Here is a 113005-nt window from a genome sequence, read left to right as displayed (position 1 = left end):
GATAGATAGATTCATTCTATCAGTTCTATTCCTCTAGAGAGCCCTGAATAATACACTGGCTCATATCATGTAAGTCAATCTACTAAATGCCCTTTGTGATATATATTCATGCCATCCACTCTCTTCCTCTAGAGACCCCTGACTGTATAGATCTCAAATGTTTCTTGAAGGCCCATCAACTGGAGGCTTGATCACAAGTCTGTAGAAGCTGGTGGACCGTTTCAGATATGGGACCTAGTGGGAAGAAGTTAAGTCATTGAGACTGTGGCCTTTAAAGATACTGGGTGACCAGTTCTTCCCTTCCCAGCTCAGGGTCTTCTGGTGGTCATGAAGCAAACAGCCTTTCTCTGTCATATCCTTCCGTCATGATTCTCTGACTCACTACAGGTCTAAGCAGCTATGACTTAAACCACAGGCTAAAATTAACCTTCCCTCCTTATAAAGTTGATTACCTCAGATATTTTGCCACAGTGATAGGCAACTGACTATTACTTTCCAATGATGATGACCTTTGCTTCCCCAGCTAAATCTGCAGCCTCTCTTAGCCCCTCTACAGGGAAGATATGTACCTACTGTGCTGGGATAGACTGGCTCTGGGTGCTTTTCTACTCTCTTGCTTTCTTAAGGTCCCGAGTGCTGGGATTAAAGGCGTGCGCCACCACCGCCCGGCTTTAAGGTATATTTTTTAATGAAAAATATTTAGTTCATTTTTATTTGTGTGCATATGTGTGACTGTTTGTTTGAATGTGTACCATCATGTGAGTGTAGAAGTTCAAAGGAAGTGCTGAATCCCCAGTGTGGTTGCCAGGGCCCAAATGCTAGTCTTGTGCAAGATCAGGAAGAACGTTTGACCACTGAAGCACCTCTCTAACTCCTAGGCTTTTTTTTTTTGGTTTTTTGAGACAGGGTTTCTCTGTAGCTACGGACCCTGTCCTGGAACTAGCTCTTGTAGACCAGGCTGGTCTCAAACTCACAGAGATCCGCCTGTCTCTGCCTCCCGAGTGCTGGGATTAAAGGCGTGCGCCACCACCGCCCGGCACTCCTAGGCTTTTAACTTTTGTTTTTGAATTATGTATATGTGTGTTACCACTGTACGGGGCTGTGCGTGTGAGTGCAGCGCAGGGAGCACTCTGAACTGATGGACCACGCCTTCAGTCCCTCTCTCTGAGGTGGTGCTCCCTCAGCACTCCTCTTTCCCGCTGCATTTTGCCTCTGCCTCTCCGCTAAATCCACCCACTCATTCATCCAGATGGCGTACATTTATCTGAGCTCCTGCAAAGGCTAAGAAAGGCACTGTGCTAAACTCCAGAAAAGTGGCTATGAGCTGAGCAGAGAACCACTGTGGCTGCTGGGGGGAGAGAAGCAACAGCAAACTAACCAGATATGCCCACCATACAGTATACATAAGAGACCTTAAATAACACCTTGCATTCTATCTGACCATTAAGATTAAAGCTAGATGTCAACAACAAAGGAAATGACAGTGAGTATAAAAATTCATGGAAGCTGAGTGGCTCACCATGGAAAGAAATTGGGTCAAGACAGAAATCAATAAGAAAGTTTAAAAACCTTTTAGAATTGAATGAAAATGAAAACACAACACACTCAAACTCAAACCTATGGAATATAATGAAGGCAGGCCTAAGAGGCAAGCAAGTTCATAGTGCTAAGTGCCTACATAAAATAAATGGAGGTATGAAGCACAATTAATAAAACTCAGAGATGGAAACTGGGGTTCAACCTGAAGGTCAAAAAAGCAAAGCAGCCAGCCATTGGCTATAACCTCGATCTCAATCCAAAATGGCAAGCCTGCCTCCAGGAATCTCAGAATGAGGCCGAACTTGAGAGCTGTCTCTTCTTGTTTTATAATCCTCTCTAGTTCTGGGATTAAGGGCGTGCACCACTTTGCCTGGTTTCTATGGCAAACTAGTGTGGCTACTGGGATTAATGGTGTATGTCACTGCTGCCTGGTCTGTAAGGCTGGCCAGTGGGGTTGTTTTACTTTTCTGATCCTTGGGCAAGTTTTATTTATTAAAATACAAATGAAATGCTAGTACAGAGGTATCTCATGTTTGTAACTTAATGACACATCTGAAAACTCTAAAAATACAAGAAGAAACAATTGCCAGCACTCAGGAGGCAGAGATAGGGAAGAGGTAGGTGGATCTCTGAGTTTGAGGTCTGCTTGGTCCAAGACAGTCAGGGCTATTCAGAATAACCCTGTCTCAAAAAACCAACTGACCAAACAAACAAAAAACAGAAAAGAAAAACAAGAAGAGGAAGAACTAATCAAACTCAGGTTGAAATCATCAAAATAGAAACAAACAAAACAATACAAAGAATCATAAAACAAAGAGTTGGTTCTTTGAGAAAATCAACAGACTTTTTGCCAAATTAACCAAAAGATGGAGAGAAGAGTCCAATTTATAAAATTAGAGATGAAAAGAGACAGCAAGGAAATTCAGAGAACCATAAAGACATATTCTAACAAACCAGAAAACCTAAAAAAAATTGATGAATTTCTTGGAATATAAGACCTACCAAAGCCGGGCGGTGATGGCCCACGCCTTTAATCCCAGCACTCGGGAGGCAGAGGCAGGCGGATCTCTGTGAGTTCGAGGCCAGCCTGGTCTAGAAGAGCTAGTTCCAGGACAGGAACCAAAAAAAAAAACAAAAAAAAAAAAAAAAAAGCTACGGAGAAACCCTGTCTTGAAAAAAAAAAAACAAGACCTACCAAAGTTAAATAAAGATGAAATAAACTAAACTAGGTTTGTAACCCCTAGTTATGAAAGTACCAACCACCTTCTGATTGAAGTGGCCAAGCACCTGAGACCAAATACGTCATAGGCCTAGAGGAAAAACTACTACTGTTGTTCTGCCAAAGGAACATAGCAATAAAATGACTCCTAATGACACACTGCCGTATCCATAGATCAGTGTGCATCTCTCAGCCTCCATCAGAGACACTTCTCGCAGTAGATGGGAATTAACATAGAGACCCATAATTGGACAATGTGTAGAGAGCGAGAGACTTTGGAGCACTTAGCCCTCAATGCAATTCAAAATTCTCCCCTCGAGGTTCAGGGACCTATTTGGAAGAGGAGGTGGAAAGATTATAAGAGCCAATGAATGATTCCAAGGAAACAGTCTCTTTCAGATTAGAACATACAGACTCATACAAACTCACAGAGATTGTGACAGCATTCGTGGAGCCTGTGCAGGTTCAAGCCAGACAAAATTCCAGCACTGAGGAAGAGGAAGTGGACACAAAGTCCCACCCCTAACCAAAAAGTTATCTGCAATTGATGACTGCTGGGAAAGGTAGAATAAGTTTTCTCCAGGGAAATGTCATACTCCAGGACAGGCCCAGTGTCTAGGAGTCAACACAAAATGGATTCTATGGGGTTTTCTGTGGGATTTTTGTTTCGTTTTGTTATTTGTGTTTGTTTTGGTTTTTTGTTTGTTTGTTTGTTTGTTTGTTTGTTTTTCAAGATCGGGTTTCTCTGTGGCTTTGGAGCCTGTCCTGGAACTAGCTCTTGTAGACCAGACTGGCCTCGAACTCACAGAGATCTGCCTGCCTCTGCCTCCTGAATGCTGGGATTAAAGGCATACACCACCACCTCCCAGCTTGTTATTTGTGTTTATTTTGATTTTTGTTTTAGGGAGAAATGGGGGAGGAGGGAGAAAGAAACTGAAGTTTGCTGGGGAGTAAGATGGGGGGAGGACATGGAGAGAGATGGTGGATAGAAAAACAGTAAATTGTATTGCATAAAATTTTTTTTTAAAAGAAAATAGAATGAATATTGACATTGCAGGACACAGAACTCAACAAATGAGTTAAAATCCCAGTTCCTACACTGGAAGTATAGAGGTAGAGAGTACTTGATTAGCATTTGTAAAGCCTTGGGTTTGACAGCACCAACAGAAAAATGAAAATAAAGAAATCCTAGCTCTGCTATAGTAACTATGTGACCTTGAACAAATTCTTTAGATTTTTCTGACCTTCTATTATTCCAATCAATAAAAGTATTTAAACAGTCATTTCTGCAGGGTGTGGTGGTACACACCTTTAATTCCAGGACTTGGGAGTTAAAGATAGGCAGATCTATTGAGTTTGATGCCAACCTGGTCTACACTGCAAGTTCTAGGCCAGCAGAGCTATATAGTGAAACTCTGTCTCAAGGGGAAAAAAAGCCATTTCATGTATTGTTGAGATTGCATAAATCAAAGTATGTAAAAGCAGTTGACACACAGTAAATGTTCAATAAATGGAAGGTTTGGTTACTACCAAGAGGTCTTAACCATAAGACACTCTGTAATGAGAAATGAGTAATCAAAAAATGTTGAAAAGAGATTGAGTTCTGAGCATATAGTACCTTGAAGGGAAAAATACCCGCTTTGATTCTAGAGCTCGAACCACCACGGATAATTATGTAAGTGCAAAATTTGCAGCTTACAAAACTTCTTTTCTCTCCTAGTCATTGAACTCATCTGGATCACCTGGGTCTTTAAGAGGGAGAGGAAAGCCAATCGTGTTCGGCACATGGGTCTTCACCACCACCAAGGGGCTCCCTGACCTTCCTAAGTGGCCTGTAGCCTTGTTGTGCATCTCTAAACACTGAAAACCAAGGAAGGATAAACTACACGATTGTGGAAGTCTCATCTGTGTTATTGTATCGCACCATCAGGGTCAAATGTGGATTTCCGGTCATTTTAACAAGGCGGTTAAGAAAAATATATGTACATTATCACAATTAAAATCTTGTTTTACCATTATTATCAGAAACAGCTGGCGCGCCTTTGCAACCCTAAGATTGGGCAAACCGGGCTAGTAAGTCCGGGGAAATCCTGAGTTTCCGCAGAGTGTGATTGTACACACGGCAACCAACACGAGCTTCTTCCGGCCTCCTGAGGGGTGCCACATCGAGAGTGATCCCCCAAGCCTTTTCCGGTGTCCCTGCTTCTCTTCATTCCCTCCCTCTCACGACTCCTAATCTTGGTGAAGGCCTGGGTTCCCTTCTGTCAAACTCTATGTTGTCAGTCACGGGGACGATCTCCAGGTGGGTAGCCTGTATGGTGTTAACTAGCGGTCCGGTCGCCGAGTTCGCAGACGTGCGGAACCAGAGGTGCAGACTCGGTTTCCAGCAGGTCGCGAAAAGAAGCGCCACCCGGGCTGCTTCCAGCACTGTAGCGGTGTGCTTGCTAACTGCGGTGTGCTTCTGCGGTCTGTGCTGAGTTCGAGTCTTCCCTGCGGGGTCGGGCTGCTGAGAGCGAGACGATGAAGGCGAAGGCCACCGCGCCGGTGCCCCAAGCGGGGCCTGCCGAGAAGCTCGCTCGGAAGAAAGCCAAGAAGAAGTTCAGGAAGAGGAAAGCACAGGGAGGAAGCGGGGCTCCGGGAAGCCGCCCGCCAACTATCGCGGGCCGACCGCCAAAAGCCCCAGAGAACTTTTCTCAGAATTGGAAGGCGCTGCTAGAGGTGAGACTGGTGACAGGCCACCTTCATCCCGGACTTTTGGTCAGGTAGCCACAGACCACGAAGGAGGACGGGTGGTTTCAAGACGTGGAAAGGCAGCAACGCACGAACTCCCTCACGGGAACTTCGGGCTGTAGGCATGGCAGTAGTTGTGGCTGTCTGGCCTGTTGACAGTTTTAGTAGTGGCCAGTGCTTCTCCATTCTGTAGAGGTTGCTCTCTGCTTCCCTCAAATTATTTTTCTCAATCACAAATCCCATATCTCGGTTGCCACCCTGCCAACGTGTTAAACTCTTTCCCAGAACTCTGGCCCAGACTGTTCTGGAACTTATGTAACTCAGGGTTTCCCCGCACTACGTTAGGTAGCCTCCCAAATGCTGGATTATGGGTGTGAACCACTATACCCACCCTCATTCATAAATTCTTACATTCTAGTTAGATGCTGTTACTGTCCTTGTTTCTTAGATGAGGAAATTGAAACACAGAGCTTAAGGGGTTTGGTTTAAGAATGGTCACATAGCACATAAATAGCAGAACTGGGATACTGACCATGCTTTTTGTTCTGCTGACCTCCAGGCAATCCTCTGGAGTGTATGCCATGGAGCTTCAGTTCATAAGAAAGAGAGCCTAGAACTTCCTGAGCTCCATAACCTCCACCTGTTCCTTAGTGTGGATTTTCCTCTCTGTACACACAGGACGAGACAAGCCCTGTGGTCAGCTCCAGCTCTATAAGCCCGTTGTTTTTTGTTTCCTCTCTCCCAAGTTAGTAAAGTAAAATTAAATGCCTGGAATGCATATTTGCTATAGGGAACTTGGAGTTGGCTCTGGTTTCTACAAGAATCAAAACCCTTCGGGTCTCTTGACTCTTAGGGGAGTGAGTAAGTAGAAATTCACTGCAGTTGGATGTCATCTTGCTGGGATCTTAGCTGGGGATTTGAAAACAGGGACGAAATTGCTTGCCTGGATCTCTGCCTCTGCCTGAATAAGATCAAAGCTATGGCTGTTCTCATCAACCATCTCTGGTTTGATAGGATTTTTTTTTTCTTTCCATTGATCTCCCTTCCCTTGGGTCTTCCTCAGACCCTGAGCTGTAGCCAGCCTCCAGAGATAGTGTAAAGGAAGTGATCATTGTGTCCCAGCGTGTTGACCATGGAAGTCACTCTACATACAAGTCCAGATTAAAGAAGGGAAAATGATGCTCCTGCCCCAGAATGAAATGCTCTGGGTGTTAAGCCACTTGGGTACGCATGGCATAGAGTTTGAAATGCAGAGTGAAGAAGCAGATGCCAGATTATGCATTGAGATAAGCCAAGGAAAAGAATCTCAATGCCATTGACTTAGGAGTAAAAAACAAGGCTTTTCCAGGGGCTGGAGAGATGGTGCAGCAATCAAGAGTGTGCATGCTCTTCCAGTGGACCCTGGTTTAATTCCTGGCACCCATGTGGTGACTCACAACTGTCTAACTCTAGTTGCAGGGGATCCAGTGTCCTCTTCTGTCCTCTATGGGCACCAGGCATGCATGTAGTGCACAGACATACATCCAAGCAAAACACCCATACATATAAAAATAAATTTTAAAAATAAAACAAAGGGTTTTCCCAATAATTTTCTATTGGTGATGGTGACTGGAACTGTGTGTGGATGGTAGCTACATGTTTGTGTATGCATTTATATACACTTTTCTTTAGTCTGTGCTTTGTCAGTTCAGAATTTAAATGTAGCATATATTTAATTTTGATCCCATTAGCTGCTGAAACAAAAGTCACAGGCCCCAGAAAAACCTCTTGTCTCTCAGAACGATGACAAAATGCATTCCCAGATAATCCAGAAGAACAAAAAAGAGACCTCAGAAAAGTCAAAGGGAGACAGGAAGAGAACAGAAAAAGACCAGAGCACTAGGGGTTCTGTTACGTCTACATCTAAGAAGGACAGGAAGATACCAGTACCTCCCACAAATACCTCTGGAACAGAACAGAAGAAAGGAGCCAAGAAGAGGACATATAGTGACATCTCTTCTCATCAAGGGGACACCAAGCATAAGCGGAAAGCTAAGGAGGCAGCTGTCGTCTTGAATCAGTCCACGCCTACTGAGTGAGTATCAGCTCTGCTTTGGTGACTGGTATGTTCTTTGCTACTGGGCCACAGATACAGATGGTCCTTCCTGAGCACCTAGCCTCCACGTCTTCCCCGCTAAGAAGACAAGAGCACTGGTCCTGGTGCAGTCTTCCTCTCTGACCCTATGGGGTTTGTTTTGTTTACTTGTCATCTGTTTCCCATAGAGTATGGGTTGCTGAAGGCAGACCCTGTACAGTCAGTGCTGTGTCCTTGGACCCTAGCGTAGAGCTTGGCACAGGGGAAAGGCCAGCAAAAACTTTGGCATTAATGTGTGCTGAAACCAGGAGTCCTGTGAAACCCAGCCCTGCCTCTTGCCAGTTGATGGCTTTGGGCATGTTTCTGCATCCTTTCTTCAGTGAGGCCATCTTTATGATTAGGGGAACTGAGGTACAGCAGGTGTTAGTGTCTTTTGGCTACTTAATGAGCACTGTGGTGACACTTTTCGAAGGGATGTGCTTATAAGGCGGTCTGGCTCTTGTCATCTGAGCCTTTCCTTCTCTTTAGCTTAAGAAAATCTGGGCCCTGGATTGTGGGGTAGGAAAGCATCCCCTTGGGAATCAGTATGGAAAGTATGTTTATGACAGCTTTGTCAAGTCTGCTGAGACCATGACAGACTAGACTACAGGACGTAGTGCTGAAGGGTAAAGGGTGTGGGTTTGAGTGCCTCTTCTGAGCCCTACAGGCAGGCTGGGTTAGGGGGACAACAAGGTCCCTCCTTCCTAAGGCTGATAGAATTAGGGGAGATACGGATGTTTACTTTAGCATTTGTATTGGGGCCGGTCAGGGTAGCCTAGTGAAGAAGGCAAGGAACACAAAACAAGAGGCCTGTTAGTACATTGACGTCAGATAGCCACGGAGCATCTGATATTGACTCTGTCTTTCTTGCTCTTCCAAAATGTGGAGACAGTGCAAGGCATTGGCCTCTGTGTCAGCAGTCCTCCTGCCTGTGTATCCTGATTGATAACACATCTATTATTTAATTAGATGTCAGTGGTCAACTCTATTGAAGTGCGTCACATTTCTGTTAATTACATTCTTTGTGTTTTATATGTAGTTTTAAGTCTCGGATAGTAGATACATTTGCAGATACTAATGAACAACTGTGAGGGGTTGGAGAGCTGGCTCAGTGGTTAAGAGTGCTGGCTGCTCTTTCACAGGCCTAGATTCCCACCTGGAAGTGCACAACCTTATTATATAACTCCCAGAGTTTCAGGGGATCCCGTGCCTGCCCTCTTCTGGCCATCACAGGTATTAGAGAAAGAAAGAACAGTAAAAGGAAAGTGCAGGCGCGGCTCAACTGAACTGAGTGTGCCGGGGCACAGTCCTCACTGCCAGCCCTCCTGCTCCTCACAGCCTACCAACAGGGAGAGATTCCTTCAACAGGCATCCAGTGCCCCATGTCTATTCACAGCCAGATACTCTCATCCTTGCCTCATAGGGAAGACATCTGGTTTGATGATGTGGATCCAGATGATATTGAAGCTGCCATAGGCCCAGAGGCAGCCATGCTGGTATGGAAGCGGCTGGGGCAGAGCAAGAGTAACATCACCCTGGAGAAGGAACAGGCCTTTAGCGGGTAAGCGATGCTCAGTCCATGGCTGCTGGGAATGTTCTGCCTTCTGGGACGGTAATCTCTCAGGGGAGGAGGAGCAAGCACTGAGCCATGACTGCCCAGTAGGTTTTAGGGGTGCAAAATGGTGATGAATGGTCTTGGCTCACTGGCCTAGAATCCCAGTCTGTGATATTTATTACACTGGGGCCTTTGGTTCCCCTCAGCCTGACAAAAGCCTTGGCCCTGGACTGTGAGATGGTAGGCGTGGGCCCCAAGGGGGAAGAGAGCATCGCAGCCCGCGTGTCCATCGTGAACCAGTATGGGAAGTGTGTTTACGACAAGTACATCAAGCCAACTGAGCCCGTGACAGACTACAGGACAGCAGTCAGTGGGATACGGCCTGAGAACCTGAAGCAGGGTATGATGCCCGTAGGATTTGAGTGTAGCAATGGAGATGGTAGCAGGACTCATTTCTCTCCTGCTATCCTCTTGGTGTTCTGGAACAAGGCGTGACAGTGGTCCTAGCACTGCTTACCTCTTCCTCAGTAGCATACTGTGCGGATACAAAAGGTATCTTTCCTGGCTGTTGTCTATTTGTGTCCTTGCTTCTTTGCCTCCTACCCAGGACAGTGCTCTTGGATTTCTTTCTGTTGTATAGCAGTGGGGAATAAAATGGAGTGTGTTAGGGACCAGGAGGGAAGCCATGAAGGGTGAGTAGGGCACATGAGAGCTGGGGGATAGATCACAGGGTCTGTTTGGGAAACTCTAGTGCAGTGTTAGCAGTAAGGCCTCCAGCAGGACATTGAGAACAGGGTGGAGATCAGAAGACTGGTTCTGAGCAGGGGTTGGATAGGGAGGTGACTGGAGAAGTGACCTAACATAGCAGAGACTAGGTCTGATTTATAATAGGAGAGGACATCTAGGATGTTCTGAGCCTGCCTGCTAGAGAGACCTGGAGACCACTAGAGATGCAGCCTTGTGATCTCTCCACCACACACTGCCTGTTTGCTTTTCTTAGTATCCATGGCCAATAAGGTGGCTCTGTTGAACAATAGGCTGACCAGCAGCTCTTGTGTTCTATCTCAGAAGGAGTCTGGTCCTATTAGCTCTGAATAGAATTGGTAGGAGTAGGGGCAGGGTGGTCCCCAAAGGATGTCTGCTGGGAAAGAGCAGCAGACCAGACTCGGGTCCATGCAGCCCTCCTTGTACTGTCTGGGAGAGATGCAGTCTGAATCCACTTGGGAAGTCATAAGTATGAGAAGCATATCGTCAGGAATACCCGAGAGTCTTAAATGCTCTTAAACTTCTCCGGGGCTTGCTAACTGCTGCCAGTCCACTAGTTGGTTTTAAGTAGAGCTTGTCTTTTTTTTTTTTTTCTTTAACTGTCCCCAAAAGTGAGAGCAGAGCACAAGGCACAGTGGGTCTCCTAGCCTTTGCATGTCCCTGGGGTCCAGCGAGACACTTGTAGGGGTCTATCTCCCATCGAAGCTCTGTGTATCATTAAGGGCCTGACCTGTTGTCATCAGTCTGACCAGGGAACGGGAAAAACTTCTGTGAGAATCTAGGTGAGTTATGTGTTGTTAACCACTTCTTTGCTTGGTTTGCAGGAGAAGAGTTTGAAGTTGTGAAGAAGGAAGTGGCAGAAATATTGAAGGGCAGAATCCTGGTGGGGCACGCGTTGCACAATGATTTAAAGGTGCTGGTCTTGGGGCCATAGCTCTTTCATGTGAGCCACACACGGCCTCACATGCCCATCTCTAGAAGCACCACTCTGGGGGATTTTTCATTTTGAATTTTTATCTTGACTTGGAAGTTCTCTGGGAATAGTGTCAGGTACCTGGGCTCTTGCTGTCTAAGAGACCACATTAGGTACTTGTTTTCAGAGTCCTGACTACACTGGTTCCAGCGCCAGAGTGCTGACAGTTCTATGAAGGGGACTCTGAGTGTCACCTGTCTGATCTGGCAGATGGCCTGGTGTCTAGCTGTATGCCCCATGACCAGAGACAAATTTCTCTACACTGTTAGACCCCTGGGGTTCTTGTTTGTGTGTCCACTTCATATCTAGGCATGGCTGTGATGCTGGAAGCCCAGCCTCCTGTTCTCCCCTGGCATCTGAGGAAGACCTAGCCTGGGTTTATTACATGGGTCACTTTAAGTTCACTGCTGTCTGGTCTATTGGAGGAAAATGGGAGCATAGTCTACTTGGCATAAGGGATACCTCTGCGGCAGTCTGCTATGGTGGATATTTAAAGCCAGGCATCAGAACCTTACTGGGTGCCACCAACAATCACACAATGTAAGCAGATCTTGTTTAATCCTTTGGAGACAGGGATTAGGCTTAAGGGTGGCAGAGCTGAGTTTTGGGGTATTGAGAGATGGCTCTATGAGAGCAGTGGGTACACACCTAGATACCTCCTCAGCATCCCAGGCTGGCAGAGCTGACCTGCTGCTACTACTCAGCTGTCCCTAGTGAGGATCCGCATGGGCACGTTTCCTCCGTGTCATTCCAGCTAGTCACCTCGAAGGCCGGCCACACATCAGTCAGTTAGGTGACTGGGCTCAGAGACCACCCAGTGCTAGGACATCTGACTTGTAGCTGCTGCCCCTTTAAATACCTGCTGGGTATGAACTGTGGTGCCACTGTACTCGCTGTTTCAGGAACCTCTAGATGGGAGTTTAGTTCCCATTCAAATATATGGGTCTAGGCGTGTAGCTAGCTCAGTGGCAGGATGCATGCGGCCCTGGGTCTCATCCCGCACCAAAAAAATAAAAAATAACAAATGTTTACAATTGGAAATGAATGAAAGTTACCTGCCTGCTGATATGTTGAGTCACCTTAGAGAAGACTGTCACCAGGGACACACATGTTTCCTCTAGTGGGTTACTTTTTTGGGCTGTGTAAAGTCTCCCAGGTTGCGGGGTAAGCTGTTAACTTTCATTTTGTGCTTCCCCGTGAACAGAATCAGTTCAGATAAAGAAGGTTGCAGGTTAATTGACTTTTTTCTCAGCATCTTGATGTCAAGATTCTATTCTATTCTTTTTTTTTTTTTAAATCCACCTACCTCCACCTCCGGAGTGCTAGGATTAAAAGTGTGTATCACACCTGGCCAAGATTTTATTTTATTAACATGGTTCTTAAAATTGGGCCTCCCCTTAAGGGAGAGCGATTAATTTAAGGAGCTCTGCCTTTTTCTGAGTGTTACACCTTCTGGTTCTTTGGAAGAGGGGAAATGGGGCTCCACTACTGCAGACTGAAATGAAGATACTTGTCATCATTTTCTTCTAGGTACTCTTCCTTGATCATCCAAAAAAGAAAATCAGGGACACCCAAAAATTCAAACCTTTTAGGAGTCAAGTAAGGGTACGTAATGAGTCTTGAACCGTGGCTGGTCCCTGGCACTGACCCCCCGTGGCTAAAGGGATTTAGTTTGTTTTGGTTTCTCATTTTAACCTTTAAGAGGGCTTGCTGCCTGAGTCTGGCAACCTGAGTTTGATCCCTGGAACCAAAGAGAACTGGCTCCACAGGTTTCCTCAGACGTGGCTCACTGGTTAAGGGCACTTGCTGCTCTTACAGAGAACATGTGTTAAATTCTCAGAGCCCAGGGGTCAGGTGATTCACAGTCAACTAGAACTCCAGTTCCAGGGAACCCGACACCTCTAGTCTTTTTAGGCCCTGCACTTACATGCACATACCCACATGCAGATAGACATCTGTGTGTCACTAATAAAAATTTAAAAATTAAAAGCATTCTACCACTTGGTAGATCTCCAGCCCCCAACTCCTCCTTTATTGGCTGATAAGCAATGTCATAAGCCACAGTGGGCTAATGGTTGCAACCCTACATGCCACAGATACTCCTGGTGGAAAGAAAACTGCAGGACTGAGGTGTGGCCAGCTGCGTCCTCCTTGGGCAGAGCCTGTGAAAGCAGCACATTCAGTGGTATGCACCTTCTCTCTACAGAGTGGAAGACCATCTCTGAAACAACTTTGTGAGAAAATTCTGGGGATCAGGGTCCAGCAGGCAGAACATTGTTCAGTAAGTATCATTGGGTAACAGCCCCTGACCTTAATACCCAGGTTTGTATTTATCACTTGACAGTAGACACAGAAGACAGGATCCTAGGCAGATCAGGCTCAGGAAATGTTGATTATATCTTAAATATTTATATTTAACTTGAACTCAATACAAAGAATAATACTCCGTAAGAATTTGAAACAAAATTCACCAGTCTAATTGAAGACTATTAGTGTACTTGCAGTATTTTACTAATAACTGAGGTTAGGGACTTCATGGTAATGAGGCTTAGTTGATCAGAAAGATGTCAAGGAGGGAGAAGCAGCAGTTCACTCTTGGCAGAACTTACTGGTATCCCAAGAATCACCTAATGTGCTTCTAGCACCCTTTGACCTCCCACTAGGCCCCAACACTGAAAGGTCCCGTTACCCCTGTACTGCCATGTTGATGATTTAGCTCCAGCTCTTGAGCCATGGAGGAACAGAGCCTTTCCAAACCTTAACAAAGGTGCTTTAGGACTTTATGGCTCTGGGCTCTCAGTCCCAACAGTGCCTCCCACCCTTGGCCAATCAGTCTTTCTGGAGAGCAGGTTCCCCTGTAGTGCAGCCTCTACCTCTTTGAGCCCTTTTGCCTATCTCAGCGGCTTCCTGCTGCTGTAGGGTTTCCCTTTCTGCCTGTATTAACAGAGTGGCTGAGCCGGGCGGTGGTGGCGCACGCCTTTAATCCCAGCACTTGGGAGGCAGAGGCAGGCAGATCTCTGTGAGTTCGAGACCAGCCTGGTCTACAAGAGCTAGTTCCAGGACAGGAACCAAAAGCTACGGAGAAACCCTGTCTCGGGAAAAAAAAAAAAAAAAAAAAGTGGCTGAGGGCCAGGCGGTGGTGGTGCATGCTTTTAATCCCAGCACTCGGGAGGCAGAGACGGGCGGATCTTTGTGAGTTCGAGGCCAGCCTGGTCTACAAGAGCTAGTTCCAGACAGGCTCCGTAGCTACAGAGAAACCCTGTCTCGAAAAACCAAAAAAAAAGATTGGCTGAGTCTGAAGCACGGGAGTTAGCTTGTGCTCTGGTGTTCTAGCCATTTTTCATGATTTTCTTTCATCGCCTTACATGGTCACCCTATGAAGTATGTGCCTCTCTTGGCCATGTAGCCTCAGTGCTGTGGCTATCATGAAGACTCAGTAGTCGTAGGGTTGCTTTTGTGGCCTCTGGCCACCATGTCTTCTCAATAGCTGGGTAGTCAACATTGCTGTGTGTCACCCAGGTCCAGGATGCCCAGGCAGCAATGAGGCTGTACATCATGGCAAAGCGGCAGTGGGAGAGCATTACTGCAGACCGGCGCCCCCTAGCCACCACCCCAAAGCCCTGCAGCGAGTACGCTTAGCACCAGCTTACTACTGCCACCTCCTCTACATCCTTCAGTGACTCCTCAGTGGCAGTTGGAATGGGATTATGGAGGCCCATCAAATTTCTGCACAGCAGGGACTCACTCTGGTGAGCGTTTTCAGAGCCATGGCTGCAGGGGTGTGACATGGGAGCTGCTGGAACTTCCTCCTCCTGGACTCTGCTACCAGGACAGAAGTCTGGTTGTGGCGTAGGTTCAGAGGAAGGAGAGATTGGAATGGATGAGTGTGGTGCAGTGTCTGTGTCTGCCAGCCACCTGTACCACCCTTAACACCGAGCACAGCTGCATTCAGCCTGGGCACTCAGCACCTTCTCCTAAGGAGCAAGGAGTGTCGTCTCCTCTTGTGGGGAAGGGGATAAGCACTGCTGGACCTAAGGGATCCAAGGGCCTTCAGTCTGCTGCAAGCCAATCTGGCTAACATAGCAGCTGCCCAGTGAGGACTTTCTTAAAGCTACTTAGCTATGGGTACTTTCTCCTATGTTCCTTGCTTGGCTCAGTCATCTAAAAATGCCAACATCCAATGTGCTGTTCTCCACATAGTCCTTGGGTGAGACTTGGGACACAGATACACCTGGAGGTGTAAGATCCTACCACCCTGGTGCACTACAGACAGAAAGGCATCTGCCTGCTGTCTTCTAGCAACAGGTCCAGAGTGAGCAGTGAACTTTATGGACCTACCTGACAACTCTCAGAAGGGAGCTGTGGACTGAGGTGTGACTCAGAGCACTTGTCCACAGTGTGCAAGACCCTGGGCCCATTCCCAGCGCTGTCAAAAATAAATGGATGGATAAATGGAGTTTGTGGAAGCTTAGCTTCTTCCCATCATCTAGACATTTCTGATACCCTGCAGTGCAGGACCATTGACACCACGGCCAGACATGGTATGACCATCTTAGGGCTTCTTTATTTACCAAGGAGTGCAAAATACAGTACTCTCCAGGACCAGAAGGGCAGCATTTCAGGGCCGGAAGATAGGATCTTTCTGAGGTGGGGAGGAGACCTTGGGGGCTTCTGGCTCTGAAGCAGGTTCAAGCTGCTGCTTCTGGGGATTGGAGCGTGCAGCTGCTTCCAGTGCCTGAAGTACCGTGTCAGCATAAGAAATCAGCTCCTGGGAGGAGGAAACAAGTGAACCATTTGTTCCGGGGGTGTCAGGATCCAGGAGCAATTACTTTGATGACAGAGCCCCCTGACGGATGGAATCTTTGAAGTGGTCTAGCTGCCCTTCCCCCTTGAGATTGGATTTAGCCCCATCACAGAAGAGAGTAATAGAAGAGCATCGTGTGGAGCTCTGGGTCAGTGCCACACAAGTGTTCCAGCTTGAGAGGTGTCACCCTGATTTACCAGGCTAGAAGTAAAACGTCCTCGGATTATCCGGACTAGGTCCTTGATGCCTCCAGACTCCAGCTCTGGCAGGATCTCCTCTGCAGTGGAACAGAGAAGGTGGTGAGACTCAGGATCCCTGCCCACCAGCCAGATAAGGTCAGTTGGGTACCACTTTTGCTTGGAGTTAATGAGTGGGAAGTCACAGGGGTTTGAGACCAAGTTCTGGAACTCCTTCCCTTCCTGCCAGGGAGAGGACAAGGAAAGGGTCCTCACTGTAGGAAGCCAGGTGGGCCAACAGCATGCAGAGGTTCTCAACCACCTCAGGGTCATCCTTGTAGAGATGGTAGATATCTTGGAGGAGGTAGAGGCCGCTGCTGCCCTCTTCCAGTATTGCTATTCGGAAGGCCACCAGTTCTAGGGGAGGGATGCAAGGGAGTTTGGGTTTTAATATATTCAAGTATAGCCCCTTTGCAGCTGCCCTTACTTCTCAGCCCCCTGTACCCACTGTCACTGGGAAGTAGCATGACCATGGTCATAAGGCTGTTGGGAGAGCTCTCTTTGACCAGGAATCCCAGCCTTCTGTGAAGGAAGCTCCTGAAGTCAGGGCTGACCCATGCTCTGTAAAATGCTGGAAGAGGTGCTTGTTCCACTTTGTCTCTGCAGCATAGCTTTGCACCTGTTGGCAGCGAGCCCCACGCCCAAGGGAAATACAGCACTTGTGTTCCTCTTCTCCTCAGCACGGAAGCTCTGTTGTGGCACTGTGGAGGAGGGTCTCCTGTACAGGTGGCCCTAACATTCTGCATCAGTTAACAGGGTTCAGAGGGCTGAACCCTCCCCACAGGGTGCTGTGTATAAGGATGTCAGGGATAAATCAGGAGGAACTAAGATCCCCAACTGCTTCCTGGAGGTCCCACCACCATGGGAAGCCCAGTGGACTGGCTTGAGTAGAACCCAGCAGGAATGAGACCAAGGAGACAGCTCTTAGAGCAAGGGAAGTGGTCGTTACACAAGGGTGGGAACATCCCTACTGTTCACTGCTGCTGACCATGGCCCATTCCTGGGCCCAGAGTTCTCTACAAAGGACAACTGCCAGTGCTTAGTGTAAGAGGTGGCCTAAGCCTGGACTTGGAGACAGACCTATATGTAGGAAATCCATGCAGCTGTGGGTATCCCATGTGTATAGGTGGGGAGGTGGTCCCAAGACACCAAAATAGAGAAGTCCCAACGGGATTTCCTGAAGACTGGTTTTTCCTGTTCCAGTTTGGGGTCACCTGGTGGACATCACTGCAGGGAGCTAGCTTTGTTTGTTTGTTTTGTTTTTGTTTTTTTTTTTTAAAGATTTATATATTATGTATACAATGTTTTGCCTGTATGTGTCCCTGCAGGCCAGAAGTTGGCACCAGGTTTTTTTATTACAGGTGGTTGTAAGCCACCATGTGGTTGCTGGGAATTGAACTCAGGACCTTTGGAAGAACAATCAGTGCTCTTAACTGCTGAGCCATCTCTCCAGCCCCGGGAGCTAGCTTCTGTCCCACCTCCATGGTGGCAGTCTGTCTTTTTCCCAGACTTACCAGACACCTTTGCAAGACTGGCCAGGCCACGACAAACATTGTTCACCAGCAGAACTCTGCCAGGGCACAGCTGAATGCTTCTCAGGAATAGCTCTACCACCTTCTCAAACTGACTCTCCTTTATGCAGCCTACAGAGCATAAACTTTGTTGCCTTATGTGTCCTGGGTCACCCTCCCTGTTACCAAGACCTCAGGCTGCTCACCCAACAAGGACAGCATCCAGAGCACCGCACAGCCAGCTTCAGCTATTTCCACGTCCTCGGGGTGCATGGCCAGCACCGAGGTGACCGTGACTGAGAGCTTCTGCAAGGGCTCTTTGTCCAAAGTGGCAGCTAGAATGAGGACAAGGGCGGGAGACACCATGCCAGGTATGAAGAGAGGTACCTGCTGCATGTGTACCTCTCCACACTGCTCTCTCCCACCAACAACAGCAGAGGACAATCAAGGGGACAGATGTCCTCAGAGATGGAAACTGGGGCTTTCCAATGCCAGCGTCTACTGTAGACTCATCAGTAGAGATGAGGACTTTCTGCACTTGTGGCATTAGCAGGATCTCTGCAGTTTTCTGGAGCTGCCATGGCTAGGAACCCTCTCTCCTAGAGCAAAACAGTATCTAGAAGAGGGGGAACGACAGGCACCGGAACCCCCATCTTTTTTTTTTTAAATATTTATTTATTATGTATACAATGTTCTGTCTGTGTGTGTTTGCAGACCAGAAGAGGGGAGCAGACCTCGTTACAGATGGTTGTGAGCCACCATATGGTTGCCGGGAATTGAACTCATGACCTTTGGAAGAGCAGGCAATGCTCTTAACCACTGAGCCATCTCTCCAGCCCCAGAACCCCCATCTTAAAACAAAAACCAGGATAGGGCATCAAATTCTGGCTGACCTCTAAAGCCAGGGCTGCCTACTCACTGGACAGGCATCCTGAAGGCCTTCCTCTCTTATCTCGCTTGTGTCTCACTGTGCCCCTATGCTAGGCTCTCAGAAGAGCCCCATAGGGCTGGGGTTGCCCTCCTGTGCTTAAGGGATAAGATAGAGAGCTGCGGTTCTCAACCTGTAGGTTGTAACAGACTGAGAACTGCTGATATAGAGGCTCTACTATGGTGGCGCTCAACCTTCCTAATACTGTGACCCTTTGATACAGTACCTTGTGTTGTGGTGACCCCTAACCATAAAGTTATTTCATTGCTACTTCATAACTAATTGTGCTGGTGTTACAAATCATAATGTATATCTGTTTTCTGACGGTCTTAGACAACCTCTGTGAAAAGGTTGTTCAGCCCCCAAAGGGGTCGCAATCTACAGGTTGAGAGCCACTGCTTTAGCAGGTCTCATGCAGTGGGGCTTGTAAAGGGAGGGCCTCACCATCTATCAGGAGAGACCAGAGCAGGCTCAGGATAGCAAGGCAGATGTCCCTGTCCTCCTGGAAGTGGTCCAGGTGCTCTTGGGCAAGCAGAAACAACCCCTCCTCCTCCAGCTCTTCAGAGATCAACCCTGTGGACAACCACAAACACTTGGAGGAAAGGTATCTAAAAAGCCTTTTCCCAGTGGGCTGATGCAATCCCTAGCCTGCCTGGCTGGTCTATTATACCTACCTCTAATAAGCCTCTCACCCAAATGGGCTTAGTGTAGGTAAGAAGCCAAAGACGTGGAGTGGCTCAGTGTCTAACCTTGACCTGACCTGTTAACTACCCATTTGATTCTTGGCCACTGTCCTCAGCTTCCAAGTAGTACCCATGGCTGCCATTAAGAGCAGAGAACAGTATGGCTATCCATCTTGAGAATGAGCTCTTCTCCTGCCCATCTCCCAAGGCCTCTGTTCTGTTCCTGGATTTTTAGAGTAGAAAGGAAGGACAGAAAAAGACCAGCACACTCACCTTGGCTGGAGATGATAGTGAGCAGGTTGTAAACCATGGTAATAAGCCTTTCAGAATCGGGGTGGCTCCTCAAGGCATTCATCAGGAAAGAGATGATAAAATGGTCCCTTGGGATCTCAGCTTCTGAGTCTTGTGCCAGTGCTGATGGAGCCAGACGAAGAACGTGGATTAACCCCACAGTTGGGGCTCTAAGGGCGAGCCTAGTGGGTACAGCATCATCTCTTTGAATTAAAGAAACTGATCTGCCTATTATTTAGGCACTGGTCGGGTCTTTGTAAAGATGGGGGCCTTGCTCACCAACAAGCTTATAGCATCTAGTTCCAGTTCTGGCCTCCAAGACCTTGCTGGGTCCTTCCCAATGAATATTTAGTAGAATTTGTGGGCTCTTGCTTGGTGGTAGAGTACTTACCTAGTATGCAAGAGGACCTGGATTTGATTACCCCCTCTTCCCTGAAAATAGACACAATCTGTGTAGTGGTTAGGCCCTCAGTATTAAGACTAGAAAGGTAAAGGGGTAACTAGATGCTCCAGACTTAAAGATGTAGCTTGTTTTCTTCCTGTTCCTGAGTGCTGGGGGAGCTCAGCGGCAGAGTGCTATCCCCCTGCTGGCAGTCACACCCTCCAAGCCTCTCCTGGCTAAGCCCACTAGACAGACCATCCTGTCCAGCTCCTATGATAGAGCTGGGGAACAGTCGAGAGAGACAGGCTTATCCAGGGTCCCTGGCCCCATGTAGACCCGGTGAGTGCAGACGTTAATTATGCCCTCTCTCACTCTGAGATGGAGTTACATAGGCGCAGAAGGGAACAACAGACTGGAAAGACAGATGCTGGGGATGAGTGGGAAGTTGGAGGAGCTGGTGAGGCAGAGGACCCAGGAGGGTGGGGCTTCTCCATCCAGTCTGGTGCCTACCTTGGCCCAGAACACGCAGCAGCAGGGAGCAGGTGCTGAGCAGAATGTCCAGGATCCTCTCGTGCTGCTTGATGATGTTGAGCACCTCCTCCACCAGCTCTGGGGGCCATGGCAAGCCTGTACCACACATAGCACAGTGAGGCACAGGAGCAGCCGGGCTGTGTGACCCAGAGGCTGCTGGGAGCCCGCTAGTGAATACAGAGGATCCATGTGGGTGAACACAAGGGCAGAGAAGGATGACCAGCCCGTGTGTTCATGGAGCTCATGAAGCAGACCATCTGCCAAGGTCCACATCCTGTGTTGTCCAGGCTAACTTGGAGTTCCTGGGCTGTAGTGGTTTTCTTGCCTCAGCCTCTTGAGTAAAAGACCACAGGCACAATGACACCATGCCCAGCTCTGCCAAGGCGTATACTTGGAGCAGCTTCATGAAGCAAGTCTTCTCAGCTCACTTTCAGATACCAAAGCTGAGAGCCAATGATGGCTGGAGAGATGGCTCAGAGGTTAAGAGCACTGACTGCTCTTCCAGAGGTCCTGAGTTCAAGTCCCAGCAACCACATGGTGGCTCACAACCGGCTATAATGAGATCTGGTACCCTCTTCTGGTGTGTAAATGCATAATAAATTTTTTAAAAAATTGATGTGGGCTGGAGAGATGGCTCAGTGGTTAAGAGCATTGCCTGCTCTTCTAAAGGTCCTGAGTTCAATTCCCAGCAACCACATGGTGGCTCACAACCATCTGTAATGAGGTCTGGTGCCCTCTTCTGGCCTGCAGGCATACACACAAACAGAATATTGTATACATAATAAGTAAATAAATAAATATTTTAAAAAATGGATGTGTAAACCCAGCCCCTGTGGCTGTCACTGTCTTGAGACTTGGCTTATGAAAACGATGTCAGATCGAGGACCACTTGTGCCCAGGAAATAGCCACAGGAAGTTCACTCTGACGAGGCTGAGGAAGAGGCAGCTCTGGGGTGGTGGATGAGGTCCACTGTTGGGCTTATTATCCAGAAAGACAACTGCCTTGTCCTGGGCTTTATCTCGGCTACAGTCCCACTATAAAAGGGACTTCGGGAGAGTAATGGCCAATATGAGGGGCTGTTAACTCATTAGGAGTCACACATCAGCCTCCTTGTAACCTCTGCTGTCCTAACCACTCAAACAGATCTTTGGTGTCCTCTGGATGTGTTTTGTGGATGGACAGGTAGATGGAGGAATGGGTAAGACGGGTGAGTGAGCAGATGGCGGAAGGAAGGAAGTGACAAACTAGCTGGAGGGAAGGGTGTATGGATGGTATACGAGTATGACATGGGAGCAGGAGAGACAGGAAAGCGTGTCTTCAGACATTTAAAATTTCCCAAGAAGCTGACTACCCATCAGAGGTAATGCTGGAAAAGAGCTGTTCTCGAGCATTCTGGTAGGAAGGCAAGTTGGTGTGCTTGTGGAGGATGGTATGCAGCTTTTACACTCTGATATCCAGGGGTACAAGCACGTGCAGCCACATATGCCAAGTGACCAGTATGCCAGGTGGTCAATCGTGGTGCTATTTATAAAAATGGAAAATGAGAAGTAAGCAGATGCCCACTGTAGAGATGGTGGGACAGATGGATGAGTCTCTTCAACCAGGTGTGATGGTGCACAGTTGTAAGAACTCTAGGGGCAGAGGCAGAAGGACCACAAGTTCAAGGACTTTTTGGACTACACAGTGAGTTTGAGACCAGCATGAGCAACTTAGTAAGACCCTTTCTGAAACTTTAAAAACAAGCAACAACAACAAAAGCCCCCGAAGAGCTGGGGAAGTAGTTCAGCAGTGAAACAGTTAACCAGCATTGTACAAGTCTCAGTATGTAGTACCACTACCACCCCCAGAAGTGGTCCATCGTTTCTTTTTTTAAACAAGGCCTTTCTCCTATAGATCAAGTTGTCCAGGTCTCAGTCCTCTTGCCTCAGCCTTCCTAATGCTAGATGAATTTCCTGTTGACCTGCTGAAATCATGCGGAAAAGCCAGCCTCTCTCCTACCCTCCTCTGCTAGTAAGCATGGGATCAGGAAGAATTCCAGTTAGCAGCCTGAAATGAAAGGCTGGCAGTTCCCACCTCCATCCACACTGCTCCATTTCCACCTCCCAGCCTTTCCCGGGAGCCTGGGGGGAGGTGCCTGCACCGTTACCTAGATCTTCCTCTGGCATTGTCACAAGCTTATTAAGGGCCCTGAGCTGGACTTCTGGTCGGGTGGAGAAATTCTGCATGACATCTGCAGGAACAAGAACATATAGGAAGCCTACTGAGGGCCATGCCTGCTGTCATACACTCTGGCACACAGGAAGCACACAGCAAGTGAGGAAGACACCCGGCGTCCAGGGTGTGGAGTCAAAGGGCATAGGACTCTGGACAACATGGACCCTGAACAGGTCTTAACCACACAGGGGATATGTCCAGTGGGAGCAGGGGATGGAGGAGCGGGGAAAACACAGGCAGGGCCAGACTGCTTAGAGCCAGGGCAGGGTATACAGCGTGTACAGGGGGGGAGCCTGGAAACTGACCACTCACTAATCATGCATAAGCAGCAGGTCTAGGACCAAGTTGTGGGAGACACTAAGCCTCTAAAACTAATGCCAAAGCCAGGCGGTGGTGGCGCACGCCTTTAATCCCAGCACTTGGGAGGCAGAGGCAGGTGAATCTCTGTGAGTTCGAGACCAGCCTGGTCTACAAGAGCTAGTTCCAGGACAGGCTCCAAAACCACAGAGAAACCCTGTCTCGAAAAACCAAAATAATAATAATAATAAAGAAAAAAATAAAAATAAAAAAAATAAAACTAATGCCAAGGCCACAGCAGCTCCCAGCACTGTCCCATGTCCCCACTGTCACCTAAGACGTTGGCCATGTTGCCTTCCAGTAGCACATCAGTGATGAAAATGGGAACCGCCTGCCGGTGCATGTTCAGAGCAACACAGGAGTTTCTGAAGGAGCTGCTCATGAAGGTGATTCGGATCACATCCCTGGCAAAGGGTCAGAGAATACAGGTGGCTTTCCATAGGAGCCTCCCTCTGCCTTGGGCTGTGGGTGACCCATAGTGGCAGATGCTAAACAGCAGTCTTCCTGGTGGGTAGGGCTTCACTGTGTCTCACGTGTAGCTAGTAACCATCTTTATAGTTCCATTTACAGGAACCTGCTCTACTCTATGAAGTAGACTCTATCTGTGGAAGGGCCCTCAAGGATGGTCCTGGGTCCAGAACTTTGGCTTTATGCCCCTTTCTTCCTTAAAATCATGAACACTGGGTGGTGGTTGCACACGCCTTTAATCCCAGCACTCAGGAGGTAGAGGCAGATGAATCTCTTGAGTTCTAGACCAGCCTGGTCTACAAAGGGAGTTCCAGGACAGCCAGGGCTGCACAGAGAAACCCTGTCTTGAGAAAAAAAAAAAAAAAAAAGGAGAGAGAGAAAGCAGAAGAAAATAATAAATAAGCCAGGTATGGTGGCACACACCTTTAATCCCAGTACTTGGGAGACAGAGGCAGGTGGATCTCTGAATTTGAGGCCAGATTGGTCTACAAAGCTAGTTCCAGGATGGCTAGGGCAGGTACAGAGAAACTGTCTCCAAAACCCAAGCCGAACAAAAACATGACAGGTTTTCTGACTGACATTATTAGAACAGAAACTTCCTGGGCTCCTGAAAGTGATACGTGTCTTTGAAGTTGTTCTACACTCAGTGGGAAAGTAGAGCTGCTTGCATATCTCTCTCTCTCTCTCTCTCTCTCTCTCTCTCTCTCTCTCTCTCTCTCTCTCTCTCTCTCTCTCTTTTAAGCCAGATGTACACAACTTAATTCCAGCAGTCAGGAACTAAGGATTCAGAGCTAGTCTGGGCCACAGAGTGAGACCCAATTTAGAAAAACAAAACCAAAAAACCCCAGCATATGCTCAAGATTAGTGGCTGCCAGGTACTTGAGGAATATATGTGGACCAATCAGGACAGCTTTCCGTGTGTGAAGGTGGGAAGATGCTCAGAGGTACACTGATAGGCTAACAGAAGACCCAGCCCTGGGCTCACTTGATGCCTAGTCGATCAGAGGGATTGATGTGCAGCATGTAGGGCAGAAGCAAACAGAAGATCTCTGCACCGGGGATCTTCTTCTCCTCCATAGACTTCAGGATGGGCTTCAGGCTGCCTGGCTGTTGGCGGATGCCCTTCCGCAGGTGCATGGCTTCTGTGTCCTTCAAGGAAAAAGAGCATCTGACTTGGACTTCTCTGAGCCATGAAGATGACTGCTGCTATCAGTGTTCCCTCACCAGGCTGAGCAAGAGCTGAGGCAGGGGCCTGGGGAAAGTGTACATCCTATATCCTACATGGAACAGAGAGAAAGTCAGGGTAGAATGGTAATAAGAATGAGGGCAGGTGGCTTCTCCACAAGACACTTACATCCAGGAAGGAGCAAGTAGCCATGTCTAGAATGATGCAGCCCAGGGACCAGATGTCAGATTTGCAGGTGAAGGAGAATTTGAGAGTTTCAGGAGCCATCCAGGACTTATGGCAGGGATCTGTGGGCAAGATCAAGGGAAACAGAGCAGAGCAAACCTACCTCAGCACTACCACTCCCCTTTTGGGTGTTTTGAGAGAGGATCACCTATATCCCATATTGGTCTTTCTGCCTCCTAGTGCTGAGACATCAGGCTTGCTCCAGCACACTCAGCCACACTGTCCCCATTTTAGTATTCCTTTGCAAGGGCTCACGTCAGGAACCCTTCGGTCGCCCTCCTTGGGCCAGATGATAATCGCAAGCTGTAGCAATGAGCCCACTGTTGGGACAGACCTTAACCTCACCAGGGAGGCCTGTCCATCTGGGTGCTATCTGGCAGGCTGGCCCAAGTGGCTGCCTATCAGTGTGGCAGCAAGCAAGAGATGAGAAAGACATATTCCAGAAAAACTAAAGTGTGGCCTTCTTTGAACAGCTTATCCCTTCTAAATGTCAGGACCTCAGGGCAAAGTTCTGGCTGCCCTGCCTCATTCCTAAACCTGAGCCCTGCAAAAAGAACTGAAAGTACAGGGCCCTTGCCCTGTTCTATCAGCATACCTGGCCTCAGGTAGTCACTTCATTTCCCAGTCAGACGGCAAAGGTCAGACTCCAAGGACACACACCATCGACACCTCCAAACCACCCTTCCGTGTGCCCACCTAATCGCCAGTCCATGCATCCATCTGTCTGCCCGTTCACCTACTCACTCACCCATACTCTGTGTGCCAAGGACAACCTCTGCCACCACAGGACTCTGACTTCTCTCCCAGGGTTGCTCTGTCAATCTGGGGCAGCTGTTAACAGGCTTGCTACTCCACCCCTTTTACCCTACCATCTTTTCATCCCCTGGGCTATTTTGGACCTCTGTGGATCATGCATGGTCAGTGCCTATATCCCAGAGGATTTGTGTAACACTAAATGCAGCTTCTGTCCTTCTTGGACGCTCTCTTCCCTACAAGAATCAGCATCTTTAGAGGCCCACGACCATTGCTGTGCTTCTGAGGGCTCCTTCTCACAGGCTGGCATCCTCTGGGCACTGCGCCTCACCCACAGCAGCATGTCTACTGTGTTATGCCCTAGGTAGGAGGTCTCTGGACCATCTGAGCCAAAAAGCCCAGCCCTAAGAGTAGCCATTGCACTCTGGATGCCAAGAACCACCACCTCCCTTGCCACTCATTCCTAGACACCCCCCCCCCCCCCGGCCACCTTCTTCTGCTCGGACATTCCACTTGGCTTCATGTGTCATCAGTGCCTGGGAGCTCAAGTCCTGCAGTTTGCAGTAGTTTTCGTTGACAAGGGCGATGTTGGAAGGCTTCAGGTTCCTGCAACCAAAAGCAGGGACCCCTGGTTCCATGCAGCAGCCTAGGCAGGGCTAGCACATACCCGAGCCTTAAGCCTGCTCTCCCAAACCAGGTCCAGCCCTTTTCACTCTTCAAGAAAATGCAGCAGGGCAGTGGTGGCGCATGCCTTTAATCCCAGCACTTGGGAGGCAGAGGCAGGCGGATCTCTGTGAGTTCGAGACCAGCCTGGTCTACAAGAGCTAGTTCCAGGACAGGCTCCAAAACCACAGAGAAACCCTGTCTCGAAAAACCAAAAAAAAAAAAAAAAAAAAAAAAAAGAGAGAGAAAATGCCATGCTCATATTAAAATACTGAATTGTTCCGGGCAGGACAGAAACCCAGACAACAAAATATGACTTCTATTCAGTTTCTCTACATTAGGGAAGACCCCTTCTCCACTGAAAGTACAAGCACTGAGACCCCTTATTAGAGAAGGTACCTATTATTCTGTACCGTTGGTGACATGACATTAACATGGGCACCCATTCACTTTGCACGTATGGCCCGTGTTGGTGGAAGCTATTTCCCAGATCTTCCCACTGTAGATCTTGGGCCTGAAGCTGGGTGCAGGGGTCAAAGGATAGGCCTGGATTGCCCCGACTCATACTGGCCTGTCCAGAGGCTGTGCTACTGCAGGCAACCTCACCTCTCTTCGTTGGCATCTTATCTCTGTTCCCTTGCCCTTTAGAACCACCCCACCCGGCCCCCACACTCTCACAGCCCTGTGACTCTGGGGTGAGTCAGGCGCTCAGAGGCTTCATGGGGAGGTGCCCTGTTCTCTCAGACAGCAGAAGGGGAGTTCAAAGAAGATGCCCCATCCTGCTCAGATCTGGCCCCCGGGCCTTGGCATCTGGACCTGGGAGTTTTGGACAGTCCCCATCGTCACCTGTGAATGATGTTGAGCTGGTGCAGGTACTCGATGGCATCCAGCAATTGGCTCAGCATGGTGTGCATCCACTGAGGAAGAAGTAGGGGATGCAGTGTTGGAAGGGGCCTGGGAACTCCCAAAAGGGCGGTCTCCGCAGAGCTGGGTGCATATGACCATACAGTCAGTAGGGCAGTGACATGCTGGAGATGCTGGGTGCCCTGGGGCCGCCAGTGGCCACTCTGTCGAATGTGACCCCTGTGGGGACCGCAGATGCTAAAGCCTGCAGTACCTGTCAGAGCTTGCACTTTATGCTGTCAGAGTGAAAAGAGCCTGTGAGAACACATGGGAATAGCAGAATGCACCTAGTGCTCATGGCTGCCATTTTCAAACAGTATACCTAGGACTCCTGAGACCCACATTAGAGTCCAGAGATACCCTGAGGTGCCAGAGACTGGCTGGGTAGCAGGAAGCCCATATCCTCCCACTGTGGCCCCTATCCTGATTGATAGAGGAGCTCACTTAATGGTTCTGTGAACATTTCTGTTTCCCAGATTTCTACCAATGTCAAAGGTGCAAGCCCATCCCAGAGCCTGCCCCTGAGGTGCAAGCAATGAAATGAGCTACATGCCTCCTCTGAGCCTCTCGGGGAGATGGTGTCTGGCCCACAGGTGCACAGAAAGTCTCAAATGGAAGCATGATCAGATCATCTCTGGAGGGTACTAGGCCCAAAGGTAAAAGTGAAAGATTATAAGGGTCTAGAAGAAAACTAAGGAAAGCCCTGTGACCTCTGACCAAAAGGTCCTGACCGCAGGAGGACATCCATCAACTGGCCTCCATTACACCAAGAACTGCCTATCACAAGGTGGTATCAAACAAGTGAACTGGCAAGCCCCACACTGATATCTACCATATGTAAAGAATGTCTACAAATCAACAAGAAAAAAATTTGAATGGGCAGAGGCGTTAAATGTGCAGAGGAGGTAAACAGGCGGAGAAGAAAAACTCTGAATGGCCAAAATGTTGCTGGAGGCCTATAATTCCAGAACTGAGTGAGTTCATGGTCACCTCAAAAAATAAAGCAAAACAACAATAACAAAAAAACACAACATAACAAACAAAAGCACATATCTAAAAATGTGTTTCCCAGGTCTAATGACAGGAAGGTACAAATTAAAGTCATAACAAAATGTCACTAGCTCCTGAACTCTTGACAGGGAAAACACAGGCCCCATGATAACTGACCAGAGGACCAAATGGAAGGGGAGCCCTCTTTGCTTCTGGGGAAGGTAAACCCTGACCAACTAGCTTCTGCTAGAATGCTTACTGAAACCACATCTTCTCCTGTCGGGCCCAGCAACCCAGTCCTGGATGATTAGGCAAGAAACGAGCCCTTCCCCAATGCTCCTGGCAGCCTTACTCTACAGCCCTGACTGGGGGTGACCAAAGGCTCATCTGTGCAGGAGAGGCAGACCCACTGGGCACTGCCTTGCCGTGAACAAAGTTGTCTAGCTGACCACAGGGAGAAGCAAGTCATGGCTAGACCTGAAAGGCATAGGGCTGAGTGGACAACATGTATTCGAGCTACACACTGAACTCACCTTGATGACCTCTAGGAAGTGTGTTAAAGTCTCTGGAAGCAGAACCCCATCAGTTGCTTCTGCCTTGCAACTTTCTGGATCCTAAGGATGTCTAACCCTTAGCACTGGGCTGCTGGTGGTATGTGCACAGTCCATCAAAATATGCAACTGAGATACGTGCATATTGTGGTGGAATGCCTCTGTACATGGAAGAGAAACCTAAGGCCAGACCCTTCGGCTCCTCTGTCTCCTACTGCAGGGACTTTTAGGTGGCCACCAGACTTGGTGGCTCAGAGTGTCTCTTACCTCAGAGTCAATAGTCTCTTTTCTATTCCTCTTATACTCCAAGACATTCTGGAAGGTTCCTTTGGCGTAATAGTCCATCACCAGGCAGAGGAACAGAGAGGAGATCTGTCAGAACACAAGGCCCCTTAACCAATTGCTTAAATCCTGGGTCTGGGGGCTGTGTAGGACCCCTTACTCCAGGGCATCTTCCAATGGCCACCGTCTGTGGTGGCAATGAATGGTAGCACTGCCCAGTGGGGCCCCCTTACTCTCTTGTGCCCATTCCTATGCCGTACTGCAGCAGGCCCTGTGGTTGTTCCTGGCCTCTGTGCGTGCAAAGCCCTTTGTGGAACTGTCCTTACTCCTCGATTGGTGAACAGTTCCTCTCTTAAGACTCTGGGAGCTCCTCTGAGGATCCCACCCTGCCCAGGGCCCAATTGTAGCCAGTGGCCAGCTCTGTTTCCTCCAGTGAAACGTCCTCTCTGAAAGCAGTGGGGTGCTTGGGAAACTCTGAGGGGTGCATGCAGTGAGTGCCCTCCCTAGCCCCTAGTTGTCAACCCAGCAGGGAAACTGATGTGGAGATGGGACAGAGTGGAGGCCCCTCTGCCCCCTCTGCCCCCTCTGCAGGTGGGCTTTAGGAAAGCCCTACTCATTACCGAGACAAGAAGTCCTTTGCCAATAGGGCACAGGTCTGGGAAGCCCCACCTAGGATCCACTAACTGTGAGGCACGGGGCTTCAGACTCCATCATGAACTGAGAATAGTGTTCCCACCCTGCTCTCCTATTTAGTAACTGTTCTGGAGCCAGGAGAGTAATGAGTCCACAGCGTTGGGACAATTGAGGGAGGGAACAGAAGAGCAGCTTCCTAGTATCAGCCCCTTCCACAGAAGCCAAAACCCCACCATTAAAGATGCTGTCTGCAGCCTAGCACCTGACCTCCTGTTTTAACTGACTTCTACCCGAAGTACCCGGAAGTGGTTTTTCTTAGCCTCAGCTTTCATGTGTGAAAGTGGCTGACAGGGCTCCTGTGCTGAGGCTGTTAGAGGAGCATTTGAGATCACACACAGGAGCCAGGCGATGCCGGCCTCTCAGGGTTCCGTGCTGTCAGTGGCTGGGCTGTAGGTGCTCCAACCCACCTCATTGTTCCACATGATGAACATCTCATGGTACAGAGAGATGTTGGGGTGCTGGAGCTTCATCAGGGACATCAGCTGTACAGAGAGGGAACAGAGTGTCTCAGTAAGTACTGCTCTGCTACATGTTCCAACCAAGAGGTGGGCCACCAGCTCTGGGTGGGGGCGTGATGGGTGTGCAAGGAAGCTGTGCAGCCTGCTGGAGAGAGGCCAGGAGGCTGGTGTGGGACTCCAGAGTGGGCGCCAGGAGAGGAGAGACCAGGCTGGGCTGGAGATGGTACTGCGCAAAGTCACAGTGAGAAAAGTACTTAGGAAACAAACCCAGTCAGGCAGCAGAAACGGCAATAGTTTTGCCTGGAAGCTGGGTGGGAAAGCACCCGGCCTGGTGGACGTCATTGGGAATGGACAACATGCCCGTGAGATGGTGGACCCTCCCAGGCTCTTTCCGCATGTCAGAATGTCACTAGGTCCTTCTCTGCCCCAGTGATGCTGTGTATGACACAAGAGATGTTGACTGGCAGTGTGCAGGGACAGGCAACTCCAGAAGGAAACCAAACAGCAAGTGACCATCATGGAGGAGGAGAAGACACACTTCACCTCGGGTGAGATTTCTGGAAAAGCCCAAAGAAACCGCTCATAGCTGCTGTCTATGAAGCTTGAGACTGTGGCCATCTGCAGCTGTGAGGGTAACTTACAGCCCACCGTCCTCCCACCCTTCCCTGGCCCTTCCTTCTTTCGTGCCTCGTGTAGTTGAGGCTGCTGCTTTACCACAGCCACATCTCAGCCTTGAGTCTGAGCCTCACATGCAGGCCAGGCTGCCCTCCAACTCAAGACCCATTCAACGCCAGGACTGGGTGTGCACTGGCACGCTCAGCTAACGGACTGGTTTATGTTTTCTTTGTAAATATTTTCTCTGCGTGCCTCCAAAGTTTGTACTGTTCTTCTTTTTTTAGAAGAAAAAAATTCCTGTTCAGTGCTGGCGATAGAACCCAGGGTTCTGAGCAATTGATGCATAAACCCCACCACCGCACTACAGTCTCAACACTGAAGAAAATCATCTTCAGAAACTGTGAGATGACTCAGTGAGCGAAGGTACAAGGAGAGAACCAATCCCCCAAAGATGTCCTCTGAAGGCCTCAGGTGTGCTATGAGTCACGCATATGCACACGCACATATACACTAAACAAATGTAAAGAAAACAAGAATTTTTTTTTTTTCTCAGACAGGGTTTCTTTGTGTAGCTTTGGTTGTCCTGGAACTAGCTCTGTAGACCAGGTTGGCCTTGAACTCTGAGATCTTCCTGTTGCTGCCTCCTGAATGCTGGGATTAAAGGTGTGTGCCACCACCTTTCAACAAGATTTTTTAAAAAGATGGTTAAAGTGCTTACTTTGAAAACTTGACAATCAAGCCAGGTGTGGTGGCGCATGCTTTTAATCCCAGCACTCTGGAGGAAGCAGAGGCAGGTGGGTCTCTGTGAGTTTGAGGCCAGTTTGAGGTCTACAGGGTGAGTTCCAGGACAGCCAGAATTACATAGTGAGATCCTGTCTTGAAAACAAAACATCAACAAAAACAGAAACAAAAAAAGAAAACACGGGCCGTGTGGTGGTGGTGCACGCCTTTAATCCCAGCACTCGGGAGGCAGAGGCAGGCGGATCTCTGTGAGTTCGAGGCCAGCCTGGTCTACAAGAGCTAGTTCCAGGACAGGCTCTAAAGCTACAGAGAAACCCTGTCTCGAAAAACTAAAAAAAAAAAAAATAAAAAAATAAACAAAAAAGAAAACACGATGATCTGAGTCCAACCCTCAGAACCAGGTGAAGGTGGGAAGAGAGAACTGACTGCACAAAGTTGTCCTCTGACCCCCACACATGGCTGTGCAATGTGATGTCTGTCCCCCTCCAACAATAATAAATAAATACATAAATACACACATGCATAAATACATAAATACATAAATAAAATAGAAAAAGATGGTTAGTGGCAGAGTAGCCATTAAGGCACAGATTCCCAAGTGGCAATTAAGAAGTGGATGTTCTGAGCATGAATTCCCTTTATGACTACTGCAGGCGTCCCTTCATGCTGCCACTCAGGAAGTGGGCACACGGTGTGGTTCCTCTCGGGGGAACCACTCATTATTACCTCCTCCAGGGCCTCATTGGCGTGATGTTCATCAATACACTCCACCTGGAGGGCATAGGCAGATAAGCTCAATTAGCAGACGTGTGGTGAACAGTGGCTGCGACTTACTGTCACTGCTGTCCCGATCACTATCACCGCCATTATCACAGCTATCAGCACCACCCCTCACCTCCAATGCTACCACCCTTCACATCTACTACCTCCGCCTTCATCACCACCTCCACCACCACCAGCTCTCCCACTTCTACCTTTGTCTTCACCTCCTCCACCACCGCATCAACTACCAGCTCCACCACTAGTATCATCATTGCCATCACTGCCGTTTATAGGAAAGTTAGCCAAACATAGTAAAAATCTTTCACTGGGCATGGTGGCATTGTGCTTATGATCCCAGTGCTTAGGAGGCAGAGGCAGGAGATCTCTGTGAGCTTGAGGCCTCCCTGGCCTTATAAGAAAAACCTGGTCCAATCCTGCCTCAAAACCAAACCAAACCACTTATTCTAAAATAACGTAAAGAACAAATTGAACCAGCGATGTTGGGGACAGGATTTAGCTCAGTGGTATAGTTCTGCATGCTTTTAATCCCAGGACTCTAGAGGAAGAGGCAGGCAGATGGATCTCTGTGAATTTGAGGCCAGCCTGGTCTACACAACGAGTTCCAGCACAGCCAGGGCTACATAGAGAGGTCTTCAAACAAAGCAAACAAAACAAAACAAACAAATCGAACCAGTAAAATTGTTCAAAGGTTCCTGAAGTCCTACTCCATGGATTTTTTTCCTAAGGAAGTTATATGTGCTCAAGGGAGGAGACCCTATAAAAATCCCTAAAGATGTTTATCACAGTTGTTTATTCTGCGGAAACACAAATCTAGCTAAAGCCATATGAGAGGACAGGCTGGGCCACGTACAGCGCTGAAGCAGCACTAACTAGCTGGGAGGAAACACAGCTGTCAGATAGGAGAGGAAGCCGCGGTGACCACGTGAGACAGCGTCAATATATGAGATATTATCAACCTCTGTACCCTCCTTACAAACACACAAGGGACCGGAAAGACACACAGGCTCCTGCCTATAACCCTTCACCTGATTTCTATTTAGAAAAACCAAGCTGACCTTGAACTCCAGCTCTAAGGTCTTCCTCCCAAATGCTGTGAGTATATAGTATGCATCAAACCTGATGTGGCTAGCTTTAAAAAAAACAAAACAAAACAAAACAAAACTCTTTTTAATTGCTCAGAAGACAGGCAGCCACTTAGGCCACTGGCCTGTGAGACAAGGCAGCTGATCCCACGGCTAGCTAGGAAGGTGTACAAGGGACTTACAGAGCAGCCACTCCTCTTGGGGTGCTCCTGTGGGTCTACATCCCACCCCAGCTGGGCTAGTTCTGTGGCCTTTGCTAAGTCTCTGTGACCCTCCCCCCCTCGCCACACTTTCGGTCAGATCAATGGTTCTGTATGTACTAAGTAGTACTGTGTTACTGCTTATCAAATTCAAATCCTCTCGGAAGCTGCAACCCTGGTGAGGATGGACTCCTGACGGGGTTGATGGAGCCAGTGAGATGACAGCAGGCATGTAGACAAGCATTGGGGTTAGCAGAGCCAAACAGTGTCTTTCCTCACCAAGGCGTGTGTGCGTGGGAATAGATGGAACTCCAGGAAGTCCCACAGTACAGCCTACCCCACCAGGCTTCCTGGGCATCCTGGGCGTCAGAGAGGCCTCTCTGACCTGGGATGGTGAGCTTGGAACTGGAAACCGTAGCCCATGGCTCACAGAGCTCTGTTCCTTACCTGCTTTAGCATGTACTTGTGGTCAGTTTCCGCTTCCATATCCACCACTACCAGGTTCACTCCTAAGGCCCCAGGACGGAACTCTTGCAAAATCTACCCTCGAGGAAGAGAGAGGCTGTGAGGAAGTGCACACTGCTCTGTTTCCCACAGGTGCTGACTGCACACTGGGCCCGCCAAAGCAAGCATCTTCTCTCAATCTTGCTGTGGAGGAAACGGTCTCAGGTGACTGGGAAACCCTCCGTAGTGGTGGAGCCAATACAGTCTCCCTGGAAACTCATTCTGGAACATTTAATTTACAGCCTCATGACCCTCTTCCAGTCTGACAGTAAGAGCAAGCTGCCCTGGGACAAGGGGCTTAGAGGTTCTAAACCATAGCAACACCATCTTCCAGCGCCCCTCTCCAAAGAGAGCATCCCAACAAGGCTCTGTGATCGGTGAAACTGGTGCTGTCACAGCCTCCCTGGGGCTCAGCACTACAGGAAGTACTGCACGGCCACCCCTGGTGACCTGCACTGATGCTAGCTACCTGAGAGATACTGAGGCCCAGGGAGCAAGGTCCTTGCCTGAGTATATAGCACTCTGGGGTCTGAGCCAGAGCTTGTGATGGAAGCCACACCCTCAGAGTTGGCCTGCAAGGTCAGGGCTGTGGGGTAGAGGGTGGCTGAGATCTCTGAGTGCGGAGACAGTTATCAGGGTGGGGGGAGGGGACAAGATACCTAGAGGAAGTGCTGGAAGGATAGAATCCGGGAGTCCTAGGAGAGCTGACCACAGCATCAAAACTATGTTATTATTTTTAATTTTTTTTTTTTTTGCTTTAAAAGTTCCTGTTTCAAGCCGGGCGGTGGTGGCGCACGCCTTTAATCCCAGAACTCGGGAGGCAGAGGCAGGCGGATCTCTGTGAGTTCGAGACCAGCCTGGTCTACAGAGCTAGTTCCAGGACAGGCTCCAAAGCCACAGAGAAACCCTGTCTCGAAAAAACCAAAAAAAAAAAAAAAAAGTTCCTGTTTCATTAATGCCTGTAAACTTCAGAGAATCCTGCAAAAGGGAGGAAAATCTAACCCACGAAAGCGGAGCTTTTATTGGCTGAGTCTAACATTTAATGAGGGTGACATGGAAGGGTGGGAGGGCAGTTTTGTGTTTTTGGTTTTTCAAGACAGGGTTTCTCTGTAACTTTGGAGCCTGCCTAGAACTAGCTCTTGTAGACCAGGCTGGCCTCGAACTCACAGAGAAAAAAGGGCAGTTTTAAAAGAACATCCATTCAGGTTTTTGTTCCTAGACCCAAGCGTACAGACACACGGGGGGAAGGGGCATATGCATCATTCTCCAACCAGAGGTCAGATTGGGGGTTGGTCATCATTTTAGGGAGGGAAACTGAGGCCCTGGGAGGCAAAGCACTCGAAGAAAGGCACTAGCGGGATTATGGGGTCAGATTGTGATAGAGGCTGGTCCTCGGACCTGCCCCCCACTGTCCACGGACCCTGGGCAGCACCTGATACTTTTCCATGGTATCTTGAGGAGACACTCTGCCTCACCGACACTCTGCTGAGTACAGGGAAGACAGTAGACCCTCGAGCCAGGGCGGTAGACGGACTCTCAACTGAGCATGCTCAGTAGTGACTACCCCGTCTGCCCCCCGGCTCCCCTCCCCCCCCGCAGCCCCACTATCTGACTTCGCTGACCCGGGGCGGGTCTGCCCAGGCCTTTGGCACGCCACGCACGCGGCGTCCTCGTACTCCGCCCCTTAAAGAAGAAGTCGCAGAGCAGAGGGCTCCACGGACCGGACGGAAGGCGGGGTCCGGTGTGTTGGTCGGGTGGAGGGCGGGGCGTGCACTGTAAGGACAACGTTAGGCGGGACTTCAAGGTTTAGGGGCGGGAGCTGTGGGTGGCAGGACGTCTAGCGCGTGGGCGGGGTCTGCTGGATGGTGAGGGTGCGATGTGGGCGGGGCTTCGGGTTCTAGGGGAGATATGGCTGGGATGGCCCGCAAGGGCTGTAAGGGGCGGGGCCTAGAGCGGAGGGGGCGGGACATATGGCTGAAGGGCGTGCGCAGGGGGCGGGGCCTTTTCTTGAAGGGCGGAGCACCGACGGGCGGCCCCTCGAGCGTGGCGGGCGGGGTCTAGAGCGTGAGGGCGCGCGGCAGGCGCGGCCCCTTTAAGGCTTGGCCTACGTGGCAGCTGCTAGAGCCGCCGCGGCGCAGCGAGGCCGGCCGCCAGGCACTTCCTGTGGAGGCCGCAGCAGGCGCGAGCGCCGAGGACCCGCCAGCTGAGCCCGCTGCCGCCGCCGCCATGGGCCAGAACGACCTGATGGGTACGGCCGAGGACTTCGCCGACCAGGTGCGACCCGCCCCACAGCCCTCACGGCCCCACGGACGCTCGCCCTCGCCTTCGCCGTTCTGCCCAGCTCCACGGAAAGATCCGCGGGCGTCTGGGCGGGGGTCGACAGGGAGACTCCCAGGGCCCGTGGTGCTGCGCTCTGCCCTCTGCACCGCGGCAGCCCCTTTGGGACTTCTGGGGATGGGGATACCCAGTGTGCACCCCGCTGCCCACCGTCGGGGACCATGCTGCCCCTCCCTCTTGGCGTGGACTCTGCCCCGGTTGTCCGGCCTGGGTCCACGACATCGGAGGAGGGAAGCCTACCTCTCGGCTCTCCTTCCCTAGTGTACAGGTGGCGAGTGAACCACAGGGAAGGCCTGGGACGAGCCTGGGCCCCAGCGACTAGCCGGGCAGGATTACAGCCCGAAAGAGGCGCAGGTAGCACCCACTTTTTAAAATTAAGTTCGACAGGAACGGGGTGGGAATTGTGTAGGTGTGAGCCTTTGACTTCTGAAATTGCCCCGCTAGGTCTGCGAAGTAATAATGGAGCCTGAGCTAGCACTGTAGGCTGAGTGGTACCGGGCCCACCCGCCAGCCTGTTCTGGTTCACTTAGTGTGTTCGTGGCTATCGGTGATCCGAAGAAGCATTTTGTGGCCTAGACTACTGGAAGGCTTGGGTGTGTGTGAGCATCTTCAGATGAGCAATGGGTCAAATAAGCTCCTCTCTTCCTCCTTTTGAGGGGGGTCATCTCTCATGTTCTCATTCGGTTCTGCTGAACTACTTTTGTGTGAGCTGATATTTTTTTTAAAGTCATTTTCGCCCCCTTTGGAAAAGTTTTTTTTTTTTTAAGGTTATGATTTGGCACTAAAGACATAACCTTAAAATTGTATTCATCACAAAGACACCAAAGTTCTCAAGGGCCAAGGTCTTCCTCACGTGCTGGGCTTCATTGACATAATTGTCAGTGACCCATTTTTTATCTCCCTGAGTAGCAGCTCTCTAAGAAGGTGGCTTCATAGCCGGGGAAGTTTGTGAGCTGCTCACCTTACAATCTTCGGCTGGAAAACACTCCATTTTGCAAGTGGATTTCACAACCTGACCCAGATAAAATATCCCCAATCAGCTGCCAACTATCGAATGATAGGTTTCAACTAGAGGAAAAGCTCATCTTTTATGAAGTCCTCCATGAATTTTGTTTCGATTTAAGCGAATGGAGCCAAAATTTGGGACTGGGCACGCTTTTGTGGGGAGCACAGTGCCCACCTCTACCCAGTGTTTGGTTGAGGCTCTTGGACTTGGCAGTGGCCACCACCCCAGGAAGAAACTCTCTGGGTCTCCTACCACAAGCCTGGTGTACAGGGCAGCTTACATCCCGGGCCTGGAGTTGTCTTTGAGCCACACACCAGTGTGATGATGCCAGCACTTCAGATGGCCTGTTGCTTTCCCAGTGAAGGTTCCTGCTTGCAGGGATTAGCCTCGGAACCCACCTGGCAGATAGCAAAGGACACCACGGGAGCGCCTGTGAGGCTGCTGGGAGATGTGACTCCTGCTCTGCTGAACCAGTGTCGGGACCTGTGTCGCCAGGGAGCCTTCCACAGAGATGCCCTCCTGTGGCCTCAGTGTGACCAGTCCTGGGAGATTTTCGTGTAGAATATTCACCTGTAACATTGAGGAAGGTGCTGCTAGTCTGTCCAAGTTTCTAATGAAAGGATCGAATGTGTTAGGAATCGGGTATTACCTCTAAGATGTTGCCAGACAGTGTCACACATCCGTGTTGTCTAGCCTTGTCTTTAGAAAGCAAAAATAGAACTGACTTTGCACAGATTTGCCCAGAAAATCAGGCTTCTCATCTGAAACCTGGAAAAGTTTCTGATAGTGATGACAACACTGAGCCATTAACTGGGCATCCCTACCTTCCTGGGGGGCTGGCCATCAAGGCTCCATCTTCCTAGGACCACAGAGAGGTTTGTCATGATCTGCACAGTCCTGGTCTTGTTACCCAGAGGTCAGCTTCCCGCTATGTTGGTAGAACTCAGCCTTTCCCTTTGGTTTGCTGCAGGCAGGCTCCTGTGAGCTACATCTCTGCCCTGACAACAAGCTCCTTGCCCTTGGCAGCTAGGGAACGTGTCCTCTTGCTCCCAGGAAGCCAGGCCCTGAAGAGTGCTAAGTCTAGGGATAGGCCTTCAGAAGCCATCAGAACCCAGGTGGGAAAGAGCCAGGAACTCAAAATCAGACCTGTGTCCTGTGGCTGCTGCTTGATTCAAGGTAGGCAGATTGTAGCTTCCAAGTGAATTCACACCAGGAACATTAGTGCTTAATGGACTCCGCCTGATGGCTGTTACCAGGGTGATAGGAAGGCTACAGGGGCCTTACTTTCCCAATGTGGACTTTGGTGTGTTGACTTGTCCAAGGAGCTGGTGTGGGCCTTTGTTGAAGTGCCAGAGTGGGCCTGATGGGGTTCCTTGCACCTCATGTACTCATTGACTTGTGATGAACACCATATGGCCTGGGTAGGGCCTGATGGTGGGGTGAGGTGGGGGGATGAGCCTTTTATTTCCCAGTGCTTTGTCTTCTTGTACCTCTGAGACCTTTAAGGATTGGGGGAGCTGACTCACGGCTCTGCTTGCTGGTTTTGACTGGAGGTTAAACAGTGCCCCCTTCTGGGAAAGTGAGGTAGAGACATGGGAGGCTGGTTAATTCCCCGCAAGATGAGGCCCAGTCCTTACTGTCTTTGCCCTCTTTTAACTGCCCTAGTTTATAGAAAAGGAAGGTGGTCTTGCAGCCTCTGCCTGTGGTGCGTTGGATACCTGTAACTGTGCTTGGGGATGTTTTCTGGAGGCCCCGGAATCCAGGGGAGCCCCATACTGTTGAGCTGACCTTGCCTGCCTGTTGCTGTTCTCAGCTCCTGAGCTTGTGGGTCTTTTGAACAGAGTTCACCGAGGCATAAATCTAACGCCACATTTCCTTAAAGTTCTCCCAAACCGAGGGCAGCAGCTGCCCTGGAGCCCTTTCTGTCCTGAAGACGAACGAGGAGGTTGGTGTTTCTACTCTGTGAGGGCAGCAGCACTCACTGTGTTATCCTGACCTGTTTCCTGGGTCCTATCTCAGGACAGATAGGATTATATCCTAAATCCCCTCGGTCCTCTCCCTCAGGCAGATTTAACCTTCCTCATTTTTTATTTTACTTTGGTTTTTGCATGTGTATGAGTGTTTTGCCCAAGTATATGTCTGTACCACTTGTGTGCCTGATGCCCAAAGAAGACTATATGAATAGGGTATTGGATCTCCAGGAACTGGAGTTACAGATGGATGGTTGTAAGCTTCCATGTGGTTAATGGAACCAAACTTGGGCCCCTTGAGCTTTTCATTACTGAGCCTCTTAGTTTATGCTAGCTGGTTGCTTCACTGCCCATGAGCACATCCTGCTTGTTTGCAAAGCTCATGAGAAGCCAGTTTGTCAAGGTGGGTAGATTTGTCTGCCTTTCTTCCCACAAGCTTTCCTCATCAGCATCCACCACTGGCTTTTCCAGGCTCTGCAGTGAGAACTGGGGTTATGGAGTTCCTTTGCTCTTGGTATTCATGGCCAGTACGAGCTGGGACACTGGCAGGGCCTGCAAGCACAGAAGTGATGTGGCTGTGGGACATGATGTGAGCAGGAGCTGTGATGTGTGCAAGGCTGTCTATCTTTGTTGTTAAACCCGGCTTTTCTCCTGCCTGTGTTCAGATGCACATCAAAGGAAGGGTGTTGACTGGTGCTCTGTGCCCACCTGACAGAGGCTTGTCTTTGGAAAGCAGAGCCCAGCAGATGTGCTTAGTTCAGCACATATTACCTGCAGTTCTGCACTTTCCCCCAGAAGCAAATCACTGCCGTGGTCTCCCAACCATGCTGGCGTGGAAAGGAGGTGTGACTTGTCCCTCCCTCCATTACTGTCTTCTACTCTTTAATCCTCTTGACCCAGACACTCCAATTAAGAGGAGCAGACTCTTCGGGACGTTTTAACCATATCTAGTGGATTGTAGCAATTGAGCATCTGTGGTGAGGTTCTTGAGGGAGGAGCAGGGCTGGGCTGGTTCGCTCGGTGGGTACAGCATCATTGTAATTGTGTCGGGGAACAGTTCTCATTTGGAAGCAAGTCAGAACACCTCCAGTGTCTGTGACTGCTGAGAGTCCACACCCTCCTGTGGTCTGCACAGCTTCCGCTAGGTGCTTCACAATATGAGGGTCATTTCTCAGGACTGCGCTGAGAGCCGTGGTGGTGGTCTTTACATTTTTCGTAGAATATTGGTGATTGCATCACTGCTGGCTGCTTCTAGAACACAAGGGCCATGAGGCAGAAACTGGAAGGGTAAGTGGTGTCATTTGTCCCCTCACCTAACAGGATGTAGTATGTGTGTTCTCTCTACCAGGGCCCTAAAACTCAAGCACATTTGGAACTTCTTTTCCTTTTGTATTTATTGTGAGATTGGGTCCCTATGTTGCCAAACGTGGTCTCGAAATACTAGGCTCAAGTTAAGTAATCCTCCTGCCTCAGCCTCCCTAAAAGCTGACCTCACACTCTTTGCATCATCATACCTGGTTACTTTTCCTGTTTTAAAGCACATCTTCTCTTTTTATTCTTACAGATTTTCCACTCTGTAAATTGGGAAGGAATCTTAGCAGCCAGTAATTGTGTGGTCCTTACTTGTTGAAGGGTAGCAACCCCTACCCTATCCAACAGAATGCCTAGAGCACATTGCTGGCCAGGGTCAGAAAAGATCGGTTGGACAGGGTGAAAACAGTGGCCTGGGTGCCTGTGCTCGGACTCCCAGAGCTGCTGACTGCTCTCTGTTGTGCCATCAGTGTGGCTTCTGCCTCTTCAGTAGGGCTGAATAAGCACCTGCAGATACATGCACATCAGGGGCACAGACTGTGTGTCTAAAGGATGTGGGTATCAGTACTGTGACTTTGCTGTTCCTTGCCCCAGGTGGAGCTTGTCTGCACTGCTGGCCAGGCCAGGCCTGGGCAACCCATTCATGGGTGAAGGCTGATCTGACCATCCAGGACTTTGGAGCAGTCTTTTCTTTTCTTTTCTTTTCTTTTCTTTTCTTTTCTTTTCTTTTCTTTTCTTTTCTTTTCTTTTCTTTTCTTTTCTTTTCTTTCTTGACCATCCAGGACTTTGAAGCAGCCTGCCTGCCTGCCTGCCTGCCTTCCCTCCCTCCCTCCCTCCCTCCCTCCCTCCCTCCCTCCCTCCCTCCCTCCCTCCCTCCCTCCCTCCCTCCCTCCCTTTGTCTCTCTCTTTATTTCTTTCTCTCTTTTTCTTTCTTGATAGGGTTCTCTGTAGTTTTGGAGCCTGTCCTGGAACTAGCTCTTGTAGACCAGGCTGGCCTTGAACTCACAGAGATCCACCTATCTCTGCCTCCTGAGTACTGGGATTAAAGGCATGTGCCACCACCGCCTGGCTGAAGCAGCTTTTTAAATTCTAAATTTTAAATTCTCCTTTTTAAAGGAGAATTTGGAAGTACTTATATACATCCTCATCTCTTCCAGCAGCTGGTTTAGTCAGCCCTGGGAGGGCTTGCACAGCCCACGTTCACTCCGCTGCCCTGGTGGGGTCAGACTCTGCCCTTTAGACTCTTCTTGACACGTCAGTCCATGGGTGGCTCCTTGATCTTTCTCCTGGGCTTCTATGATATCCTTGGATTTTTTTCCACCTGCAGCTCAGCTCTGACGAAAAGTGTGGCATTCACCTACATGGCATTTGCACCTAGCTTCAATAGAGTATGCTGGCCTCCTAATCAAGCCATCAAATGCCGTCTTCACAGGGACAGAAGGGAGCCGTGAATGTGCATTTCAAAACTGCCCTTTGCTGGTGATTTTCACACTTGAGTTTCACTGCAATCATTGTCAGTCTCATATTTGGCAGTTGTAACCTTGCTTTGGTCATACAGGCTGTGAGAACATCCCAGGACTTTCTAGCCCATAGCACAGCTTTTGATCTGTACCACAGTTGCCCTATAGGATAGTGAACTTTCCGTAGGGATTTTGTTGGGGTGGGTAATAGTGGCAACAATAGAGGCATTTGTTTTGGTGCTGTAGTTGGGAATGCTGCTTGTGGCATCTTGTGGGTGGGGATCAGCGATGCCCTGCTGGTCTGTACTCTTCAGTGCTGGGGAGATAGCCCTGGATGTGATGGGCTGAGGTGGGAGAATCCCTGGGCTGGAAGATCTCTGAGAGCCTTTCAGATAGTGTCTGTGCCTCCTACTTGTTAATGCCCCTCATTGGGCATGGAAACTGTGTGTCTTGTGGCATTTCTCCCTTGATGTCTCTGGAGGTGGAGCAATGCTGGTAAATAGTACTGGACATTGCCTTATGGTTCTGTGCCGGATGCATGTGATGATGTCTTTGTCTCTGGAGCTGAGTGTTGGATCATCACATATCCAGATTTAAGAGGGGGGCATCTAGGACAGGGAAGGCACTGGCACTGCTAAAGGCCTTTGCCTTGCACAGAGCTGGCTTGTTCCTTCGCCCTGTTGCCTACATATTGAGGCTACAGCCACCTCACCAGTGTGTTCTGTGGTCCTGCAGTTCCTGCGAGTCACCAAGCAGTACCTGCCTCATGTGGCACGACTCTGCCTGATTAGCACTTTCTTGGAGGATGGCATCCGTATGTGGTTCCAGTGGAGTGAGCAGCGTGACTATATTGACACCACCTGGAGCTGTGGCTACCTGTTGGCCTCATCCTTCGTGTTCCTCAACCTCCTGGGACAGTTGAGTAAGTGACTCTGAGCCTCTCTAATATACTTCTGGGGCATCTTGTTCCCTTGAATGATACTCCCTAAACTTGTGATTGTTGGCCATTGAGAGACTGTGTGTGAACTTGAGGCCTGAGTACCTCCTTTTTAGGCTGAAGACTGATGGTGATGAAGACCCAGGTGCATGTCATCTGAGATTACAGCTTTAGCCATGCCTTGGGCTTTGAAGCATGACAGCCATGGTTCATTTCTGTGACCTTCTGGATGCATGATCCGTACCCAGTCTTGTGCTCATTTATTTTGCTATAGAAATTGGACACAAGCCTGGTGTGGTGACTCACACCTTTAATGCCAGCATTCAGGAGGCAAAGGCAGGGGCTGCCTCTTTTGAGCTCAGGGCCAACCTGGCCTATGTAATAAAGCAAGTTCCAGGGAAGCTGGGTCTATATAGTGAGACTCTGTCTATAAATAAAAAGTTGGACACAGTCCCTGCTTTGTAAATGCAGGAGCAGATGCTAGAGCCTGGGCAGTTAAGGTAATCAAAGAAGGAGGTGTCCAGAAAGGATAAAGGGTTTTAGTCAGCAGAGAATCGGGGCTTTTGGATTCACATTGATCTTCTGACATCCCATCTTCTGGTGACAGCTTTCTTGCCTTTGCTTGTTAGGGAGTAAGAAAGGACTTGTGCTTTTAAGCATTTTGGATGGGCTCCATAATGGAGCAGTCAGTCCTGCACTGGTGGCCCTTCGCACAAAGAGCTATGGCTCTCCACAGCAAAGTATGATCTGGACTAGTGTGGTTCAGAAGCTGGGCAGGCTCCAGGGCATGGGCTTTGCCTGCCATCAAGGCTCTGGGAAGGTGCTTTGCTTGGGGTGCTGCAGCTCAGCAGCACTGGAACAGAGGTGTCGTCTTGTCCTGGATACACGCAGCCCCTAACTCTGTCCTCTTTCTAGCTGGCTGTGTTTTGGTGCTGAGCAGGAACTTCGTGCAGTACGCCTGCTTTGGGCTGTTTGGAATCATCGCACTGCAGGTACACAGACACCTAGTGCTTCTCTTATTAAGAACATGGGCTGTGGGTTAGGTCTCACTTCGCTTTGCTTTGGTGGAGCTATATATTGTGTCTGGTATCTTCCCTCTTCATCTTATCCCTCCTGTGTATCTGGCTGTCCAGAGCTGCTTTTCCTTTTGGAGAAGTGACTAGTCTTCCCTCCTAGGTAGGGTTTAGGAGCAGATAGCCCCAAACAGGCGTTGGCCATAGGTACTGGGCCATCATTCCCCTTTTCCTGAACTTCTGTGACACAGACATAGGCCACAGATTGACTGCAGCTATATATGAACTGGGAGTCACTGCATTTGACAGATAAGAATGCCTAATTAGCCGGAATGGCATGCTTAAGCAGGATAGTTCAGCCTATACTTGCAGATGCTTTGTGTTTGAGGACATTATAGTACAACTTTGTTAGTCAAACAGGTCCAGAGGCTACACTGTGCTCTGTTAGAAATTCTGAGCCAAACTGTCCCAATGATCTGCCCTCAGTGTCTTAATAGTTTGTGTATTTTATGTTCTTATCCCATTGGATGATCCTACCTCCTACTGCTAGGAAATCTATAGACATTAGTGTGAAAATGCTAATTCAATTTTCTCTCTGTTCCTTCAGACAATTGCCTACAGCATTTTGTGGGACTTGAAGTTTCTGATGAGGTAGGTGCATTTTGGTGGCAAAGTGGAGTACTTGGCCCTCTCACTGGAGCACCTGTAGGCTAGTGCCACCTTCCGTATATGCCTGAGAATAAGGGTTTCAATGGGCACAGCAGGCCTTTACCCTGCAGCTGGAATCCTGGCTAGTGAGGGGTCTTGTCTTCTAGTCCCATATCGCATGGGTGTGTAGACTGAGGGTTTGAGTAGAAGTGGGTAGAGACCAGAGCTTGATTCCATTGATTATCCAGGTTTAACTTGAAGCTGGTCCTTTGTAGTCAGCCTGTCCTTGTCCCATTGAGTGGTGGTTTGTTGTAAAGAAAGGAAGGGTGGGCTTTGGTATGCTCTGGCTTGGTAGATATATGCTTGGTAAATGTAGGTGACATTTCTGTTCCTCAGGAACCTGGCTTTAGGAGGAGGTTTGCTGCTGCTCTTGGCAGAGTCCCGCTCAGAAGGGAAGAGCATGTTTGCTGGTGTTCCCACCATGCGTGAGAGCTCCCCCAAGCAGTACATGCAGCTTGGAGGAAGGGTCCTGCTGGTCCTGATGTTCATGACCCTCCTTCACTTTGATGCCAGCTTCTTTTCTGTGAGTACCCTGAGCCATGTTCTGCCTGTTGGCACAGCTGTGCCTGAGCACAGCCTGAGATGAGGCCATGCTTGTAAATGAGCCTGCCCAGCTCTGCTAGGGAAAGGCCAGTGCCGTCTGCAGACTCCTGACTACTCTGCTTCAGAGTTCAATTCACACTGTTGGCCAATACATTCTGGTTTTATCTGTCACACATTAGAAGTTAGCATTGTTGGAAGTGGGGGAGGAGTGCTTCCCAGCATGAGTTTCTAGGCGGGTGTAGATGAAATGAGCTCTCAGAGTTACGGTGTAGAGACCAGGGAAGCACTTCAGCTGTTAACTCATCTTTCCCAAATAGTCTACACTGAAATATGGTGCTTGGGGGCTGAGAGATGGCTCATTGGCAAAGAGTAGTTTTTCTGTGACCAGTTAGGACCAGAGTTCAAATCTTAGCACAAGAGTAAGTATCTGACGTCTAGCAAATGCCTGTAATCTGGCCTTTTAGGAGAGCAGAGGCAGGATTGTTCAGATTGCTTCTTCCCGTAGCTGAGATGAGCTCTAGGTTCAGAGAGAGACCCTTCTTCAAAAAGAATAGAAGATATCTAGCACCCTCTTCTGGCCTCCACCCTCCTCCACATATGCATATACTCAAACACAAATCCTTCTCTCTCTCTCTCTCTCTGTCTCTCTCTCTCTCTCTCTCTCTCTCTCTCCTTCTTCTTCTTTTTCTTTTCTTTTTTTAAATGTTCCTTGGCCAGTGTGTCACAGATCTAAAATCCTAGTGCCTGGGATACAGAGGCAAGAGGATTGTAAGTTCAAGGCTAGTTGGGGTTACATAGAGAGACCCTGAAAAACTATCTTTCATTCTCTACCACATGGCCAGAGAACTTCTCACGTGTCCTTACATTTTCCTTGTTAAAAATTCAGTCTTTGCACCCTTATTTTACTGTAAACAGTCAGGATCAAAAGCAACCACATAACCTGAATGCTTTGCTACTGTAGGTTTCTTCTGCCAGATAGAAGTTGTGTATTCTGTAAGGTCCTAGGCGTGGACACAGTGCAGCAGAATTCATTGCAGCTTCTTTCATCATCATCATCATCATCATCATCATTATCATCATCATTTTATTTTAGATTTTCAAGATAAGTTTTCTCTCTGTAACCCTGGGTGGCTTGCTGGCCTAGAACTCAGAGATCTACCTGCTTCTGCCTCCTGAGAGCTGAGAGCTGGAATTAAAGGTGTGTGCCACAACACCCAACCTAGTTTTTTTTTTGTTTTGTTTTGTTTTTAAGAGACAGGGTTTCTCTATATAGCCCTGGCTTCCTGGAATGCTCTTTGTAGACCAGGCTGGCCTTGAACTCACAGAGATCAGCCTGCCTCTGCCTCCCAAGTGCTGGGATTAATGGTGTGCACCACAACTGCATTGCAGTTTTCTAACAAGAATGGCTTTTCCTGTTTTACAAACCCTTGTTTCATGTTTCCTGTTTCACATGTGCTGCAACAGGATGCTGGCCAAGGCCATTGAACACTACCAGTGACATTCCGGTCTTTCTTTTGTCTTCTCAGCTCTTCCCAGAGTTGCCATCACTGCTCCATTCATTTCAGTATGGTTCTCTAAATGTCTCCAACTTCTGATCATTACCGTTCTACAGTCAGGTGCTACTTTAGCAACAACCTCACTTCTTGATACCAGTTTTCTTAGTTCATTTTCTGTTGCTGTAACTGAATACCACAGAAGGAACACTTTATAGAGAATGTTATATTCAGCTTAGGGCTCGGGTGGCAGGGAGACCCAAGGTGAAGAGGTCACATCTGGTAAGGGTCTTGTGGTTAAGAACTCTGTAGAGTACCGAGGGAATACAGGGTATCACATGATGAGACTGAGGAACAAGCCTTCATTCACAGCCTAGTTACTCACCAAAGTTCTAGCAGGCAAACACCACTGATAGGATTTGGGGAATTTTCCAGCACATGGTATTTGGGGAGTACATATAAAGCCAAAGCATCTTTTTTTTTCTTTTTAAAATATATTTTTTCATTATGGATACAATATTCTGTCTGGTTGTATGTCTACAGGCCAGAAGAGGGCACCAGACCTCATTACAGATGGTTGTGAGCTACCATGTGGTTGCCGGGAATTGAACTCAGGACCTTTGGAAGAGCAGGCAATGCTCTTAAACCACTGAGCTATCTCTCCAGCCCCCAAAGCATCTTTAATATAGATTTTTTTTCCGGAAATTAGTATTGATAGCCCCACATGCAAAAAAAAAAATAGTTTTTCGGTTTGTGTGCTCCCTCTGCCTATACAGTCTTCAGCTCTCCTCCTGCCCTGGTGAGAGCTATATGAGCCTAGCTCAGATACAAGTGTGTACAGCTTTTTTCCTGACCTTTAGCCTGAATGTTTTTTCTTTGAATCTGTGCAGATCGTCCAGAACATTGTGGGCACAGCTCTGATGATCTTAGTAGCCATTGGTTTTAAAACCAAGCTGGCAGCTTTGACTCTCGTCGTCTGGTTGTTTGCCATCAACGTGTATTTCAACGCCTTCTGGACAATCCCGGTCTATAAACCCATGCATGACTTCCTGAAGTATGACTTCTTCCAGACCATGTCAGTGATTGGAGGCCTGCTCCTGGTGGTGGCTCTTGGCCCAGGGGGTGTCTCCATGGACGAGAAGAAGAAAGAGTGGTAACAGACAGATCCCTCCCCTCCCTGGCTGAGGCACAAGGCCCTGGACTGGTTCAGGGTAGACAACAAACTGCCAGCGTTTATGTGTCCTCTTTCCTTCCCTTCCCTTGGTAAAGGCACAGATGTTCTGAGAACTTTATTTGCAGACACCTGAAAACTGAAGGTAAAATCTGCTTTGGAAACAGTCTGGAGTCTAACTATCCAGGGCTGGGCAGCTGGATGGTCATTCCTTAGCCAAGGATTCGAGTAGACAGTGTGGTGGGCTATGGCCTCAATCCTGTCTTTGAGTTTCTTTTGAGGGATGAAGGCCTTCAAGTTGTACTGAGCTATACTTTATCATTCAAAGCAGTTTCCCTTTTAGTTTTAAGTTTACATCCTTAGCTCAAACTACTAAATGACTTAGGATGGTCCAGCCAAACACCAAACAGTTGAAACCTCCAGTTCAGAATCCTACCAGTGGCCCAGCATTGCTTCTGCCCCTGTATTTTATAGGATCAGTGAAGATGTTAGAGAAGCCCCAAGCCTAGAGAATAGTAAAGTATTGGAGAGGTGGCTGCTACTGCTGGCCCAAGTCCTTGGTGTCAGCTGGCTGAATGCTGTTTGCTGGGTCAAAGGTACCCTGGCTCCAAGCAGGGATGGGATGGGTCAGGGGTAGGAAGTTCTTGGAAAGCTGCTGGTTTAGGTACTGCTATCCCCTCCAGCTTGGTGGTGGGAAGGGCAGGAGATCCAGCTGCTCACAGGATGGCCCACCATGGAACCAGCTTGGGGAGCAGTAATGCCATGGGGCCCAGAAGTGAGGAGCCCCAGTACTGAAGACACCCAGGCTCAACCCAGTTACCTCACACTTGACCTTCTCAGAGCAAGGCCTGGACCCCACAGACCGTGCTCCCCCCAGCTTAACTCCTTGTTCCAGGCTGAGTTTACCCCGTCGACAGCCCCGATGACACCATTTCCCTGAGGCTGTTGCTTGCTCAGATTTTTGTCAACTTGCTCTGCTGGATGCAGCCAAGATACTTTTTACAATTTGTGATGCCTTACCAATTTGATCTCAGTCCTGTATTTAAAGTTTTCTAACATTGCCTTATACCGTGTTTCTCTTTTTGCCGGGTGGGGAAGCTGTCTAATGCTGTGGTCCTGCTCATCTGTATGGTAGTGCCATGAGGGTGGTTGGGCTCCTCCTCCACCTTCCCCAGGTCTGTTGGAGACAGGTAGACAGGCTTAGAACCCCTCAAGAGGAGCTGGCAGCTCACTTACCCTTAGGTGCAGAGTCCTGGAGGTGTCCTCCTTTCTGGCATTAGCTGGGTAGGCAGGACTATGTCCTCTTGAGTCACCGTGGGTCAATCCTGCCTCTTCCCCTTGCCTCACGGGCTCTGCAGTCTGAATTCACCTTCTCAACACCCAGCCCGTGTTCCGCAGCCTTACAGCCGGCCTACTCCTCCCTGTGTGAGTTCCAGCAGTGGCTCACGCCATGACACTTCCTTACTACCAAATCCCTTGACAAGCAGAGCTGCCTCAGTGTACACCTACCTGCTCCGTTACCTGCAGTGGCAGCCCCACAGTATTCCAGTTTGTGGAATGGGGCAGACCCTAGGAGGCAAATGCATGCCTCTCAGCAGCAGCCCCCATCCCAAGGATACCCTGGCCCATCTACCAGCTTTCTGTGGGCTGTGCCTGGGATGGGACAAAAAAAAAAAAAGATCTACACATTGGTTTGGCAAAACGGTTTCTGAAAATGCTTTAGCTTTATGTGGGAATAGGTATAAACCTCATTTTTATGCTGTATTTTATATCTTAGTTGTGTTTGAAAATGTTTTGATCTTTGGAAACATCAAAATAAATAATGGCATTTGTGGTATACAGTGTGATCCTATGTGATGACCAGCCAGGGTGCGGGCCTGGCAAAGTCAGGATGCTACAGTGAGTCACTGAAGACCACAGAAAAGCCATGTACGGAGAGGAATCTTCAAATCCCTGCTGCTGTCACTTCTGAACAAACCTCCAGGCCCACTCTGGGCAATGTCAGGACATCAGTGGCCAGTTCCAAGGACACCCAAAGGCTTTCTCTGCACAGTTCATTTTCCTAGCTGCTTAAAGGAAGAACTGAAGTTCTTGGGCTTGTGGTGATGATGGCTCTTGAACTTCTTGGTCAACGAGGTGAACTGCTTCTGTGAAAGCAGAAAATAGTGACCAGGGCCTTTGCAAGTCCACATGGAAGGAAGGCACTGTGTGTCTAAGGCTGAAAAGCAGCCTGCGTTCTTGACAGTTTTCCCTTTTATGCTGGGGCAGTGTGTGGACAGAGTCATTCCAGACATTGTCCACCCGGCTTCTCTAACAGAATCCTCACTCCTGTCACTTAGAGAAGTGGTGCCCAGCAGCTCAATCCTTAGTCCTGTGTTGTAGGGCACCCAGCTCAGAGCTGAGAAGCCATTGGTCAGGACCTGCTCCTGGAGACCTTCTGAAGTGGCCTCGGCTTCCATATTTATAGGCTGTTAGGTTGACAGTACACTACTTGCAGAATTTGTTAAAACTATGGGGAGCACTAGCTGTCCAGCCTCACTTGGCCAGGCTGTGTAGCCCTCCTGACCTCAGCACTGTGTGGCACACACTCACCTTTCTGAGTTTACGGCTCCTCTTGCGGTCCACTTTGACTTCTCTCCTCTCCCCAGTGCCCTTCTCTCTCGACTGCTTTGGCTTCTCTTCCTCTTGGTCTGTCAGAAAGTCTTCAGTAGTGTCATTCTCAGGCTTACCCAGATCCTTTTTTGTGAACAGCTCAGCTGGAAGGAACAAACAACCTGCCTGAGCTACGCCACAGGTAAAAGCATCGCTTTCCTGGGAAACCTGGCTAACAGATCAGGACCACAAGATACCTAGCAGAAGGTGAACAGGAGGGCAGGAATCGGGCTGTGCCTACTCACGTGGGTATAGGTCTGTCATGCTGTCATCACTCAGGGACTCTCCCTCGTCACTGGAAGCTGGCTCCCAGAAAGCTGTTCTCTGGCCAGGTAGCCCATCTCCATCCATGTGGTCCTCCCTCTTCCTCTTCTTGTGCAATAGGCAGGCAGGGACATATTCCACACCTTGTTTCTGACACTCCTCATCTAAGAGACCAGCAAGCTTATTCACACTGGTGTTCTCTTGGTACGAAGCTAAGCTATGGGCGGTATTATGGCAGTGCTTTATTCCTCTGCCCTACTGGACAGACATGGACAACTCGGAACCTCTGGACCTCAGGGTCAGCTGACTGATCTTATCTCTCCTGAGTCTGACTTCATGGAAGGCCTTGCTAGGGTTACCACTGCTATCCTCAGGTACTAAGGAGGCATAGGTTCTTGGGCTTCCCAGTTGGTCCAGAACTATCTCCTTGGGTGGGGACACCAGCTCTAGCCATCATTGATCTTGGGGTGACAGTCTAACTAGGACCTGGCATCTCTAGGGTCTTCCACTTCATCTCTGCCATCTGCTCTCCCAGGACCACTACGGTCTGTCTACTCATGAGTACCAGCACAAGGTCGTCTTCCGGTGTCCTCAGCAGGCCACCACTATGAATGGTCTCACTGCCTTCTGGCTCCATCTCAGCTCCAGCTTTATAATTCTCTCTCATGGGCATCCCTGCCCAGTACCTCCCTGTTACAACCCAGCAGATGACAAAGCTAACAAAGTCATATCCAAGCCATAGCTCCAAGATGTGTGGGAAGATCTGGTTGTGCTGCACAGGACACAGCCTGCACATTCCGCCCGATGGGCAGGAAAGAGGTAGTGCCATCCCTGAAGCCTCCCACTTATCCCCAGCTTCTGCATCCCCCCTACCTTCCCAGCCATCCTTGCCAAGGCCCTGGCTCTGCCTAACTTCTTCACCCCCATAGCCTTCGAATGACCTAATCTCAATCACTTTCTCACCCTCATCGTCCTGTGGTGGCATGGGAGACCTTCCTTCACGTCCCTGGTCCTCAAGCTGGCCTTATCAAGTCTCCTGGCCTGGCAGCATCCTCCCTCCCTAACCTCCTGGAGGTTAAAATACCGCAAGTGTCCCCACTCTCAACCACTTGGGATGCCTTCCCACCCCTCTCTGCGCCCATCAAACACCAGGTCTGTCTGCAAGTCCCCAGAAGGCTGTTTGCACCAATCCAGGTCCTGACAACAGTCCCCAAGGCTCTCCTGCAGTATCAGATGATTGGATCCTGGAGTTCTGGCACTGCGGCCTCCATACCACTCACCGCAACTCCTTCCCAGCCCACTTCCGGCTTTACAGTGGTGAGGTCAGGAGTCACTCCACTACCCTCTCACGTGCAAGACCAACCAAGTATACCAACAGTGGACAATGAAGGAGGGTCAAGGCACCTTTCTGGTTGGGGGCAGGGGACACGCATCCTCAAGATAGGTAACAAGTGACTTACATTGATGAAGTGCTCTCTGATACCTCCGGCCCTGGACATGCCTCAGCACATGCTCTGGGGACTTGTTGATGTGCCTCAGGGTGAGTTTGCAGAACAATTGGTGCCTACAGGGCAAACAGAGGGATATGGAGGGACAGTGCATACCAAGGACCAGACCTGTGGGCTCCACCATGACACAAGCTACAAACACCCGAAGTTCTGGGGGATGCTCTGCATTTAGTCTCTGTGCCTGGACTTTGACAAGCTCCCCAACCACAGGGCATGGCTGTCTATTATCCCAGCACTCAGGAGGCAGAGGCAGGCTGGTATCTGAGTTGAGGTCAGCCTGGTCTACATAGTGTATTCCAGATCAAGCTACACAGTCTTACTTTCGAAAACAGCTTCCCAAACAATTCCACTCAGCATCTGGGATTAAAAATCCAGATTGTCACCCAAGAAAAAGAAACTGCTCCAGGGTGAATGTAAGGGGAAATGTCTCAGGAAGTCCCATGTGAGGATATATCATCCACACAACCATAGGATCCCCAAACGGTGAAAGTGACTATGTACGGGTAAGTGTCAGTAGAAGGCCATTATACATTCAGAACAGGGAGCACAGGCTCTGCACCCAGGCGCTGGCCGGCCACCTACGTACGGATTCTTTGTGCTGGGCACGATGTGTGGCTCGAACGCTGTGTAATCGAACGCCGGGGAGGCTCTGGACAGCCGCTGGTACTTCTTGCCGCTGGTGTAGACCTGAAGTTCCGGCAGACGGCAGGGTAGCTCATGGCCGGTTAGAGAGCAGCGCAACTGTGGATGGACCGCCTGTCCACAAGTAGTTCTTGCCAGCCCCGCCCCTCCCCTGCCCCGTCCCCCGGGTCCCACTGCTTTCCAGGCACAGTACTCCCGGGTCCCACTCCTCCCAGGCACGGCCCTTCCGGGTCTCACTCCTCCCGAGTCCCGTTCCTTCCTGGTCCTACTCCTCCCTGGCACGGTTCTCCTCGGACCTTCTGAGTATTCGGCAGCAGCCTCAGGCTGGGGTGTTGGCACAGGAAAGCCCGCACATCAGCTGGTAGTTCGTCCATGATCTGAGATGCTCCTCTGACGCCGCTGCTACCACGTGTGTCAGAGCGTCGTCCCGTCCCGGAAGCAGATTTCTCGGTCCCGGAAGTATTCAAAGATGGCGGCGGTGAAGGCTTTTGCTGTACTGCGGCAGAGCTTGACGCGGTGGCACCAATGGTCCGGCGCGCGGCTGGTGAGCGCGGGGACGGGAGGATCCTGCCCATGAGGAGGGGCCGGGAGAATCGAGCCTGGAGTGGAATGGGGCCGAAGAGGACCCTTCCCAAGAGGGCTTTGTCTGGGGTGGAGCAGGGCCAGGGGTGGACCCTGCCTAAGAGGCTCTAGCCTGGGGTGGTGCTGGGCCGGGAAGGACCCTGTCCTGTACCTAGCCCAGGTTCACGCGCTTGGCGTCCTTGAGGTCCCTGAGCTTAGAGCCCCGCGGCCTGTTCGGTCCCCGCAGGCCCCGCTCCGCGTTTCCAGAAGGAACATCCTCGGGCTTTCTTTCCGCTCAGGTGAAAAGGGTTCAGACCTGGGTGCGCTTGGACACCTGTCTCCATTCAGCCCGCAGTGGTCTACTGGGAGCAGATTGGGCACAGGTGCTGTTAATTGCTCCTTTCTTTACATCCTCTGTGGGCATAACCCAAGTCTTCTCGAGGAATTGGCCACCCAGTTGTTTGTTCTAGGCCTTCTGACCCCATGCCAGTATTGTAAAACTCCCTCCAGGGACGGTGTGGAGACCAAGCAGGTGCTACAGTTCTACTGCTGAAGCAGCCGCCGCTAAAGCAGAGGACGACTCTTTTCTCCAGTGGTTCCTGCTTCTCATCCCTGCTACTGCTTTTGGCCTGGGGACTTGGCAGGTGAAGACTGGGGTCTAATTTGGGCATCTCTGAGCCTTGGACCCCACTGATGTTTGCTTAGCTCATGTTGTTTCTGTAGGTCCAACGTCGGAAATGGAAGCTAAAACTGATTGCAGAATTAGAGTCTCGAATAATGGCTGAGCCCATTCCTCTGCCTGCCGAGTGAGTGTGACTGCCCACCCAATCCATCCCACTTAGGAGCAGCGTGGGACCCTGGCTTGTTCGGTGTCTTCTCAGTAATTTCTGCCCTTGGGCAGGGTCCTCAAAACTTCCCACCAGACTGGCTACTGATTGCCTTTATGAAACTGCCAAAGAGCATGGAACATAAATAGGAGGGATGTATTTTTGATGCCAGATTTCCCTTTTCAGGTCTTTCAGGGATCCCCCATAGTGGTGAGTTCCTTGTAGCATTGGTGGGTGATAATGTATGACAATTTTTAAAGTGTCCTCTAATTTATTGTACTGCCCTCTCAAATGTGAAAGTTCTGTCCCAGAGAGATGTACAAGGCTTAGGTACTTGAGATAGGTAACAGGTGATGTTTGACTCAACCCATACTTTCCTTGCAGATCCACATTCTCATATGGCATCAGAGGCTGGTGCTGAGATCACCTCTATGGAGGACACAACTTGTAATCTGATAATCCTCACTGGGCCTTACTTACCCTTTCTGCCTGGTGGGGCGTGGTAGCTTTGCCAACATTCTTAGACACGCCTGGCTTACCCACAGCCCTTCCTCCTTGTAGCCCATTGGAACTGAAAAACCTGGAGTACAGGCCAGTGAAGGTCAGGGGGCACTTTGACCACTCCAAAGAGCTGTACATGATGCCTCGGACCAAGGTGGACCCTGCTCGAGAGGCCCGTGATGCTGGCCGAATCTCCTCCTCAATGGAAAGTGGAGCCTATGTAGTCACTCCTTTCCACTGCTCTGACTTGGGGTGAGTAGGCTATGGCCTGGCAGCTTCCCTCACCGAGCTCAACCAACCTTCAGACCCTGGGGAGTCCATGAGATTCAACTAATACAGCTGGATCATTTCCATGATCTCCAATTCTGACATTAAGCAACTGTCTTAGCCAGCTCATTGATAGGGTTTGAGTCACTGAGGCTGTGTTGGACTGGATTCACAGAACAATTCTGTCCAACTGTCCTGTACATGTTGCAGTGACCATTAGTGATGATCTGTGCTAGAACCCTTCCTCACCCAAAGGGACACTTTTGTTTCAGAGTTACCATCCTGGTTAACAGAGGGTTTGTTCCCAAGAAGAAAGTGAGTCCGGAAACCAGACAGAAAGGCCAGGTAAGAGATAGATAGGGCTTTTCAGCTTGGGATATTACAAATTACACTAATCCACATTTTCCATGTAGGACTTCTGTAAGAAGCAATCTCACCTTTCTTCGTAGGTTCTTGGAGAAGTAGACCTAGTTGGCATAGTGAGGCTGACAGAAACCAGGAAGCCCTTTGTCCCCGAGAACAGTCCAGAACAAAATCACTGGCATTATCGGGACCTGGAAGCTATGGCCAAGATAACAGGCGCAGACCCCATTTTCATTGATGCAGACTTCAGTACGTTGTGGCAGCCTGGACCCTCCCATTTCCCCTTCTTTCCCTACAGTTTTGTTTTTTCGAGACAGGGTTTCTCTGTGGCTTTGGAGCCTGTCCTGGAACTAGCTCTTGTAGACCAGGCTGGTCTCGAACTCAGAGATCCGCCTGCCTCTGCCTCCCTAGTGCTGGGATCCCTACAGTTTGATATGGAGCAGAGGAACACCCAATTGGGTTACTGGGAACTTGTCACACAAAAACGGCAGCACTGAGGAGTCCCACTAGAGGTGGACATTAAGTTCTATTGTCTCTGCAGAGAGCACAATCCCTGGAGGACCCATTGGAGGGCAGACAAGAGTCACTCTTCGGAATGAGCACATGCAGTACATCATTACCTGGTTAGTCCGCCTTCTGTCTTATTACCCCCCCCCCCACACTACATGAGCAGACAACTAAATTTCTTTCAATCACAGGTATGGACTGTGTGCAGCAACATCATACTTGTGGTTTCAAAAATTTGTGCGGCGGACACCAGGTGTGTGAAGTTAACAAACCTGTTCCTATAAAATAAAGATTGTTATTTTTAAACCCTGGCTTGGTTTGAAGACATTTTAAGCACATGCTTACATCAATCCAAATAACCACACATTAGATAGATGGAAGTTTTATAATTATATTTATGTACAGAAAACTCAGCAGTACATTTAACCCAGTTTAGTGGCGAGTTCTTTGGCCTTTGCCTTTTCCAGCTTGGCAATTCGAGCCACAGATTTAGGACCCAGGACGTTGCCTCCCCAGTGGCGGCGGATCTGAAATACAGATACAACAAGTCAGTTTGGCCTGATAGCCTATCCTCTGATACACGCACACATCACTGACTCCAAGTGGGCAACTCAAATCCAACTGCTAAAAGCACCAATCAATCCCATGCTCTGTATAGAGCTGCTCACCTCATCATATCTGTCGTTGTAATTGGTCCTAATAGCTTCCACCAGCTTGGCCAGAGCACCCTTGTCTTCCCTGGCAAAGAAGGGAGAAAGGCCCTGTTACTCTTTAGGATGCGGACACAGGGATAATTTTTCTGATAGATAAAAGCATCGTATTTTTTGCCTCAGACACAGAATGACCACAAGGCTGATTCAGGTGAAGAAATTCTTAACCATCATTGGCAAATGGTCCAAAACCTGGGAGGATAAGGGAAGCTTAAGGACAAGCCCGAATACTCACGAGTTAACCTGTGTGAAGGCAACAGTGGTGCATGTCTTCCTGTGGACCAGCCGTCCCAGCCTGGCCTTTCCCTTGATGATGCAGTAGGGGACCCCCATCTTGCGACACAGGGCAGGCAGGAAGACCACCAGCTAGAAGCAAGGATGAGCTGTAGGCACTTGGGAGCAGAAGCAGTAGCCACCCTGCTACTTTGTGGCAAATGCTCAGGGTTAAAAAGCTCATGTAATTGCACATCAGAGCACTTCAGTCAAAGATTCACATCACTGCAAGAGCCACACAAATGGATTCCTCATCTTCAACTCACAAAACAGACCCCACCCTCCCACAGGACCCCGGCAGTACTGCACTTGATGCTTAAACCACCAGACCTACCTCAATGGGGTCTACGTCGTGGGCAATCACCACCAGCTGAGCCTTCTTGTTCTCTACCAAAGTGGTGACTGTATTGACGCCTGGAATACACAACATACAACCACTTTGCCCGAGTGCTTGCTTGGGCTGCTAGAGTCACAAAAGCAGTTCCACAAGCTGTGACTCAGGGTTAAAAAGCTCGATTTCACTCTTCACAGAGCTCTCAGGTGAAGAAATTCAGACATCATCGCACAGCCTGCCCTTCCACCCCTCCTTTCCCAGGGGCCCACTTACCCGCTCGAAGGACAGGTGGTCTCTTAGTTGGGACATCCCCTTTGCCGGCAGCTTTCTTCTCAGCACGGGCCAGCAGCCTCTGCTTCTTTTCCTGCTTGGTCTCTGGCCTGTACTTGTGGGCAAGTTTAAGCAACTGGGTAGCTGGGAAAACATTCTTGAGTTAGACTCGAGGCTTGCCTCTTAAGTCCGCTACGTAGCTTCCCCAGTGCTGTGGTCATGTGGCAGGCAGTCTCATGCTCAGGCCCAATCCTAACCTGTCACTTGAAAGGACTACAAGATGTCAAAAAGAACCCCAAACTATCCTAACATGGTACACGCAGATGAGAAGGCTAGAGGTCAACCTTGGGCATCTCCTGCAACAGCTTCCCCACCTTACCGAGCTTGAAGATAGCTGGCTGTTTCCGGCAGAGTGGCTGGGGACCCCTTTCAAACCCTCCCCAGCCACTGTATAAGGGCGCTGAGACCCCTCAGCCTTCATGCCCGCTCAGCAAGCACCCTTTTCCTTCACTAACCGTAAAAATGACAAACTCAGGACCAATCTCATGCTCTGGTGACTTCAAACCGGCCGCGTTTCAGAAACAGAACCTCACCTGTTTGCCGGTCCAGGGCCTGGGTGAACTGGTTAATGGCAGGAGGAACTTTGAGGCGCTTATAGAGGATGGCCCTCTGCCGCTGCAGCCTGATGTAGCGGGGCCATTTGACGAAGCGTGTGAGATCTCTCTTGGGCTGGATGTCCTGCCCTGGGAAGCAAAGAGCGACACCACCAATCAGGAGTCACCGCTGTGCCGGGCTACAACTGGGCGCTCGGGAGGGTGGTGCTGGTGCATCAGCGATCTTGGTGGTTCAAATGTCATCACCGCTTTTCTGATAGCAAATATTCTTCTACATCATCTGCACACAACGCCACATCCCGCTCTAACGAAAGCCGCGGCCCGCCAGCAGGCACGGTAGCCTAAGTGCCCGCAGCAGCTACGTGAAAACCAGGGCGACCACGGAGGCCACCGTCGGCTTGGACCCGGCCGGAGTAAACCCCAACCCCCGGGTCCCCTGCAGCCACCGCCGCGTCCTCGGGACAGCACTCGCCCCCCCTTCTTACCAATGCCGAAGTTCTTAGGCCTCTTCTCAAACAAAGGATTCACCACCTTCTTCGCCTCCTGCTTCTTCACGACGGCGGGGGCCGGGGCCACCTTCTTCCCCTTGGCTTTCTTTCCCTTGGGCTGAACACAAGAGAGAAAGCCCGTGAGGCGGTGTCCTCCGTCGTCGCCATCCCATCGGGCGGCAGGCTCGCCCCCTGAGCGCCGCTCGCCGCCGCTCCCTTTCAGCGCAGGCCCCCGAGGCGCCAAGCGCGGTCGCGGACCCCGGGAGACGGCGTCGGGCGGCGGATGGAGGCGGATGAAGCCAAGGTGCTCGATCACTCACCATCTTGCCGGGCTGGAGGAGAGAGAAAGAAAAAGGGGATTGTGGGTAATATGTAAGGAGCTTTGCAGATCGCGAGAGTTGGCGCCTGCGCGGGATTTCGGATTTAAAGCGACTGGATCACTCCGCACTCTGTCGGCGGAAGTGGGGCGGGACCTGGGCGGAGCGTGCAGAACGGCGGAAGCGCGTTCGCCGAGGGCTGCAGGACCAGGCAAGGTACCACAGGTCCCGAGTGGTTGCGGGTGTAGGGAACAAAACCCGAGCGCGGTAAAGGGCCCGCGTTCGCGGAGGAAGCTGATATAGCGGAATCCCGCTCCCCACCCCCGCATGCTCTGTTTGCTCGGTTCGGGTCTGACCGGACTGTGGCGGCTGTTACCCGGGACCTGCTATGGCTCAGCAGAGAGCCTTGCCCCAGAGCAAGGAGACGCTGCTGCAGTCCTACAACAAGCGGCTCAAAGACGACATCAAGTCCATCATGGACAACTTCACCGAGATCATCAAGACCGCCAAGGTATGTGGTCGGTGTTCCGAGGCCAAGGGAGAAGGCAGGAACTGGCGGCGTTCACTGGGGTCTGGGTATATGAGTTTGGATTCTGTTGAAGGGGTGGGGATGCAAAGGGAATGTGATCAGTTCGGTGCGGGTGTGAGCGACGAGGCGTCAAAAGGTCGGCAGGTGAATAGAAAAGCCAAATAATGACAGGCGTGGGTAGAGCAGAGTAGAGGGCTGTGGCTGAATTGCCAGGGCTCTACTTTAGTTACTGGGTACTGTTTCCCCATTGCTGTAGATTCTTGTGATGACTGATGAGTTTGCTCCTTTTTGTGGTGACCCCCCCACCACAAAGTTATTTTTGTTGCTACATCATAACTGTAAATTTGCAACTGTTATTATGAATCTCTATGTTGAGAGCCGCTGCTCTATGTCTGAGATGCCTCCAGACCACTGAGGTCTGTGTCCGTCTCTAACTGGTCTATCTGTAATGTAAGCTGAGAACAGCAGTTCAGGCTTTTTTTTGTGAGGAAGCCTTGCTTAGTTAGCTGCTCAACATAGTTGTTGCCATGGTAAGGTGCTTGCCTAGCAGTTACAAAACCCTGTATTCAGTCCCTGGCACTGGATAAACTAGATGTTGGCACAGCTGTTTTCTGTCAGGATTTAGGAAGTGGAGGCAGGAGGACCAGAAGTTCAGGCCAGCCTGAGTTACATGAGACCCAGCCTTAAAAACAAAAGATTTGTCTTTTTACTCCTTTATTGAACATCTTATTTCATGTAAACTTTCTCAAAAAAAGACTTGCAGTGTCCTTTTGATGTGATGAAGTCACCTATTGTCACCCACAGAATGAGAGGGGGTTGGAGTGGACATAGCCAACTGTCTAGATAGGAAGTAGGGTTCTGGGTATGCACGAAGGCCTGATAGACAGGCTGGGGTGGTGGCTCTTGGGGTGGTGGCGGTGGCTGTTAGCTGTTGGGTTCCTGTCAACCAGGCTAAGCCAGGTGGCTGCCTGTGCTGATTCTAAGCTTTTTTATTTGTCCCCAGATTGAAGATGAGACACAGGTGTCACGGGCTACTCAGGGTGAACAAGACAATTACGAGATGCATGTGCGAGCTGCCAACATTGTGAGTGGGCAGGGTGAAAACACCCCTGTAGGGGTCACAGATGGTCCAAAGGAAAACAAGAGAACAATGGGGCGGGGCAGAGGAAGTTGCCCCTAGTGGGTATTGGGGTGGGTGGGTGCAACAGACATATGGCCTTTTCCATCCTGTATAATAGTCGGGAGGAAGGCAGCCATTCTTGCTGACAAAGGTTCCCCAAGGCTGGTTGTGATTGGAAAATCAAAATGGCCTTTTGTCGTCGGTGTATGTGAAGTGTGAGCCTCTCTTGATGTTCCAGGGAAAGCCCAGGCCAGTGTCTGTGCAGTGGGTATCAGCAAATGACGCTGTGTGGGGCAAAGACCCCAGTGAATCCTGCCCAACCTGCAGTTGTGCCATCTCTGGGAAGGAATGGGTCAGGAGGAACCCCAGGGCATGGTCTTCTGTTGGCTTTGAGTTGAGTGCACGGGATGTGTTCATGGTTGGGGCGGGAAAGCTTGAAGTGAGCAAACTTATCCCACGACCTTGCCTTCCCAGCCCTCCTCTGTCCTCACAGATGACTCTGTGCAGGCTCTGACTCTTTGCTGATCACGAAGCAGAAACCCACGGTTGGCCCAGCACCAGTTACACAGGGCAGGGCCACCATCTCCGTCTCCTCTCATGTTTATCCTGATTATGATGGTGGCAGGTCCGAGCTGGTGAGTCGCTGATGAAGCTGGTATCTGATCTCAAGCAGTTCCTGATCCTTAATGACTTCCCATCTGTGAATGAAGCCATTGACCAGCGTAACCAGCAGCTGCGCGCCCTGCAGGAAGAGTGTGATCGCAAGCTCATCACCTTGCGGGACGAGGTCTCCATCGACCTCTATGAGCTGGAGGAGGAGTACTACTCGTCCAGGTACAAATAGGGCTGGACTCGCATGAAGGTGCTACCTGCTGCCTTCCCAGGCTAACTAGGGCCTTCAGGGCCTTGTGTTTTTCCAAGTCCTCCTTGACAGCAGAGCCCCTGATGGACAGACAGTCACAGCCGGCCACCAGCTGGTGCCCAGGCCTTCCCCTCAATGAAGTGGGGTGAAAAATCACAGGACTTGGTGTCAGCGGCCAGAGAAGGGCATCCCCAGGGGGCGAGGAAGTCTCCTGGGCAGTGCAGTCTGCCTTCCTGCTCTAAATCTCTGTTTTGACACTTCAGCCAAGGCTGAATTGGCCCCTGTGGCCCTTTAGGTCTATAACTATGTCCACTCTCTGGGACATCACTGCCTACTGCTTGCCCAGAGATTCAGTTCTATGCAGATATCATCAAATTCCTCAGTGTAGGGGTGGGGAACACTGGGAAGGAGGAGGAAGGAGCTCAAGCAGAACGGCTCTGAGAACTGGACTTGGGTACTTGGATGTCCTGTTTCTGGTCAGCTCAGCCTTATGGAGGTGTCAGACCTAGGATAGCATAGGTAGGATCTGTCACCTAGTCCTCTGAAGGGCCACTGACAGTTTCTGAGCTAGAGAGGCCCTGAGAAATTAGGAGTACAATGTGAAATATGTGGGAAACTGAGGCTGGAGAATGGAGGCCTGGCTCACATCCCCTCAGCTTGAAATTCATATTCCGTCCAGCAGCACCCTCTCCCAGGCAAACCTGGCTTCCCCTGGCGGTAGGTGTGGGCTCCTGCTGCACAGAAGATGTCCAGAGCTGGGCAGTATGTGATCTAGGGCTTGCTTTCCCCATCCTAGTCTTCAGGGTCACTGCCAACTGGGGCAGTTCTGGGGCTGTCCTTGATCCCAATATTCATCAGCTTAGCAAATGAATGGGACCATCTCTGCCCCCACTCTCCAGGATGAATTCTTCCTGTTGCTACCCTGTAGACAGTTACTGCTTCAAGGGCCCCTGGGTGGATCAGTCTTGGGGCAGTGACTCAGCCCTGCTATAGGAGTTGATGGAGGAGGGATGAAATTGCTTAAGACAGAAATGCAGTGTGCCAGGTCTCCAAAGCCTCAGTCTCTGCATCACCTGCATGGGTTTCTGAGACAACCAGCGCTCCTTCTGGACAGTCACCTTTTTCATATTCCTCATGATATGGCAGCTGCCCCTCTGCCTATGAATTACCTGAAATGGCAGGGCTCTTCTGTGCAGGGCCAGTGGGGTTATTCTGTGTGCCCACACCACCAGCAGCTGCCCAGCTTCCCTTCTGCACAGCTACTCCTGCCTATATACTCACTGCTTGCTGATTCTGGCTTTGCCTCCCCTCCACTCTCCTGGGATGCTACTCTTTTGGGTAGTTCAGAGAGGGACTGTTGGGGGCAGGTATGTGGCTAGGGCCTTGTGCATATTAGAAAGCTGTGGAAACAGATGTGCTCCAGGTAATCTGCCATGACTGCTGAGGCTTAATCCTTGCCTCTTCCCACCTCTAGTCTTCCCTGTGTAGCATGGGGAAATGGAATGTGTGTGTACAGAAATGGACCTCTGTTCCTGACTTTTTATAGTTAGGCCCATTCCCTGATAGGAACAGACAGGTCTCTGCCATGCTGAGCTCTTTGTAGAGTCTTATCACTGCCGTACTGTTACTGGGTGGGCAGTCAGGATGGGAGGAGACCCACAGGGATGGGGATTTGTAAGTGTCGGGAAGGACATGTGGCCCATGGGGAGAGCTTGCCTAAGTCACTCGGCTTGTTCATGGCATCTTTCTGACTGCAAGGGCAGTCAGAACTGGTGGCAGAGGAGAGGAAGGGGAGGCAATCAGGTGATGTTCATTTCTTAACTCTGCATCTGTCTTGCTTTCCCCTCCCTGGCTTTCCTCTGCCTGCTCCTGTCATTCCTGGGGGTTTCTTGTGGTGGCAAAGCTCAAGTCTCTGCGAAGCTAATGACCTGCCTCTGTGTGAAGCTTACTGGAGGCTGGACCTCGACACAGATTCTGCTGATGGCCTCTCAGCCCCTCTTCTGGCGTCCCCGGAGACTGGTGCTGGTCCCCTGCAGTCTGCAGCCCCTGCCCACTCCCATGGTGGTGGCCCTGGCCCCACAGAACACACCTGAGCCCTCCCCAGGGCCCTAATTTATCAGAAAGGAAGTCTTGTGGGTGACCGCCACAGCCTTGCTTCTTCAGTCTTAGCTCCCACTTTGGGATCAGGAACCACTGTAGCCTCAGGGACCTGGCCAAGCCAGGGCCAGTTCCCTGATAGTTCAGGAATGCTGTTCAGTTATTTACAGGCAGATGGATGGCTACCTTCCTGACTGCCAGATGGAAGTTGGTCCCATTGAGGACCTTGAATAGGGAGGATGGCTGGTGATAGAAAGCCTCAGTTTGTTGAGAATTAGGGGATGCGCAGTGGACCTTAGCCAAGTCCAGCCGTCCATATTTGACTCAGGCTCCTGTATAGAGAGCCCTGGCCACTGCCTGGTCCTGGAGTACAATTGTTTGCGCCACAGCTGACAGTCCTAGTAAGACTTAGGCAGCTAGCCGGGCTTCTTCCTGGGTTCTGCCACCGTTCTCATTCTGCTACTAGTAAGACTTAGGCAGCTAGCCGGGCTTCTTCCTGGGTTCTGCCACCGTTCTCATTCTGCTACTAGTAAGACTTAGGCAGCTAGCCGGGCTTCTTCCTGGGTTCTGCCACCGTTCTCATTCTGCTACTAGTAAGACTTAGGCAGCTAGCCGGGCTTCTTCCTGGGTTCTGCCACCGTTCTCATTCTGCTGCTTGTGTGATGAGACTGTTGAATAAAACATTACCTATTTGTGCTGTTCATTTTTCTTTCCTGATCAGTCTAAGATTCCCCCGGGTTCCTCAAGCAACAGCCCCAACTCTGATGTGGGATTGCCCTCTGTATGCTGTGAAATGTTTTATTACCATTGGCTAATAAAAGAAGCTGCTTCGGCCTATGGCAGGGCAGAATAAAGCAAGTGGGAAATCTGAACAGATATAGATCTATCTATCTATATCTATCTATCTATCTATCTATCTATCTATCTATCTATCTATCTATCTATCTATCTATCTAATCGAGAGAGAGAGAGAGAGAGAGAGAGAGAGAGAGAGAGTAGGCAGAGTAAAGGAGACACCATGTAGCTGCCGAAGGAGAAAGATGCCAGTAAGCCACAGCCTCGTGGTGATACACAGATTAATAGAAATGGGTTAATTTAATATGAAGAGCTAGCTGGGAATATGCTAATATGCTTAAGCTATTGGCCAAGCAGTGTTGTAATTAATCTAGTTTCTGTGTGATTATTTGGGTCTGGGCGGCTGGGAAATGAAAGAACAGTCTCTGCTTACACTCCTTGTATAGCCCCTCTCCCACTAGCATCTAGTAGGTCCTTGACATTTGGTAAAGGAATGAAAAATCTGCCATTACTTCAAGTTATTTGAGTGCAGCACTTGTACCTCCGGTGCCGCCTATTTCTGCCACCTCAACTTAGTGCTGTCATGTCTGCATCTTGGAGTAGGCATGGGCTTGAAGGGGTGTGTCATGCCTAGAGCCATAGGCTGAGAAAACAACCAGGAACTCGGACCCCATTGCCTCTCAGTACCAGGCTCAACACTGACATGCAGAAACCATGACACCGGGGCATGTGTTTGCCCAGCCTGTCACTCCTAGCTTCCATGAGCATGCTTCATTCATGAAAGTAGCCATCCCGGGTCTGTGAGGAACATGGGCTGGTCACTAGGTGGCCCAGCACCTACATAACCAAACAGAAGGTAGCACACAAGCGGGTAGCTGGGGAAGTCATTGCCCCCCATTGATGGAGTTTTCCATCAGAGCGATGTCTGCAATATGTTAACTGTTGGAAGAACCTATGAGTGTCACTGAGAAAGCTTAGGCACAGGGTAGAGGACTTGGGGAGGCACCAGAAGCAACGGTTCAGAAGGGGTTCCAAAAACCTTAATGAAATACTGATTCTTGTTTGGTCAATTCTGTCCTTTATATTTAAAAGCAAAACTTCTTATTTAAAAGACACCACTGTCTTCCTTCAGCTTATGCTGCTGGGGGCAGAGCTCCCCGGAGAGACAGCCAGGGATTCAGTTCTCTAGGAACTCAAGAGTCAGTGATGTAACTTTTGTGTCAGCTTTTTTTTTTCTCTCATGAGCATTAACTTATGAGTGATCCTAGGTGAATTTCATGCTGTGTAGCACGTGTATAGCAAGGCCTGTATAGGCCCTTCTAAGGACTCGCTCTTCCCTCCATTTCCTCGTACATAAGCCATTTCAATGCCATCTGCAAGTCTGCAAGGGGATTTTCATCCCTAAAGGTCCAATGCCATCAAAATAATTGAGATACATGACTACATGTAATCTAGGATCCACGCCATACTCATGTGTTCCCCCACCAAGATACCTGTTTGTGTTTTGCTTCGTGTGGCGGAGTGGTCGTGGGGTGCTGGGCTTCCCCTGCAGGCTGGATTCTGGGCTTCAGGTTGATTAATTGGGAAGGAGCTAGAACGGCTTCCGTTCTGTCTGGCGGGGCGGGCTGGATTGAAGTCCTGGCGTTACAGGTTGCTTCTTTCAGAGGAACGCCTCCAGGTTAAGGACTAGCCGGCCCCTCAGGCCTGGCTAATCGATCTCCGGTTGGGCCGCGGGTGCGAACCGAGAGTGAATGGAGACAAATACTTTGGGTGGTGACTTCCGGTGCTCCTGAACTAATACCGAGCGTTGGCCTGGCGGCGCCTGCGCACACAATACTTCCGGCGTGGACAGCCTGGGCAATCGAGCGCTAGGCTGTCGGCGCCTACGTTCAGGGTGCTTCCGGCGGAGCTCAGGACCGCGGAATCTCCGAGCGTGGCCTCCAACCATGGCCTCTCTGCAAGCCAAGGATGCGTATCTGCAGGACTTGGCCAAGAAGATCTGCACACAGCCTGGCCCCGAGCGGCAGGGGAGCAAGTGGGGTAAGGCAGCCTACCCGAGCAGCCTTTGGGAGTGGAGGCCGTCGCACGGGCCCGCTGTCCTCGGTCGGGACCCTCCACGCGTGCTGCAAGAGTGAGCGTGTACCGGCGGGGACAGCTACGGCTCCTGAGGGCGCTGGGCCGTGATGGAGGGAAAGGTAGTTAGGGAACTAGGGAACTACCAGACTCGAACGGAAAGAAAAACGTACTCGCTAGAAGTGTGACGAGGTCACCGAGTTTTCTCACTGGCATGTTTGTCAGCTCTTGTCTGTGCGTGTGATTCACGCGTTGAAAGAACTTGCACTCCGTTCTTGGGCCTTTAGTTTAAAATGCTAACATTTCCTCATCATTGGAAGTGGAAGTAAATCTTGCATCATAAAGAGTTCATTGCCGCTGGTTGGTGGGGAGCCTAAGGCTGAGGACCTCGAGGGTAACGGCCCACAGGCCTGTGTGGACTACACGGTAAGTTCACCTGTGCATGGGCAACTTCAGGGAACCCATCCAAAAAGTAAAAAAGAGGGGCTGGAGAGATGGCTCAGAGGTTAAGAGCACTTGTTACTCTTGTGTAGGACCCAGATACGGTTTCCAGCAGCCACATGACAGCTTACGACAGTTCCTAACTCCGGTTCCAGGGCGTCTTACGCCCCCTTCTGGCCTCCACTGGCACCAGCACAGTTATGATGCACAGGCGCACATACTGAAAACACTCATAAATAAGAGTAAATGATAAATGAGTCTTTTGGGGTGGGGGCGGGAAACAGTCCACATGCCCTTAGTACCAGTACTTGGCAAACAGAAGCAAAGCAGATCACCGTGAATTCCAGAAACCCACAGCCTTCACCTTAAATAGTTTATTCTGGAGCTCATTTTGAATGACCATGGTCCTGCTTGACTAAGAGTCCCTTGGCCTTCCTCCTGTATAGTCTTGGGGAAGAAGGGGCTAGTGAATCTGGTCAGTTTCGGGACTTCCTGAAGCCTTGATGCTTAGTTCCTCGGCTTACAGAGATTCCCTCCGAGATGGAAGGGCTTGTCTAGGAGGAACTTGCTATAGATGAGCCCGGGGTTCAGCTTTGGGCCCGTGCCAGTGTCCTCGTTTGTTCCTGGAAGTGTATTTTGGTGGCGATGACTGAAACCAGACTGCGTTTCACTCCTCATGTGTAATCTGCTTGGTCAAGTGCCTGAGTACAGTTTGAACTTAAAAAAAAAAAAGTTAGTTTATTTTTGTTTTTTTGAGGCAGGTTCTTGCTATGTAGCCGAGCCTGGCCTCAAACTCTCAGCAATCCCGGTGCCTTGGCCTCCAAACACTGGGATTACAGATTTGTGGCCACTGTTGCCCAGGCAGTTGGTGGTGCTAAGCTCAGGATAGGTGGCGCTAGCTTAGCCACCTGGTCCTCTGCATCACTAAGATCAGTGCCTCTGCAGGATCTTTCTTTGCCGAGTTGGTCAGAGAAAAGGGATTCAGCTTGGTTTGCATTTCAGCTGTCAGAACAAAACACTTGGAAGCTGCCGGCCCCCCCAAAAAGAAAAGGAAGAAAACACAAAAGAAATCTCGGGAACAGGAACGGAAAGCTGCAGAGCACAAGACTAAGCCCCCAGGGAAGACGGCTTCCATCTCTTCTAGGGCTAAGAAACCAATGGTATCCAAACAAGAGAAGAACTCCAGCTCCCTGGAGTCTCCTAAAGGTGAGGGACTCCAAAAGCATGCATGATCAGTGCTGGGCTGGGGCCTAGAGGCAAATGTCCCCACTGCTCAGAAGGACCTTCAGTGAGGGAAGATGATAGATAGGGAGCCGAATGGCCGACAGGGCGCAAGAGCTCTTGATGGTCCAGTGCCACACTCCGTGTCACGTGACAAGGTGACAACAAGCACTGTTTTTGGGGCTGTGCTGGAACTGACTGTGGCCTGTAAACCCACAAGCGGCGCTGGGGAAGGAAGGGAGAGAAACGGTGGTGGTTGCTGGGGAGCGCTCCCCTTTCAGCATAGGCTCCTTCCCTGCAGATGGCCGAGCCACAGCACCTGACTCTGTCTTTGCACTGAATTTTCTGCGCCAGCGGCTGCATGAGAAGATGCAGCTGGCCCGGGGCCAGGTGAGTGGGGAGTGTTCCTGAGCTCCTGGAGCAGGCTTGTCGAGTGCTCTCCCCCCAGTTCTCTGCCAACCTGGGGTGTGTGGCACTGTAGGTGGTCTTTTTGTTCTACTCTCTCTTGGGAGGCCCACCACCCAGCTGCCAGTACTCAGAGACTTATTTTTACTTACAAATGTCCAGCCTTAGCTTGGCTTATTTCTAGCTAGCTTTTCTTAACTTAAATTGTCCCGTCTACCTTTTGCCTCTGGGCTTTTACCTTCCTATAAACTATATACTTCTCCTTCTTGCTCCATGCCTGGTTGTGTGACTGACCTCTGGGATTCTCCTCTCTTCCTTTTCTTGTTCCCCTTCTTGCTTTTCTTCTTCTCTCTGCCTGCCAGACCCACCTATTTCTCTCTCCTGCCTTGCTATTGGCTGTTCAACTCTATTAGACCAATCAGGTGTTTAAACAGGTAAAGTAACACGGCTTTACAGAGTTAAACAAATGCAGCATGAAAGAATGCAGCTCATCTCCGTATCTTTAAATAAATATTCCACAGCATAAATGAATATTACACATCTTTAACTAATATTCTACAACAGGGCACCTCTTGGCTGAGGTAGCAGGTGTAGTTCCTTTCTTGAGTACCTCAGTCCCTAGAGACATCTGCCTCCTGAATGCTCTGTGTCCCTCAGAGAAGCGTAGCCTCCTTCCTTTAGGGAGCTGCCTCCACTGAAGCCGCATGGGTAGAGTATGGCCTGAGTTGTTCCTCTAAAGGTTGGTGTCCAGAAGCGAGGTGAACTGACTGACCTTGACATAGTGCTACATGGTGCCCTCCCCTGCCACTCTTTCTAAGGCTCTTCTTTGAGCTTTAACTTCTTACCCTCTCCAGGTTCCTAAGAGAGGGTCAAGGCTCAAGGCCCTCTGTCCTGCAGCGCAGGCCTCTGTTGGTCTCTCTGGCTGTGGTCCAGAAAGGGGTAGAGAGAGCACTCAACCTGAGTCCGTCATGAGCAGAATATACAGTGGTTCAGACAGACCCTCCATAGAAACCCAGTCTAAGTACTGAATTCTCGGACAGTGCAAGATGAAGCTCTGGTGTGCTGGGGGGAGGGGGAGTCAGGGAACTGCAACAGGGGTTCTTCCTAGGGCTTCCTCACCGCTGGTGCTATTTGGATCTGGGGAACAGGTCATATGCTGGTGAAGCATGGACTTGTGGCCTGCGTGAGGATTTTCTCTCATCTCAGCCATATGCAGACGACTTCCAGACCGAATGAGTCCTCATCTTTTATGTTTTACCTTTTTCCCTCAGGGTAACACCAAGGAGCTGTCAGCTGCCACTCTAGAGAAAAGACAGCGGAGGAAACAGGAGAGGGAACGGAAGAAGAGGAAGCGGAAGGAGCTTCGAGCAAAGGAGAAGGCTGCAAAGGCTGAGAACAAGGAGGAGCCGGCCGAGGCACCCCCAGATGTGGCCTGCAAGGAGCCACAGGAGTCAGGGCTTATCTTTAATAAGGTGGGGGCTGCGCGGGCTGAATGCCTTTGGCCTAACTTTGCACCTTGTTGGTATAGGTGCATGTTGGTGACTCATCCAAGGGAGCAAAAGCCGTGTCATTGGTCTGTGTCACCGGTGAGATCTGTGTGCAGCTCACTGATGTGCCTCTCACCTGCAGGTGGAAGTGACTGAAGAGGAGCCGGCCAGCAAGCCCCAGCGGAAGAAGGAGAAGCGGCAGAAGGTGAAAGGGAACCTGACACCACTGACGGGCAGGAACTACAGGCAGCTGCTGGAGCGTCTGCAGGCGCGGCAGGGCCGGCTGGAGGAGCTGCGAGACCAGGATGCAGGCAAGGCCCAAGAACTGGAGGCCAAGATGAAGTGGACCAACTTGCTGTACAAGGCTGAGGGTGTGAAGATCCGTGACAATGAGCAACTGCTGAGGGAAGCCTTGAAGCGCAAGGAGAAGCGCAAGGCACAGCGGCAGCGCCGGTGGGAGAAGCGCTCAGAGCACGTGGTAGAGAAGATGCAGCAGCGTCAGGACAAGCGGCGCCAGAACCTGCGCAAGAAGAAGGCCGCGAAGGCCGAGCGGCGGCTGCAGAAGGCCCGCAAGAAGGGCCGGATACTGCCACAGGACCTGGAGCGTGCAGGCCTCTCCTGAGCAGCTTGCACCTGCCACATTCCTGGCCAGACACCTAGGTGACAGACCGTGGGTCTCCTATGTGAGACTGATGCGTTCTTGCACCACACAGCCATAGTGAGCGCTCCAATCGTGTGCCAAGAGGATGTTTTGCCATCGTCCTTAAGTAGAACAGTGTCCTCCAGGCCCTGGGAGGGATGAAGAGGATCTGTGCCCAAATCTTGTGAGGGTGTGTGTCTGTCTTTCTGTCTGTCTCTGTGTGTGTGTGTTCATGTTTCTGAAGACTCCAGAAGCAAGGTAGTAGCAGTTGAGGTGAGCTGCCCACCTGACCTTCCTACCCAGCTGTATTTCTGGTGGCTATGAGAACAAAAGGCCTTGACTACTGCTTCAGTGTTCACAAGTCCCTGGCAACAGAAGGGAGCCCACAGGAGTTCTCAGGGGAATCTGATCCAGTTAGGTCTGTCTCTGGGCCAGAACTTCAAAACCCAGAGTCTTTCTGGGATCCTCAGGGTGTGCCTTGGGTAACATGGCCTCCTGTGAGCCAGTTGGTGTCAAAGGCTTGGGAAATAGTGGTGTGCTGGCTAGTTTATGTCAGTTTAACATAAGCTAGAGTTACCTGAGAAGAGGGAGCCTCACTGAGGAGACAACCTCACTGGACTGGCCTGTGGGCAAGTCTGTGGTCCACTTTCTCTACTGGTGAATGATGTGGCAGGGCCCAGTTCATTGTGGGCCCTGGGTTACATAAGAAAGCTGGCCATGGGAAACAAACCAGTAAACCATGTTCCTCTATGGCTTTTGCTTTAGTTCTGCCTCAAGGTTCTTGCCCCGGCTTCTCTTGGTGATGTACTGTTACCTGGAAACTCACATGAAATAAACCTTTTCCTCCCCCATGTTGCTTTTGGTGTTTTCTTTTATCACAGCAATAGAAACCTTAAGGTAAGTAAGTCAGTGTGGTTTTGATGGCAGGGAGTCTGGGCAGAATGGCTGCTGGGGTGCTGGCCAGGGCGAGGTTGTGAATGGAGGTGGGACAGCTGTTAGCCAGTGAGAAGAATGGATGGACTGCAGGTGCAGTCACCCTCCCAGGGGAGCGCATGGGTTCAGGAGTGGGTGATCGGGCTGGAGTATCTTTGTAGTACTAAAGGCTAAGTAAGCATATTAAATGATTGTTGGGTGTTATGACATATGCCTTTCGTTCACAGCACTCAGGGGACAGAGGCAGGTGGGTCTCGTGGGTTTGAGGCCAGCTAGGGCTACAAGAGACCCTGTCTCAAAAGAATGTCATTGAGACAGAAGTGGTGGCACACGCCTATAATCTCGGCACTGGAGAGGCCTAGGCAAGAAGACGGTAAGTAACAAAAAGAGATCCAAGCTGGCATGATCTTCAGAGGGAGACCCTGTCCTAAGAAATGAACACAGCTCAGGCGATGCCTCGGCTGGTATAGCAGTAGCTGTGCAAACCAGACAATTCAACTTTAATATTTGGAACACTTCAAAATCCAGATGTGTGCACCTATAATTCCAACCCTCAACTGAAAGATGGGAGGTAGAGCCAGAATTTCCCTGGGAGCTCTTAAGCCAGCTTGCCTGGAGTACATGGTAGCAGAAGGAGGAGAGAACCTGCCAGCGAGATGGAAGTCAACCAACTCCTGTGAAAGTGCCTAGGCACATACACATGCCCACCCCAACAAAAGAACCAAAGGCACCAGGTGAGATGGCTCTGGGCAAAGCACTTCCTGTTGAGCCTGATGACCTGAGCTCCATTTTCAGAGCCTGTGGTGGCAGAACACTGGCCTCAGCCCGATGCTCTAGAATACTGGGCAGATATAGTTAGGCAGTGGCTAGAGTTCTAAGTTTTTGAAGGTGTAAAACGTAATATACTAAAACATTCCGGGAGAACCACTGGTTATGGTTTGAATCTCCAATGTCCTCAAAGACTGAGTCCCCTAGTGGTATAGGTGCTTTGTGGGAGGTTCTGTTGTGAAAGCTTTTTTTCTTAACAAAGGTGGTTATCCTGATGAGGGCCTTGTTCCTTGGGCTTCCTCTCCCCCCTTGAGCCAGCTAGCCAATCATATTTTGTAAAGAGCCTGCCAATGAGCCACCCGAGCCTGGATTAAAGGACAGGCCCCCTTGCCCATGGATTCACAACCCCATCTGGATTCTGGTACACCTGTTTTTACAAACAGAAAGTGCTTTGTTGGTTACTTTCACTATGTGTCTTCCTTTGTGCAACACTGAACTTGTTTTCTAACTGGTACCCTGAGGCCTGAAGAGGGGGTCCGATGCCCGGAACTAGAGTTATGAGCCACCATGTGGGTGCTAGCAACCAAACCCCAGGTCCTCTGCAAAAACAACAGGTGTTCTGATCCATTTCTCCAGTCCTTGTGAGCTCTTGATAGAAGTTTTTATTGTTTTGCCAGACATGGAAGAAAATAACCATAATCCCATGAGGCAAAGGGATGGCTGTTTGAGGTAGCTGGTGGTCACATAACAAAATTCAGGAAGGAGAAAACAGGATTTGCAGGAAGTTAGGTTACACCCCTCAAGATCATCTTCAGTGTTCCTTCTCTGCCAGTCATGCAGGTGACCCGTATAAGTAGGGTCCTTAAAGCCAGTAAAAGAAGCAGAGACAGCCCTTCTTCCTGCTGTTAAGAGTCCCATAAGAGAACCAAGCTACACAACTGTAACACATATGCAGAGTGTCTAGGTCAGTCTCATGCGGGCTCAGTCTCTGTGAGCATATGTATGTATTTCTAAATATAAATACAATGTGCTCAGTCTGCATAATATTACTTGGGTTATATGTGATTTCATGGTTGACTACTCGGTACTGAATATCCAATTTGAGGACTCTTTGCAAGGCCGAAGTTTCATTTTAAGTTTTAATGACTATGCCTGAGAGATCCATGAAACAAAAATGCTTCTGATCTGCAAGCCCCTTGCCCAAGGACAGAGAGTTCCTGAAATGCTGGAGGCTGCTGTTTATGGAAGATAACAAGCCACGTGTTTTCGCTCCCTACACAAGTTTATTTGACCCTCTGCACCAGACGTGTGTGCATGATCACATGTGGGCGGGAGGTTCACAGGCAGGAAACACATCAGGATGAACGCTTGCCTCTGATTGGATGCAGGCTGGAGGTACGCCAGGATGTATGCTTGCCCTGATTGTACCTGATGGGAAATGCAATGAATTATGGGCTTTCCTTCTTAAGCCATGGCAAACCATGACATGGGGGTCATTTCCAGGAACCTGGATATGGGCCTGGCCAGTCATTTGGCCAGTATTTAATTAAAGATTGCTTCAAATTTGGCTTTAAATTGTGGTAGTGATCTTACTCTCGATCAGTGGGGTTAATATCTTCTCTGAAGAAAACTATCTCCCACTCTGAACATTCCTTAGCTGCATTTAAGGTGCCATGAGATCCCCCCCTTCTCCTTGTTAGCAAATCAATTGCTGTTCTTGTTCAGATCTTGTTTAGGCAGCCGTGTTGATGAGACTTCAGGGGTGTAGCTTCTAGATGAAACCTTACTACAAACTTCCTGTTCCTCTGTCTCTAACAATTCTTCCTCTCCCTTTCCTGCAGTGATCCCTGGAACTTAGGCGCAGGAGTTGTGATGTAGATGTAGCAACTGGGGCAGGGAACCACATGGTTGCTTGTTCTTTGCAATTTGATCAATTGGGGCTTTTCTGCTATGGTTTCTGTCTCTTGCAAGGAGAGGCTTCTGTGATGAGGGGTTATTTTTATTTTTTATTGTTCGTTATTTTTGCTTGTTTTTTCCCCAAAGATATATTTATTTTTTGTTACATATGAGTGTTTTACCTGCATGTAAGTGCACTGCATGCATGCCTGGTGCCTGTGGAGGCCAGAAGAGGGCGCTATGTCCCTTAGATTGGTGGTGAGCTGCGGTGCAGGTTCTGGGAACTGAATCCCCATCCTCTTCAAGAGCAGCAAGTGTTCCTAAGCACTAAGCATTTTCTCTGTTCTTAATAATTAACTCTTGGAAATCTGCATTTTAGCTAGGAAAGTTTTTGCAGGGTTGGTGGCTCATGTCTTTAATGGAAGGCAGAAGCAGGTGAATCTCTGTGAGTTTGAGGCCAACTTGAGCCACAGAGTGAGTTCTGGGACAGCCAGAGCTGTTACACACACACACAAAAAATCCTGTTTCAAAAAAACAAAACAAAAATTAGTTTTCTTAGAAAAAAGGGGTGAATTAAAGGAAAGCCCATAATTCATAAATAAACCTAGATGGGGAATTGGTAATTTTGTGTTCCTTTTTTTGGCGTGGATGTTTCTCACTCTGCTCTGCACTGGAGTAGTTATACTCTGAGAGCACCCTTCAAGTACCAAGTCCTCTAGTGACATTCCAGTGACAGTTGTGGGAAGGTTCACCAGTTCCTGGTGACCTAGTTGGCTCACCAGTGCTGCTGCCGCTGCTGCTGCTGGGGAAGGCACTGAGATCCGAAGACCACACCAAGGTTCTTGCTATGATAAGGGCTACTTCAGAGGTGAGGTACAGTCAAGAACTGGAAGGGAGTTTGATAGATAGATAGATAGATAGATAGATAGATAGATAGATAGATGATAGATAGATAGATGATAGATAGATAGATAGATAGATAGATGATAGATAGATAGATAGATAGATAGATGATAGATAGATAGATAGATAGATAGATAGATAGATAGATAGATAGATAGACTCCCTGTAGCTCTGTCTTATGGGCAGACTTTCATACTTTAACAGAAAGGAAGATTATTTATGAGCTGAGATGGGGAGAAAGGCAGAAAATTCAGCAATTTCCCCTTAAGATTTTTTCTGTCTTCACATTGATTTCCAGATGTGTCACAGTGTCAGTGCATGATGGGAACAATTCACAAGACTAATTATACGAAGACGCCATTATGAGAAAGCAAAGCAAAAGGTAGTCTGTGGCAAGGCATCTCGGTTGGCCATGTTGTCCCATTCGGTTTTGGGTCTTGTCTTCACTGTCACTGGGGTTTTTAGAGCTAAGGTCTAGGCACAGCTATCTGACCTAACACATTAATTCAAGAGATGAATCATAATGAAGAATAGAGAAGAGGTTTACTCAATGCAGCCACACTGGGAAGAGCACAGATAAAAGGACGCAGTGATCCCCAAGTCCTTCTTCAGGATAACCATCAGGAGGTTTGGTCCGAGGAGATGAAACAATTAAGCCAAACTGACCAAGGTGCAGTCTCACAAAATGCTATCTCAGCTCCAGTCCTGCGAAGAGGTCTGATGGATTGTTACTCTGTTGGTAGCTGAAGACAGACCAATCTGGTTTCTACACAATGATTACTTCTGTTCCAGAGTAATTGTGCCCCTCTGGGGATTGTGGGGGATTTATCCTGTGAAGGTTTGCTCTTCCTGGAATCCACAGTAATACCCATTACAGCAGTCTTAGCCAGGCCCATAAGGTGATTATTTTTCCTATGGAAAAGGGACATGGAAAAGATTGACCTTATTTTATCTAAGCAAAAGTGGTGCAGTCAATTCTCCAATGTCCTGATGTTTGTTCAGTCTGGGCTGGGTCCTGGCAGCAGGTGTTATACTCAGGTACCTTACCCAGTGGTCAGCGTCATTGTAATCCTGGTGGAGACATCATGGTGTCCCATAATCTTCTTTGGAGACCTTGGGTTACTGCTAGGATCTTGGAATCTCTGTCTAATACAATAAGCTTTTTAATCATTATTTTAAATGCCATATTCTGCAAATCTCTGAAATATGAGGGTTGCCTAGGTATGTCTGATTAGACAAACTTTGTTTCTCATTATTTGTTTTAAGTTTGACTTTGAAAACATATACAGGAAACGAAATAAGGCTTAGTCCTGTAACTAATTTTATCAGCACTTTAAGGATGACTGACTAACTTGTATTTCCTAACAGTCTATAATAAGTTAGCAGCTTTCGCAAGACTAGAACTCCACACTCTAATGATTCTGAATTAAAGCTAATAAAGAAACCGAATTAGTCTTTTTGTTTTGCTTTGTTTTTTCAAGGTAGGGTTTCTCTGTAGCCCTGGAGCCTGTCCTGGAACTAGCTCTGGAACCAGGCTGGCCTCAAACTCACAGAGATCCGCCTGCCTCTGCTTCCCGAGTGCTGGGATTAAAGGCGCTTGCCACCTCCGCTGGGCCAGAAATTAGTCATTCAAGTGTATATGTAGCTTTACTACTGTCTCCTGCAAAGGCAAGGAACAGGTCCTAGGGTGAAATGGGAACGGGAGGGAGTCTAAGAGCTAGCATTGCCCTAGGGCAAACTGAACTGAACTCTAGAACTCATCTTGGCAGGTGTGTACTAAGTTGATCTGGGAAAGCTGCCCTGGGCCCTACATTTCCCCCTCCTTCAGAAGTACCAATGACAGGCTCAATCATGGGTCCTGTCTTTCTAGGGGGCTCAAGGGGGTGATGCTGGGACCTCAATACCATCAGTCGAAGAGTATTGACCCATTCTTGAACAAAAGCCATCAGTTTGTTGCTAAGAAGCAAGATCATCAGGGACCTGTTAGAGCTGGAGGCTCAGCAAGTTTTCATCCAGCTTCCTGTGAGTGTTCTGTTCCCTATCATTAACAAGGCCATTGGATCTCCAATTACGCCAGAGTGAGTAACATAGAAACAATATTCTTTCCCCAGAAGAGGAGGTCCAAACCTCTAGAATGTCTGGGTGGAAAGTTCCATCCTAAGTCCCATCCCTTGGAGTTGCCTCAGTCCAGAATCCACCTCCGAGAAAGGCCACCAAACAATGACCCCTCCCCCGAGATGCTCAAGATCACTCCCACAGGGTATTTAAACTGCCCCCCCCCCCCCCGAACAAATGCAAGGTTTCCTGGTCTTTCTTCCTCTCTGGGGGTTGGAATGCCACCCGGGGGCATTAGTATCCACTAAACCTGGGCTTTTTCTAATTCTGTTTGATTTGGTCTGATTTGGATTATTGCATCGGCGGAGAGGTTTATCAGGCCGCAAAAACTTTTCAGTATGAATTTCATTGTGCTTAATGGGGTGGTTTGAAAGAGAATGCCCCCATAGGCTCAGGCATTTTGAAAAGTTGGTCCCCAGTTGGTGGTGCTACTGGGGAGTTCAGGAAGTGTAGCCTTGCTGGAGGAAGTGCGTCCCAAAGGGTGGGCTTTGAGATTATAGAACCTCATCCTGCTTCTAGTTCACTGACTCTCCTTTGCTGGTATAGCAAAAGCTGTGAGCTCTCAGCTTCCTGTTCCTGCTGCCATGCCGGGCACTTGCTGCATGGGGTTAGGCCCAAATCCGTGGGGTCCCCACAAAAGCCAACAAAGGAGACTGAGTCCCATATGTAAAAGCAAAGAGCCTTTATGTTAATCAAGTTTGCAAACTCGGTCTCTCTGCATGTCCAACATATTGGAATATCCGGAGAGCCTCGGGCTCAATTAGAATTGGGTTTTTAAGTAGTAGGGGTTGGGGTGAGAGGTCTCTGAGGTTTAGGGTCCCTGATTGGCTGACATTTGTCTAGGGGTGTCCTGTTGAGGAACGCTGGCAGGTGCCTCTATCTACAGCGGTTGGATTGTCAGGCATTTCCTTTGAATGGTCTGCTCTTGGGTGGGGGGTCAGGCAATCTCAGCCTGTGGTTCCTCTTGCAGCCAGGCACTGTCTCAGAGTAAACTATTGAGACTCCAGACTCCATTTAAATTCATCAATGGCCAGAGTCCCAGGTGATAATGGTTGGAAGTAAAGAGCTTCCTTTGGGTGACCTGCACAGACTTAGCTTATCATGGCTGACCCCCACAATGGGCTCATCTCTCTGGAACTAAATGGCAAAATTAACACCTCCCTTAAGTTGCTTTTGGGCACTGTGTTTTATCACAGCAACACAACCGAACGGTAGCTTCTACAGTTAAAAATACATCATGGTTTATAAAGATGTGAGTTTGGGGAGTGGGGTAAGGCGACCCTTCCTTCACACTTTGTTACCCGAGTCACACAGCAGAGGCCCGACTCTGGGGCAGAACTGACTGGACTGGTATGCTCATCCCAAATGATGAACTGGTGAGGAAACTGGTGGAGAATTGGGGAAAAGAACCTTAATTTCACTGGAAGACAGGCCTGAGGGTATTGGTAGCAGCCTTGAGGTTTGTAAGCTGGGAGAGAACAGGGCAAATTCAGAGTCAGGGGGATCAAGGCAGTCACTGGTCCTGGGTGAGGAGGATAGCCATTAGGCTGAGGAAAATTGCTTCTACTCAGCGGACAGTCTCAATTTGCTTCATATTTGTATGTGATCATGAAATCCAAGCTGAGCTGGGAGGGAGAGCAAAGAAACAAAACCAAACCCATGAGATATAGACAAATGAAGACGGCAGTAGCCTGGCACTACCAGCAGTGGTTTCCTGGCCTCGCAGGGGCCTCCACTCAGGGAAAGCTGGGCCCTCCAATGCACTGCAGAAAAGAATATCAAAAGCCGGGCGGTGGTGGCGCACGCCTTTAATCCCAGCACTTGGGAGGCAGAGGCAGGTGAATCTCTGTGAGTTCAAGACCAGCCTGGTCTACAGGGCTAGTTCCAGGACAGGCTCCAAAGCCACAGAGAAACCCTGTCTCGAAAAACCAAAAAAAAAAAAAAAAAAAAAAAAGAATATCAAAGTGAGCCAAATGAAGTCAAGTTTGTGAGTTTATGTTGGAGGAAGATGGCTGATAGACCTAACTGGGCTGTAGCCGGCCAAACTCGAATGAGCATGTGCTGTAGTAACTTTCCCCTTGGGCCAACCTGGAGTCAGCTGCGGTGGCTAGAGACTGCTAACATGGAGGCAAGTGGCCAGTGGAGCTAATGGAGAAAGGACAACACACCTCTAGAGTCCTAGAGGACCAGTGGGGTGCTGGGAGGGGAATATAAAGACGAACCCGATTTCTGCAATAAACGAGTCTGCAGCACGTTTTGCTACTCAGCTGACTCCCGGAGTCTATGTTGTTGATTCCTTATCTTCTTCCCTCTCCCCCAACGGGTGTCTATGCAGGGTCGCCTGCAACAATGAAGTATTTAGGAGGCTGAGGAGGTGACCCAGTAGTTAGAGTGTTTGCCGTGCTTGTAGAGGACCTAGGTTTATTTCCAGGCACCAGCATCAAATGGCTCACAACCACTGTTAACTGTAGTTAACAGCAGTAATCTGATGGTCCCTTCTGGCATCTGTAAGCAGCTGCACACATGTGGCATGCACACAGACTAGCAGGCATTCACACACACAAATAAATTAAAATAAATGGAAAAGTATGCAAACAAAGTTATAAAAGCAAAGGCTAGTATACATGCTCAAGACATGGGTGTGGGCTCAGAGAGAGACACACTGTCATGTTTAGGTGTCTTTATAATGACTATATGTTAACAAAAACTCTTATGTCTTTCTAAGTTACCTTATTCAAAGAATGTTTTTTATAAGAAGGTTTGATAAAACAAAGGTTAAATTTAAGTGACATTTAAAAGCTGAGTAAAAATGTATGAGCTGGCTTACTTAATTTTTTATATTAAAGAATGTCCTTTTTAAAAAAAAAATTTATTTATTATGTATACAATGTTTTGTCTGCATGTGTGCCTGCCGGCCAGAAGAGGGCACCAGATCTCATAAATGGTTGTGAGCCACCATGTGGTTGCTGGGAATTGAACTCAGGACCTCTGGAAGAGCAGTCAGTGCTCTTAACCCTCTCAGCCATCTCTACAGCCCCCAAGAATTGCCTTTTGAAAATGAAATTTTGAGTGGATTTAGGGTTGAAAGAAGAGAGATAGTATGTTAAAACACATAGTTACAAACATGTATGTTAAAAGACATGATTACAAACATTGTACCCTGCAGGAAGCAGAGGTCATTATTTCCTGATTTTTAACTTTTTAATGGCTTGTTAATTTTTATTTTATGTGCATTCATGGTTTGCCCACATGTATATCTGTATGAGGGTGTCCATCTCACAGACATGTGTGAGCGGCCTCGTGGGTTCTGGGAATTGAACCTAAGTCCTCTGGAAGAGCAGCCAGTGCTCTTAATTACTGAGCTATCTCTCCAACTCCCTGTCTTTTAATAGTCTGCTAACATATTTTTATTTATTTATTGTATATGCACACACTTCAGAGTGCATGTGGAAGTCAGAGGAGCTGGTTCTCACTTTCCACTACACCGCTTCTGGCTGTCAGTGGAACTCGGGTTGCCAGGCTTGGCAGCTGTGCCTTTGCCCACTGAGCCATCCTGTCAGTCTCTAATAAGTCAGTGTATTAGCTACCTTTCTGTTGCTGTGATCATGGCCAATGCAAGTTGTAGAAGGAAGGGTTTATTTGCACGCGTGGTTCCAGAGGGACAAGTGGCTATCAGCAACAGGCATGGTGGCCAGAACTGGATACTGAGAGCTCGCATCTTGAACTGCAAAGCATGAAGCTGACAGAGTAAATTGCAGAAAAGGCGAGGCCTTGAGCTCTCAAAGTCCACCACCAGCGATACAACCCCTCCAGCAGGGCTGCACCATTTAAACCCCCACAAAGTACTTAAATGACTGAGACATTCTCATTCAAACCACCACAGCAGATAACACAGACAAGTAACTGAAAGGCACAGAAAGAAAGATCTACTCAATGTGGTCACACTGGGAAGAGGGACAAAGACCTCAGATGAACACTGCCCTCCCTAAACACACACCACATCCATCCTCAGATCCTGACCGGAGGTTTTGGCTTAAGTGTAAGGCAAAAGGTATAGGTAGCTAAGCAGTCCTGGCCAAGTTGTGGTCCTGCCCATCAGTGATCCATCACTGCTGATGACTTGGAGGGATCCTGGAGCTGACTTCAACACCTGCCCAGAGTTTTTCCCCTTGAGAGAGCCTGCAACTGGGTACTCCTTGTCTAGTTATCCCTCTTGTTTTTAAGGTTTTTGTTAAAGTACCGTTTAAACGGGCTTCTGATCTCTTGAGTTGAGAGGAGACAGTTGTGTAGTTAGTTATATATTAGCAGGCTTGGAGGACAGAGGGGATGGGCCCCACCCTCATAATCAACACCCCATAAGACCAGAGGCAGAACTCATGGCTGTAATTACTGGTCAGGGGTATGAGTCATACCTCTGGTCTTGGTGGAGACAGGATTTTCAGAACCTCCTGGAAGGTCATTATAGATAACTATTAAAGCCTGGTTTCTGGAAACCTAAACCTTACTAGACTCCTGTACAGCAGGAAGCATTGTGTTGAAGAATAGGTGTGTGCATTGTCTCTGCTGCCAGAGTGAAATCCAGCAGGATTGACAGCTGCTTGGGTAGTACGGAGTCTCATAGGAAAGCTACCTGTTCTAAAGACTCTAGAAATAGCATAAAGTCTGCCAAAACATAGAATGGCACAATGTTCCCCTTGGCCTTTGTCTCCCTCTTCCTGTCCTGCTCCAAGGGTGTGTGCTGTGCATTGCTGTGTGGTGGACTCTGTCTGTCACACTGTGCTGTGCACCTTGAGTCACCTCAGTGGACACTGCTGGGTGGAGGACCCTGGGAGGCTAAAGTGAGATCCTCATGAGGTCCTTTGTGTTTCTGCCTGGTTACTGGGTTTTCTTCATCTCTTGGTAAGGCACAAACATTTTCCCTTGTCTAAGAAACATTTTTTTTCCCTATCAAGGGTAGTTAACAAAGGGCCATACTGCCTTAACCAGCCCCTTCCCCATCTCTCCAATTACCCAGTCTTGTCAGATTATGAAGCATTCTCCCACCAATGGGAAGAGACACAGTCACCACCTACACTCAGGATGAAAGACAGAGTTTGTTGTAGTTACTTTTCTAGTGCCGTGACAAAAACACCATGACCAAGGAAACTTACAGAGGAAAGCATCTAGAGGGCTCTTACAGTTTCAGAAGGTCCATGACCACCATGGCGTGGAGCATAGCCGCAGGCAGGCAGGCCTGGTGCTGGGGAGTAATGAGAACTCACATCCTGATCCACAAGTAGGTTCAGAGAAAGAGAAAGACTCGGGATGTTGTGAGCTTTTGAAACCTCATAGACCATCCTCCCCCCAACTCCCCTCCTAACACACTTCCTCCAACAAGGACACACCTCCTAATTCCCCTCAAACATTCCTCCACTTGGGAACTGTAGCACGAGGGGCCTGCTGGCTGGGGTTTTTGTCTTGTCTAGTTTTTACAGCTGGTAACCCCCAAAGAAATTACACAGAGATCTATATTAATTATAAACTGATTGGCCCATTACCTTAGGCTTTTTATTAGCTCTTATAACTGATATTAGCCCATTATTTTAATATATGTTAGCCACATGGCTCAGTACCTTTTTTTTTAGTGGGGCAGGTCACATCTTGCTTTTCTTTCTTTCTTTCTTTCTTTCTTTCTTTCTTTCTTTCTTTCTTTCTTTTTTTTTTTTTTGGTTTTTTTTCAAGACAGGGTTTCTCTGTAGCTTTGGTGCCTGTCCCGGAACTAGCTCTTGTAGACCAGGCTGGCCTCGAACTCACAGAGATCCGCCTGCCTCTGCTTCCCGAGTGCTGGGATTAAAGGCATGCGCCACCACCGCCCGGCTTACATCTTGCTTCTTCTGTGGTCTGAGCAGGACTGGGGAGGAATGGGCTTCCTCCTTCCCAGCATTTTCCTGTTCTTATTACCCCACCTATACTTTCTGCCTGGCCAATTAGTGTTTATTTAAAACATGATTGACAGACTACAGACAATTCTCCCGCAACACTTTCTGGTACCTCAACCATGAGACTAAAATCTCATAAAGCTAAGGAATGGGCTGGATCCAGATGTCAAAGCCACGGCTTTAATCCTACCCATATTGCTTAATAAATTAAAGACCTAATAAATTAAAGACAAAAAAAGAGAGATATATAGTAAAAAAAAGATTTAAAAAATCCTCTAAATGGTTTACTATGTGTTAAAAATATATGCTGGCTTGAGAAAAAAGGTTAAAGTTCTTAAAATTAAAAAAAGTGAGTAGTTGGGTGTGGTGGTACACACCTTTAACCCCAACACTTGGGAGACAGAGGTAGACTGACCTCTGTAAATTCAAGGTGTTGTGACACACACCTTTAATCCCAATGCCTGAGAGACATTACTTTCAAGTATGCCTGTCCCAACCATCAGAGGAGAATATCATAGGTGCCAGGGTACATACTCTCAAATCCTGGATGACTGTGGATAGATGATTAAAAAAAAAAAAATTCAGCCAATTGTTCTCAAATACTTGGGACAGCAAAACCATCTTCACCCACTGTATCCCAGTGACAGTTCCAGGATAGCTCTCTTCCGACTTGATTCAAAACACTATTACTGTTGTACATTGTCTATCCAAATGGTTTGCTATTGAGTGGTCACAAGGCCAGGAGAATGTAGGTTAGCTTCTGATAGCATCCAATGACATTGTAACACTCATTCTTGTCCCTGATTTTCCCCGGGATGGATTAGCAGATGCATCCTAAGATTCCCTTAGACACGGAGTAAAAGGGCTCCCAGCACCCAAATGGTGCTTCATGATATCTTTAACTTCAGTTCCAGGGGATCCAGTGCAGTCTTCTGGCTTCCATGGGCACTAGTCATGCATGTGATGTACAGACATACATACAAAGAAAAACATACATACACATAAAATAATTAAAAAAGAGTACAGGGGGAGCCGGGCGGTGGTGCCACACGCCTTTAATCCCAGCACTCAGGAGGCAGAGGCAGGCGGATCTCTGTGAGTTCGAGGCCAGCCTGGTCTACAAGAGCTGGTTCCGGGACAGGCTCCAAAGCCACAGAGAAACCCTGTCTCGAAAAACCAAAAATAAATAAATAAATAAACAAACAAATAAATAAATAAATAATAAAAAAGAATACAGGGAGGGGTTAATAGGGCCTTATCCTTCTCTCAGAATTTATATGTTGTTACTGGTTGACAGGTGTGTGTGTGTGTGTGTGTGTGTGTGTGTGTGAGAGAGAGAGAGAGAGAGATTTCTTCAGTGCTGTAACCACTGATAAAGTGCTCATTGCTTCTGTGAATGAATTTTCACCCATGCTTCTATAAGCAATCCTAATTAAATTCATCCATGCACACACACACACACACACACACACACACACACACACACGGTATGAATATAGCAGGGGTGTTAGATGGGAGGACGAATGGATCAGTAGGAGTGGGAGGGGATGATGGTATAACAAGTGTGAATATGATAAATCACATTGTGCATATATACGTAATTATATACATAATGAGACCCACCATTATGTATAACTAATATATGCTAATAAAAATCATTTAAAAAAAGAACAGGCTTGGTGTTCTCTAGTCTGGTCCAGCTCAGTGACCTAACAAGAAGTTATAAAAATGAAAGTGACATAACAAGACATGGAGGCCATCAGCTAACTGGCTTCAGGTGCTTCCTTAGTAGGGGAGTTTTTTTTTTTTTAAATATTTATTTATTTATTATGTATACAATATTCTGTCTGTGTGTATGTCTGAAGGCCAGAAGAGGGCACCAGACCTCATTACAGATGGTTGTGAGCCACCATGTGGTTGCTGGGAATTGAACTCAGGACCTTTGGAAGAACAGACAATGTTCTTAACCGCTGAGCCATCTCTCCAGCCCCAGTAGGGGAGTTTTATCTTCTCTTTTTGATGGTGGTTCCACCTTCAAATGATCTTGCAATAACGTATTTCTGTGTCTGTGTCCCTTGGTTATCTTTCTAATTCTAAAAATCAGTGAGTGGGGACCCTACACCCTCCCGAGGCAGAGAGAGACTAATATTAAGGAAGCATGAGGACAAAGCTGTCACTCTGTCACCGTTGTTGGAGAGTTCTGTCCTCTGTGTATAGCAGCTTCCACCTTCATCAGAGCAGCTTGCAAGAGACTCCGAAGAGCAGGTTTGTCGATGGATGATGTTCCTGCGTGGAAGAGATGCGATCCTCACCCGAGGTTCTGGCCACGCCCCCTCCACCGCCTAGCCAGTCGTATGTACGTCTGCTGTGGGAGCATGCGCCATCTATTATGCGGCAATTTCCTCTAATTGAGCAATTCCCTCTGGGAAGGAGTGAAAAGCTCAGAAAGTAAACAAGGTCACATGTCTAGGAAATGGAAACTTGGACGATTCTGGAAGGCTCCTTCCCGTCTTTATAAAAGGAGTAAACAGCTGTTGGAGGAGGCTATCACATCAGCCAGTTCACAGAGAGAGGACAGTCTCTGTCTGGAGAGCTGCCTGTAAGCTGCAGATAGAGGAGTCTCTGTCTGGAAAGCTGCCTGTAAGCTGGAGAGAGCACCAGGGCTGCAGCCTTCTTGGGTTGTCACCGTGTTGGGTGGGCTTTCGGTAGGGCAGGTGGTTTTGGGTCTCCCCTGCTCCTGTACGTATCCCCTCATCCATACTCCTGTTAGGAACCCCAGTAAAATATGCTTGCTCACCATGGCTTGTTCAGCCTTTCTTCTATAATACAGCACCATATACTTAGGGATGGCACTGCCCACAGTAGGCGGGGCCCTCCAACCTCTACCACTGATCAAGAGAATGCCCTACAGCATTGCTTACAGGCAATCTGATGGAGGCATCTTCTCAGCTGAGGCTCCATCTTTACCTGTGACTCCATTGTGTCACACAGACCAAGACTAACCAGTGATGCCGCCAAAAGAAAAGAGTCTGTTTTGTCTGTTTGTTTTTCAAAACAAGGTTTTGCTGTGTAACAGCTCTGGTTGTGCTGGACCTCATTTTGTAGACTAGCCTCGCCTCAAACTCACAAAGATCCGCCTGCCTCTGCGCCACCACCGCCAGGTGCTTACAACCATCTGTAACCCTGGTTCTAAGGGGATGCCTCTTCTGAGCCCTGAGGGCACCAGGAATGTTTGCAGTGCAAGATATTCATGCAAGGAAAACACACACACACACACATATAATGAATAAAAAGTCTTTTAAAAAAATTTTTAAATATTTATTTATTTATTATGTATACAATATTCTGTCTGTGTGTATGCCTGCAGGCCAGAAGAGGGCACCAGACCCCATTACAGATGGTTGTGAGCCACCATGTGGTTGCTGGGAATTGAACTCAGGACCTTTGGAAGAGCAGGCAATGCTCTTAACCACTGAGCCATCTCTCCAGCCCCAATAAAAAAATCTTTTTTTAAAAAGGTGTATAAAACATAAAATTTAGTTCCACAGCTGAGCTACTTTATGAGGTCACACCCTTCCATCCATTTCCTCCCTTAAACCCCCTTCTCGCCGCCATTCTCTTTTTCTCCTTCATATACCTGTGTTCTCCTGTCCCCTTCCTCAGTAGCCCCCTCCCATGAACACATCACTTTGACAAGAGCATTGCAATGGAAAAGGTGAATCAGTCACTGGAGTACTGTGATTCCGAGTACACCACTCTAGCCCTTTGGGCTCATGCTGTCATGAGGGAAGCGAGAAGGTTCTTGACAGAAAAAGGTCCCCCCAGTTAGATATGGCCTTGGAAGTGTGTGTCTTTAAATATTATCAATCACTCACACAGGTGACAATGACGCACATAAAGGGCACCAGCAAAGCAATTCCATTATTGTGTGTGTGTGTGTTAGGGGCAGGGCAGGCTGCACTCCAGGGGCTGGAGCCACCCTACACAGATACAGATTAATCAAAAACGGCTGTCGGTTCAAGGGAAACAGTATTCTGCTACCCCAAGCAGACCCATGGAATGTTAAGGGATTTCATGACTCATGTCACCTGGGAAGAGACGCATTAGCTGCTCTGGTCATTTGTGCCTCTGGAAGAAAGGGATTAAGACTGATAATCTCAGAAGTTGTCAGGGCATGCCTCTGCATCTCTGTAGTACCCCAGGAGGTGGGGCCAGCTATTACCTTGAACACACAACACGAAGAGGCAAATATTCCCAGAAGACTGGCAATTAGATTTTACCATAGCCACGCTGTAGGGAGTATAATAACTTCTGGGACTTGCTGATGCTTTCTCAGGGTGCACTGAGGCCTGTCCAGCCTAGATCAAAGACTCAAGAAGCTGCCAAGACTGCTTTGGAAGAAGATTTCCCCCACCATGAACTCTCCAAATCACTCCAAAGTGACAATGGTCTTCCATTTATCTTTAAAATAACCCAAGAGGTCTCACAGGCCTTGGACATACCCTACTATCAGCACACTTCTCTTCGGGTAATGTAGACCGGACAAAGTCACCTATTAGGAGCTTCCTGGCCAAAATATGCCCAGGGATGTGGTTGTCTTAGCTTTCTGATGCTTTATTAAAAAGTAGAATCAGGCCAGGTATGGTGGCCTAGGCTTTTAATCCTGGCATTTAAGGAGGCAGGTGGATCTTTGTGAGTTTGGTGGTAACTGCTAAGTCTACATAGTGAGTTCCAGGCCAGCTAAGGCTACACAATGAGACCCTGCCCAAAGAATGATAAAACTCTTAGATTACAATAATCAAGCTCTTTTAGCTCCCGAGGATATCCAAGAGGAGTCCCAGTGAGGGCCCAGCATTGGTAGAGTAGCAAAACCAGAGGCCTTGAACCAGACCAATGGCTCTTGGCAACAAATACTTGCAAGTATAGATATAAAAGATAAAAGGGGTTACTGTGTGGCTCACTGTGTCACACTGCAGCTTCTATGATGACATTTTCTTTTTTTCCCCCTCTTAATCTTTATTTTATCTTATTTTGGGGAGGGGAGGTTGCAGTGGCAGAGGATAAATACAAAGGGATGGGAAATGAATGGAATCAAGACATATGATGTGAAAGACACAAAAAATAAAAAGTTAAAAAGAAAAAAGGAACAGCCCACAGATCACCAGTACTTTTACCTGTGAGGAACTGCTATGAATGAGAGTGGAGACCAGAGAGAAGGGAGTGCCTCGCTGTGCATTCTGGGCAGAGGGCCACTGTCCAGGGCTTCTGCCTCCTCCTGGCCTGTACCTCTTCCCTCTGCTAGGTGGAAGACTGCACTGAAAGTACAGATCGGGGGGCGGGGGCAGTGAGAGGCTGTCTCACTCTGAGTGGCACAGTGACCATTCCTGAATGAAGGCCACAGCTGGAAGGGCCTGCACCAGCTGAGCTCAGAGGACCTGCTCTTTCTCCTGAAGACCCAGGTCACAGCAGCCTGCCTTGATGTCTCCCTTTGCCACCATCTTCAGAACCCAATGTGTCAGAGTCGCCTAGGACCAAGAGTTTTCCATCTAGATGTAATTCCAAGGTGTGGAGAATATCACTGCCCTGTGGGTTGTTTCATGGATATGGATTCAAGGTGCTCAGGGCGGGGAAATGATGCCGTGTTGGAGTCAGGAGAAGGAGGACTGGGGACATGGGTTCTATCTCCAGTGCTGGATAAACCTGGGGTGGCGATGTATGCCTGTGATCATGACATTTGGGAAGCGGAAGCAGATGAGATTCAAGGATGACCTACAGAGTGTGTCCAGAACAGCCTGGGATACAGGACACCCTGCCGAGAGACAGAGAGATAAAGAGACAAGGGAGATTAGAGGAGGGAGAGACGTGAGAGGAGGAAGAGGAAGGAGAGGAAGAGATGAGAGGGAGAGGAAAGAGAGATGAGAGAGGGTGCAGAGATAAGAGAGAGGGATGCTAGGCAGTGGTGGTGCACACCTTTTATCTCAGCCCTTGAGAGGCAGAAGCAGGAGGATCTCTGTGAGTTTGAGGCCAACCTGGTCTACAGAGCGAGTTCCAGGATAGTCAGGGCCGTTACACAGGGAAACTCTTGTCAAACAAACAAACAAACAGAGAGGGGAAGGAAGGGAGGTAGAGAAAGGGAAAAAGGAAGGGAAAAGAAAAGAGAGAAGGAGAGGGAGAAAGATGAGAGAGAATATCCTAAAAAAAAAAAAGACAGGAGAGAACTATGGGAAGGGCTGATAGAGTAGGAAGGAGCCAAAGCTGAAGAAGACAGTGGGGGCAGATCTGGGGGACCACAGCAAAGGCAGAGGAGCCTGACTGCAGGGGAGACATCCACAGTCCCTGGGCTCTGAGATGTCGGTGAGATACTGCCTGTGCCCGTGGGGATACCTGGCTGAGGACACCTGGTTCCTGTCCAAAATTTCCCAGAGTTCTTCCTTGCCCACAGGTGTTCAGGACTGGATTTTGTCTCCTGAGGTTGGTTCTGTTGCAAGCCTGAGGTCTGGGCTGTGCCTAAGGACTTACTGCTACCCAGGAACTGAACAGTGCTGGGCCCTGCCATGGGCCTCAGAGGTGAGCTGAGGGGTGAGGAAGGGAACTGTGGGGTCCCTCTGTTTATTACTCACCATCTGGTTGGAGCTGCATTCCTGCTGTACCAGGGGCTCAGAGGCAGCAGGGCCAGGCCTGCTGGGCTGTCAGAAAACCTTAAGGCCCTTGGATCTGTGAGTTTGTGCATGTGTACTGGTGAGGGGTGGATGAGAGGCAAGGGGGGGCGGCGGGCAGAGGTCTGGGTCATAGCAGGGAGTCCTTATCTGAATACGCAAGGCTGCGAAGGACATTGAGTGCAGTGACCTGTCTGTCTCTTTATGGGGCATCCTCTTCTCTACCTGCCTTGGCACCCAGCACAAAGGTGGTGGCCAGGGGCCATGAAGGTCGCCTTCCAGGAGTTCAGAGGAGTCCAGGCCGCCTGTTGGAAGAAGGGGAGTAAGGAGGCCAGGTGGGAGCGTCTCCACATGCCTGAGTGGCCAGTAATCTTGCAGGGCTGGAGGGTGGACTGGCGAGGAGGTGGATGGGAGGGAGGGTGAGGCTGGCTCCCCAGGCCTCACCTGGTCAAGCCACGATCATTTTGATAGAAAAGAATACTCTTAGTGTTGTACAAAGAAATACATAAACAATGTAAAATTAATTCAGGAAGGGAATGCCATTTTGCAAAAGTGGTGTGCTTTGTGTGAGCAAGGGCATGGGAGCACAAAGCAGGCTTTGTGTTTATTCTAGTGCAAGCGGTGACTGTGACTCAGCCCATTGGTGGGGCTGGACCTTACAATCTGATGTCATTGGCTAATTCCTAATCAGCACAAAGGGTAAGGGCGTGATAGAATTAACAGGCACGCACACCAGAGTTTTCCAAGATGAGAGAGGTCTCAGAGTGTTGGCTTTTAACAGGTAACCACCTTAAATACGAGAGAACTTATTTCTCGTACTCCTCCTTTTCTCCCTGTGGGAAAATACATAAAATTTTGTTATTACAATATTACCAGCTTAATTGTAGCATTCCCCATAACCAAGATGATAGAGTTTTATTATTTATTTCTGTGTATAATGTGTACACGTGGGCTTGTATGTGGCAGTCAGAGGACAGCTCTGTGGAGATGCTTCTCTTCTACCTCCTGGGCTCCAGAGCTCAGACTCAGGCCGTCAAGCTTATACAGAAAGGCTCTACCTACAGAGCCATCTTACTGGCCAATCCTAGCAATTTTCAGTGCAAAGCTCAGTGTCTTTAAACACATTCACACAAAGGTCAGCAAGGTGAGTTTGGGGTGTGGTGAAAGACCAGTGCTGCCTCCTATCCCCCAACAAGGGAAACTGAGGTAGGGCAAGTACCCAATGCAGTCTGGGTGCTGCTGGTCTCCCATACACTCATGGCAGGGCCCAGGATGGCTCAGTTTCTGGGATGTGAGTCTGGATGAGGTTGCAACTAAGAGAGAAAACAAGTTGTGTTTGAAGCTGTAGCCTAGGGGTCAGGCAGTGGAGGTGTGTGGGGGGGCAGGGTGACCCAGGGAGCACTGAGGGTGCTGTGGGGTTAGGGGAGCAAAGATGATGCGGAGGAGTGACCAGAACAGCAAAGCCAGGAGTGTGTGGAGGGCTGGAGGCCCAGGGGAGCCAGTTTGTCCTCCACTGTCAGCCGTGGCCAGAGGGTAAACTCTCAGAGGACAGAAGAGAGAACCAGGTCGGGGCTGCCCAGGTGCCAGGGAAGCTGGGTTAGAGGCAGAGGGGAATGAGCAGATGCAAGGAAGGCTGGGGCCCTGACCTGGGCAGAGTATTTAAGTTTTTCTACAAAGGCAAGCAAGGCCAGGCATGGAATGGGGTGGTGCCGGGAGGGAGCGAGGTGGAGGAAATGTCTCCATTTGTTGTCGCAGAGCTCAGTTTCCTGTCTGCCCTACTTTCCGTCCTGCTCAGCTCTGATATCTCTTATTACTCTCGGTCACTGATCACCGCTGCTCGAGCTTTTATGTACCTAAACTGCTCCACTTTTACCTATTCTATGCACCTTGGTGTAGGAAAAGTCAAAATAAGTAGTTAAGAATACCCATCATTACCTATAGAAAAAAATAAGAGTTATTGCTGCTAGGGATAATAAATCAACGGGTCTGAGGGATCAGGCCCACTCCTTTTCTGAAGTTGTTGTCTTAATAGTTCGTTGGGCAGCTCAGCAATAGCTTGTCCTGCGGAGTTGCCAGGGACGTCAGTTTTGTGAGGAAGACCTGGAAAGGAACGAAAGTTAGGAAAGCTTGTGGAGAATACATAGGTTCCTTATTTGTTTTGATCATGTGAGAAACTCCTAGAGTAACAAATGTAGCAAGTCAGTGCCCCAGCATTCGCTGAGCTGTGGCCTAGGTAAATTAAAAGTGTATGGGCAATATTTGTAATTTTGGTGTCGTTATGTCTCTGTCTCTTGGTGTCCTTTCCTAGCGCCTGGAATGCAGTCCTCGCGATCCCTAGCTGCCTCTTGACGTCTGAAATAATTCTCTCCTTTGAACCGAAGTATCCTCCTAGATAGATAAAGTCGACTGCTTGCTTGAAGTTCTGTTTTTTATTACAATGGTAAAATCTTTGTGCACCCTTCCAATGCGTTGTATCTCAGTCTTCTCGATGTTTTCTTTCTTACCACGGTTTTCACTGACTTCCACCACTCTATGTACCATGAGTGTACATAGGCCTGCAGCTCATTTGGACTTTCAGCATTTGGTGCGGTATCGTCAGCGAAACACAAGTTATTGATTCGCACCCCACCTATTTGCATGCCTATCTCCTCATCCTCCAGGGCTGTTGCTATGATTAATTCCAGGAATACATTAAAGTAAGTGGTGAGAGGATGCATCCCTGCAACACTCCTATGGTTGTCTTAAACTCATCACAGTTCTCCACAGACTTTGACTGATGCAGAGGTATCTTTATAGGCATTTTCTAGTATTCTTATAATTTTCTCTGGGTACCTCATTGTTTCCCAAAATCCTTTCCTCCAAATACTATCGAATGCCTTCCCGAAGTCAATGTAACAGACATATAATGTCAAGTTGGGAGCGTAGGCTCCAGTCCCTCACATCTATCCCAGCCCCCAGGCCTGGTCTGGACTCCAAATCCCAGCAGGCCAGATCCTGACCCCTCCCTGGGGATGGGGTCAGGACCACTCCCCAGGGTACTTAGGTGATCTCCTGAAAGAGGAACACGTGGTCTCCCTTTCTTCCTCCCGGTGGTCGCATTTCGCGGCTTCCTGGTTCCTCTTCGGGGCCACCCGAGGGTGCAGATCTCCCATTAAACCTGGATATTTTTTAATTTGGCTTGTTTGATTTGGCTTGATTGGAAATTTTGCGTCGGCGGGGAGCTTGTGTTAGGTGGCGCACGCCTTTAATCCCAGCACTCGGGAGGCAGAGGCAGGCGAATCTCTGTGAGTTCAAGTTCAGCCTGGTCTACAAGAGCTAGTTCCAGGACAGGCTCCAAAACCACAGAGAAACCCTGTCTCGAAAAACCAAAAAAAAAAAAAAAAAAAAAAAATATTCCTAACATATAAGTCTTTTCCAAATTCTTCATATTTTTCTGCCAGTTGCCTCAATGTGAAGATCAATCGTGTTTCTGTTAGCTCTGAATCCACATAGGGCCTCTGCTAGAACTTCCCCTGTTCAACCCTTGATCTTTTGCAGGATAATGAAGGAGATCTTACTGTTTGTCTTGAGCTGCTTTCTTTACAACTCTGAAACCTGGACAATAAATGCTCCTCAGAACAGTGACTGAATGTGCTTGAGATGGATGTCTCAGGAGGATTCTAAGTGTCACGCGAAGAGACAGGCTGCACAATGATTGTAGGAGCAGTCACGATAAGCTAAATAGAAACAGACCACCCATAGAAAGTTCTTTACTTCCAACCATTATCACCTGCCAGAGTAGGACTCAGCCATCCATAAGTTTAATGGAGGCCTGCGTCTCAGTAGTTTACCCTGAAGCAATACCTGGTTGCAGGAAGAACCACAAACTGAGATTACCTGAGCACCACCCAGAAGAGACCATCCAAAGGAAATGCCTAACATTCCAACTGCTGTAGATGGGATCACCTGCCAGCACACTCACCAGGAGGACACCCCTAGACAAATGTCAGCCAATCAGGGGTTCTGAACCTCAGGAATCTCTCACCCCCTTTACTACTATAAAAACCCAACTCTAGCTGGGCGGTGGTGGCGCACGCCTTTAATCCCAGCACTCAGGAGGCAGAGGCAGGCGGATCTCTGTGAGTTCGAGTCCAGCCTGGTCTACAAGAGCTAGTTCCAGGACAGGAACCAAAAAAAAAAAAACCAAAAAAACAACAACAACAAAAAAAACCAACCCAACTCTAACTGAGTTCAGGGCTCTCAGATTATTCCAATATGATGGACATGTGGAGAGACCAAGTTTGCAAACTTGCATAAAATAAAGGCTCTTTGCTTTTACATATGGGACTCAGTCTCCTTGTTGGTTTTTTTGGGGGGACTTTGTGGATCTGGGCATAACAATAATGACTTTAAGAACCATCTCCATCTGTAGAAGGAAAAAAACTACAGGATATAGCAATGGCTTTTGAGATACTTTGGGCATATTATGAGAATGAATGACAGCAGATACCTGAAGATAGCACTGCTTGGAGGAGTGCACGGGATAAGGCGAAGAGGAAGGCCTAAAACATGCTGGATAGACAGCGTAAAGAAGACTGTGGAAGCGTCTAGGACTGCCCAGAATAGGAACAGCTGGGGAACCGCCCTTAACGGGCTGCCCATGTATCCTGGAGCATTGCTGGGCATAAATGATGGTGATGATGATGATGATGATGATGATGGGTACCAGGCAAAAGGTAACAGGAAGGATGGAGAGAGAGATCCCAGGGAGACATTGCATCTGACTTGAATTCAGGAGTGTTAGCACCAAGCTTTGAGCTAACTTTTGTGATTGTTAACTTTTGTTTGAAGTGTTCAATTTTTTTTTTTTTTTTTTTTTTGAGACAGGGTTTCTCTGTGGTTTTGGAGCCTGTCCTGGAACTAGCTCTTGTAGACCAGGCTGGTTTCGAACTCACAGAGATCCGCCTGCCTCTGCCTCCCAAGTGCTGGGATTAAAGGCGTGCGCCACCACCGCCCGGCCTTGAAGTGTTTAATTTTTATCTGAGCCTTTCCTGAGTTTTGTGCATGGTGATAGATACAGGTCTATTTTCAGTCTTCTACACGTTGATATCCAGTTATGCCAGCACTATTTGTTAAATATGCTTTTTTTTCCCATTTGTTATTTTTTTGCTTCTTTGTCAAAAATCAGGTGTTTGAATGTGTGTGGATTAATATCTGAGTCTTCTATTCGGTTCCATTGGTCCTGTGTCTGTTCTTATGCCAATACCAGGCTATTTTCAGTACTGTAGTTTGAAGTCAGGGATTGTGATGCCTCCAGAAGTTCTTTTATTGTACAGGATTGTTTTGGCTATCCTGGGTCTTTTGCTTTTCCATATGAAGTTGAGTACCATTCTTCTGAGGTCTGTGAAGAATTTTGCTGGGCATTGCATTGAATCTGTAGATTGCTTTTAGTAAGATTGGCCATTTTTACTATGTTAATTCTGCCTACCCAAGAGCATGGGAGATCTTTCCACTTTCTGGTGTCTTCTTCAATTTCTTTCTTCAAAGATTTAAAGTTCTAAACAAAGTAATTTTTACAATCTTTTCCCAATCCACGGGTCAGTCAATAGAGACCCTTAAGGGGAGGAGTAAGAGTTGAAAGGGACAAGAGATATAAGAGATGGAGACACGACAGGATTCTGATCAAGTCTTGTTTATTAGGGGAGTAATTGGAGTAGGTATAGGGTAATGGGAAGAAGGGAGTAGGTTCTAACGTCAATGGGTAACTAGGAAGCTATCGTGAAATATGTTCCAGAGGAGATTACAGTGAAAGTCACTGACCGCAAAGAAACAGATGTTTTTAACAATTAGTCAGAAAAAGGAACTGCTTGTAATATCAAAAGGTTAATAAATCAGAATTATTGGTTCTTAGGCTGGGAACTTAGAAGATAGCAGAAAGCTTTTTCACACTATCTCACGGTAAAACTCAGATACAGACTGCCATACTTTATAATCCTCATTATCAGAGCTCATCAGTCAAACCAGGTGCTTGCACCATGGTCGCTGTTTCTCCCCTTTAATGGTGCCAATTTTTCACAACATAGACAGTGCCTAACCCAGAGGTCTTGTATCTCTGTCTCCTAGAGATTAACTCAGCCCATATCTGTCATTCATCAAGGATGGCGAGGACACTACTCTGTTTGCAGAGAGATGCCCCGGCCTTGTAAATAGAACAGCCAGTTGTAAAATGAAATGATGTCGGCTGATGGAGGCTTCTTAAGCGGCTGAGAAAATAGCTCACTGTGAATGACTGACCCTTGATCTTCTGAGAAAGCTGCCGACAGTCTGTTCTCTTTCCCTAGACTTATAACTTTATATTTCTTTATGTCTACATTCTTATTTTTGGAATCTACATTTTTATTTTCTTATTCTTGGACTCTTCTGTTACAATCTTTATTTTTTTTTCAATTAAACTAGTGATTGTGATTAACCTATTGCCTTCCTTGGTACTTCCAGATAGTCCTTACTGAAGCCCTGTGCCTTCCCTTTGAGGCTGCCAGTTTCACACAGCAGGGATAATGTGTAATCCAGAGGCCATATATCTGTTTCCTAAAAGTTGACTCAGCTCATACCCGTAGGCTAGCTCTCAGTTTGCAGAGAGATGCTTTGGCCTTGTTAATAGAGCGATGGGTGGTAAAGCGGAGTAACCCCACTGTTAATAGTTAATCCTCAAGCTACTGAGAAAGCTGATACAGTCTGTTCTCATTCTCCTAGGCTTATTTTATTTCTACATTTATTTATTTATTTATTTATTTATTTATTTATTTATTTATACATTCCTATTTTTGGAATCTACATTGTTATGTTCTTATTCTTGGACTCCTCAATCCCACTGTGCCTGGGGAAAATAGGTCCCCAAATTCCTGTGGGCACTGCTTGTATGCCCATTGCAATAGTAAGATCCACATTCCTACCTGCTGGCAGATTTATCCTGCACCCCCTGAGGTTGCTACTGGGAATGAAATATTCCATTGCCCACTGGGTATTGGAACAAGGTAAAGATTTCTCCATCTTGTCTCAGCTGTCATTTTTGGTTTCTACCCCCTGTCCTGAAAAGTCCTGTGGGAAAGTACCCAACTCTATTCTAGAAAATCAGGGTTGAAATGTCCCAACAACCGCATGTTCTTGGCTCTTGTTCAACTACTTGCTTGCTTCTCCATGAAGCTGCCAACGAGGATGTAGCTTTTTTGTGATCTTTGTCTTTAAAAATCCCCATAACATACATAGGGACTGCTCTGTAAGAAGTGGTTCTCCACAGGCAGTTGATGGCTCTCTTAACAGAGACTCAATTCGGACTTTGGTGGTGCTGCGTGGTCTTTGGGTTCTTACCCTGTAACAAGTACATCCCCTGAGTTGTTGATATCTGCAGTTATTTCCTGGTGTCACAGGAAGACAGACAAGGGGTCGCTCATTCTTATAAAACTTGCTCTCCATTGATTAGTCAAGTGCAGAACTTGGCATGTTAAAATTACCATCAGCTGTCTGTGAGCCACCAAGCCATCTTTACTGTCCTTCTGTCCTGGATTCCCACATCTTCAGAAACTGGTCCACCTAGTCTCAGGGCTTGCCCGTAATGGACAAAGACTTTCTTTTTGTTGGCTCAGTAACCACCCATCGATTTTTACTACTTTTGTAAGACAACTAAGAAATCAACAAAAGATTCCAAAAGGCCCAGGAATATTTTGAAGCTCTAGGTATGTTTCAGGCACTTTTTGTCATGTTTACAGTGCAGCCAGTGAAATGTGTTTCTTTCTCAAGTGATGCTGTTGACAACAGGCTGTGGCAGTGGCAGCCACGAGAGAGACACACCAGCGAGAAGCTAAGGGAGGAAAACATGCACAAGGCTCTGCCATGGACCCCTCTCTATCTGGGCCACTGCAGGAAGGTGCTGTCCACTCAGTCAATACTTCCTGAAACCGCCTTCCCAGAGATGTGTCTTAGTCAATTCTAGAGCTTAGACAGCTGATGGTTAAGTAGCTTTAAGTATTGTGATTAAGTAACCACAGTAGGGTTGGCTGGTCTTATATGGTTGGATCTTATGAGTTCTTTATGTACTTTGGATGATAGTCCTTCATCAGATAATGTTTTTTTATTTTTTTTTTTGCAATCACTTTATAGCTTGTTTTTCCTTCATTGTCAGATAAGATAAATTTAATTAATGATTAATTTTTAATGATTAATTTTAATAATTTTAACGATTAATTTTAATTATTTTTTTCATGTACCCTGCCTTTGGTATTGTACCTAAAAGGTCATCACCAAAACTCTCATGGTCTCCATTTCTTCCTGAGCTGTCCGCTAGGAACTGTATTTGCAATTAAGTCTTTGAGCTGTACTGGATTAACTTTTATGAAGGCTGGGCCTTTGCTTGTTTGTTTTGTATGTGGGTGTTCAACCAATCCAGCACTGTCCTTTCTCTGCTGTATTGACATTCCTCCTTTGCTGAAGACCAGTGAGCTGATATCTGTGGGTCTATTTCTGGGCTCTTAATTCTGCTACATTCGTCTGTCTGCACCAGGTAGTATGAGTCGTAAGGTTTTATCTCTTATCACTATGTCAGCTGTCCCGGGGTTTTGCTTTTCCACATAAAATTTAAGTTAATCATCCCTCCCCCCTCCCCGCAACACAGAGGATGGACTCTAAGGATGACCTTGAAATCTTGATTCTCCTGCCTCCACCTGCAAAGTGCTGGGATCAAACTCCGTCTTTGTGAACTCTAGGAGAGCCAGTCTCCCAACCGAGACAAATTCCCACACAATAACTTGCTAGGATTCTGATGGTGCCTTCCTGACTCCATATAGCAGGTTGGCGAGAGCAGGTATGTCCACAGCTTTGAAACTTCGCGTCTTTTAGGACATAAGTCAGCTGTGGTAGAGCAGGCCGGCTAGCTCTCAGTCAGGTACTGGAAGCCAGAGAAGGTAGCCTAGGAGAGAAGCAAAGGTCGAGAGATATGAGGAGGCCCTAAGGCCTCAGTATTCTGGCTCCCAGAGGCCCTGGGGCCCAGGCTTAACAAGGGTAGGAGGATGAAGGCAGTTAGCTGACAGGAATTAGAGAGGGCAGAGGAGTAAGAAACATGAATTAAAAAAGATATGGGGGCACCAAACTCCATTCTGCTCGACCCTGTCACCTCTGGGTGATTCTGTGTTCTCACCTGCTAAAACTGGATCAGGAGAACACAAAGCCGAAGAAGTTGAAGAGGACTCTAACAGACCTGGAAACAGCACCAGCCAGAAAAGAGAACTTGCGGGCACCATGGTCTTTACGCAAGGTACAGTGTCAGCATCCAGCCCAGAGATCCTATCAGGCAGAGGACAAGCCTAGGTCTTGGGACAGGACCATGGGTCTGGAGATGCCGAGGGGTGCATGTGAGTCCTGCGCACTGGAGTTGCAGGGTGTAACCGGCCGCTAGTGTTAATGGCCTTGTAAGAAGCTGAGGGTCCCTAGGCAGGACCGGCTCAGGATGCTCTGGCGTAGGCACCAATGGGAGGGGCACCGGTGTACGTGTCCCTAGGCTGGTTGCGTGCCCTAGGGCACTGGTCTGGACGCCACAGGCCGGGAGGGGCGGAGCTTCTCGGTATCAGCCCAACCTCTGGCCAACGGCTGTCCTTAGGAAGCTTGGGGTGTGGGTCTGTGTTCCCAAGTGGGTCCCTCCCTGCGTCCCTCCTGATGCTGTCGTGGTGGGCTGCGCGAGCTGGAGCAAGTGCGGGCAGAGCGTTGACGGAGCTGCGCTTGGGTGAGTGACCTCAGCGGGACAGTTATAAAGAACAAACGCTGTGTGCTCCCTCCGAGGCTTCCCTCCTCTCTACACTCCCCTCCCTTTTCTAATCCTACCCGGGAGGCAGCGCTATCTCAGGTAGCTTCTGGTGTCCACAGGGAAATGGGAGCTGAGAGCAGAGGAAAGGAGGCCACAGGGGATCCTTCAGGTGGGGTGAGGACCCACCCCTGACCGAGGCGCACCAGGCTTTTCTTTAAACTTTTTATCTCCTTGAGCACTGGACTTAGCTTTATTACTCCTTCCGGTGCTCATTTTCTCCTCACGCTGGACATTTTGTGTTTTTCTTTGTCCAGCTTGTTCTTTTTCATGATAGACCAGCGTAAGTGATTGCTAAAGAATACAGAGTTAATAGCTCTGCCAATAGTAGGCTGACTTTAAATCTCCTCTTCTATACCATTAATCCAAAACTCTTCATTTTAGCCTCGGTCATTTTTTTTTTTTTTTGTACAAGGGCAGACCGCAACTACGTTCTTTGCCAAAATATCACAAGAATGGCCCTTAGGCCACTAATATTCTTCCCGTCTGAAACTTGAGCTGGATCCTCATAATTTTACATCACTCTCAGCGCTGCTGTCTTCCATGTTCTACTAGGGTGCACACTAAACCTGGCTTAAAGAGTTCAACCGCTTTTGTAGTCCGGGATTGCAGAGCCCACATTCTGCTTGAAGCCACAGCAATACCCTGCTCTCCGGTATCAACTTCTGTCTTAGTTACAGTTGTGGGGGTGTGGGGGGGGCAGGCTCCGGAAGTCAGGGCAGTTAGTTTTCTGTCTGAGGGGAATTAGGAAAAGAGGAACTCAAAAACTCTCCTTCCTGGTGGTTTTCTATTTTATTTCTCTCTCTCTCTCTCTCTCTCTCTCTCTCTCTCTCTCTCTCTCTCTCTCTCTCTCTCTCTCTTTCTCCTTCTTCTCATGATTTTCCACATCTTTTAAATCCCAACAGAATCTTTCAGTACAAGAGTCAAAAACGGTTGTATTCCATTTCTTAAATGAATGAACATAGGAAAAAATGTTTTTCATCTCCCTCACATGATTAAACATTTTATGAATTACAGGTGAAAGACAAATCCCAAGAACCCACATACATTCATACCCAAGCAACTTGCTAAAGAATAGCTGTGCGGGCAAGCAGAGTGTTCTTGTCAAGTCTTTTACTGGCAGGCTGCATTTTGCAGTTATAGAGAAAGGACCAATTACTTTTTCCCTTATCTTGAAAGATAATCTTGTAAGGAATCTTAAAGGAGTCACAAATCTAAACTTTTATAAATGAAAAAGAACCAGTCAGCTCTGCTTTAAATCTTTAGGGTGCATATCCATTCACTAGTACTTTTTTAATGTCAGGATATTGAGGGCAGAAATGGGTTTAAGGGATTAGTTGTCACCTTTGATCATCAACCAAACCTAGCAAGGAGAGTAGTCAGCCTAAAACAATTGAGCTGCCTTGTTCTTGTTCCCTGACCTTAAAGAGTTCCACACTCAACTCTGTGCCTTTCTCAAACTTTGACATGTCTTCTTGGGCTTTTCACCTCAAAGTTATTTAACAAAAACATCTTAGTTTAGCTACATTATTTTCAGAGCTTTGTTTCCGCTCTGATGCATTCTGAGACCTGTGCACACATCTCCCAACATGAAGGTTAAAAGAATTTAAACTAGCAGAACTACTGTGATTCAATTGTTAATCATTAATTTGAGCTACAATCCATGTAGCTCCTTAGGTGACACAGACCCTGGCGGTGAAACTTTTTTTATATTTACTTTGGTTTATCAAAACTCTGTATAAGCTATCATTATCATTATCAAATTTTACAGTATTTAGGGAGGGGTCGTGTCCTTGACAATCCATGGTAAAAATGCCCAATAGAACGGAACGTTTCCAAGTGATAAACACACTACATTACAGGCAGTGGAGATCTCGCTATGTCCACTCACACCACGCTAGATCCCAGAGAAAGAGAGCGGCAGCAAACATGTAGAGCAGCAGAAGCAAAAGACATTCCAAGGTCTGCAGTCCCGTGTCCTTGCCTAAATGAGACTGTCCCATCAGCGGGTTCCCTTCTGCTGGGCTGACACCCGGAACTTCGATTGCAGCTCGCTGCTCCTCTGGCATGGCCCATGGCCCTCAGTCACCGTTCTGTTGCTGTGAAGAGACACCATGACTGCAGCAACTCTTACAAAAGAAAGCATTTAGTTGGGACTTGCTTATAGTTTCAGAGCCCTATAGTCAGTCCATTATCATCATGTTGGCATACATGGCACTAGGGCAGTAGCTGAGAGCTCCATCCTGATCCCCCAGGCAGCAGGCAAAGAGTGAGAGAGAGGCTGGGCTGGATGTGGGGTTTTTGAAACCTTAAAGTTAAACAGACAAAAGCAAGCAAACAAAAAAAATACTGACTGCACTTTCTCCAACAAGGCCACATTTACTCTAACATGGCCATTACCACCTGAGCCTTCTCAAGTAGTGCCACTCCCTGATGACTAAGCATTCAAATATGAGCCAGTAGGGGCCATTCTTATTCAAATCACCAAGTCCGGTTTCCCAGATATGATTTTAATATGCCTGTATGCCCCTATAGTCTCAACTCACACCGACATCCATGCAGGGTGTCAGTGCAGGTTGGAGTTCGGGCCGACCTAAAGCTCCACAGACTGGTTGCAGAGTCCAGAAATGGACACACGTGTGTATAGTTAAGTGCCTTTTTTGTTTTTACATCAGTTTTCTTTGTGTAACCTTGGTTGTCCTAGAGTTCACTCTGTAGAGCAATTGGCCTCTAACTCAGAGATCCACCTGCCTCTGCCTCCCAAGTGCTGGGATTAAAGGTGTGTGCCAGCACCACCTGGCAAGATAAATGTTTTTAAGAAACAATTTAATTTTATTATTTTAAAATGATGTGAATGTGTCTGTGTGTGGGTATGTGAATAGGTACCTGTGGAGGCCAGAGGAATCAGTAGGTCCTCTTAGAACTCAGATTAGGGGAGGTTGTGAGCAGCCCAATGTGAGTGTTGAAAATTGAACCGGGGTTCTATGCAAGTGCAGTGTGTCCTCTGAACCACTGAGCTGTCTCTCTAGTGTGACTGAAAATACTTTTTCTTTTTTTCTTTTTTTTTTTGGTTCTTTCGAGACAGGGTTTCTCTATGGTTTTGGAGCCTGTCCTGGAACTAGCTCTTGTAGACCAGGTTGGTCTCGAACTCACAGAGACCGCCTGCCTCTGCCTCCCAAGTGCTGGGATTAAAGGCGTGCGCCACTACCGCCCGGCCTGAAAATACTTTTTCTTTTTTAGATTTATTTCTATTGTTTGGGAATTTCATATATATGTTTTTTTTAATTTTTTCTTTTTCTTTTTTATTTATTTATTTTATATTTCGAGACAGGGTTTCTTTCTTTTTTTTTTTTTTAAAGATTTATTTATTTATTATATATACAGTGTTCAGCCTCCATGTATGCCTGCAGGCCAGAAGAGGGCACCAGATCTCATTACAGATGGTTGTGAGCCACCATGTGGTTGCTGGGAATTGAACTCAGGACCTCTGGAAGAGCAGTCAGTGCTCTTAACCTCTCAGCCACCTCTCCAGCCCTCATATATATGTTTTGATCAAATGTACCCTACATCCCTCCCCTCCATCTCTTCTTCTGTTCTTCAACCCCGACTTTCCTCACAACTTCATGTGATTTAAAAAAAAAAAACAACCCACCGAATCTACTTGATGCTACCTGCATGTGCTTGGGTGTGGGGTCATCTACTGAAGCATGAGAAGTCAAGAGGCTGCATTCCTGAAGAAAGTGGACTCTTTTTTATCCCCTGAGGCTGAGAGTTACCAGTAGCCCTTAGATAGGATGGGACTCCATGAGCCCCCACCATCTGTGCTGCGATATTTAGCCAGTGCTTTTTTTTTCCATTTTATATAATAGCCCCCATTCCTCCTCTCTCCCCTCCTTCTCCCCTCAACCTCCCCCATCCTATCCCCCATCCACTCATCAGAGGGATAGGGTCTCCCTTGGACAGTCAATGAAGACTGGTATACCAGGTTGAGGCAGGGCCAAGCCCCTCCCTTCCGTATCAAGGCTGAAGAATGTATCCCACCATAGGGAATGGGATCCAAAGAGCCAGTTCATGTACCCAGAATAAGTTCTGATTCCACTGCCAGGGGATCCCCCAACAGATCAAGCCACATAACTGTCATCCACATTCAGAGGGTTTAGTTTGGTCCCGACCCATTGATGATTCAGGAGAACATTGTTCAATTTTCATGTGTTTGTGGGCTTTCTGGAATTAGTATTGCTGTTGAATTCTGACTTTAAGTAATGGTGATCTGATAAGGTACAAGGGGTTATTCTAATTTTTTTTTTTGTATCTGTGGAGGTTTACCTTGTTACTGGGTATGTGGTCGATTTTAGAAGAGGTTCCATGAGGTGCTGAGAAGAAGGTATATTCTTTTTGGTTTGGGTGGAATGTTCTATAGATACATGTTAAGTCTATTTGAGTCATAACATCTGTTAGTTCTCTTATTTCTCTGTTAAGTTTCTGTCTGGCAGACCTGTCTGTTGGTGAGAGTGGGGTGTTGAAGTCTCCTGCTATTAGTCTGTGGGGTTTGATGTGTGATTTAAGCTTTAGTGATGCTTCTTTTACAAATTTGGGTGCCCTTGTATTTGGAGCATTGATGTTCAGAATTGAGACTTCGTATTGATGGATTTTTACTGTGATGAGTATAAAATGCCCTTCTCCATCTCTTTTGGTTGATTTTAGTTTGAAACCTGTCTTGTTAGATGTTAGGATAGCTACACCTGCTTGTTTCGTAGGTCCATTTGATTGGAAATTCCTTTCCCAGACCTTTGCTCTGAGGCAATGTCTGTCTTTGAGGTTGAGGTGTGTTTGTTGCATGCAGCAGAAGGATGGAATCCATTTTCGTGTCCAATATGTTAGCCAGTGTCTTTTTTTATAAGTGAATTGAGTCCATTGATATTAAGAGATATTAATAATCAGTGATTGTTAGTTCCTGCTGTTTTTCAGTGGTAGTGTTTGTGTGTTTTCCTTCTTTGGGGTTTGCTGGTGTGAGACTGTCAGTTGCCTGTTTTCATGGATGCAGCTAACTTCCTTGGGTTGGAAGTTAGTTTTCCTTCTAGTGCTTTCTGTAAGGCTGGGTTTGTGGCTAGGTATTGTTTATATTTGGTTTAGTCATGGGATATCTTCTTTTCTCCATCTATGGAGACTGAAAGCTTTGCTGGATATAGTAGTTGAGAAGCTGTTTGTAATTCCTTTTTTCTTTTTTTTTAAAATAAGGTTTATTTATTATGTATACAGTGTTCTGCCTGTATGTGTGCCTGCAGGCCAGAAGAGGGCACCAGATCTCACTATAGATGGTTGTGAGCCACCATGTGGTTGCTGGGAATTGAATTCAGGACCTCTGGAAGAGCAGCCAGTGCTCTTAACCTCTGAGCCATCTCTTCAGCCCCAAGCTGTTTGTAATTCGGAGAGACCTGACTTTATATGTTGCTTGTCCTTTTTCCTTTTAAGCGCTTATTTTTTTTCGTTTTTAATTTTGTGTGTTTAGTGTTTTGATTATTATATAGGAGAGGGTTTTTTTTTTCAGTCTATTTGGTGTTCTATAAGCTTCTTGTACCTTCATAGGGATATCCCTTTTTAGGTTAGGAAAGTCTTCTTCTTTGATTTTATTGAATATATTTTTTTGTGCCTTCGAGCTGGAATTCTTTTCCTTCTGTTCTTAGGTTTGGTTTTTTCATGGTGTCCCAGAATTCATGGATGTTTTGTGGTAAGCATTGGTTGAATTTAACATTTTCTTTGACCAATGAGTGTAGTTCCTCTATCATATCTTCAACTCCTGAGATTCTCTTCATCTCTTGCATTCTGTCGGTTATACTTGCATTTGTAGTTCTGTTCATTTACCCAGATTTTCCATTTCCAGAATTCCCTTGACTTGTATTTTCTTTATTGCCTCTATTTCAGTTTTCAAGTCTTGAACTGTTTCCTTCACCCGTTTGATTATTTTTTCTTGGCTTTTAAAAAGGGATTTATTGATTTCTTCCAATTTTTTTTCCTCCATTTCTTTAAGGGAATTTTAATTTATTATTTAAGGGCCTCTATTATCTTCCTAAAGCTATTTTTAAGGTGTTTTCCTTCTGCTTCATCTGCGTTGGGCTGTTCGGGTCTTGCTGATGTAGGATCACTGATTTCTGGCACTGTCATATTCCTCTTTGTGTTGTTGAATGTACTCGTACATTGCTGTCTCTCCACCTCTTCCTCCGATCAGTGTATGTGGAGCCTGAGCCTCTGGGGTCCCTCTTCCTCCTGAGCCTCTGGGGTCCCTCTTCCTCCAGCTGGTGCCACTACAGGTGGGGCCTGTAGTTCAGGAGGTCACTCTTCCTCCAGGTACAGTTGGGGCCTGTGGCTCCAGTGGCCACTGGTACTGTCCCTTCAGATGCAGGTGGGCCAGTGGGTCCATTGATGGCTGTCCTTCCAGGTGCTTGTGGGGCCGGTGGGGTGGTTGCTGGTGCAGAGGCAGGGGTTCGTTGGGGGTGTCCTGAGGGGGAGAGGAGCAGGGCTAGGGTCTAGAGAGCAGGCTCTTCAACCAGACGCTCACCTGTTGCTCTGGTGCAGTTGTGTTTAGACATAAACCTTTAAAAACACACTGGGTGCGGGTGTGTCTGTGAGTGTCAGAGGACAGCCATCGGGGAGTGACAGTCCTTGCCTTTCACCTTGTTTGAGACAGGGTTTCTTTGTTGTTCCTCGCTGTGTGCAGCCCAGCTGGCTGTGAGCTTCCGGATTCTCCCACCCCCTCCCATCTCATCACAGGAGTGCTGGGATTCCAGATGTCTGGCTTTTCCTAGGCTCTGGGGATCTGAACTGAGGTCCCTAAGCTTGTGTGGCTGTGACAAAAGCTTTCCCCACTGAGCTCTTCTCCAGAGCCCACACATGAGTCTATTTAGATCTATGTCTTTTGGGTCTATTTGAACTTGGTTATGAGAATACATAACTTCTAGAGACATGAAAGTCATTTGAGGTATTAGGGGCATAGCTCAGCGGTGGAACACTTACCCAATACTCATGAGCCCTGGGTTTCAACCCCAGCATGAGAAAAAGTCCTAGAACAGACCAGCTGCTGGCCCTGTGGATGTGAGCCTACAGGGGACAGAGGGGGAGCTGGCCCTAGCCTCCTTTGATGGAGCTGCAGTGACCCCAAGATCATTTGGTTCATTTTTATTTACCCAGGGAAGGGGTGCTCAGTGGCATGAGGACATGGGGCCCCTAGAGAACCTTGAGGGCCCAAGGGAGCAGCTGGATCAGGAGCACGAAGTAAACAACTTTCCCTCTGAGTGCTCAGCCAGGCTGGGGCCTCAGCTGGGATTGGGGCTGCCTGAGATAGGGCATAGTGGTGGGTGGGGTCCTGGGGATGACCTCTGAATCTCAGGAGAGGACTGGAGGGGGGTCAGGCCCAAGAAGGAGGTGAGTAACTGAATTCCGTGCTGCTGTTTTTCAGGAAGACAAAGATACTACTCTCTTCACCTCGGCATCCTCCTCACAGTGCTCGTCTTGGTCTTCTTTGGGTGAGAATCCGGGCTGGTGAGGAGCAGCTCCTGAGACCCTGGTGGGGACCCTGAGCTGTGAGCGTGCCCATTTCCATGGCCGCGATTTGGGTGCTCTTGGCCCCTCCCACGGTGGCAGGTCCGGCTTTTGCCTGTCCTCATGGTGAAGCTTTGCTTGCAGGACAATTGTCTTCCTCTGATTCTGCAAATGGGTCTGGGTCTGGATGCTCAGTCTTTGGTCCTAGTGATGTGTGTGTGTGGGGGTCCTGGGGAAGGAGAGAAAGGCAGGCCTGGGGACTGAGCTGCAGCCTTCTCTAGATGCAGATGGTCTGTGAACACTCACAAAGGCAAGACACTGCTATGTCTACTGGGGATTCTGTGGACACGGCCAGGGAATAGTCCTTCATGTGACCTTGGGCAATAGGTACCTGGCATGGAGAAGATGCCCGCAACTGCTGTAGGCATCCAGATTCTGACCTTGTCCCCAAGGTCCTTCCTCTTGCCACCTCTCTTCCAGTGGAGGTGGGCATGCTTAGTCTGTCACGTGGCTCTCCATCCCCACTGAGAACTTGTGTGCTCACTGTGCTGGGTACTGTGGTGCATTTTGGAGGGAGGGACATGCAGTCTCAGGTCTGTGTCCTGAACAGCTGCCCCTGTGCACACCTTTCCCACAGCTATGGGTTCCTGAGCCAAAGAAGTGAGGAGTTGGGAGACTCAGAGGCTGTGTCTAGGTGAGTGGGTGTCATGTGTGTGTGTGTGTGTGCTGTCATATGACTGTGTGTGTGTGTGTGTATGGGTTACTAGCTACATGAACCTTTCTGTTACATGCTGCTGTGTTGCTTCTGACTTCACGTGGATGGGTCCAATCCTTTGCTAGGCTGCCCAGAGCAGCCTCTGCTGCCCCCTGCTGTCCGTAAATATATTCGGGGTGGGAGCACTGCTGTCTTTCCTGTCTTCAACCTCATCCTCCCTTTCGTGCCTGCTCATTCAGGTCTGTTTGCCTGGTGCACAGCTGCCAGTGAGATGCATCTCAGTGACCTTCCTGTCACCTTGAGCTCCTGTGCTTTCTTTTTGCAGGATGGTCCATGCCCAGCCAAATGTTCTGACACCCAGGTGAGTAGATTTAGTCAGTGCATGTGTAGTGCAGGAGTCGCAAAGGTACGGAAGGACGATTTGCTTGCTCTGGGGAATAGTTCAGCAGCACACCTGAGGCCCTGGGTCAGTCTCCAGTACTGGAAAACAAAACAAAACAAAACCAAACTCAGAGAAAACCCAAAGCCTGATTATGCTTCTCATTGCCCTCACTTGCTAACCCTTTCAGTGTTCATTCAAATCTGGAGCCCAGAGCATCTTCTGGCTCTCATTTCCCATTTGGGCTTCTGGTCCTTGTTTCCTGTCTCTCTCATCAGGGTTTTCAGATGGTGGCTGCAGTGGCAGTAAACTCAGTTGCTTTTATGACTGTGCTGGGGTTGGGGTAGTCAGTGAGAGCTACTGATTGGCCCAGTACTCACTCAGGGATGGTGGCAGCCCTGGGGGAAGATGAGGGTGAGAATCTGAGATGGGTTCCTGCAGACGTGTTTGGTCACATGTTGCCTCTGGCTTTCTCCCCTTGTAGTAGGAAAGATGTTCTTGTCTTGACTCCGTGGCTGGCTCCCATCATCTGGGAGGGGACCTTCAACATCGACATCCTGAATGAGCAGTTCAGGCTTCTGAACACCACCATTGGACTGACCGTGTTTGCCATCAAAAAGTAAGCAGAGGGTGCTGGAGAGATGGCTAGAGGATAAAGCACTTTCTCCAGGGACGTGAGGACCTGAGTTTGATCCTTAACACCCATGTAATGACTGGGCATGGAGGCACGCCCTTGTAATCCCAGTACTGTGGCTGAAGGGGAGAGACAAGTGGTTCCAGGCAGCTTTCTGGACAGCATAGGCAAACAGTGAACTTCAGAGTCAGAGAAGGGACCCTGTCCAAAGAACAGAAAGAAATGACAGAAGACACCCAAAGTCAACTTCTGGCCTCCACACAGGCACACAGGCAAGTAAAGATGAACATATACAGTGGGCACACACACACGCACACACACACGTGCACACACGCATACGCGCGCACGCACACACACACACACACACACACACACACACGCAATTGTCAAGGTGGAGGCCAGGCATATCAGTTTGTATTTAGGATGCAGTGTGGGTGGGGCTGGTTCACTCTGCCGCCTTCCTGAAGGGCTCACAGGGGAATGAATCCAGCACTGCCCCCTTCTGGAGCCAGCTGCCCCTCTCTGTGTGCTCACAGTCAGGTGCCATTTACCTCCCTCAGTACACACTTTAGGTAGGTGTCCTCATCCCCACAGCTGGCAGCAAGGACCAGGATGCCAACAGAGCTGTGATCACTAATGTGTCCTCAGGTGCAGGACAAGGTGGACAGCAAGGATTGCTTGAAACCTTTATCCGCAGCCCTGTGTGCAGTGAGTGACAGACCTGTGAGGCCTTGAGACTCTGGGTCAGGCTGACTCCGGGGCACAGGCAAGAAACTTTCCCTATAGGAGCCTATAGAAGGGGGGCAGTGTAACAGTCCCGTGCCGAAGGCTGTGGGGGACTAAGAAGTCATCTGTGCAGCTAGCATACGAGAAGGGAAATTGTCCTCTGCAGTGCTGGGTGACATCCAAGGGTAGCTCCGAGTCCTTTGTACTAATCAGACATGAGACAGATTTGGGGCTCAGCTGGAGGGATCCTAGGCACCGTGAGAATGTCTGCAGTGCTAGGAACAGAGAACTTCACAGTAACAAGACATAAACACTACCTTGTCTGGGTATTGCTGGGTATGTGGGTAGGTGCTCTGTCTGTGGGAATAAGGCCTCTGAGGGAACTAGCTGGGGCCCCATGGTCACCTTTACACAGGGAGCACAGCCACTTGCCTGTTTCTGACCTTGAAGTGGGGAGGCTTGGCACACTTGCCAGGTGATGGGGATCCCCATTCCCATGGTGGTGGCCCATGGCCCTGGGGGTCATCAAAGGAGAAGCAGTCATCTGAAGCAGGTGAAAACGTCTCGGGCTGGGAGGATCTAGAACCTGGGTTACAAGCCCTTTGCCCTTGGACCTGAGGGTTTGGATAGGCTTGCCCTTCCTTCGAGGGTGTCTGTCCCCTTCCCTGCACACTCTGAGATGATTTCTTCCTCTGGTGGAGTGAATGTGGAGTGAGACTTAGGGACATAGCGAGTTACTGAGTGCCTTCTCCCCCAGCACCTTCAAGTCTCTGATGAGGAAGGTCTGGGATATAGAGACCCCTTCCTTTCCTAAGACAGGATCCTGGAGGGTGCCACAAAGGAGGGGTGCAGGTACCAGGCCCTTACAGATTCATCCAGTTCCTCCAAGGTTTAGAAAGTGGGGCGCTATTAGCACAGGCTCTGCTCAGGCCAATGCTAGGGTGTGGGATGTGGAATGTGTTGGGATGGAGCTGTCCCTCTCTGGGGCCTGCCAAGACAAGAGATATCTGCATGGCATCTGCCTAGAACCCCTGGTCTGGAATCATCGCTGCTGCCTGGTTGAAACCTTCCAGGGCGCTTCCAAGGAACCTTAGCGTTCTTTGCTAACATTTGCACCCTTCTGCAGCAAAGGAGGGTGAGGTGAGGTACAGCCTGCAGACTGCTCAGTACAGCTGTAAAGTGGGGATGTTGTTGCCTCATGGTAGCCATGGTTTCTGCAGCCTGGGCCCCTGCCCTGGTTAGTCTTGACCTAGCTGTGTTAAACCTCTGCTTACCCCTTTGTCATCTTCCACAGGTATGTGGTGTTCCTGAAACTGTTCCTGGAGACAGCAGAGCAGCACTTCATGGTGGGACACAAGGTCATCTACTATGTCTTCACCGACCATCCTGCCGAGGTGCCGCAGGTGCCCCTGGGGGCAGGACGGAAGCTGGTGGTGCTGACCGTGCGCAACTACTCCCGCTGGCAGGATGTGTCCATGCACAGGATGGAGATGATCAGCCACTTCTCTGAGCAGCGCTTTCTGCAGGAGGTGGATTACCTGGTGTGTGCAGATGTGGACATGAAGTTTCAAGACCACGTGGGTGTGGAGATTCTCTCAGCACTCTTCGGTACCCTGCATCCTGGCTTCTACAGAAGCAGCCGAGAAGCCTTTACCTACGAGCGCCGGCCGAAGTCCCAGGCCTACATCCCCTGGGATGAGGGTGACTTTTATTACATGGGGGCCTTCTTTGGGGGGTCAGTAGTGGAGGTGCACCATCTCACCAAGGCCTGCCATCAGGCTATGGTGGAGGACAAGGCCAATGGCATCGAGGCCGTGTGGCATGATGAGAGTCATCTGAATAAGTACCTGCTGTACCACAAGCCTACGAAGGTGCTGTCCCCAGAGTACATGTGGGACCAGCAGCTGCTGGGCTGGCCCTCCATCATGAAGAAGCTGAGATATGTGGCTGTGCCCAAGAACCATCAGGAAATCAGGAACAGATAGCTGAATTCCTATTGGAGAGGCCAGCCTTATATCCAGGGTCTCTCCAGGATGTGTGGAACTGGGAAGATTTGAGAGACATTCATGAAGTGTTGCCATCTACCCCACTTCAGGGTCTGGCAGGCCCAGTACCACTTGTCTTACCCTACACTGAGCCCCTGGAGTGGCAGCCACCCTCAGCTCCCGCTGTGTCTCTAAGCTCTTCTCAGTGAGATGTAGCAGGAGCTTGCAGAATATGGGGGAAATTCTGTCATGTTGTTACCTGAGGGCCTGGGCATCCCCACTCAGCCTGTCCCATCCTCTGCTGAGAGGCTTGACAGATGGCCAGTGCCCTTAGGAATAGGCAGGAGGGCAGGGAGACTCACAGCCTGCAGGCCTCAGAGGTGCTTGGCTCCTGTTTAGCCCAGCTGGCAGACCAACAACCTGTGACCATTGCCTCTGCTCATTTTTGGTTCATTTGGGAATAGCTAGTTATTCATCCTGGGGATAAGTATATTTCTAGTATATGAGTATATATTTTCTTTAAAAAATTTTTTCAAATTAATTTATTTGTTTATGCATTTTTTTAAGGGCTGAATGCTCTGTCTGCATGTATGCTTGCAGGCCAGAAGAGGGCACTAGATCTTATGATCTAGTTGTGAGTCCCCATATGGTTGAGGGAATTGAATTCAGGACCTCTGGAAGAACAGCCAGTGTTTTTAACCACTGAGCTGTCTCTCCAGCCCTCTTTTTACTTTTTTGAGGTACTTGGGATGGAACTCAGGGCCTCATTGATGCTAGTCAGACATGCTGTCCCTGATGTCCAGGATCTCCTAGAGACATGTGACTGAATTTGCTGAGTGTTGATGAAACTCCAGTTTCAGCCAAAAATTTCAATATAAAGAGATTGTTACTTTTTTTCTTTAGCAGTGTTGTGATCAAACTCCGTTCCCAGTATAAAATTTTACATATTTTTGGATTTTTTTCTTTTCTTTTCCTTTTTTTAAAAATTTGTTTTATGTGTCTGTTACATATGTATCTTGATCCCATTCATTTCCCTGTCCCTTTGCATCTACCCTCTGTCCCTGCTGCACCCCCAAATAAAACAATATTTAATAGAAAAAGGGGGGGTAAGAGAATAAAATTTAAAATCTTATCGTGGAAGCTGCAGTGTGACGCAGTGAGCCACACAGTAAACCCCTTTGTCCGAATATCTTTATTGCAAAGGGTCACTGGTCTGGTCCAAGGCTTCTGGTCTCTACTATACTGTTGATGATGGGCCCTCACCGGGATTCTCATTTGATGTCCTGTGTTGCCCTGTGTTGTGGAGGTCCTGTAGCTTTGGGTTTGTGGGTCAGGCTCATTCTCCATTCATGCTCCAGTAGATCAT

General features: G+C 48.7%; 9 protein-coding genes and 4 non-coding genes across 24 annotated transcripts; 6 read left to right on the top strand and 7 right to left on the bottom strand.

Moving 5' to 3' along the window:
- The first annotated feature begins 5144 nt into the window (after positions 1 to 5144).
- On the top strand, positions 5145 to 20989 carry Rexo4 (REX4 homolog, 3'-5' exonuclease). Of its 4 annotated transcripts, none has more exons than XM_057755050.1 (9): positions 5147 to 5476; positions 7219 to 7562; positions 9025 to 9162; positions 9363 to 9556; positions 10746 to 10834; positions 12425 to 12499; positions 13101 to 13175; positions 14414 to 16033; positions 17577 to 20989. In XM_057755050.1, exons 1-8 carry the CDS (start codon positions 5279 to 5281, stop codon positions 14531 to 14533), a joined length of 1233 nt encoding a protein of 410 aa, XP_057611033.1. In that variant the 5' UTR covers positions 5147 to 5278; the 3' UTR covers positions 14534 to 16033; positions 17577 to 20989. The 4 variants fall into 4 exon arrangements, with proteins under 4 accessions (XP_057611034.1, XP_057611033.1, XP_057611030.1 ...); XM_057755047.1 differs by having other exon boundaries at positions 17296 to 20989; XM_057755049.1 differs by having other exon boundaries at positions 17263 to 20989.
- Positions 15511 to 35376, bottom strand: Stkld1 (serine/threonine kinase like domain containing 1). 2 transcript variants are annotated; one of them, XM_057755045.1, is made up of 19 exons: positions 35362 to 35376; positions 33873 to 33965; positions 32087 to 32131; positions 29954 to 30028; positions 28839 to 28943; positions 26974 to 27044; positions 25955 to 26070; positions 24655 to 24773; positions 24286 to 24449; positions 23106 to 23236; positions 22408 to 22491; positions 20240 to 20356; positions 19330 to 19470; positions 18818 to 18946; positions 17652 to 17780; positions 17449 to 17577; positions 16151 to 16291; positions 15896 to 15975; positions 15511 to 15662 (listed from the first exon to the last, which is right to left on the bottom strand). In XM_057755045.1, the coding sequence occupies exons 1-19, from the start codon at positions 35374 to 35376 to the stop codon at positions 15513 to 15515; spliced, it is 2034 nt and encodes a 677-aa protein (XP_057611028.1). In that variant the 3' UTR covers positions 15511 to 15512. The 2 variants fall into 2 exon arrangements, with proteins under 2 accessions (XP_057611028.1, XP_057611029.1); XM_057755046.1 differs by lacking the exon at positions 18818 to 18946.
- Positions 35377 to 36020: 644 nt separating this feature from the next.
- Surf4 (surfeit 4) lies at positions 36021 to 47871 on the top strand. The gene is made up of 6 exons (XM_057754665.1): positions 36021 to 36203; positions 42749 to 42935; positions 43866 to 43942; positions 44571 to 44614; positions 45008 to 45194; positions 47598 to 47871. Exons 1-6 carry the CDS (start codon positions 36156 to 36158, stop codon positions 47862 to 47864), a joined length of 810 nt encoding a protein of 269 aa, XP_057610648.1. The 5' UTR covers positions 36021 to 36155; the 3' UTR covers positions 47865 to 47871.
- A 1828-nt stretch (positions 47872 to 49699) lies between these two features.
- Positions 49700 to 53376, bottom strand: Surf2 (surfeit 2). 3 transcript variants are annotated; one of them, XM_057754669.1, is made up of 6 exons: positions 53241 to 53376; positions 52885 to 53043; positions 52255 to 52358; positions 50776 to 50958; positions 50471 to 50634; positions 49700 to 50025 (listed from the first exon to the last, which is right to left on the bottom strand). In XM_057754669.1, the coding sequence occupies exons 2-6, from the start codon at positions 53019 to 53021 to the stop codon at positions 49933 to 49935; spliced, it is 681 nt and encodes a 226-aa protein (XP_057610652.1). In that variant the 5' UTR covers positions 53022 to 53043; positions 53241 to 53376; the 3' UTR covers positions 49700 to 49932. The 3 variants fall into 3 exon arrangements, with proteins under 3 accessions (XP_057610652.1, XP_057610650.1, XP_057610651.1); XM_057754667.1 differs by having other exon boundaries at positions 52889 to 53043; positions 53241 to 53370; XM_057754668.1 differs by having other exon boundaries at positions 49700 to 50022; positions 52889 to 53043; positions 53241 to 53370.
- Positions 53377 to 53404: 28 nt separating this feature from the next.
- Positions 53405 to 56281, top strand: LOC130864389 (surfeit locus protein 1). Of its 5 annotated transcripts, none has more exons than XM_057754662.1 (9): positions 53405 to 53488; positions 53805 to 53888; positions 54016 to 54149; positions 54229 to 54311; positions 54894 to 55085; positions 55373 to 55445; positions 55550 to 55712; positions 56005 to 56086; positions 56162 to 56281. In XM_057754662.1, the coding sequence occupies exons 1-9, from the start codon at positions 53470 to 53472 to the stop codon at positions 56229 to 56231; spliced, it is 900 nt and encodes a 299-aa protein (XP_057610645.1). In that variant the 5' UTR covers positions 53405 to 53469; the 3' UTR covers positions 56232 to 56281. The 5 variants fall into 5 exon arrangements, with proteins under 5 accessions (XP_057610645.1, XP_057610644.1, XP_057610643.1 ...); XM_057754661.1 differs by lacking the exon at positions 53805 to 53888 and adding an exon at positions 53753 to 53804; XM_057754660.1 differs by having other exon boundaries at positions 53753 to 53888.
- Positions 56282 to 56342: 61 nt separating this feature from the next.
- Rpl7a (ribosomal protein L7a) lies at positions 56343 to 59065 on the bottom strand. Its single transcript, XM_057754666.1, has 8 exons — positions 58980 to 59065; positions 58657 to 58777; positions 58151 to 58300; positions 57561 to 57701; positions 57288 to 57367; positions 56916 to 57046; positions 56639 to 56708; positions 56343 to 56497 (listed from the first exon to the last, which is right to left on the bottom strand). Exons 1-8 carry the CDS (start codon positions 58980 to 58982, stop codon positions 56393 to 56395), a joined length of 801 nt encoding a protein of 266 aa, XP_057610649.1. The 5' UTR covers positions 58983 to 59065; the 3' UTR covers positions 56343 to 56392.
- On the bottom strand, positions 56794 to 56860 carry LOC130864993 (small nucleolar RNA SNORD36). The gene has a single exon (XR_009056037.1). It is a non-coding gene; the product is annotated as a small nucleolar RNA SNORD36 (small nucleolar RNA).
- Positions 57114 to 57184, bottom strand: LOC130864992 (small nucleolar RNA SNORD36). Its single transcript, XR_009056036.1, has one exon. It is a non-coding gene; the product is annotated as a small nucleolar RNA SNORD36 (small nucleolar RNA).
- Positions 57445 to 57519, bottom strand: LOC130864991 (small nucleolar RNA SNORD36). The gene has a single exon (XR_009056035.1). It is a non-coding gene; the product is annotated as a small nucleolar RNA SNORD36 (small nucleolar RNA).
- Positions 58383 to 58456, bottom strand: LOC130864994 (small nucleolar RNA SNORD24). Its single transcript, XR_009056038.1, has one exon. It is a non-coding gene; the product is annotated as a small nucleolar RNA SNORD24 (small nucleolar RNA).
- Positions 59066 to 59164: 99 nt separating the features above from the next.
- On the top strand, positions 59165 to 64727 carry Med22 (mediator complex subunit 22). Its single transcript, XM_057755711.1, has 4 exons — positions 59165 to 59487; positions 60509 to 60589; positions 61251 to 61459; positions 63391 to 64727. The coding sequence occupies exons 1-4, from the start codon at positions 59365 to 59367 to the stop codon at positions 63578 to 63580; spliced, it is 603 nt and encodes a 200-aa protein (XP_057611694.1). The 5' UTR covers positions 59165 to 59364; the 3' UTR covers positions 63581 to 64727.
- A 1517-nt stretch (positions 64728 to 66244) lies between these two features.
- Positions 66245 to 71490, top strand: Surf6 (surfeit 6). Of its 2 annotated transcripts, XM_057755837.1 has the most exons (5): positions 66245 to 66419; positions 67896 to 68099; positions 68416 to 68504; positions 69791 to 69991; positions 70149 to 71490. In XM_057755837.1, the coding sequence occupies exons 1-5, from the start codon at positions 66326 to 66328 to the stop codon at positions 70626 to 70628; spliced, it is 1068 nt and encodes a 355-aa protein (XP_057611820.1). In that variant the 5' UTR covers positions 66245 to 66325; the 3' UTR covers positions 70629 to 71490. The 2 variants fall into 2 exon arrangements, with proteins under 2 accessions (XP_057611820.1, XP_057611821.1); XM_057755838.1 differs by lacking the exon at positions 68416 to 68504 and having other exon boundaries at positions 66248 to 66419.
- Positions 71491 to 99491: 28001 nt separating this feature from the next.
- Positions 99492 to 112699, top strand: LOC130864456 (histo-blood group ABO system transferase 2-like). Its single transcript, XM_057754862.1, has 6 exons — positions 99492 to 99586; positions 107118 to 107184; positions 107838 to 107894; positions 108241 to 108276; positions 108779 to 108913; positions 110949 to 112699. Exons 1-6 carry the CDS (start codon positions 99520 to 99522, stop codon positions 111637 to 111639), a joined length of 1053 nt encoding a protein of 350 aa, XP_057610845.1. The 5' UTR covers positions 99492 to 99519; the 3' UTR covers positions 111640 to 112699.
- The last annotated feature ends 306 nt before the right edge of the window (positions 112700 to 113005 follow it).

This window comes from Chionomys nivalis, chromosome 22 (assembly GCF_950005125.1).
Source record: "Chionomys nivalis chromosome 22, mChiNiv1.1, whole genome shotgun sequence".
NCBI classification, from domain to species: Eukaryota; Metazoa; Chordata; class Mammalia; order Rodentia; family Cricetidae; genus Chionomys; species Chionomys nivalis.
This window is presented reverse-complemented; position numbering and strand designations above follow the sequence as displayed.

Bases quoted from the DNA above. Each gene is read 5' to 3' on its own strand.
- Rexo4 (XM_057755050.1), top strand. From the start codon at position 5,279: ATGAAGGCGAAGGCCACCGCGCCGGTGCCCCAAGCGGGGCCTGCCGAG. The intron at 9,557-10,745 runs GTATGATGCCCG...CTTGGTTTGCAG, and splicing joins GCCTGAGAACCTGAAGCAGG to GAGAAGAGTTTGAAGTTGTG. The intron at 10,835-12,424 runs GTGCTGGTCTTG...ATTTTCTTCTAG, and splicing joins CGTTGCACAATGATTTAAAG to GTACTCTTCCTTGATCATCC.
- Stkld1 (XM_057755045.1), bottom strand. The intron at 20,357-22,407 runs GTAACGGTGCAG...TGTGTGGTACAG, and splicing joins AATGCCAGAGGAAGATCTAG to GCTTGCCATGGCCCCCAGAG. The intron at 17,578-17,651 runs GTGAGCAGCCTG...TATGCTCTGTAG, and splicing joins CTGGATGCTGTCCTTGTTGG to GCTGCATAAAGGAGAGTCAG.
- Surf4 (XM_057754665.1), top strand. From the start codon at position 36,156: ATGGGCCAGAACGACCTGATGGGTACGGCCGAGGACTTCGCCGACCAG. The intron at 43,943-44,570 runs GTACACAGACAC...CTGTTCCTTCAG, and splicing joins TTGGAATCATCGCACTGCAG to ACAATTGCCTACAGCATTTT. The intron at 45,195-47,597 runs GTGAGTACCCTG...GAATCTGTGCAG, and splicing joins TTGATGCCAGCTTCTTTTCT to ATCGTCCAGAACATTGTGGG.
- Surf2 (XM_057754667.1), bottom strand. From the start codon at position 53,318: ATGGACGAACTACCAGCTGATGTGCGGGCTTTCCTGTGCCAACACCCC. The intron at 52,359-52,888 runs GTACGTAGGTGG...TTTGCCCTGTAG, and splicing joins GTGCCCAGCACAAAGAATCC to GCACCAATTGTTCTGCAAAC. The intron at 50,959-52,254 runs GTAAGTCACTTG...CTGGTCTCTTAG, and splicing joins TCAGAGAGCACTTCATCAAT to ATGAGGAGTGTCAGAAACAA.
- LOC130864389 (XM_057754660.1), top strand. From the start codon at position 53,414: ATGGCGGCGGTGAAGGCTTTTGCTGTACTGCGGCAGAGCTTGACGCGG. The intron at 53,889-54,015 runs GTGCTGTTAATT...AACTCCCTCCAG, and splicing joins TGGGAGCAGATTGGGCACAG to GGACGGTGTGGAGACCAAGC. The intron at 55,086-55,372 runs GTGAGTAGGCTA...CTTTTGTTTCAG, and splicing joins TTCCACTGCTCTGACTTGGG to AGTTACCATCCTGGTTAACA.
- Rpl7a (XM_057754666.1), bottom strand. The intron at 58,301-58,656 runs GTAAGAAGGGGG...TTTGCTTCCCAG, and splicing joins GCCTAAGAACTTCGGCATTG to GGCAGGACATCCAGCCCAAG. The intron at 57,702-58,150 runs GTGAGGTTCTGT...ATGTTTTCCCAG, and splicing joins GGCCCTGGACCGGCAAACAG to CTACCCAGTTGCTTAAACTT.
- Med22 (XM_057755711.1), top strand. From the start codon at position 59,365: ATGGCTCAGCAGAGAGCCTTGCCCCAGAGCAAGGAGACGCTGCTGCAG. The intron at 59,488-60,508 runs GTATGTGGTCGG...ATTTGTCCCCAG, and splicing joins AGATCATCAAGACCGCCAAG to ATTGAAGATGAGACACAGGT. The intron at 61,460-63,390 runs GTACAAATAGGG...GTGGTGGCAAAG, and splicing joins GAGGAGTACTACTCGTCCAG to CTCAAGTCTCTGCGAAGCTA.
- Surf6 (XM_057755837.1), top strand. From the start codon at position 66,326: ATGGCCTCTCTGCAAGCCAAGGATGCGTATCTGCAGGACTTGGCCAAG. The intron at 66,420-67,895 runs GTAAGGCAGCCT...TTTGCATTTCAG, and splicing joins GCGGCAGGGGAGCAAGTGGG to CTGTCAGAACAAAACACTTG. The intron at 69,992-70,148 runs GTGGGGGCTGCG...TCTCACCTGCAG, and splicing joins CAGGGCTTATCTTTAATAAG to GTGGAAGTGACTGAAGAGGA.
- LOC130864456 (XM_057754862.1), top strand. From the start codon at position 99,520: ATGCTGTCGTGGTGGGCTGCGCGAGCTGGAGCAAGTGCGGGCAGAGCG. The intron at 107,185-107,837 runs GTGAGAATCCGG...CCTTTCCCACAG, and splicing joins CTCGTCTTGGTCTTCTTTGG to CTATGGGTTCCTGAGCCAAA. The intron at 108,914-110,948 runs GTAAGCAGAGGG...CATCTTCCACAG, and splicing joins ACCGTGTTTGCCATCAAAAA to GTATGTGGTGTTCCTGAAAC.